The 140,031-nt window shown below is 47.3% G+C and overlaps 4 protein-coding genes and 1 long non-coding RNA gene across 14 annotated transcripts in view; 4 read left to right on the top strand and 1 right to left on the bottom strand.

The window, feature by feature from the left end:
* The window catches only part of ITGB3 (integrin subunit beta 3), a 20,988-nt gene extending 19,825 nt beyond the window's left edge, over positions 1 to 1,163 (top strand). For both annotated transcript variants that reach the window (XM_059868970.1, XM_059868969.1), the window contains exons 14-15: positions 1 to 18; positions 963 to 1,163. The exon at positions 1 to 18 is cut by the window's left edge and continues 149 nt beyond it. In XM_059868970.1, coding sequence (XP_059724953.1) covers positions 1 to 18; positions 963 to 1,031 — 87 coding nt within the window. In that variant the 3' untranslated portion in view covers positions 1,032 to 1,163. The remainder of the gene's footprint in view (positions 19 to 962) is intronic.
* Positions 1,164 to 3,587: 2,424 nt separating this feature from the next.
* On the bottom strand, positions 3,588 to 8,619 carry LOC132338956 (uncharacterized). The gene is made up of 3 exons (XR_009489585.1): positions 8,484 to 8,619; positions 6,522 to 6,664; positions 3,588 to 3,876 (listed from the first exon to the last, which is right to left on the bottom strand). It is a non-coding gene; the product is annotated as an uncharacterized LOC132338956 (long non-coding RNA).
* Positions 8,542 to 25,043, top strand: LOC132338955 (tRNA N(3)-methylcytidine methyltransferase METTL2-like). 2 transcript variants are annotated; one of them, XR_009489584.1, is made up of 10 exons: positions 8,542 to 8,666; positions 10,177 to 10,268; positions 14,050 to 14,411; positions 16,322 to 16,371; positions 16,987 to 17,047; positions 18,185 to 18,324; positions 19,076 to 19,182; positions 19,377 to 19,442; positions 20,753 to 21,017; positions 24,952 to 25,043. XR_009489584.1 is itself a non-coding variant. In XM_059868976.1 (9 exons), exons 1-9 carry the CDS (start codon positions 8,578 to 8,580, stop codon positions 20,902 to 20,904), a joined length of 1,119 nt encoding a protein of 372 aa, XP_059724959.1. In that variant the 5' UTR covers positions 8,542 to 8,577; the 3' UTR covers positions 20,905 to 25,043. The 2 variants fall into 2 exon arrangements, 1 of the variants encoding a protein (XP_059724959.1); XM_059868976.1 differs by having other exon boundaries at positions 20,753 to 25,043.
* Positions 25,044 to 43,894: 18,851 nt separating this feature from the next.
* On the top strand, positions 43,895 to 86,556 carry TLK2 (tousled like kinase 2). Of its 5 annotated transcripts, XM_059868971.1 has the most exons (22): positions 45,781 to 45,866; positions 47,596 to 47,661; positions 54,258 to 54,329; positions 56,702 to 56,771; positions 57,796 to 57,839; positions 58,918 to 59,013; positions 61,659 to 61,826; positions 62,388 to 62,483; positions 65,286 to 65,378; positions 66,921 to 67,031; positions 68,178 to 68,314; positions 69,682 to 69,834; positions 73,640 to 73,706; positions 75,572 to 75,669; positions 76,047 to 76,128; positions 77,809 to 77,900; positions 78,940 to 79,029; positions 79,510 to 79,679; positions 81,105 to 81,243; positions 82,332 to 82,443; positions 83,332 to 83,439; positions 83,907 to 86,556. In XM_059868971.1, the coding sequence occupies exons 1-22, from the start codon at positions 45,786 to 45,788 to the stop codon at positions 84,078 to 84,080; spliced, it is 2,319 nt and encodes a 772-aa protein (XP_059724954.1). In that variant the 5' UTR covers positions 45,781 to 45,785; the 3' UTR covers positions 84,081 to 86,556. The 5 variants fall into 5 exon arrangements, with proteins under 5 accessions (XP_059724957.1, XP_059724955.1, XP_059724954.1 ...); XM_059868974.1 differs by lacking the exons at positions 47,596 to 47,661; positions 54,258 to 54,329 and adding an exon at positions 43,895 to 43,935 and having other exon boundaries at positions 45,778 to 45,866; XM_059868972.1 differs by lacking the exon at positions 47,596 to 47,661 and having other exon boundaries at positions 45,778 to 45,866.
* Positions 86,557 to 93,182: 6,626 nt separating this feature from the next.
* MRC2 (mannose receptor C type 2) lies at positions 93,183 to 121,782 on the top strand. 4 transcript variants are annotated; one of them, XM_059869625.1, is made up of 31 exons: positions 93,275 to 93,395; positions 102,037 to 102,128; positions 104,230 to 104,628; positions 104,897 to 105,070; positions 105,240 to 105,404; positions 105,578 to 105,691; positions 106,400 to 106,543; positions 107,046 to 107,234; positions 107,961 to 108,115; positions 108,389 to 108,496; positions 110,817 to 110,932; positions 111,062 to 111,210; positions 111,327 to 111,544; positions 111,765 to 111,907; positions 112,351 to 112,453; positions 112,542 to 112,680; positions 112,921 to 112,956; positions 113,455 to 113,615; positions 113,931 to 113,998; positions 114,252 to 114,352; positions 114,448 to 114,593; positions 115,005 to 115,119; positions 115,200 to 115,363; positions 115,554 to 115,662; positions 116,112 to 116,350; positions 116,438 to 116,606; positions 116,780 to 116,929; positions 117,216 to 117,335; positions 117,819 to 117,998; positions 118,412 to 118,438; positions 119,292 to 121,782. In XM_059869625.1, exons 3-31 carry the CDS (start codon positions 104,382 to 104,384, stop codon positions 119,510 to 119,512), a joined length of 4,170 nt encoding a protein of 1,389 aa, XP_059725608.1. In that variant the 5' UTR covers positions 93,275 to 93,395; positions 102,037 to 102,128; positions 104,230 to 104,381; the 3' UTR covers positions 119,513 to 121,782. The 4 variants fall into 4 exon arrangements, with proteins under 4 accessions (XP_059725607.1, XP_059725605.1, XP_059725606.1 ...); XM_059869622.1 differs by lacking the exon at positions 102,037 to 102,128 and having other exon boundaries at positions 93,184 to 93,395; XM_059869624.1 differs by lacking the exons at positions 102,037 to 102,128; positions 104,897 to 105,070 and having other exon boundaries at positions 93,183 to 93,395.
* The last annotated feature ends 18,249 nt before the right edge of the window (positions 121,783 to 140,031 follow it).

Genomic DNA, 140,031 nt, shown 5'->3' with positions numbered 1-140,031 from the left:
AGGGCCAAGTGGGACACGGTGAGGAGCAGTGGACTGGGTGTGCTGGGCAGGAGTCCCAAAATCCCACAGCCTCTGCCTTGAGGGATCCAGATCCCAGTGCTCCTGGCATGAGAGCCCAGCTGCTGTCTGTTGTCCCATGACATGGTCCTTAAGGGCCAGCTTGTCCCATTCCTCTCTAAAGCCTGGGATAGTGTCCCAGGCAGGACTCAAGGTGACACTGCCAGCCAGGACACCCCTTCCCTGAGCCTGCTGTGATCCCAGGGGCTGTACACAGGTGATAGGATGATATCCTAGGTTATTCTTCCCCCTCCAGCATATCCAAAACACTTGTCAGCAGCACGACCCCAATACTCACTGCTCACAGCAGTGTTTCCATCCCATGAGTGAGGCAGAAGGTCCCTCCTGCCACAGGATGCTGGAAAGCACTGAGGAACCCCAAGCATAAGGGAGGGGGCTGGGACAGCACTGATACCTGTCCCCCCATTCTCCTCCATCTCCTAATCCCCCACAAAGTGAAGGGATGGTTGGGATGGGATGGGATGGGATGGGATGGGATGGGATGGGATGGGATGGGATGGGATGGGATGGGATGGGATGGGATGGGATGGGATGGGATGGGATGGGATGGGATGGGATGGGATGGGATGGGATGGGATGGGATGGGATGGGACGGGACGGGATGGGATGGGATGGGATGGGATGGGATGGAAGGCTCTTTCAAGAAGTCTCTCTCCTCCTGAGCTCCTGCTACTTCTCCTTTCCTCCACAGCAGTTTTCCCTATTCTGCCCCATGAAACATTATGGGGAGCCATTAAACTGCTCATCCAAAGCCTTGGGTGGAGACAGGGATGCACCACTCCATGCTGAGACAGTGCCTCAGTTACCCCAGATATTAAGCAGAACAAATGCTGATGCCAAGCACAAAGTGATGATGCTCTTTTTCATCTTCTTTCTTCCTCCAGACCCATAACCCTTTATATAAAGAGGCCACATCTACCTTCACCAACATTACATACCGTGGGAACATGTAAGGATGCCACATCAAGCACTGGCCATGGGATCAGCTGATGATCCATGGGATCTCCTGGAATCCAGAAGAGCATGTTTGTGTCTGCCTGTGTGAATGACTGCATGTGATTTAACAAGTCCCTGACTGCCTCCAACCCCTATTGTCTGTAACTGCAGGGATGTGCTTTCCATAGCAAACCTTGGTCCTTACCTCAGCAGGTCGCTCACAAAGCCACCGGCCCCCCCATACACTGAACACAGAGAAATGGGATGATCTCTGTCAATCTGTGAACTCTTTGGTGCTCATCAGGCCATGGGCATTTCAGGAGCAGCTGCTTGAACCACATGCTGAGCTGTGCTCTCCTCCACAGTGTGTGCTGGTGAAGCTCCGCCCACTTGGAGTCCCCTTCTGCACTGGCCTTGGTCCCTCTGGGCACAGGGACTTTCTCCTTTGGGACAGGGCAGCTGCCAGCAGGCAGGAGACATCGCTGGCTTTGGGGGTTCAGGACACTGCTCGAGCAGCCCAGCAGTTCCTTTCTTCTTGCAGTCATGTCACTGGTGCTGCTGTGACCCAGGGTGGTAAAAAGCTGTGCCCCGCACAACGGTGCCCTCCCTTGCTCCCTCCAATGCATTCAGTCTATACCACCTGCCAATTCCGTGTAGCATCAGCTGCAGCCTAGCTCAGCCCCTGGGATGGTGCTGAGCTCCTCCTGTCTGCCTCCGCTGTCCCCATGCCACAGCGCACATGGATGTGCAAGCAGCTGCTTCAGGAGAGTCATGACACCCGTGAGCCTGGCCACCTCTCTCTCCTTACTGTGTTTTTTGGACTGTGTTAACTGCACCACCCCTGGACTTCTGTGTGGCTCAGCGTTGAGGAAAAGCTGGCAGGGGTCAGGCTATGTCCTTCTGCCTGGGGCTGTGTGTTCCCGTGGAGGAAAACAAAGAGCTGTCCTAGGGGCAGTGCTGAGCTGTAACAGGGCTGCTGCCTGGTCCCTGCCCTGCCAGAGCACATGGCTCAATTCCCCTCAATTGCCCCAAAAAGCAACAGTGACCTTGCTCCCATTGTGGGGTTGGCCCCAACGGCCCCAGCAGTGTGTTGGCTGGGCTGGTGGTGGCCCTGTGTCCCTGTTCCCTGGCTGGCCTGTCCCAGCAGTGTGGGAGCAGAGGCAGCAGTTGGTGCTGGGTGGGATCTGGGGCTGAGCCCTGGAGGGGGGGCCAGGGATGGATGGGCAGCACCAGAGTGCCAGTGATTCACATCACAAAAATAAAAATAAAAAAACAAAAAACAGGGGAACAAACAAAAACAGGGAAAAAAAAAAACACAAACATCACTCAGACTACTATCAGTGTGGTCCCAAGCCTGTGCCCAGGTTTCTGCCCTAAGGGCAGCCCCTGACACCCAGCACAACTAGGGGAGCTGGTTTGAGATGAGATGGGTTGACACGTGGCAGAACCAGGGCAAACAGGCCTGTGGGGCCCCCATGGGGGTCTCTGCTCTGTTACTGGTTCCCTCCTTAGGGTCCATAACAAGTTGGGGGCCACAAGGTGGCCCAAAGTCCACTGCAGACTATGGTACTGGCAGCACCTCACTCCCATGCAAAAGGAGTGAACCCCAGCATGCAACATCCTGTTTGCTTGGGTCTCTGACACCCCATACATGCCCTGTGCTAGCGGGTGCTCCCAACCCTCACTATATTCAGGCATCTTGGGCATTGTTCAGTGTTCCCAGCTGTGCCAGGTAGGGGCTCAGTGGGTGATTCCAGCACCCAAGTGGAATCTGGGCTTGAGTGGAATTAGGCCCAGCTTGGTTTGGCCCCAGGCTGAGCATTTTGTCTGCCGGTGGGCTCAGGCAAAGGCAAAGGCAGAGCCTGGCTGCAACATGAAGAAGCAGGATGAACTCCCACTAGAGAAACTCCAATGATTCCACATATGCTGTTCAGGCAGGAGACTTCCATTTCCCATGGAGCTGTGGGATGAGGCAAAACCCCAGTTTATCCCAGTTCACTGCCCTTGATCTCAGGGGGCATGGCTATTTGCAGGATCAAGCCCATGACTACAAGGAGCAGTTGTTGGGAGTCGGGAGTAACTTTTCACCTCAAAATCAAGCCAGTGTTGCTGTGCTGGCTGGAGTAGAGGAGAGGGAGCAGCCGGAAGTCCCTCCTGGGGCAGGGCGTGGACTTTGTGGTTGCTCTCAGCTCCCTGGAGCAGTAGTAGGTCCAACTGTTCGGGACATGTCAATTCCGGGCTGCAATGGAGGCTGTTGGAGCCCAGCACCACTAGATGGTGGTGTCTGTATGTGTTCGGCCCAAGCCTTCCACCTTCTGGGCTGCTGAGTGATCATCTCCCACACTGGACAGGGACATTTGCTCCACGGAGGTTTCCAGAGACTGGGGGACACGCTGAAACCCATCCCACTGACACAGCTTCTACTGCAACACTTAAGGCCAGAATTCTTTTTACTGCTACTTTAATTCCTGGAAGCGCTGAAGGGCTTTTTCCTTGGACCCCATCAACTCCTTTTGTAAACTGTTTTCTGTTAATAAACCCCAAAAATAAGCAAAGCACATCCAACACAGACAGAAGATGACAAAAGGTGCATTTTGTCTGATTCACAACCCAGAAAGTGGTTTTTTACATGTCTAGGGAATTTTCTGAAGTGAAACACATCTCCCCATTAATTCTAGGGAAGCAGGTCAATGTTGGAGTTCTGAAGTCCCAACACTCTCAATAGAAATCCATTTTCAGTACCAGGAGGTACTGAAGAACATGACTGTAGATGGTGAGTACATCGGCACTTCAGGATAGTTTAGGATCTGGAGCATCTGCTAGGCAGAAAACTTGACATTTGGAGAAGAAGAGAAGAAAGAGCTGGAATTAAAAACAAAAAGCCAAAATGTTGCATTTTCCTTGGCACAAAATCACAAAATAATTTAGGTTGTTGTATTTTGGGCTCCCCTTCCAGAAACATATTTTCTGAGAGAATTGAGATTGCTCAGCCTGGAGAAACAAAGCTTCAGAGTGACTTCATTGTGACCTTGCACTACCTGAAGAAGCTGACAGGAAAGATGGAGAGAGACTTTTTAACAAGGGCCTAGAGTCACAGAACAAGGGAGAATGGCTTCCCACTGCGAGAGGGCAGGGTTAGATGGGATGTTGGGAAGAAATTCCTTCTTGTGAGAGTGGTGAGGCCCTGGTGAACTAAACATGGCAGGAGATCTTCCTCCTTTTTACACCTTTATCAAAAGTGATCAGCTCATGGTTGGGAGGCCCAACAGGTCACTCCCAGAAGTGGTAGGGAAGAGGAAAGTGCAGCTCTATCCACTAAGAAGCAGAGTAGAAGACTACATCCTCCTCAAAACAACAAGGTGTACAGAGTACTCTCCTTTCTATGCTTGCCATCCCAGGTCCTCACCCTAGCTGAGGTCCTCCGTGGTTAGGGCGAGGGACAACCAAAGTTCTTAGCATCTCTTCAGGCTCTGGACTCCTGCCCCTGATGTCCAGACACTACTTTGATCACTTACTTCTATATTGGCTCGCTGCTTTTGGGGTTTTTTCGGTAAGTATGGGGGGGGGGGGGGGGGGGGGGGGGGGGGTCCTCTCCTATTGCACTCTGGGTTTGAGGTAATTTGCATAGACTCCTGAGGTCTCCTCCCTTCCCACCGTCCGGGGTGGGGGGAGGCGGAATGCCATCCTCCCGGCAGCAGGCGGGGAGGTACTGAGAAAGGAGAATTCTCAACAATAGATGGTTAACGACTGATACTTAACAGGTGATTTCAACATTCAGCTAACAAAGAATCTTCCTAGGCCAACAATCAACTCTTAACTTAACTTGTAATTCTCCAACCCTTAAAAAAAAAAAAAAATTAGTAACTCTTTTTTTACTCATAACACCGGCACAGGGTGCCCAGAGCAGCTGTGGCTGCCCCATCCCTGGAAGGGTTCAAGGCCAGGTTGAGCAGGGCTTGGAGCAACCTGGGACAGTGGAAGATGCCCCTGCCCATGGCAGTGGGTGGAATGAGATGATCTTTAAGATCCCTTCCAACCCCAATCATTCCATGACTCTATGATATCTCCTCACTGACTAACACCACCTTCCCCCACAGTCCTGGGGACATGGCTGACATCCAAAATGTAGATTCCAGCTATCCCCTTAGCCAGCCAGGAGCTGCAGGAAGCCCAGGACACATCACAGGAGGGGACTGGCATTCGCCTCCTTGCTCTCTGCTCCTACGTGGCCTCTCCTTCAGCTACCCAGCAACAGAAACACAGGGAGGCTGCTGGGTCTCTGCAACTCTCTTTGGATCACTCTGGCATGGGACACACCATGCACTCAGCACAGCTTAAATTCTCTCTATTTCTGCACTCCCCTTCATCTTGGGTTGAATTTTTGCTTTGCATTATATGGCAGAGAGGCACAGTGTAAATTCAGCGTATCTCAGCAGTGCCACCCCTCAGCAGGGCATAGGAAGAAGGGCTGTGTCTGTATGCTTGATGGAGCATTGAAAGAAGTGATGGGTTATGAGTGGCCATGAAAAGGTAATTTAATCTTCCTTGGCCTCAGCATCCAACCCTGCTAGGAGGGAGGGAGTTTCATTCTTCATATCCTGAGATGGAAGGGGTGGTTGAAAAGCAAAGGAGACAACATTATTATTATTATTACTATCATTATTATTATTAATCTCTTTTTGGCAAGTCTCTCTGTGCTGACTACCAGCAGGCAGGGTAGTTTTCCAACATTTTCTTGTTACAAAAAGCACAACCATTGTGGATAATCTGGGCTTTGACTTGGTCATAGAGGAGACTCACTTGACCCTAGAGCCATGGGAGGTGTCAAGTCTGGATTCTGTGGATGGAGTCTCTCCAGCTACCCTTCTGGTGTCACTCCCAAAGCCTGAAATCTCCCTGGAGTGCTGGCAATACTCCCTGCACCACTCAAACATTGCCTGGGCACTTCCCTTAGGGCACAAGGGTGACACCCAGGACCCCAACTCCATCCTGGGCTCCACAGCCAGCAGGGTTCACCTGACCAGCCAGAAAAGCTGGAAGCCTTAGGACAGAGAAGGTAAGGCTAGGTATCTACAGTCTTTTTCCTTGGAGGAAACCTAGAAATCTTTGGAAACCAACAGATTAGTCAAAAGCCTCCTGCATGCCTGTACTGGTGCTTGTCAGATGACAAGGATGTGATGTTAACATGAGGCCATTGATTCCCTTAAAATATTGCAGTGGTTCCCACCCACATGGGATAAATATGGAAGCAAGTCTCTGGTGGTGAGGGACTGATGGCTCCTCCAGCAGTAAAGTCATCCTCCCCTGTCTCAGCAGGGTCTAATATCTTATTTTTGTACCTCCAGGTACCACAGCGGCATCATGCTATGATGGGGATTTCTGCCCCTGAATTTAGTCCAGACTCTCACTTTTTCCCTTTTTCCAGTTTGTTTCAGATGTTCCTGGCCACAAGAACAGAGGCCAAGCTCTTCCCTTACCAGATGGAACATAGAAAGAGTCAACCTTACCTTTTCTGGCTAATGATAAACTGCAGGGAATTGTCCTCCCTGCCAGATACCTAACCAGCAGTGTGAAAAATAGGGATGGATCCCCATGGCATAACTTGTCCAGATCTTCTCAAGGCTGCTGGGATTTCTGCTCCCTTTGAGCTCTGTGAAAGCAGGACAAGGCTCAGTCACAGCACTGACCACTCTCCTCCTCTTCAGCCCATAGAAAAAATTACTTGGGCAGCTACAATTACCAGAGGAATCCTCCACCTCAAAGTACTTGGGAAATGGGTGGAGCTGGCAACTCTGCCCCAGGAGAATTGTTTCAGATTATCAGGGGAGTTGCCTCTGTGGGCCAGAGAGGGAAGTGCCCCTCTCTACTGGGGTATTTGTGCCTTACATAACAACATACACAAAACACAGGGGCCCCAAAATGAGATTTCCAGAAAAGCTTTTTCTCTGGTTGCACATCTAGAAACATCTCCATGGCTGCCATCTGCTTTGCAAAGGCACTGCTGGAAGTGCCACCACAGGCATGTCACACCCTGTGCAGCTTAAACTCCCCAGATACCAGGTCCCTCCAAAGCCATGGGTGCAGCAGCTGGTGCTGAGTGGGGCTGGGCTGTTTCACAAGCCAATGTCTCTCACTTTCGTTTTCCAGTTGCCACCCACAGGAGCTCAAGGATGCCACCAGCAAGTGTGGATGGATGGAGACTCCTTCAAGTATTGCAGAAAGATGCCCCACAAAATTTGGAAAGTCACCCTGTGCCTCACTTTGCACACTATGAACAAAATTACAGAATCACAAAATGGTTTGTAGGGGACTTTAAAGCCCATCCAGTCCCACCCCTGCCATGGCAGGGACACCCTCCACTATCCCAGGGTGCTCTAAGCCCCATCCAGCCTGTTCTTGGACACTGCCAGGGATCCAGGGGCAGCCACAGCTTCTCTGGGCACCCTGTGCCAGGGCCTGCCCACCCTCACAGGGAAGAATTTCTTACAATATCCCATTTAACCCTGACCCCTGTCAGTGTGAAGCCATTCCCCCTTGTCCTATCACTCCAGGCCCTTGTAAATAGTCTCTCTACATCTTTCTTGGAGACTTCCCTCAGGTACTGGAAAGGGCCACAGTCAGGTCACCCCAGAGCTTCTCATCTCCAGGCTGAACAATCCCAACTCTCTTAGTCTTCCCTTGTAGAAGAGGTGTTCTATCCTTCTGATCATCCTGGTGGCCTCCTCAACTTCTGTCCTTCCTCCTTCATCTTCCCTTCCTCTTCCAGAAGGCCAAATAAATAAATATCTAAAAGGGTATCAAGAAGATGGAGCTGGACTCTGCTCAGAGGTGCTGAGCAACAGGCACAAACTGATCCCCAAGAAGTTCCACCTGAACATGCGAAAGAACTTCATAATTGTGCAGTGACCAAGCTCTGGAAGAGATTGCCCAGAGGTGTCAAGCTTTCATTGTTGGAGATACTCCACAACTGTCTGGAGGCAGTCCTGGGCAATCCATTCAAATCCTCTGAATTTGAATCCATTACAACTCGTAAGAGGACAAGGGGGAATAGGTTCTATTTGAAAGAGTAGGGTTAGCTGGGATGTTGGGAGGAAATTCCTCCCTGTGAGGGTGGGCAGGCCCTGGCACAGGGTGCCTAAAGCAGCTGTGGCTGCCCCTGGATCCCTGAGAGTGTCCAAGGCCAGGCTGGACAGAACTTGGAGCAGCCTGGGACAGTGGAAGGTGTCCCTGCCATGGCAGGGGTGGCACTGGGTGGTCTCTAAGGTCCCTTCCCACCCAAACCATTCTGGGATTCTGTGCCATGTACTCTGGAATGATCCTACTGGAGCAGGAAGGTTGTAGCAGAGGAAGCCCTGTGGTCCTTGCAGCCTGTCCCGTTCCAGAATTCCCTGGAATGCGAGATGATAAACTCCACAAAAGACATTTGCTGGACCCTCCCCCCCCAACATTTTCCGGCGGAACCACCTCACCTGACCACCCCCTCCCACATGACCGCCGCCCGCAGTCCTCCTTCTGGTCGGACCGCGCGGCGTAGCTTCCGCTTCCGGCGCTGGCTGGCCCGTCATGGCGGCGCCCAACGAGGGAGGGGAGCGGAGGACTTTCGGAAGGCGGCTCCTCACCGACCCCGCCCGGCTTTTCCAGCACAACGCCTGGTGCGTGAGGGCTGCCGCCGCTTCACGCTGTAGACCCCCGTGAGCCGCCCGGGGTTCTGCTGCCCTGTGGTGCCGCCCCGCGCCCGGCGGTGGGATTGGGGTGGCCGGGCCGTCGCCTCTCCCGATTTGCGGTGTCTGTGGCCAAGCGCTGTGTAATGAGCCAGTCCCAGCGTGCCCGCTCCGTCTCACGGAGCCCTGACCGCGGTGACCGCCCTCTTCTCCGGGCGCACCTCGAGAGACACCCTCAGGGCGTGGAGCAGGCTGAGGGAGCGGTGGGTGTAGGGCTGGCGGCCGGACAGCGACTGCAGGCCGGGCGGGAACCGGCATCCCCGGGCAGGGCATTGCCCTCTGTGGCCGGTGCTGGTCCCCGGGGGTCCTGAGTACTTGGGAGTGCTCCCTACGGGGTTCTGAGCCTTGGGGACTGATTCTCTGGGCGCTCCTGAACCTTTGGGATTGATCCCCAGAGTGTCCTGAATCTTTAGCACTGATCAACAGAGAGTTCTGAGCCATTCTCAACCCCTCCTGAAGCAGTAGCACTCCTCAGGCTCCTGTGGTTTTAGCAATTGTTTTATTGCTGTGGTTAATAAAGGTAAATTACCTTCTGTCAGAAATCCATAACCTGACATTCCTTCAGTAAGGTTGTGCCAAATGTGTGCTTGGAACAGTAGCTCTTTATTTGGATGCAGAAGTTGTTTTAAGTCAGTTAAACATCCAAATTCTCTAATTTGCTGGGAACTGAAGGTATTTTGTGTTTTTGGGGTAAATAGATCCACTTTTGGTCTCTGGCTGCTATACCATGTTAAGAATCAAGTGTGTTTAATTTGTAATTAAGTAATATTTATATGTGTCAGCCTGTCATTCATTCTGAGCCTATTCTATACAAAAGGTACGTTACAAAAGCAGATCCTTAGTTTTCCTGTGGAAATTCTTAGTAATCTGTTTTTTCACAGACTTAACATTTAAGCCTTTGTTTTGTGAGTTAAAATCAGAAGATTGATTCCTTTTGGGACAAGAACTGCTTCTTGAGCCTTGTACTCTGCTTTTCATTGACTTGTTTTAATGAAAAAAGGCCAAGTGAATCACTTTAATGACTGCATAGCTGTGTACGTGCATTGAAGTTATTAATAATTCTTAATGCTTTAAAGCGTCCCATAATTTTCTCATAATTTGATTTCATTTAACAGTTGCCTTCCAAATAACCCAACTGCCTTTTTGTTTCAACTTGAGAAAGACTATGTAGTTTTGTGCTGAGTGCCCTCATGGTTTTAGCAAGGATCTATTCCCTTTAAATTTGACTGAGCATCCAAAACGGGACAGATTCAGGATCTCTTCTGTTTGCAATTCCATGAGGTCCTTCAGGACTAGGACCTGCACATGCTGACTAGGCCGTTGTGCTGGTGCTGGGCCGGAATTGGGGATCACATCTGTGCCTATGTCCATTTGGAGGAGTCTCCAGGCCTCTCTCTTTCCTAGCGTGCTTAGCTCTAGTTCATCTTATTTTTCACAACAGGGATAATGTGGAATGGTCAGAAGAGCAGGAAGCCAGTGCCAGGAGTAAAGTTCAAGAAAACAGCTCACAACTATTGCCACAAGATAAACAAGGTACTTTTGGAGAGTGTCCTCATGCGAGTCAGCTTTGTGCCAGGAATGGAACAGTCTGGCCAGAGCCACATCACAACATCATCAGTTCCTCTCTTCCCTCTCTCCCAGTCACTCAGAAGGCGTTAACACAGCTGTGATAATGGGAAATTGAGGAGGAGGAACCTTTCTGTTCTTAATTTATATCTCTGTGACTTTTCTACCTTCACTAGAGATTCCTGCTGGTTGGGAGGAGTCAGATTGGGTTGAGCTTCTCTGTCATGCTGCTTAAGTTAAATAATTGTTAGTGTTCATTGTCAGCAAACCTCTTTGAGTGTAGAGTTGTTGCCTCTGCTTATTTTCGCTCTTTAAAGCTTAACTGCTAGTAAGCAGTTTTTGCTGACTTGCTGTGGAGTGAGCCCTGATCCAAACTGATTTTCTCTTTAAAGGGTCTGAGAAAGTAGTGTCCATATCTCTACAAAGAGATATACAAATCTCTACAAAGCAAACAAACTGCATGAGAACAATTTAATCAGAGAAAGAAAAATTATTTTATCTTGATTGTTTATCCTCAGATAGACATCAAAGGGATTCCAGAGTTTTTATTTTGTATGATTTAAAGGATATCTATCAATCTAAAATGCAGAGCTTGTCTCTGAATCAAGCTCACAGTGCTCAGGTCTTTGGTTGTCATGGTTGAAGCCCTTCTGAGATGGTTAATAATGCATTTTCTCCACACCTGGTAGAGATCATCTAGTCCCTCAAATGTTGGTGAAATGGTTCTTTGGTGTGATAAGAAACGCATCTGATTATGATCTTGTTATACCCTGCTGAGCTCTGTGGTGTATCTGCTCCTTTTGTTCAAATTAAATCGAGTGTGTCACCCGTAAGATGATGCTGAGCACTACTGGAACTATTGAGACACTTCCATATAGCTTCCAGTTGTGTTCACAATAGCAAATTTAATTACACTAAAGAGTAACCCTCCTAATTTCTTGGACTCCTAGAGGTATCCAGCAGTTTTCCATTGTGATTCCCATTGTGTTGAGCTCATTTTAAAATCTGGTTAGCATTAAAGGGTGCTGTCTGTCATGCTTTGAGAACCTATATACAGCTAGGAAATTGTGGAGCAATTTGCTGTTGGAGCCGTTTGTCAGAGCTCCATGATGTATTTCCCAGACTGAACAATGGAGGCCAGTCAAATGTTGATGGTTGCTATTCACTGGGAAGCATGTGGAGACAATGGGATGGCTGGAAAGTAGGGAAAGCAGCCCAGGCAAATGTGCCTGAAGGGTCTTCTGGTTTGAGAATTGGGATGTCCAAGGAGGAGAACAAAGGCAGAATATTGGTCATTATGGCTGTATTATTTTGTGGACTACTTGGAGATGTCAGGATTTGTTCTGAAGAAGGAGGGAAGCTCTGTGGGTATGTGGAAGATGTGTCTCCTGGCTGGGAAAAGAAAGAGAAAGAAATCCAAGTTTCTTGGTTTCCTTTTAAGGCTCCGTAATTAGCCCCCTTGCAATTCAGGAGGTCCCTGATTCTCTTCTGGTCTTTTTGAACAGTTACTTTTGTTTGCTCTTCTTTTGCAGAGTGAAGGGGTGAGCATGGGCTTGGCTTTGGGGGTGTGCTTACAAGGGTGAGCAGGAAGTCAGGAGTCCTTATCAGGAAAGTCTCTGGAGGAATCTGGCTTGCACACTGATGGCACTGTGAACTAATAATCCAAAAAGGGCCTGAAACAAGTATGATGTGAACTTTTCTGGCAAGAAACCTTCCTGAAAAATTAACATGGTCATATGTTCGCTTAAATCTGTTTCTTGTATGGTCTTTGTCTGTTGGCCCTTGATTTTTTGTATTTACATTGTTACTGATCCTTTATTCAGGGCTTTGAAAACAGCAGGCTCCAAGGTAAATAAGCTTTAAATAAAGCTTCCCCACATGTGGTTTGGAATATGACAGCTCTTCAATAGCATCCAACAGAATTACGCACTAATGTAACAAAGGAAGAGTACAATGTCTTCTTCACCAGTGTAATGTGGCAAAAATATGGGCAGTCCAAAATGGCTGGACTGGAATTTTGTCCCAGTGTCTCAGGTAAGCATTCCACAGCAATCAGGCTGTCATGGGATTGTTGGAGGTGAGCAGGAATCAGGATTTGTATTTTTGTTAGGTAAAAGAGAATTTCAGCCTAAGAAGCCTTGCATATTCCTGCTAGTACATGGGAGAAAGACACTTTAGGGTAGAGTGTGCAAAGGTTTGGATCAGTAGCGCTTCTTCCAGCATCAGCAGTCACTGACTTCTTCCATGCAAATAGTGAACTGACCTGGGCCTGCTCACTGTGACCTACAGTGAGATCATGGCACAGACTTACTGCTTGTGTCTAATACCAGACATTAAAGTTTCCTTCAGCCTGATGTTTAAGAACCAGGCTTCTTAAAAGGAGAAAAATCCTTGTAGTTGAGGTAAAGAGATTATTTTTTATATAGCTCTTTGTGCTGCAGGGATATATCCTACTAAAAATAGACATATGACTGATTAGTGCTTCTTTGTTAAAGCCATTTTTGTCTGTATTTGGCTGAGGCTACATATTTTTCCAGGTGTTCTGGGTTCACTTTACCATCTCACTTTGAAACAGTTTTATGTTCTTCAGGAAGACTTATAAATAAACAGCACTTCAGCTCATAGTGCCCTCCAATAATTTTTATTCAGTAATGCACTTGTTGCCATCCAAAGACAGTTGAGGAGTTACTTGTTATTGGCATGCAATTGGGATTTCTGGCCATGGATGTTAATGTCTGTAGGTGATTTCAAGTGCAGGATGCTATAATCAAGCGTTAATTCCCAGGACAAAGAACTCACCGCATTGATGAAGTCATAGAAAGTCACTTGGATTTGTAGCTTCCCATGGAAGTAGTTCCCGCAGACTGTACCTGATCTGAAATCTGTGCAAGTGTGTGGAAATAAGTTTGCAGGTGACTCCAATTTCACTTGATCATGGCTTTGTAAGAGCTATTCCAGCTTCTTGTAATACTCCTCTTGCTCCTGAAATGAACCATTTGATGTGAAAGTGCTGCTGCTCAAATTAATTCTGTTCATCTTTAGCCTGTCCACCTTAGCTCTCCACTAGTACTTTATTGCAGTAGTCACTGTTGATTCCCCTCATTTGTTTTAGTTCATAAATGTGTGATGCTCTGACATGCACAGAACTATGGGAAGCAAAGTTATCTGGACTGGACTCCAGCAAAATGTGGAAAACATGCTGTCCTGTTACCTGCAGGATTGTATAAATTCTAACTGAGCTTCCTGCCAGGCCTGGAGAGTTGACTCATTTTTCAGTTTCTCCACCTGAAAATAAGAGCAGTGTGTTGGACAGGAGCTTTCAGATCCAGGCAGCTCTCAGAAAATTCCTTAGGAGTTGTTCTTTACACTTAATGTCACCAGGCTCCAAACTAATTGTTCCAGTGAGCTGAACAAGTCAGTGTTAGAGATGGAAGTAAAACCTGGATTTCTTTAATCCAGACTCCTTCAAAGAGACTTTTTCTATTGCCAGCTTCCTTTAAATCCTACCAGGAGACAGAGTTTCCTCTTCTCTCTTCTCCCTTTTTAAGTCCTAACAAAGTGACTGTGAGGACAGAGGCTAAGTGTTTGTGTGGGATTGCAAATTTAAATAAAGGTGATTTTCAATCAATAATGTCACTTTTACAGCAGGTTGGTGCATGGGTACCTGCAGTGATCCCTCACTCTGAACTGATTAAACCCTGAGACCTTCTGATTTGATGCCTGGTGATGTTTTTGCTTGTGTTCACAGAGGAATATGAGGTGAATGCTAAGAAATACTGGGATGACTTCTATAAAATCCATGAAAGTGGCTTCTTCAAGGACAGGCACTGGCTGTTCACTGAATTTCCTGAGCTAGTGCCTCACAGGATCTCAAGTCAAAATGGAGATTCTGTGCATAGATTTAGTGACAGAGAAGAATCCAAAAAGGAAGGGCTGGGAAGCTGTGAAAATTGCCATTGCTCATTGGAAACCAGGACAGAGAAGCAGTTAAACCTGGTGAAAAGCCCACCTGAAGGCCACACGGAGGAGTTGGCTGCACAGAAAGACAGTGAGCTGAGTCAGCGTGATGGGCATTACCCAGGATCAGCTGCATCTTACCGGATATTAGAGGTAAGAGCTGTACATCAAAGTCACACATCATTGCCTCCCTTATGTCAGTGTGACTGGGCCATAAAAATGTGTGTCACTGCCAAACAGCAAGGGAGGGGATGATTGCCTTCAGTCAGTGAAATGCAAGAATTAGAGAGTGGTTTAGAACTGAACTAAATCTGTTGGGATTCTTTTGGTTCAGACTCTGAATTAGCAGAGCACAAGAACCATAAGAAGTTTACAAGTTTAAAAGTCAAACTATTGCTATCACGTGTTCAAACAAGCATTTAAAAGTCTTCTTTTGAAGAAACTGATTCTTCTACTCTGTATAAAGCTTTCCCTTGTGTCCTGATTCAGGGCAAATTTGGGAGGAAACTTACAAAGCAATTTCTCTAGAAAGCAGATTCAAGTGACCCCTCCCCTAGCTGGTTCAGGAAAATATTTCCTAGGAGAAAAGTGGAAAAAAACTGCTTATTTAACAAGCAAAGTATTCACAGGCATAAAAAATGAATAATATTAAACCATAAAACCTCTCACTGTTCTGAAGAGATGGCACCTTCAGAAAGCCCCTGTCGTGGGGTGTAGCTTGGCTCACTCAGTCTGTTATCAGTTCCTCAGTGCTGGAATGCTGCATCCTGGGCCCTGGTGGGCCACAGATGTGTGCTCCCAGTGTTCTTCTGGGGTTTTAGCCCAGAGCAGGGTCTATCAGTTCCAAGGAAAAGAGAAACCACAGTCCGGGGAACTTTGCTACCTCAGCTAGCTAATAACTAAAAGTAAAGGAGAGTTCTTTCCTGCTGCCTGTCTTGCAGACAACACAGTCCATGAGAAGAAATACAGACCAGGGGGAGCAAGTACAGTTTCTGCAAACAAACTGCACACTTCTTCTCTCCCCGTTCGTTCTCAGAATCAGACTTAAAGATGCAGAACTTAACATCCAGCATAAACAGAACTGACAAACAGGGATACAAGCATCATATAGTTACCCTAGGACACCTTGTCATTATCTTCTGTGTGTTTGTGCTGACTCCTTCTTGCCTTGGGAGGTGTGAAACAAAGCAATGAAGCCAAGAATGTAAAGATGCTCTTGGGTTTGTTCCTTTGGGCCCTTGTGATAACAGGGAATCCCAAACTGATACAGGCTTTGTCCTAGAGAAGTTTGTGGCAATTTTAAGTATTGGATGGCTGACAGCTGGTTGTGACCTTTTGCTCTGTCACCTCTAGTTGTTCACTGTAGAGATTACTGGATTTGTTTAATATTTAGTATTATATGAAAGTCCTGCCCTTCCAGGGAGAGTTAGTATGAACTGTCCTGATTTAATTTAATTTGACACTTTTAAGATTTCCTCAGACTACGGTGTTCTCAACATGCGTTTCCTATCTCACCTGAGCTCTTTAACTAACATCTGTCACTGCAAACCCTCTGTGGTGTTTTCTGCTCAGTTTCAATTTTACTGATTCTTTAAACATTCAGAGGCAAATTCCCTAAACCCAGTTGTGTGAGCCATCATTTCTTCAAATGGGAACAAGCAGAAGGAGTAATTAGAGTAAAGCAAACCTAACTTCTCTGTTGCTCTGATTTTCTGTGGAAGTGAATGTAACTCATCCATGGCCTTTGCCAGTGCTTCAGTGATTCATTCTGGTTGTTATGCTTGGGATTCCAGCAAAAACAGCTTTCAAAAGAGTAACAATGTATAGCTTGTTATTAAGATTTTGACAAGAGCTTGCTTAGTGGTTTCCCACGCATGTAATCCTGTTCCTCATACCTTAACACACTGGGATCTTGCATGGACACTTAAGAACAGTCACTGTCATTCTGAGCTTTACTCATGCATAGCTCTTCATTACATAGTTGTAGAGAGATGATTAAAATTATCTGCATGTACATGCTGAAGGAATTATTTTCACTGTATACATCTGCTCTGTTTATGCAGGTTGGCTGTGGCGCTGGGAATACAGTCTTCCCAATTTTACAAACCAACAAGTAAGTAGAGACAAGACAAGAGGAAATGGCTTTCCACTGTCAGATGGCAGAGATAAATGGAATATTAGGAAGGAATTTTTCCCTTTGAGGGTGGGGAGGCCCTGGCACGTGTTGCCCAGAAAAGCTGTGGCTGCTGCATTGCTAGAAGTGTCCAAGGCCAGGTTGGACAGGGCTTGGAATACTTTGATCTAGTGGAAGGTGTCCCTGCCCATAGCAGGGGTAGGACTGGATGATCTTTTAACATTCCTCCGATCCCACACCATTCTGGGATTCTGTGAAGTAATTCTCAGTAGGCTTTTTACCTGCATGAGATACCAGCCTCTGAAAAACAATTGGAAAAATGTTCTATGACTAGCTCAGAGAAAAGCCAAATGCTAATGGTTTCTTTGCCATCTGCAGCTTCAGGTTATTGTGTTTTGAACTTGGAAGCCCTTGGTTTTAGATCCAAAATAAAAAGGAAGCAGTTGGTTCCATATGAAAATAGTGGGCATAAAGGAGTGATGGAATCCACCAGATTTTGCACAAAAACTTAAGCCTAGGATTTCTGGGCTTAGTGCATTTGAAACACTCCTTAATTCCTCAATATAAATGATGAGTACCTTTGATTTATTGCAGTGACCCAGGCTTGTTCGTTTATTGCTGTGATTTTTCTACAGCAGCTGTGGATCTTGTCCAGGTAATCTCAGTGGTGACTTATGAAAATGTGGGAAGTATCTGGGGCCAGTTGCCCATTAACACAAATCTATACCAGCTGCCAGTGACTCTCTGGCTGTGCTGGCAGCTTTCTGGTTTTACCCAGCCCTGGTGCTGACCCTTGCATTGGGAAATCTGGAAAATGAGCCATCAAAGATTGTAGAAATTAGGGAAGTAAAAGTTCTCAAAATGTCACAATAGCAGCAAACAAGTCAGACAGATTTTCTTCCCCTGTGTTTGGCAGTACTTTTCTCAATATAGTGTTCTTCTGGCTGAATAACTTGAAAACAAACTCAAACCTTGAAAACATTCAGGCTATTTTTTAACAGGAACTTTAACTGGTTTTGGTTTGTGTGTGTTACTGTCACCACAGTTCTGAGAACATGGTCTGATTGCTTCTGCACAGGCACCTGAGGAGGAGGGATCATGTTTGTGGTGCAAGAGGTTGGGGTTTAGTCAAAGGACAAATACCGCTGATAAATTTCCGGTCAAGGGAGTACTGAGAATATATGAAGTATCAAATGCAATCAGTCACTTCCTGAGATGACAGGGGAGCGTAGCACCACAGTCAGCATCCATTTTATCTTCTGGATGTGACACAAGCACTGTTCGTAGAGGCTTCTGCAATCTGTAGCAGCAGCTAAGTCTGATTTTTAAGACTGTAACTTTAAGCAACCAAGTTTTATTTTTGGGGTATAGGGAATATCTGCTTGTAGATTAAATGAATATTGATTTCAATGATTCAAAGAGGTGCCCTGACACTCTCACTTATGTAAAGGTTTCCAACTTATCAGTATAAATCTCTCATTTCTTACCACTGTTAGTGGAAATTCTGACCTTAAAATTGTGATAAACCCTGGTGCAGTTTTTTTCAGTGCTGATTGACTGTAACAAGACCAAAGCTCTTTGTAAATGTCCTGTGTGTAAATATTTTTTCACATTTCACACCTGTTCCTTGCCTGACCAAGGAACATTCCTGACACAAAAGTCCAGTGAGACTGAAACAGGTCTCTGGACACACCTCTTGATAATGTGAAAGTTAAAATACTCCATATGGTCCACCTAATACTGAGATCAGGGTCTGCTACTAATGTTCTTAATTTCTCTCCCTGAAATACAGAACAATGCAGAATATGATTCTTCTCGCTGCTTTGCTTTTGTCCATGACCTGTGCAATGACCAAAGTCCTTTCCCAATGCCAGAGGAGAGTCTTGACGTTGTTATTCTTATCTTTGTCCTCTCAGCAATTCTCCCAGAGAAGTAAGTTTTAATAATTCCTTCTGATTGCAGAAGATAATTCTTCTATGACTGGAGTTCTTTAATAATCTCCTATCAAGGAAAATTAAAGTTTGTTCTGTTTGTGGTCCAGTTTTTCACAAAGCCTCAGAAAACAAAATTTGCAGGTATTTACTGTTGTAACCAATTCTGACAGAGGACAGGGTGATTTTAAGTGGCTGCAGGTGATCATTGCTGGGGTCACTGTTCTGAGCCCCAGCCACACTGAGCACTCACTTTGGAAAGTATTCGGCTGGATTTTCAGGCTCAGAGGGTAGATTAATTTCTAACATGGGAGGCAGCAAGAAAGAAGGGTTCAGGTTCAGAAAAAATGTAAGGAAAGTGCTGTAGTCTTAGTGTGATAATTGTTACAACCTACACTAGTCTCTTTTTTTGCTCCCTTTAGTTTCACTTCACAACACTTCTCTTCAAGTTCGCTTACTACTTGTTTTGCAGAAACCAGTGGAGATCCTTTTGTAATCAGTAAGAGAGAGCAGTTTATCCCTGCTGTGGCAGGATGTTATCCTTGTAGGAAAAAAAGCAAAATCGGGCAATGTCAAAAAATAGAGGCCAAATAAAATGAACCCACCTGACTCTGGGAGAGCTCAGAATGCTGCTGGCTTTGGGTAGCTCTTTACATGAAGTTGAAACATAAAGAACTTTATTCCATCTTTTTGGAAGGAAACAAACATGATTTTGCAGCTTGTTGAGTGCTCCTGGTTTGTTCTTATCTCAGAATGCAGTGCGTTGTGACCAGACTGAGTCGCCTTCTGAAACCAGGGGGAATGATCTTGTTGCGAGATTACGGCCGTTATGATCTTGCCCAGCTTCGGTTTAAGAAAGGTATTTTCTTTCCCCTGGGAATTCTTGCCCTATCACTAGTAGATTCTGCTTCTCTGGGGCTATGTCTGCCCTTTTTGGAGGCAGCTCATTAATTCCGCAAAACACAGTGTGTGCTGGAGAAGGGCCTGTTGTTGGATGGCATTTGTTGATTTTTAAGTGATCACTGGTAACTGTTTATATCTGTCTTCTCTTAGGTCAATGTCTGTCTGATAACTTCTATGTAAGGGGTGATGGCACCAGAGTTTACTTCTTCACACAAGGTAGGAAGCCAGAAACATGCCTCTGACCATCAAAAAACATCCCTCTGACTCTCTTCACCACTTCTTGTCCGTGTGCCCTGTGCCAGATTGGCCACTAGATCTTTTCAGCCTCTTTATTGGAGCACTGTGAAATGTTAAGTATCTCCCAATTAAACAGTGACCTGGGCTTGTCAGCTTCTGGTGCAAGCATGACATGGTCAATTTCCTTAGTGGAAAATCCTTTAAGAGGAAGACTGGTTTGTTTGCTACCCTGGGAGGAGTGGGATTGGAGGAGCTATCCTTGTATATTGGCTGCAGATGATGGAGAAAGATGGATACCACTCAGCAGACCTTCCCTTAATTTTCCTGCTCTCCTATAAGGAAGTCAGAAGGGTGTGGTTCAGCATGGAGCTGAGACAGCCCCCCAGTTCTGCTGCTGCTTGGTGTTAGCAGCAATTGTTATTCTCCCAGTTTATCACCAGCTGCACCTCCAGTCCCTCCACTACAGGCCTCTGAACCTTGTCAGTTCTAGAGCAGTGGCACAACTCAACTGTTCTCCACTGCACGAGTCTTTTTTGGCACAACAAAATTAATGTTTAATGCATGTTTGGCGAACACTTCACAATGGAAAGCATCTGATAAAGAAGCACAAGCTGAGACCTGTCAGACTTTTCCTACAGAAACTCCAGAAAAACCACGTGCTCTGAGAGTAAGCTCTGCTGCTCAGCAGGACTGGGGCACTGTGAGACTTACTTGTTTGGTGAGGATTACCTGCCAGTGGAATTGTTGAAGCCTCAAGGGCTCTTAGTCCTTTAATTGGGCCCCAACAGGGTGTGGGGTTGAGGGATTTTTTTTTTTCTTTTTTCCAAATTTAACCTTAATGAATCCCATTCCCCTCCAGCCTAGGCAGCACAGATCTATTTGCCACTATTTAAAAGCATAGGTCTGATCCTGTTCTTTGCTCTTGTGGACTCTGAAATTCCTCTGAGCAAGGGGGAAGGAATAGCTCTGTCCCAGCTTGCCAGAAGATGCTCCTTAATTGCTTACTACAAGCAGTATGCTTATTTGAAACTGCTGCTGTTTCCTTAGTCAAGTCTCTAGTTCTAGATGTACTCCAAACTTCTTTGCTAGAAGGAAAACTTGAAAAACTGTGATGTTAAACTCCCCTAGAAAAGTAGTTTAGTCTTGTTTGATAATTTCCCTGCCAGGGTAAGACCGTGGGTTTCCTCTGGCCCATCTTTCAGCTTAGCTTAGCCCTCACTGATACCTGTGAGCAGATATCAGTTAAAGAAAAGCTATGGTCTCCTCAGTTTCCTTCTCTTTGCTTCCAGATGAATTAGATCATATGTTCACCACAGCTGGGCTGGAAAAAATCCAGAATCTGGTTGATCGGCGATTGCAAGTGAACCGTGGGAAACAGATGACGATGTATCGGGTGTGGATCCAGTGCAAGTACTGCAAACCCACCACCCTCCAGCCATGAGGCATGTGGACTTTGGGCTGGAGCCTCTTCATCTCCTCCTGCTGACATGTGTGTGATGCCATTCTGCACACCCATGACCTCAGTGCCTTGTACCATGCCTGGCATCACTTCAAGTGAGTTTTGCTAAGGGTGAATGCCCTGAGAGTAGAGCAAGCATTTTAGATGTCATAGAATCACAGAATATACTGAGTTGGGAAGGACCTGTGAAGATCAAGTCCAACTCCTGGCCCTGCACAGGACACCCCAACAATCCCACCCTGTCCCTGAAAGCATTTTCCAAACACTCGTTGAGTTCTGGAAGCCTTGGGGCAGTGACCCATTCCCTGAGGAACCAGTTCAGTGCCCAACCACTCTTTTTGGGAAGAACCTTTTCCTGATATCCAGCTTAACCCTCCCTGGACACAGCTGTAGCCATTTTCTTGAGTCCTATCCCTGGTCAGGAGAGTGAAGAGATTGGTTCCTGCCCCTGTTGAAGATGCCAGTGAGGTTCTGACCTCAGTCTCCTCTTCTCCAGCTGAACAGACCAAATGCCCTCAGCCAGTCCTCATATGTCTTCCCCTCAATGCCCTTCACCATTCTCATGGCCCTTCTCTGGATGGTCTCTAGTGGCTTAATGTCTTTTTTATATTGTGGTGTCCAAAACTGCCCCCAGCACTTGAGGTGGAGCTGCCCCAATGCAGAGCAGGACAATCCCCTGCCTGACCAGGAATGCTTTACCTAATGCCCCAGGACACAGATGTCCTTCCTGGCTGCCAGGACACTGCTGACTCATGTTCAGCTTGCCATGGACCAGGACTCCTGAGTCCCTTCCTGCAGCTGCTCTCAGCCTCATTCCCCAGTCCACCCACACATCCAGTCTTGCCCCTTCCCACATGCAGAATCCAGCACTTTCCCTTGTTGAACTTCCCACAATTTGTCAAGGTTTCTCTGGAGGCCCTCTCTGCCCCTGAGAGACTCAACAGCTCCTCCCAGTTCTGTGCAGACAGCAAACTTCCTAAGTTTTCCTTCAAGTCCTGCATCCAGGTCATTAATGTGGATGTTGAAGAGCACAGGTTTGAGAAGGGTGCCCTTTAAGTGTCATGCTACTGGTCTGCATTTTAAAACTAATTTATGGTTTTAACCTAAGAGATGGTCATGGTGTCTTACCGCAACTGAGCAAGGTGAATAGCTACTTGCTCATACTCTGGATTTCCATATGAAACAGGAGAGCTCTGACCTTATTTCTATCTTGTGTACTCTTGTCTTGGCAACAAACATACAAAGGATAAACCTGCTCTTCTCTGCAACTGCTTGCTGATATTAATCCATTGGCCAGCTTATCTCGTGCAGCTATTTCCTAGTCATTCAGGTGTGTGCTAATCCATGAGTTAAAGTACATTGATCTGAGGGCAGGAACTGAGATTATGTGAGTCTCTCTGTACCAGCTTTCCCTGGATGATTCAAGGTGTGGAGAAAGCAAATTATGCTGTTCTGCCCTCACTGTCCACAAGGATGTCCTCCCAGGGAATCAGCAAATAATAGCTCAGATGCTATAAATTACTCTCAGGCAGAGTTCAGGTTTTCAAAAGTTTGCTGCTGATGCCGATTTTGGGGCACCTTCAGAGTGCAGCAGATCAGAAGCAGCTAACAGGACTAGGGTTTATAAATAATTACCTGCTTTTCCTACTGGCTGCAGCTCCCAGGTTACAAACTACTCTGCCATGGTGATGTGCTAAACCAAAACACATGAGACACTTTCTTTAATCTGAAATCTCCAGGAGGTTTAATTTTTGCACTCTAGTTTAATGTCTTAAGAGGAAGCCACCACTGTGGCTTCCAGAAGGGATTTCCCTGTCTTTGACAGCAAATACCTTTTATCTCAGCTTGTTTTCTTCTGTTATTTTTAAGTGTAGTATGACAGATACTAGAGTAAGTTTCATGCTTTTCAGTGTTGGTTTGATTCATGTAAATCATGCTTGCAAAAACTGTAGCAATGGGGAACAAAGTGACATGAACCCCCTTATGCATCCAAAGGAGACTGCTTTTTTTATACCTTTTCGCCCCTTTTTTTATACCTTTAATCTCCACCTGACATAACTAAAACCAAACCGAGGCCTAACAGAACTTAACAGAAAGAAGGTACCCATTGGCTGGCTCAGCTGCAGTGCTGCTGTCCACACATCCTATCAGCTTCCTGCTCATACACTGTCCTTGCATTCCTCCAGACAATCAGCTTCCCACTCATACCCTGTCCACGCGTTCTTCCAGACAGCCAGCTTCCCACTCATACACTGTCTACACGTTCCTCCAGCCAATCACAACCTCACTCCCAGCTGTCACTCAGCTGACTGTCTCCTCGCTCATAACTGCCTCTCACCCCTCAACCAACTTCTACCGTCCGGCCTCCTACTGTGCCTTTCCCACAGGGCATTCTGGTGAGCATAAGCCTTAGGAACTTTAACAATTATACCCCCATATCCCACATCTCCCCGCCTGCTTTGTTTTTATTAGGCAACAAAAACCTATTAGAAAAAACCTAAACAACTCCTAAAACATTAATAACAGTGACAACCATAATAACTATAAAAACTTTTCAAAAACTGTAACATGCTTATAACATAGAAACTATATGCACATGGAATCAGAATGGTGCAACAAAAGGTTGCACACACCTTGATGGAATCCACTCTACCTGGTGGCCTGTGGAGACACAGGCATAACCTCTTCCCCATGTCATTAAGTCCAGGGGTCCTTTCCATTGTCCAGTTAATTTACCATTTACCATTAAATTTTATTTTACCAAAGTCCTTTACCATTACTGGAGGTCTTAGATGAGTCTTTGTGTTGAAGGAATACTGTCTCTCACATGCAGTTTGGCCCATCTCATCCCAATTTAAAAAAATTCAGGACGTATAAGGCTTTAACTATTCTGCCATGAGGACACCCCAACTCCCCCTCCTTTTGTTTTCCAAGCATGGTTTTAAGGGTTCTGTGGGCATGCTCGGCGATAGCTTTCCCTGTGGGAGAGTAGAGATGCCCATATGCTGAAACACACCCCATTGCTGCAAGAAGTTAGCAGCTCGCTCTGAGGTGTAGGCAGGTCCGTTGATGGTGTCGGGAAGGCCCAGAGTGGTGAAACAGGTGCGCCAGTGCCAGATGGTATCACAGGCCTTCTCTCCGCTATGAGAAGTTGCCATTAGAAAACGGGAATAGGTGTCAATAGAAACATGAACATATTTCAAACGACCAAACTCTGGGATATGGGTAATACCAGTTTGCCAAATGGAGTTAGCTGTTAAGCCTTGGGGGTTAGGACCTTCTGCTAAAGGAGCAGGAGCAATCCCACAACAGGAGGGACAAGACAACAGGATATCATGAGCCTGTGAGGAGGTCAATTGAAATTGTTTGCAAAGAGAATGAGCATTCTGGTGGAAAAAGTCATGAGATAACTTGGCCTGAGCAAAAGTATTTGGTACCACACGTCTCATCACAGTAATATCTGCATAGTTACTACCTTCTGCAATAGGCCCAGGTAAACCTGTGTGGGAGCAAACATGTAACACAGAAAAATCATGCTGCTGGCTGTTAATCAAAGTCCACAGTGTTCTTAACTCTGTAAACAAAAGATGGTTATTAACATGCTTTAAATAGGAAGATTCTAAACAGAATGCAACATTGGGAGCATATGAGGAATCAGTTATGATGTTAAGTGGTTCCTTTGGAAATAACTGAAAGTCATATCAGATAGCAGCCAATTCTAAAATTTATACTGAAGCATCTTTTAACATTAATACCCTTTTATGCCACTGGGCAGAGTCACCTCCACACCAGAGTCACCTCCACCAGTTTTGTTGGTTTTGCTGGATCTGTCTGTAAAAACAGCTGGTCCATTGACAGGGGGTCATGCTGCAGTGACACTTTGCATACAAGGGGAGGTTACCTGTCTCTGTCTATAAACAATGGGATAATGGATAGATAATTGTCCAGAAAAATCTGCAAGTACAATTTGAAAGTTAGTGTCTTCTGATAGCAACCATGTGAAATTTCTTGCCATGTCTTTACTTGCAGGTATGTAAATGGTATGTGGATCTTGGCCGTGGAGAGTTTGTAGTCGCTCTTTGCCTTTCTTAATTAAATTAGAGGATATATCATTAACAGTCCACACAGTCCTTGTTGCTGTGAGGTAAGAATAACCATTCTAACACATGTAAAGGGTCTTTGTCATTAACAAACCATTAAAACAAAGCAGCAAAAGGTTGAAATTTGCTAGCAGTTATAACAAGGTACACAGATTAATCAGGATCCCACCTCCAATTTTATCAGTTTTCTAGTGCTTGAGCACAGTGTGCAAAGGCAGTTTTAGTTTCTGGGGTCAGCTGTCGAAGCAAATGTGGGTAGGGGTTTCCTCTGAGTAAGTCAAATAAAGGGTGTAAAAGTTCTGTAGATAGACCCAAAACAGGATGCAACCAATTTAAGGAACCTAGGAGTTTCTGTAATTCATTTAAAGTGAGGGTGTCTTTAACACAAAGCTGTAAAGGCTGAGGGCTGATTTCTGTTGAGTAATTCTCCACCCCAGATAATGCCACAGGGACTCACGTTGCAGCTTTTCAAGTGCCACGATGAGTCCTGCCTTTTGAATTGCCTGCATGACAGCTACCTGGATAGAACATAAGATGGATTGATTGTGAGCTGCAAGTAAAATCTCATCCATATAATATATATGGTTGCAGCAGGAAATTTATGATGGACAGTCTGTAGGGCAAGATTGACTACTCTTTGGCATGTAGTTGTATTGTACTGTTACTATTGTACTGTTACATATGCTTTGTGGCAACACGGTCCAAAGAAATCTCTTCATTGTTTCTCCATGATTCAAGGTAGGGACAGAAGAGGCAAACCGAGGTGCATCATCAGGATGTAAAGCGATGGTAAAAAAACCAGTCTGTTAGGTCTAAAATTAATAAGAGTCAGTTGAGGGGCATCATTGTGGGTGATGGAAGCCCTGGCTGCAGAGCCCCTGTGGGTTCAATAACTGCATTTACTGTCTGTAGATCCTCCAATAATCGCCACTTGCCATTTTGCTTAGGTATACAGAATATAGGGGCATTCCAGGGGCTTGAAGATGGGCAGATATTGCTTAAGGACAATTGCTCTTCCACAAGCTGTTTTAAATTGAGTAACCGTTCCTTTCATAGGGGCCATTGGTTGATCCACACAGGGTCTTCAGTCTGCCATGTGAGTTTACATATGTCCAGTATTTGATTTTGGAATGGTTCATCAATGGCCCCTATGAAAAAAGGTTCTCCAGTGAGGTTGAGTCTATTTGTATGATTATTCCAAATTGTCCCACAACATCTCTTTCCCATAGTGTGGATGGTATAGAGGCAATGAATGGGGCAAATCCAGGCAGTTTGCCTATCAGAGCCAAGGACAAGCCGAAGGTGAGCGCTTGGTCTAGGGTGCCACATTCCTCCTACCCCAGTTAGGGTCATTGTGGGGCTGATTGTCAGCCAATTACTAGGCCATTCGTTGCTTTTATAATAGAGACATCAGCTCCAGTATCAACAAGCCCTTTAAAATTTTTGCCATCTATACTGCAAATTAAGGTTGGCTGAGCTGTTGTAATAGAGCTTGTCCAGAAAACCTGTGGCTGACCTGTGCTACCAAAGTTGTTTGTGCCATGTTTACCCTTGCCACTAGGGGTTTTGTTGGAAAAGGGTATAAGTTGTGCTATATATTGACCTGCAGGTATAAAGAAGGGTGGCACAGGAGTCCATAGCATAATTTGTATTTCTCCTTCATAATCCGAATCAACAACTCCAGGTAGTACAAAAACTCCCAATTTAGTGGCAGAGAAATGCCCTATTAGCAAAGCATGGATGTTTTTACCAAGGGCTCCCCACACTCCAGTAGGAACTATGTGCTCTGAAGATGTCATAAGAGTTACTAATTCTCTGGAGGCAAGGTCCAGCTCTACACTTCTGTGGTTGCAGGCAGGAGCTTGCTTGTCAAATGTTTTGCCTTGCATTTTTTTTAATTCTCTGGGGTGCATAGACCTGCCCCCTGCCAGAAGCTTTCTGGCTGCGTAGCTTTCCCTTTTACAGGGTACTGGGAGCAGCATTCAGCAGCCCAGTGCTTCCCTCTTCCACACCAAGGACAATCTATAGGTGGTATTTTTATCCTGTCCCTTTGTTGAAGGCAATCCTTTTTAAAATGACCCATGGAACTGCATTTAAAACAACCCCCCGCCTGCATGTCCAAAACCTGGAAGTGTGCAGCTAAAGCTGCTGCTTAAGAGTTAGTATTATAAGCAGTAGTTCCCACATTTTGGCATGCTCTAACCATATCTGCTATGTCACAAGTATGTGGGTTGCAAACAGCGAGCGATGCCTTTCTAGGCATATCTTCATGAACGAAGAATGCCTTCATTCACATTTGTGAAAGCAAGCTGCCGCAACAGAAAAACTCTGGCTTCATCATTATCAAGTTGCCAGGAGGGCGCGGCTTGTAGTCTGTCCGGGAGCTACACAAACGACTCCTCCAGACCCTGTAAAATCTTAGCAAACAACATGTTAGAATTGATACCCATCCCTGGGAGTCACCACGGTGATTGCAAAGCTAGGTGGGTGACGATATCATACACATCACATGGGTAGCCTGCCTGTGCTGTAGGGACTGCAAAAGCACCCGCCCTGGTCAGCTACAATGACAATTGGTGGATTTCTGTCTCACAGCGCTTCCACCTGGGTTGTACACAGTTCTCAGTATTTGATTAGCCAGACTGAAAACTGCACCACTGTTAGAATAATTTTCATTATGCTTTTCTAGTCATGGGGTATGAGGACAAACGCAGTGCTGATAGACTCTAGGTAGCTTAGGGCATGATGGGAAGATATGCCCCTTTCTTTTACTAGCATCCTCGGTTCTTTAGTTACTTTATAGTCTAGCTCCCGGTACACCGGTGTTCTTTTGATGCATATATTACTGGGCAGGCTGTAACAACCACCAAGTCGCCCTTCTCCCTGCATTTCTGCCAATGCTGGACTACTGCGTTGCCATTTTGGGCAGGGAGAGAGCCTGCCACCTGCCTGTGACACGGGAACTCCACACTGAGGGGATCAACTACACCAGGATTTCCATCAGGGTAAGGCAATTCCATGGGGCTTGGGTTAATCTTGGGGTAAGGCAATTCTGCAGAGTATGGGTTAACCTCAGGCTTGTATACGGGGTCTGGTGGCGCTGAGGGTTCAGGGAAATCAATTTCTGAAGCCACATAATGGCTTCACACAATTTGCCATTCACACAATTTACTTTAATGGCCATCATGATTGTCCCCCATGTGACCAGGTGCTCACAAGTTTCAGCATAGCCGTCTTTCATGGTATCAAAAAGTCTCTGCCCCACCGCTTGCCAGTCTGATGAAAGGGGTCTGTTAAAGGGAAAATCTCTGACATTACTAGACACACCATGCAGCAGGGTGCTAAGTTTCACGTCAGCCATATTAATAGATTGCTGATGTAGGAGCCGCCATACCTGGTCCAAGCTCCTGCTTTGTTCCAGGGATATTCCACTTCCCATATTCTTTCCACGGGTGTGATGTTGCATCCCGATCACGGGGGTCGATCGGCATGCACGCCAGGAGTGGCCGCACCCTACTGGCAGGGAGGATCGCTGTTCAGCCACTGGCTGGGATCCAGAGGACCAGGAGCGGCCCATAAATGTGGACCCAACGCCGAAGGATCAGGGCGAAGGAAAAAAAGGAAGGACTCTTTGCTTGCTTCTTCGAGCTGCTTTATTTCTTTCCTGCACAGAAGCGGTGCCGGGGCAGTGCCACGTGGAATCGGCAGTGCGGCACAGGAGTCATTCTTTCCCGCGGCAGTAGCAGCACTGAAGCAAGCCAGGTGACGCAACACTTGTGGGCAGCGGCAGCAGTGGCCACATGGGCTGTGGTGGCTGCAGCAGCGATCTCTCCTGCAGCAGGAGCCACAGCTGCACAGGCGGCAGCAATCTCTCCTGCAGGAGGAGCGGAGCAACTGATGCCAAGCGGGTGTTCTTCTTTATCGTGGTGGAGAGCAGTGCCAGCTGCAAAGAGCTGTGCCGCGCGGGTGCGGGCAGGGCACGGGTGCTGGCGGGGCATGGAAGCCACACAGCTCGAAGAGGGGGCAGTGGTGGAGAGTGGGGAAACAGAGACAAACAGTGTCTTTCATGGAGGGGGGGTGGAATCCCGGGAGGGGACTGTCTGGCTAGCTAGGAGGGGTCTGGGGGGACAAATGTAAACATAGCCTAGAGCGGGAAAGTCACAGACCAATGGCAGAAAGGAAGAATTGTAACTGGCAGCAAATTCTCTAGATAAAGGGCTGTAACAAGTCATGACAGACAATTTCCAGGGGCAAGATTTTTGAGGATAGAGAAAAATCTGGAATTATTATAACTGCCACGGGGGCAAACAACCCCAGACAGAGACGAAACATACTCCTCAAACCCCCACTGCTATAGGCAGGGAGAGATCAAATATCTTTAAACCCCTACTGCCACACGGGTATACTCACCTATGCTAGGTGAGGTGCATGCACTTTTGATTCTTGAGTTCTTTCCCAAACTTTCCTGGATCCATTTCCCTGTATCCCTCCCAGACTCTTCCCAGCCAGCCCATCTCTTGACCCAGTGGGAGTTGCTACCAGAGCAATAACACACACCCTGCACCACTTTAAAGGTCCCGATTTGGGCTAGCCATTCTGTAGCAATGGGGAACAAAGTGACATGAACCCCCTTATGCATCCAAAGGAGATTGCTTTATGGTAGAAATCGCCCCTTTTTTTATGCCTTTAATCTCCACATAACTCTCTCTCTGACATAACTAAAACCAAACCGAGGCCTAACAGAACTTGACAGAAAGAAGATACCCATTGGCTGGCTCAGCTGCAGTGCTGCTGTCCACAGATCCTATCACCCAATCAGCTTCCTGCTCATAAGCTGTCCACCCGTTCCTCCAGCCAATCACAACCTCACTCCCAGCTGTCACTTAGCTGACTCTCTCCTCACTCATAACTGGCCTCGCACCCCTCAACCAACTTCCAACTGTCTGGCCTGCTGCTATGCCTTTCCCACAGGGCCTTCTGGTGAGCATAAGCCTTAGCAATTTCAATAGTTTATCAGTTATATCATATTCCCCAAAAACCTCATGTGCTTGTGTGAGCCTGGGCCACCCTTAGGGAACAACAGTTTTCTTCTCCTGTTACAAGTCTCAGTAGTGTGCCTGCCCTTTAGCTGAAGAAGAAAAAGCCTTGGCTGATATCTCTTGCCTTATTTTAATACATGAAGCATCAAGATGTGTTGTATGTATCCTGCTGGCTGAAGCACAGTTCCCCTGTATTTTGTTTGCCAGACACTCATATTTGGAGCTTGACATTGTCACCTCTAGAGCCACATGGATTATGAAATAACTGCTGTCTTGAACCAGAGGAGAGAGGCTGTGCTAGTTTGAAAACAAACCAACAGAAGATCCCAGGTCAGAGCTACAATTTAATAGGGAAGGTAAATAAAGGCAAGAAACACAGGCTTAACCTGACGGAGTCAGGATACAACCTGACACCCTGTTGGTCATGGTGGTGATAGTCCCGTTAAATGGTGACTGCAGTCCTCTTGAAGTGATAGATGTGGTTCTGTTGAAGCAGTGATCCTGTAGAAGGATTTGGTCTTCCTCTAGAGGTCCAGTGGTGGTTATGTAGCTCTTGTCCTCTGGGAATCCAGTAGGTAGAGATTCCTATTTGGCTTCTGCTGAGCACAAGCCTGACCCACTCTGGAAGCTCTGCAGTCACTGCTGTGTTTTCATGCTAAACTTATAAAGTCTGGTTCCCTGGCAAGGCTGAGGCCTCAGCCAAGGTCTAGGCAAAACACAGCTCAAATCTTCTGGCAGCAGGTGAGCAAGCTGAAGTCCCCTCAGCTTATCCAGCTGCAGAGTCAGGCTTAGCAAGAGCCCTATGAGCATTAGACCTGACATGACTCATGTAACTACCTCAGCGACAGACCTCTTTGTTACTGGAGCCTCAGGCAGTTCCGTGGGGTCCTTTCCTTCTTGGTCCCTGAAGGAAGACGTCCTCCTGGGGTAGCTTTATCTCCCTGTGTGAAAAAATTATTGGGGTACACAATCAGCATAATTAGTGTGAATTAAAGTAATTTGAAAAATGCCTTATTAATTAATCATCCAAAGGCTTGTAAGCAGAGCAGGAAAATATGTTTTTAATTATAAACACAATTTATGTAAGTTGATGGACTCCCCTTTAAATTCAAAGTCCTGAATGGGAGAAAATGAAGCCTTATTTATTTGTGCTTTCAAGGCTTTATCCCAGTTGCCTGGTTTTAACTTGGACTTCAAGCAAAAACTTGCAGCCGTGTGAGCCTGGAGCCATTGAAGTGGCTCTTTGCCTTTCTTAATGCTCTTAGTTTTGCTGGAGTATTTAAGCAGTCACTCAGCAGGGCCCATCCTGGGCAGACATGCTTTTGTTTCCTGTCCTCTTGGTGGTGTTCAGAAAGCAAAAAGTTAATGCCCTCGAATTGAGCCAGGCCTCCTACAGACAGATACTGTTCGAGCTTACTTAACTAATCCCTACAAGCTCCTCTTCTCTCAGAAGCTGCTATTCTGCCACTCCAGGTCTTGCCTCCCACACAGTTCTGCTCAAGCGCCTTGGTTCTGACTTGCAGCAGCTTTTGCCATTCCTACTTTGGACCTGCTGAGCAGACTGGGTTGCTCAAGCTTTCCATCATGTTCAAAGGAAATTTCCACATTGACTTTTACCGTGCTGAAAAGACAAGTTAAGTGCCATTAGTGTTTTGGGAGTTTTTTTCCCCTCTTCCTTCTTAGCGGAGTAACGTTAACTCTAAAGCCTTTCTAAGCATTTCTGCTCTGGTTTTGTTCCCAGCATTCCAAGTCTTGTGGTCTGTGGCTTACAGGCAATGCCACCGTGGCCTGATGAACCTCCCAAGCAGAAGAGGTGATTTCATAGTTCTTCAAATGCCCTGCCCCGGCGATCTTAGAGCCAGGCATTGTTACACTTCAGAAAATCTCGTCGTCAGTCTTGCCACAAGATGGTGAATTGCCTTGGAGATTCATAGAATGTTTTGGCTGGAAGGGAACTTTTTCATCACCTGTTGTGACCCCTCAAATAATCCTTTCATGTAGGGATAATGGTGTCAATCCTGTGACTTTGATTTGGACTTGGAGCTATTCCTTCAGAAAGGACTTTGATCCAGCTGTGGTGCTGAGGGCTCCCTTCACTGCCTCCAGTGAAGGGCAAAGAAGCTTTTGCCTCCCCAGGTACATCATTCTCAGAACATTGTGGTTTCACAGGCAGGCTGTGAATTGGGAGGCAGGAGGGAGCGGGGGAGGCGATGTGAACAAGGGGCTGTGGGGTATTTCTGATGCTGTCACTTCAAAATGAAGTAAATTGTAAATTCCACTGCAAATCAGAGCTTTTACCTTATCTTCCTGACAGCACAGCAGAGTGAGAATAGCAGTCATCCATAGTGATTTGGATTGTTATAACAAGGGTCATCAATCCATAGTGATTTGGATTGTTACAACAATGGTCATCAAAAAATTCTTTTGACCAGGGGTATGTGAGATCAGACACAATTATCTGCTCTCCCAAATAATTCTGCTCTGCCTTCTTTGGGTATGCCACACCATTTCTAATCTGCAGTGAGTTCTAGAGCTCTGGGATAAATGAAACCTGATTATTTTCAATAGAAGTGTGAGCAGAGGAAACCTCCTTGAGCGCACACCAGCAGCTTTTGGCACTGCATCATAATGAAAGCTGGAAGATCTTGCTGTCGTTGGCATTGGGATGAACTCTCTCTTGTCCCCACTGGATTCCCTACAGGAATTGCAGCCCCAAACTGAACTTAACTGTTCTTTCTGAGCACTGCTGGAAGACGCACATGTTTTACTGCCTAGAAGTGAGGATGGGGCTGCAGGGATCAAGTTATTACAGGATTTGGGGATCATCCTTCCATCTCTGGAAACACAGATGAAGGGAAACTGAGTCATGCAGTCTTTGTTCTGATAAGTCAGCAGGGTCTGATTTGTCAGTCAGAGAAGTGCCACCATTATTGGTTTGTTGCCATATTGGGGAAAATTAATCCTTGAGAGAGGATGCCACAATCAGGACCATTTTTGCTATTGTTACTATTTCTCTTCCTTGATGGGGGTGCCTGGCACACATTCTTGTGTGTAGTGACCCTAGACACTGACTTCAACAGAAGTTCTGATTTTAACTGTGTTTCAGGGCAAGATAGAAATTACCAGGAAAATGACGATTAGGAGGAATTGTTTTGAGGACCCTCCTGCAAAGTGAGGTGCTCTGGAGGAAAGGAGTTGTCAGCTCTGTGCTTTACCAGCAAAGCTCTGGAGTTCATGCTTTTAGCTCTTGCTGAAGGCAGTAAGTTCCTGTGTGTGATTGCCTGGCTGAATGGGAGCTTGTTTTGCTTAAAAAGTGGGGCACATTGCAGGAAATTACTTTTGTAGGCAGCCCTGAGTGCTAATCTGAACTAAATAGGATGCAGCATGAGTCAGAAGAGAATGAGCCAGGCCTGGACACTTGGCTGGAACACAGACAGGGAAAGGCAAGGGAATCTGAGCCATGTGTGCCTCTGCTTTTCTCTCCTGCCCAGGGATTGTATGGCATGGCAGTTGTCATGCCAGTGAAGGCTTTTATTCTTGGTCTTTGACCCATAGTGGGGATGAGCAGGAAATGGCAGCGGTTGGAAAGCAGTGATGGCAAAGCTCGCTGGCAAGTCTTATATGTCAGCACCTGCCAGCAGCTCCCAACCTGTTGGCAGTTTCCAGGAAAGAAGAAAATACTGGTGAGGTTTGGACCCTGCTGTTTAAAACTGTGCTTTCTGGTGTTAAACCTAAAAAGCCCTCACCGCAAGTACAAACATAGCATGGGATCAGCATCTTGATTTTGTGGTGGAGCGTGACTGCTGTATTCAGGTTATCTTTGGATAAGGACCCTTGTAGCTCTTGTAATTTCATGTTACGTGGAAGTTACAGAGTTCTGGGGGATTGCCAGATTTTTGGAATATGAAACTTACTTTCAGCTCCTGGGAAGTGGGAAGCTGCTGTTGGTAGTCCCTGGTCGCATGGGCCAGGCACATACCTCTGTGCTGTGTGTGGAACACGAAGGGATCTGCTCAGGTGCAACGAGAAAGGTACCACCTTTCCCCGGGGTCACTGGATGTGGCTTTCCTCATTTGGAGATTAAATTGCCTGATCTCCCCTCAGACTCCTTCTTCATCCCTGGGACCCGGCTCAAGGCATGCTGCATATCCCCTTCACCTGGGGAGCAGTACCTGTGCAGGGCCACCTCACTGCACTCTGTAATTACACAGCCACATAGCTTTTTTCCACGTTCAATGCCAACAGTGGATGTGAAGAGGTCAATGGAGGTTATACAGAAAATTAAATCTTGACTTTTCCACAACTGCAAGTGACTTCTTCCCTACTGACATGAGCCTTCTTAGGAAGGTTGGAATGTGTTTGCAGACATTCACAAAGAGGCTAAATATACTTAGAAAAAAGTGTGTGCAGTAACTCCAGCTTTACAATAGGATGTTAATCTAATTTTCCTCTTACACAAATCTTGGAGCAGTTTGTCTAAATAAGCCTTTCCAAAGCCCTGTAAGGTAGAATGTTATTATGTGAAACAACTGAGGCACGGACTCAGGCCAGCAAGGAATCAGAATCATTTATTCAAAGAAACAAGCTGGTTTTATACACTTCTTCAAGACACAGTATTTCCTAATACGGTAATTCTCACTAAGCAACCTATCACCCATCGCCACGTCAGCAACACGCTTTCTTAATATCCTTCTGTGGGGTGGTCATGGCTGTTCACCCATCTGTCAGCTTCTGGCAGGCTCCTCTCTGCAGGGCTCTGCCACGTGGCACCTCCTCCCACCAAGGTCAGGCAGAGACAAGCCTCTCTGTGCTGCCATGTGCTTCTTTGTGCTCCGATGCGCTCCTGCAGGTGCATGCCACGGCCTGCAGCTCAACTCCATCCTGTCTCTGACCACAATTCCCTCTTTCTTGTTTTATACAAACAAGAATCACTAAACAAAACACTCCCAGCATTAGAACATTCCAACATTGGCCCACAACCCAAACCAAACAAGCTCCATTCATCTTGTTCTCTCAGCTTCCCCATGAGCTGATGATAAAGCCAGAACAACCCAGGCTGGTTGGATCACTCTTGCAGGTACCCATTGTTAGAAATTATCAATTCTGCAGCCAAATTTATAAAAATTATTTTATAAATTTATTAGATCGACAACCAACAAATAGAATATTATAAAACCGCCACAGCCAAGACAGCGTCAACCCCGGACTTTGACGCTGGGTAAACTTGGGACAGACCGACGTAGTGTCAGCGTCTCCCCAGAGTGTCACCTCAACTGCCCCAAGTAGCCAGCTTATATACAGTTTGTTCTGCCTAGAGCAGAAATGACCTAAGATTTCTGTAAGTTCCTACATAAGTATAACGGAAACTATACAGATTCAGTCCCCTACAAAAGTCAGTCCATAGGTTTGGATGGCTGTCTGGGCTCCTCAAAATTGTCTTCCTTTCAGCTTTTTTGCCCGGTTTTTCGATGTAATCTCTCCCAGGTGTTGTTTGGTGAATGTTCTGGACATTCTTCGGAAATGGTTGCTGATTGCCCAGGAAGGACTCATTCACTCGTTAATGGTCATGATTTTATCTGGGTGAGTCCGGGAAATCTTTTGAAAATTAAAAGCCCTGCTTCTGGCCATGGGGGTCAGATGCATGGTTGGATCTTTATAATTTTTATACAATTTCCAAAGCATGAATTATCTACATCATATACTACACCCATCACGGACTGGAATCTGTAAAAACACAAGCATTACTTTGCCCCCAGGTTATCAATGTAAAGGGTCCAAGTCTTGACTGGGAGGGTTTCCCCAAAATATCTACAAGCAAACCTTTATTAATGTAACCAAAAGAATGCATATAAGTAACATTAAATAATTATCTTACAACTAAATTCCTTCATAAAAACTATGTATTAATGCTGTCTGGATCCAGAAATATACTACCATCACCCAGTTAACCTTAAATCTAATTAACAGTCATGTCAAAATCTACAGCTTAGTGATAATTTAAAGTTAGTTTTTAACAAGAGAAAAAAAAAAACTTAAAAATACAGGAGCATCCATAACAAAAAGCAGTTAGAACAATCCAGGGGGTCACAACGTGGTGTGGTAAAAAAGCAGTATTTGAGATAGGCTCCAGGCTTGTGGCAACATTCTAAGTAACAAAAACAGGATAGTTTCACAGACCAACTTTATGCCAAGCTTGCAGCCACCCCTGCAGAAGATGACAGCCTAGTCTCCCTGGGTAAACCCTGCCTTGTGCAGCGAGCAGGGACGTGGCACTGCACCTGCTAGTGCCACCAGGCTACTTGGGTCACTTTCTTACTGCCCACATGCAGAGAGCTGCCCACCTCCCACCAGACCTGCTCTGTCACCGGCGCAGTGTTTGCTGCTGTCCCCTGGCTGTGCCATATGCTTGCCAGCCTGGCACCGCCCTGCCATGTGCCCACCACCATGTGCTTGGCGCCTTGCACTCACCGCTGCCGCTACAGCGCTGTGCCCCTGCGGGCTCCCCACACCCTCCCGCTGCTGCTGCTGCTGCTACACTCTTGCAGAGGGCAAACAGAGGGGACACGGTACCGCAAATGGCCCACCTGGCTCCAGCTGCTCACCGCAACATAGCTCCACCTGATGGCACAGGGCAGAGCAAACACTTCTAGGATACCATCAGGGTCCCTTCTAGAATTAAATGGGTCACGGAACCAGAAGCTATCTTCTGGTTCTCCTCCATGAGCCCCAACAGACTTACGGTCATTTGCTGGCAGAGCAGAAGGGGTTAGCACAGCTCCTGGAGTGGCACCAGTGTCCTTCATTGTCCAGTTTGCGGGTGCTACATGCACCATGAGTGCCTTGCACACAGTCCACCACAGATGCAAAAGCTTTGTCAGCACTGCATTGACTTGCATAACTCAGTCCCACAATGCATACCCAAAAGTCTCCCATGTCCCAGGGTCAAAAATATTGGTGTCATCTCAAGTTGAACCATAGTCTTTTGCCCAGAAGAAGAGTCTGTCCAAATCTGTAGATTCAACTTTCCTGACGTGCTTTTTTAAAATCTCTTCTAACATCTCTGCAATGTTTTGTTCATTGCCCATCATTCTCAGCTGCTACCCTCAGTCTTGCAGAAAAGTTGATTGGCACCATGAGCTTCATTTCAGTTCCCAAGCTTCATTCCAGGCTTTTCAGCCACCTGTAAAGTTCAGCTGAGTGTTGTTACTACCAGTGCAACCACTAGCTGCCTATCAAGTCCCAATTTGGGATGCCATTTTTAACAACTGAGGCACGGACTCAGGCCGGCAAGGAATCAGAATCATTTATTCAAAGAAACAAGCTGGTTTTATACACTTCTTCAAGACACAGTATTTCCTAATACAGTAATTCTCACTAAGCAACCTATCACCCATCGCCACGTCAGCAACACGCTTTCTTAATATCCTTCTGTGGGGTGGTCACGGCTGTTCACCCATCTGTCAGCTTCTGGCAGGCTCCTCTCTGCAGGGCTCTGCCACGTGGCACCTCCTCCCACCAAGGTCAGGCAGAGACAAGCCTCTCTGTGCTGCCATGTGCTTCTTTGTGCTCCGATGCGCTCCTGCAGGTGCATGCCACGGCCTGCAGCTCAACTCCATCCTGTCTATTCCCACAGTTTTGCCCATTTTATGCAAGAGAAAGAAAAGCAGGGGGCAATCCCTGTTGAGAATAAAGTCCTCTTGTATTCTGGGAATCCAAGAGTGAGCAAGGACAGGGAAGGACTTGCTGGCACATTCAGGAGGACCACATTGTTCAAAATCCTTGCAGAACCAGCAGACGTTTCCAGTACTTTGTGCTTTGGGATCACAGAGATCTTTCTTTCCTACCTGCAAGGTTGTTTCCCATCAGCTAGCCCATGGCAGTGGCACAGTTCCAGGTGGCTGTACAATTCCAGGTGCCTGCACACAGCTCCCTTCCTCCTCCAGCAGCAGGACACACCTTGCCTTGGATCAGGGCTCTGGGGCTGCACATGGCTTGCTGCTTCTGTGAAGGCTGAGTGACCTGGATGATTTCCTACTGGGTTTGGGTATCAAAGCCTCCCTAATGGGATACCTGAAGGTATAGAGAGAGGGAGGGGCAGGAACAACCTCAGAGATAAACTCCATTGTGTAGGAGGGTGGAGACTCTGGAATGGCCTCAGGAGGGAGTCAGGCAATGGCTATTATCTTTGAGGCACTCAAATCTCAAATACCAGTTGTCTCCCTAAGGAAAATGAGGAAAGACACTTTTAATGTTCCTAGTGTGGCAGAAGCCCTACCCTTAGTATACAAGAATCCATACAAGGGCAACATGTTTTGAATGGACAGGTTTTGAATGCCCCAAGCCTAGAAAAATCTTCACTGGCAGTTCATGCCTTTTTAGGTCTAACAAGATCTGCTGTGCAGACAAGGGTAGGCCTCTTCAGGATGTGATGCATGGCGGTGACATCATCCCATGGTGCTAAAATCTTAAAAAGCCTGTTGACTGTTGAACTCTTGTGGGTTTTGGTTGGGTTTTTTCTCCCCCCAGTGCTATAAAATGTCTGGATTTGAGATCACTTATGCCAGCTTTTACGTTTTAAAGATTCAGGCTATTTGTTGTTTTTCTCCAGCCCCCAGCTGCCTGTGTCTTAGTATCACTGAGGACTCTCAGCTCTTCCGTTGTGTACCTTATATCAGTAGATTTCCAGACCTTAGGGCAGTACAAAAATGCTTGGGAAAATACAGTTAGTGTATTCCCAAGCCTGGAAAGCAGAGACAAAGGAAAGTCACCAAAAACACATTAAAAAGATCAGAATATTCTGACATTTTATCTTTTCAAAATTGAAGGCAGAAGGAACTTGTTATATGCTCTGTTAAAATCTCTATAAAATCTTACCCAACTTTGGTCTAATCTAACCTGTGTGTTAGCAGAGAAGCTGTGGTGGGAAGGCAGGGCTTGCTGCTGTTTTGCTGAGTGTGCTGTGCTTGTGGAGGGGAGCTCCAAGCTCCAGTGACAAAGAAAATGGCTGTGGCAGCTGAGTGGTTCTTCAAAACATGATACGAGTGCTGTGTACTAGGCATATTACTGACATCCAGGGAGGCTGAGACAAGAAGAGGAGAGCTACCACAGTAATGTAATCAGAGACATTAACACTGGTTGATGGCAGACCTGGAGAGCAGGATGTGGACAGGAGAGACCTGGCAGAGCTGATGCTGGCAGAGAGCTGGCTTGTCCCCATGGATGAGATAATATTTGGTCAGCCATGTGCATGCTCTGTTGCTCATAACGAGCTCCTCTGAAAGGACCAAAGCTTAGGGACTCTTAAAAAGTTAATGAGCAAAAGGGAAAACAGAATAGTTTCATACATCACTCAGGTGTGGGCTGGAAGGAGGAGTTTTCCTGCATGAGAATTCTTGGAGGTCCAAATAGTCTCTTCTCATGCTGGGCCAGAATGTGAAACACTCAGAAATTGCTCCCTAACTGTAATATGATGGGAAAAATCAAGTTGAGGTCAATAAAATCTTGATTTCTAACCTTACATTGTTTTAGTTTTGAGGCTTTATAAGCTTTTAGAAGTAGTATCTTGGAAGTTGACGTTAGAATTTTTAATTGAATCAGAAAATTTCCTGTACAAAATTATGAACTATTTACATATTCCAACCACTTTGAAGAGCAAACCTTTCCCTGTAAGAACAGAAATAAGCTGACCTTTTCTGACCAGAAGCACCTTCTGATAAGTAGGCTTTTGTTATTGAAAAAAACAAAACAAAACAAAACAAAAACTTAAAAACCCAAATACACAAACAAAAAAAACCCCACAAAACAAAAAATCTACCAACATAAAACAAACAAAAACACTCCACCAGTTCTCTGCTGAGTCCAAACCTGGGGGATCAGCTCCCAGGAGAGAACATGTCATAAAAAGTAGTCCAAGTGTGATGTGTCAACACTGATAATTATATTTTTACCTGAGAGACCTTTGCTGTTCCAGGGAGCCCAATGTCACCTGTGTTGGCGCAGCACAGTTGGGAGTGTTGTACCAGGCTGGGCTGTGCAGTGCATCTCTGTTCAGAGCTGTGTCCTGATGGAGTGTAGGAGTAAAAAGTTCTGAGATCACTGGGAAATTTATCCAGTAACTTCCTTCCTACTGTTATCTGACAAACTTTTCTAAAAATTTCTTATACCTACCTGTACTCTGCTGACAGCAAGTGGGATCCTTAAAGGCTGCTCTGAAATTCCTGCTTACAGCCAGAAATACACTTACAACTCATTGATTCCTTCTCTCTGTGCCACAAAGGGACCAGCTGCCATGTCTGGTGTGAGGTGCAATTTTGGCAGCTTGGAAAGGAAATTGCAGCTGGAAGTGTTGCTCTGAGCTGCTCTTCAGAGGATGAAGGTGGAGAGGACCATAGTTCGGTGTGCAGCAGAGGAGTGTCAGGAAGGATATGACTACAGCGAGGATGAGCTTCTGGACATCCAGAAGCAGAGCTGAGCTAGCAGAGCACTTGGACTGCAAAACACAAGGGCTGCCTTTACAGAATGTGCTGAAGGGGATGTGCCCCAGACCTGAATTTGGGAGTGAGAAGAGAAACCCCAAATATTTCAGAGGAATGCAGGGCAGGAGAGGGGGAGTCGGAGGAGGAGGACAGTGCAACCTCAGTTTATCTGTTCCTTATCTGATGTCACCACCTTCTGTTCTAGCCTGACCTGGCTGTTGCCATGGGTCCTCTAACAGGCCTGGAACTCAGTGGTGCATCAAGGGATGTCTAGGAAAACATTCCTGGCTGCAGTGGATTCTCCAGGAGGCTCTCCCTGGGAATTTGGTCCTGCTGGAGGGAAGGAAAAGGGGAGCATTGGTCTGCGATTTCAGTGAAAATGACAATGAGCAAATGACCATCAGGAAATGACAGAGGTTGTGGCTGCTCCATCCCTGAAAGTGTTAAAGGCCAGGTTGAATAGGGCTCAGAACAACCTGGTCTGGTGGAAGATGTCCCTGCCCATGGTAGAGGGTGGGACAGGATCTTTGGGGACCTTTCCAACATAAACCATTCTGTGATTCTGTGACAGTAAAAGTTTCTTCTGGTGGCCAACATGGAAATACTGATGGCATTGTGATACCTGGCAAAGCAGTCCCTAGCAATGTATGGAGAAGGAGGAGGAAGTGCCCCATCAAGTGCTGTCAAAAAAGCACAGGAAATATTAGACCAAAATGATCCCCTATAACCCCTAAAACACAAAGGTGGGGGACGGTATCATAGATTGGTTGCTACTGGTGTCCAATTCTGGCACTCTGAGGGGGTGAACTGCTCCCTTTGGATTTGGAGGTGTTTCTTAGGGCAGTGGAGTCCAGAAGAGCTGGGGGGTTCAGGAAGTCAGTCCCCTTATTAGGTGTAACAGCTCCCACAAGTCCTCCTCTCTCCACCCAAAATCAAACTGAAATGCACTAATGAAATTTAAACCTCCTTGAACAATGTTCACTGCAAGTGGTCCTAATTAACGTTCCCTAAATGTCTGTAATTAGCTACCAGCTGACGGAATATTCAGTCCTGGATTTTTTCTTTAAAAACACAACCCAACACAGACACACACAACTATTTATTTAATTATTTATTTTAAAAATTCCTGTCACTGATCGTGCTGAAAATGTGACTTACAGAGCAGGAGCTGAAACTGGAGTGGCTCTTGTACTGAAAAAAAAATAGATTAAAGCACAGGGAAAGCAGCTTGCACAAGCAGGCAGCACTCCCAGAGACATTTGCTGCACCAACTTAACAAAGTACAATAAATTAGCAATTTTAAAATAACACAATTTCCCCCATCGCCTTGCAGGAGGAGCTTTTTCATGATGCTCTGCTGGCTCCTCTCCACATCTCTTGCCAAACTAGTCGGCTCCGGTTTGGTCATAAATCGCTCGATGTCATGTAGTGAAGGGGAGGGGACAGAGCTCCCTCCGCGTTCCCAGCCCTGGCAAACCCTTTATCGAGCTTCAGGAACCTCCACTCCCATTGCTAATCCATGCCTGCCTCCCCTTGGACAGGCCTGGCCACTTCCTTTCCCAAAACTCTCCTGCTTGTTTGCTTTTAGGAAAGCTGATTCAGCCTTGGAGCGAGCGGGTGCAACACCCGTAGTGCTTTGGGTCCTACCCCTGCTGCCTGCAATGAGCTGAATGAACTGCAGTGGAATTGGCTCCGTTCCAGCTGGAACAAGCCCTATCTTTATTAATTTTGGGGCCTGTTTTCCCGATTGTGGTGGCAGTTTGGCCTTGGAAAGGCGAGAGTGTGTCTTGGGGGCTGCTGAGGCAGCCGGGTTGTGTCTCACAGATATACCTGTTGGATCAGCCCCGATCCAGGGACCCGGCCCATTCCAGGTGGTGTTTTCAGGGGGCAAGGATGGAGTGGGGATGCGTTGGGGGTGCTGAGGTGCTTTTGCACCTTTTACTCTGGGGGATAAGGGTGGTTTGGGGAGTGAGATTGCTCAGGGGTGTGTAAGATGGTGACTGGAGAGGAGGTGAAGAACTGGGGGGTGGGATGTCATCCCTGCACCCCCTCTCTGGGGCATCCTGGGACAGGGGGTAGGTCAACCTCTGCTCCCCTGGTGGTGGCATGTCCCTAGGCCTGCCCTGCCCCCAGGCCCTGGCTGGATCTGACCCATTCCTTGTGCCTGTCATGTCCCAGCACCCTCTGCCCCCTGACCCTTGCTGCCCCGCCACCTGTGATCACCCCCTGCCCCCACCTTGCTGACCCTCAGCCCTGACCTCACCCCAAGGCTGGATCCAACCCCCGCATTGTGCCTGCACCCTCATCCCTCCATAACCCCATAGTCCACCTTGACATTCTGCTGCCCCTCAGCCCTGTCTGACCACCCTGCATACATCCTGTGCCCTCCAGACCTGCCCTGACCCCCAGGCCCTTCTGATCCTGCCTTGTGCCTACCACGCCAGTCCTCCTGACCTCATGGGACTCTGAACCTCTGCTTCCTCCCCACACGTGTTTTACTCCCCAGTGCCCCCCAGGCCTGTCCCCATCCCAAAGCTAGATCTGAACTGCCCTTGAGCCTGCTGCCCCTTCAGCCCTCCTGAATCCTGTAACTCCATGGTCCATCCTGAGCCCTTGCTGCTCCCCCAGACCTGTGTGACACCTGCCATGCCCCATGCCCCCTGCCCCCTCTGGCCTGCCCTGACCCGCAGGTCCAAATGACGGCCAAGCCCCACCCTGGATCCCGTAGAACTCTGATCCCCTGCTGCCTCCCTGACTGACCTGCCCTGACCCCCAGGCCCCACTGACCCCCCCTCCACCTGCCGCCCCCGCCCCTCCCTCCGCCCCCTCAGACCCCACCCCATTCAAGCCACGCCCCCTCTGACACACCCCCCCCCTTCCCGCCGCGCAAGTCTCGCGAGACGCGGCGCGGTTTCCCCAGCGCGTGTGCCCCCATCGGCCGGGCCGGGCCCAGCGCCGCGGGGCGGGAGGGACGAGGGGCCGCACCTGCCCCGGCCCCACCGCGCCCGTCGGCCCCGTGCACCCCCCGCCCCGCCCCGCCCGCCCCACCTGGCCGCCGGGTCTTCCCGCGAGGCCTTTGTCCTGCCGCCGGCGGCCCGCGCGCACTCCGGCCCGGCCAGGCCCTTCACGCGAGGCCGGGGATCCGCGGCCTACCCCCAGCCCGGAGCCACCCCGCGCCACCCTTCCCCTCCGCTCTTCTCAGCCCCAGTGCCCGCGGTGGAAGCCGCGGAGCCGCCCCCGGCCTCCTCTTCCCGCCTGTGCCGCCGCCGCCGCAGCAGGTTCCCTCCCTCCCTCCCTCCTGCTGCTGCTGCTGCTGCTCCTGCCCCCGGCGGCGGCGGGATCCGCGCGGTGCCCGGGGAGCACTGGGCCGGGTGGCGGCGGCAGGAGTGGCAGCGCCAGGTGAGACCCCCAGGGGTGGCGGGGGCAGCGTGGGGACACCTCTCGCCTCGTCCCCGCCCGGCCCGAGAGTGGGTGGGGGCGGCCACGGGGAAGGCGGTGGCGGGGGCTGGTACCACGGGCCGGCCCGGGTCACGGTGAGAGGGCCGCGGCCTGAGACCTAGGGCGGAGGCAGCGCGGCCTGGGGCCCTCGCCGGGCAAGGAGCAGCGCAGGCCCTGAGGCCCAGCCCGTTCTGGCGGGCGGGGGTGAGAGCTGGGGGCAGCGCGGGGGCAGCGCGGGGGCGGCGGAGGGGCCTGGCCTGCGAAGCCTCAGGATGAGGGTTGAGGCGGTGCTGGAGGGGAGGAGGAAGAAGCCGAGGCGGTGCAGCAGCTGGCAGCGGGGCAAGGCTGCTCGCTTGGCGGCTGGTGCCTCTGCGTCCCGAGTGGGTAGGAGAGGGGTGCTGGAAATCCCCTCCCAGGAGGACAGGAGGGAATGCCAGCCCTGCCTGGAGGGGTGCAACGGGTCCCGGAGCAGCCCCCGGCGGGGGCATCTTGTGTCAGCCCCTTCCCCAGAGCAGTGTCCCGCTGTGGGGATGCGATTCCCTGCGGATGGTCGCCCCATGATGGATGAGAGCCCTGGGAGCGCTTGAACATCTTGGCGTTTGCGGCTTGTCTGTCATTTTCCTTGCTGCTCAGATTTCCTGTTTTGAAAACTGGGCTGAGAGCTTTGTTGGGCTTTTAGAGCCCGTGGCAGAAATATGGTTGTTTAATAACCACGTTTAGGATCCCATTAGTTTTTGAAGCCTGGGACTGATTTGGGAGAGCAGTTGAGAATGCCCCCGGATGGATTCACTTTGCCCCTGTGACTTGGAGCCGCAGTGTTTGGAGGAAGCAGCAGGGACAAAATGGACAGTTCATAAAAGGAACAATTGTGCACTGCCTGTACTAGAGGGCACTTGCTGCCCTTCAAGAACTTTCCTCATTGCATATGCTCTTTACACAGCAAATCTTTATCTTCTTTTTCTGGCCTTTTTTTTTCTGCCTTAGTCCAGAAATTGAAACTGGAACAGACATTTCTGGAAATGAACTTGATTGGTGCAGTTGGGAAGATGTGATTTAGTTATAATGAACAGTGAATTTTGTCCCATTTTTTTTTTCAGTTCAGGATTTGAATTATGTATTTTCTGATTTTTAACGTGTTTACACAGTTATGCAGGGTAGATTTTTAACCGATCAGATAAGGCCATCCTTAGTGTTGGGTTGCCAAGAGGTACCCCAGGTACATCCAGGGTGTAAAAGCTGCTGTTATTTTAGAAGTATCTAATGCTTTACCTCGTAAATTAAAAGGTTTAATTGTGCATTATTTTCTTCTTATAATCCCATTCTGTGCTTGGAAGAAGCAAAGCTGTTATCAGTGAAATCTGGAGTTCATGGAGCTTGAGTATTTCCAGGATTGGCCAAAAATAAATTACAGGGTAAAGAATGTTGCTTTTTTTTCTTCTAGTCATGCAGCACAGATGAAAAGCTCTGAAGCTTTTAGTCATAACACTCTGGTCCCATGTTTTCGTTTTAATAAAGCATCCAGTGGGAAAACGCGACATAATTTGTTTCTTGGATTTAGAGATCTTGAAATGGCTGGTACAACAGTGTAGAGGGAACTCCAGCAGCGTTATGGTTTAAATACTATAATGTGGTGGCAAAACTATGTTGTTACTACATGGTAATCTTGCATTTCTCTTGCAAGAAAATGCTCTCTACGCGGTTGTGCTGCAGAACGGGCACTTTTAAGTCTTGTCAGTGGCATGGAATACTAAATGTCTCTCTCCTTTCCTTGCATTTCATAATCTGAGTATTATTCTTCCATAGCAGTAGAAATGATGGAAGAATTGCATAGCCTGGACCCACGCAGGCAGGAGCTCCTGGAGGCCAGGTTCACCGGGGTTGGGGTTGCCAAGGTGAGTGTGAGTACCTGTGGTGACAGGTATGACTGCTTAGCCATCCTGCCTTGGGCTTTGATTGGGTTTTTTGATTTCTACATGGATAATTTTTCTTTGCAAACAAATTCTGTGTTACTTGTGTTTTGAACTCTAACATGTGAAGTATGTTAGAGAGGAATGAAAATGGGATCTCTGAGCAGATGTTTTGCTGTACAGAAGATTTTGGGCTCTAATTAAGTTCTTAAGAATTGTTCCGTCTTAAGGCAGCTTATATGCCCAAAAAACTCCATGACAACTTTGTAGAAGTGAGGATCTCATGTGGCCCTTCCTTTCTCCGAGAATACCTTTGAGAGCTGAATTTGGCTGCTGATGGGATACAGTTTCAAGTGTTGTGTGTTGGATACAGCACATAACCAGACTGAAACATTGATTCCTATTCTTTGGGGTGCAGGTGCTAAAATTTTCTACCCCATCAGATGGAACACACAAAAAAAGTGTTTGCATGGCAGCTCTCCTGTGTCTGATCCACAACCTGCCAATAAAATCCCATCTTTATCCTCATGTACAGCTTCCACTTGGTCAGGCACTATCTAAAGCAAGGCACCTGAGTAACAACCTTGTGTCATTGCTTGGTGTCCTGGCATTAAGCTGTGAGTTCTCAAGGTGCTGGTAGTGTTCATGTCAGACTTTCTGAGCAATGAAATGGTGACAGAACTAATTTTAAAGTAGGTCAGGGATAATGAGTTAATTTTTGAGGGAGATACTGAATTTTGAACATGAAGGTAAAGTAACACATTGTTAGATGATTTTCCAAAGCCACTTAAAATTATTTTGAGATAAAACCTTGTAGATGCCGTGTTTCTCAGAAAAACACAAAGTGATTCAAAACTTGAAAAGAGTTTTGTTTGAATTCTCACTTTTCTTTCTGCTCTGCCTCTCAGACAACGTTGAGTCTGGGAAGAGAGCAAAAGGAAGCCAGATTCTCACCTGTAAGAAAGATTAACACTAGAAGTTAAGAGGTAACAATTTCAGTTGCTGAAGTAGGAGTGTGGGGCTCTTTTATCTTTTCCCCTACTATTAAGACTTTTAATATGTTAAGTTCTTTTTATTGCATGAAAATTGATGGCATTTACTGTACTGTGGTCTTGTTTCATTCAATGTCACAACTTTTCATGTACTTTATCACCTGTTTCTTGCCTCTTTTCCCCCATTTTGTCACTTTAGCTGTACCAGTGCAGATAAACCCAAACATCTTACTAGAACAGCTAAAAGCATAGACACTTGTATAGCTTTAAAGCAGTGCCAATGTACTTAGCTTTCACAAAGAATGTTAGGAACTCTTCCTTTTAAAGGAATAACCTTTGAGAGATACAGGAAAGCAAATCTTAATTATGCTTCCAATATGTTTGGAGCAGAAAGTACATGCCCTTTTCTGTAGGGGTGAATATTGAAAACTCATTTTTAAAGCAATCCAGGGAAAAAAGCCTCAGTTGTTGGAGGCCTCACTTTGAGCAAAGCTGTTCTGTTACTGAGTTTTATTTTTACCTGTTGTTACATGGTTTTACATTGTACTACCCATTAAACTGTTAAGGTGCATTACGCTTACTGCAAACAGTATATTTATTTACTTGCATTCTTGCTAATTTGCAGTAGATCAGCCAACCATTGATATGAATTAGCATGACTCTACTATGTTGCAGCAAATCTTAGTTGCAATATTAATTTCAGCTACTACATTCCCTCCCAGGTTGGTGCTTCAAATTCCCTCCCTACCCCCCCAAGCCTCCGTCCGTCATGCTCCGCACTGGCATTGGTAGGTCACTGTCTTTAAGGGAATATATTGGGAAAGCTATGATACGATTTTGTGTGATTCAGCTAAGATTTTTAGCTGGCTCCATTGAAATGTTTAATGAAAGAGCCGTGGAGTAAGTGAGTGCCATCTAGTGGGACAGGGTCTGGCCCATCCTCCTGGGATGGAAGGTAACTGGTGCTGTTTATTGCATAAAAGGAAGAAGTGTCATCTCAGATGTGATTGGATGAAGGCAGCAGGCAGTTGTACTGAGCTTCCTGCCTTTCTCCTACTGGGTGTATCTTGCTGTGCATGGATTCTTTCTTTACTGTTAAGCAGCACAGAGTATATTTTGGACCTGTATAAAATGAAAGCATTTGTTTATACCTTAATACAACTTCAGCTTTAAGCCCACAGTTCCTTTGTGTTGTTAAAGAGCAGCTGTAAGTGTTTGGAGGTATGAATGAGAGCAAGCTGATCTAGAACAAGTTTTCAGGCTGGAAACTAGAAAAAAGCTTCTAGCCATCAGAGTCATGGGATTCTGGAAGAGCTTTCCAGTAACAGCAGTAGAGGACAGAAATCCTAAACTGTTTTGGAAACAGCTGTGTGCTTGTCACCTCCTTTGGTATCTGAAGGCGCTTCCCAATGACCAAGGTCATTTGCAGCTCCAAAAGCCTCAAAATTCTCTTGCAAGTCTGTGATGAAGTTTCTTACTTAGTAGCCGAAGAATGTATCTCACTAGAAGCTTGGAGTTAATTAATTGAATCAAATTTATGAGCAAGGAATGTTTCTAGGCAACTGTTATACTCCTGTGCTTCACCTATGTCACTAGATAGCTTCATAAAGCTGGTGGTGCTTTAGATGTCTATTCTTGCCATACGGTGAAGTGCCATTCTTTCCTAAATTCCCAGAGCAAGTCCCTGAATTAGCACATGGCACTGACATTGACTGTTCCTGCTTATTTAGCTCCTGTTTATATTTACATACTGGGAAAACCTAAGTGTATATTTCCATGAGGCATTATGCTGACTAGACATCTTCCTTAGGTCAGGAGGCCCAGGAGACAAAATGTGAGTTGTTTCTCTAGATAGTATTGTTTAATTTAGTCTGTTCTCATCTTCTGCCTCCCTTCCTCCTATTTGGGTGCTGCCTTTAAGATATCAGGTGGGTTAACTTGGAGGAATTTGTGTCATTTCCACAGACTTTTCCGGGATAAGAATTTGAATCAGTAATTGTTATGGGTGAACCTGTATTTGCACACAGCCTGTCTCAGGCTTAACCAGGGTGGATCCTCACAGCAGCACATGTATCTTCTACAGGTTTGGTTTTCAAAAGAGCTCTGAACCAAGCTCTGTGTGCCACTTTTATAGTTAAACTAAAGTGGCTGAAGTAGTTCTAGGGAGCACAGCTGGGTTGTAGGAATCTTGTAGATCTATCTGACTGCCAGAATTTAAAAAGTCTTGGTCTTGGTAGCTAGTGCTCTCTTTCCTCCTGCTTTGAGGTAATGATGCAGGATGTATGCTGCCAAAAAAATGTTCATAAAGAACAGTATTTGCTTGTATTAGTTTGGTTTTTACATATTCTCTGTAACTTTTGAAGTCTTGATCACTTCAGCAACTCCAGTTCTGTGATGTACTCAGCAGTAGTTTTAGCAGCAAGGTTACCATGTGGAGAATTCGTGTTTGAGGATAATCATGTCTTCCTTGGAGGGAAGTGGTGCTGCCCAGTGGTGGTCCCCAACAGGTGTCATAGGCCATGAGAAGAACCAGTTAATAAGAGTTGTAAAACTTAGAACTGAATTTTGCAGCTCCTGCAGAATGTGCCAGGACTTTATACCAGTTACTTGAAAATTGTTTGGATGCGTCTGTGTGCAATGTTACTTCAAATGTGTTGTCTGGCTGCTAGAGCCCAGAAATAGTTGTCAGATCTCAGTCCTATTTCTGCTCCTGAGATGAGGGTTAGGATGAGTCGTGTGACTCTTCTGTCCAGTTTGCCATCAGTAAAGTAAAAATACGATATTTCCAATCATAGAGAACTCTCAAAGCATAATGGAAGCCAGGCAAATTCTTCTGCAAATCTGCTTGCCCATCTGATAGAGGGAGGGTTACCTGTCAACATCCTAGAGTAGATTAGCTTCTTGTGGCAAAAAGACCTCAATGATTTGGGGATTTCATTATCAGCAGTAATACTGAGCTTTTCTAAAAGTCCAGTTAAGAAGTAGGTTGTAATTCTCATACTTATGTGATGCTTGAAATAAGATAAGAATATGTTAATTAAACCTGACATAGTAGCACTACACCAGAGTAGCTGTAGAACCATTTGACCATTTCACTTTGGAGTAAACCTGTGTGGAGTCAGCACTAACCTTTAGTGGAACAAAGGATTGACTCTTTGCATTTGAAATCCATTGATCCGCTACAGAATTCTGAGGCATTTGGGTTATCCTGGCTTGAGGTAATGAAGCATGTCTATCTCCATGTCTCCTTCATTTAGACAGCAAGAGAATTTTGCAGTGCATGTTGCTGTAAGCCTGTATTGGAGACTCTGGCTAGGCAGCTGGAATTCCTAGAGCTCCCTTTCAGTATGAGGAATGGAGAGCACAAAATGGAGACTGCCCAGCTTGAGTTGTGGAGTGATGGATCATTTCTGGGAACTTGGGGAGGCTGCGGAAATGTACAAGTCATGGGAGGCAGAGATGGTAAGGGGGGGCTGAGTCAGCTTGGTGTTGTTCTAGATGATCTGGTGGGAGCTGTTAGCAGGATAAGTTGTTTCTTTAGAAGTCTCAGCCATTGAAGCCTCACTGTGGGCTTTCCAGGGGCTCTGGCAAAGGGAGTAATGACTAACCAGCTCCTGTGAGTGGCCAGATTTTAGATTCTTGCCTCTTGAGTAGGAATCTTCAAAGTGCCTGCTGCTGTTGCATCCAGTTCTCAACATGGAGGCTTTATTGTGCATAGGTAGGTCACAGACTTTGAAGCAGCAGTTGATAGGTGAATCACCAGGGAAAAAAGCATTCCAGCTTGTCTTGGAGAGAAATTCCTTGTGGAGGAGGAAGTGTGTGCTGTTCTTGTGCTTGTCATTTGGGTAAACACTATAGGAACTGTTAGCTTGTTTCAGATGACCCACGTATTTTGAATTTTTTCTGAGCCCCATCACCAATTGCCCTGACTGGGCACAGTGGATGAGTGGGCTGGAAGTGAGAGCAGAGAGGTGCAGTATTATCCCAAAGTGGTCTGTGCTAGAAAAATCAGATAACTTCTGGAATCAAATCAATAAGCCATATCTGTATAAACTATTGCATGTATATTATGCACTAATATGCACCTTGCTACTTCCCTGGCAATATACTCATGTTAATGTTCTTTGCTTACTTCAGGTTTTTTTTCCAAAATTCACGTTCATTCCTTTAATTCCTTTTGTGACATGTCCACTTAAAAATGCTATACTAAATTAAGTACTGAACATTTATCCCAAGTCAGTTGCTGAGTTAAACAGTCAGGAATGATAAAATATAAATTCGAAGCATTTTTTATAGACACAGTAACTGACTGTTAGCTGAAGGGACATAGTTGAATATATGGTTTCTCACATCCATGCCTAAACTTGTTGCTATAAGCAGCTGATACCTAATTTCACACATAACCCCATGTTATCTGGATAATCAGAAAAACTTGCTTTTCCTTTCTCTTGACGTACTACATGAGAAGAGGTGCAGCTGAGCACGAGGTCATGTTCCTGAAACATCCTAGATATTGCATCTTTGTTTCTTTGAGTACAGCAGATTCTAGTGAACAGTTTGGCTTTCCACTGCCAAAATACCTCAAAACAAGACTTTTTGCCAAGTTCAGCTCTTGTCTATAAAGGTCTTATCCTTTAGAGTAAGAAAAGTGTCAATGGAAGGTCCTGTTAAATGTAAGCAGGGGAAAGGGAAAGTGATGCATTTGCTCCATTGCATGGGTCAAAACATGTCTACAAAGAATTAATTTTGCATTTGTTCATAAATCAATACATGTGACAGTGAAATTGCTGGATACCTGTAGACAGTGACAAGCTGTTCTGTTCCAGTTCCATGATGAAGAAGTTGGTTCCTTTTCACCCTTTCTACTACTGCACTGAGTAGAATTTTACCACATCATCAGTGTAGGTTCTAGAGGAAGATTTAAAAGAAAGAAAGAAAAATAAAAAAGGCAGGGGGGGTGGTTTCTGGTCAAGAATCTGACCAGCATCAAACTCCTCTTTTCTTGATGTGAGACATGTTTTTGATTCCAGCTGGTAGAGTTAAAAATTTCCCATGCAGGGTAGTCAGTGCATGTACTTGTAGTACTGGAAGTAAGAAAAACGTTGTACATTTTGTATTAGGCATTTTTCCAGCTGCTTGCATCTCAGAACTTTACATTCAGGTACAAACTGAGTGGATTTCTTGTACTGGACAAGATAAACTTGTATTTCTGCAAAAAGTATTAGTATAATTTCTAGCTGTAAGTGTCCCCATCAGTTTATTTTTCAGGTGATCCCAGAATACAGGGGCCTTGCAGAAGAATTGTCCTGTATATGCCACTGACATTCCCCTTCAGTCATAATCTTCATGGAAAGTTCAAATGTGGTGGTTTTGAAACAGCTACTCCTGTCATTTGCTATCTACCTGCAAAATGGAGGCAGCGAGATTTAAGCAAATGTGGAAACAACTTTCACTTTCATCTTTAGCATGTCAGAACCCCAGCGTGAGCCCAGCAAACACTCATTTGGAGAGATGCTCCTGTATCTCACAAAGTTCTCACCTGGCACAGAAGGTTGATTGGTGTCTCGGATGTGCTGTTGGGGTTGGAGTTCCTGAGAGAACAGACAGATTTTGGAGGGCAGCATTTGTGCAGTTTATAAACAAGTTTTTTTTCATCGGTGAAAGGATTTACTTTCTGTTGCCATTTGCCATAAGATTTCACAATTTTTTTAGCAGTGAGACTTTCATGTGGATGTAGCTAAGGTTAGTGTTGGCACTTCTGTTAAGTCCTGTTGGCCCAGGAGTAAATTCCTGGAATAACTAAGAGTTGTACCTATAACATTTGTGAACCATCACGTTGGGTGGTAAGGAGCTTGTTGCTTTGCTTAAAAGAAACTGTTGCTGAAGAGATTAAGTGAAACATTTTTTTTCTGGTCCTGAGCTATTTGTCTGATCCCTCGAAGGGATAATAGTATGGCTTAAAGAATGTAAACCTGCAATTTTTCCTTAAGGGAATCCTAAATGTTCAGCTTCTTGAGCTATTCAGGTGTTGGGTTTTCTTTTTTTTTGGTTTTTTAAGCAACTAGCATGTTGTTTTAGGAGAACTGAATTTGATATTTAACACTCGCAGTGAACACAGAAAGTAAACTTCTACTTTCGGCACATGCCTGCTTGGGAATTTGGGTTAGTAATAGCTAGGTTATGTCACAATTTGATAGTGGTGGTTGTCCCTTAAGCAGGGGAGAGAGAACTGATCTATTCAAAAATTATCTAATGCGGGGTTTCTCTGTGGTGTTAAGGCTTCTCCCCCACTCCACCACTTGAGTCCTCTGCTCAAGTGTATGAGAAGTAGCTTTGCTTTGAGGAAAGATTCATTGGTGGGAAGTGGTTACTGCAAAGTTAAAAATGCTAAAATAAAATGCATCTTGGGAAAAGATGCTTGCAAGTTATTAATGGAGAACTGGCTTTATCATGTCATTCTTCCTGTTAATGCATTCCATCATTAATTGTGAATCTTGTTTTTACATCTTTGTCAAATTTGTTTTAATTTCTTAAGTTAGATCTGTAGGAGGATACTTTTGTGTCAGGATAAAACACGGTGACTTGGCACGATTCACTTTTTCCTTTTAAAACGAGTTTTATTAGAGATCTTAAATAATTTTCAAACTACTTGGATATGTAAAAATGCAGATGTGTATCCAGCAGAGCCTGCAAAGATGCAACAGACTCTTGAGGTACCTGGTTACAGTTTTGGTAAATCTTTTCTGGTCTCTTGAGTTTCTGCTTTGGCCTGGTGGGAGCAGCTGCTCTGCGGGCAGGTCACACGTGGGTCCATAAAATAGCCAAGTGGGAGAGGTTGTATTATGGGTACCAGTTGTACTGCTCTTAACACAAGTTTCACTTTTTCACTTTCCTAGTGTTGAAAAAAGCAGAAAATGACACATTTAAATCAATGGTATGGCCAGCATCTGATAACAGTAATAGCTGGCTTGCCAGATGAGGATGCATCTAAATGCTTAGGTCAAGGTCAAGCAGATGCTTGCCTGGAGAGCTGAGCTTGGAACTCCTGCTACTCAACAAATTAGGTTTTCTTCCTCAAGCCTTAGGCTTTTATAAATACCACCTTGGCTATTTTGTGGATGTGGGTAAATAGACCAGTTAGGAAATGAACTGATTCAGAAATACTCCAAAGGCTGGATCATTATCCTGAGAAAAAATTGTTGAATAATCCAGCTGTCCTGTTGCAAATGGCTTCTGAAGCCTCTTAATGCCCCATCCCCCCTGTCTAGGAGTTTGACCCATGGTGCTGCTGTAGCTGTAGTTAGCCCAGAGACTGAGTGTTTTTTAGGATGGGTCTGCCTTGTAGGGAAGTTGTTTCTAACAGTCTTTGCTTGCTTTTCACTAGGGTCCGTTAACTAGTGAGTCTTCCAACCAGAGCTTGTGCAGCGTGGGCTCTCTGAGTGATAAAGAATTGGAGGTAAGCAGGCACAACTGCTCAGGGTAGTTGGGTTTAAGGTGAACATGATCCATCTCAAAGCATGGTAGAAATTGTGAGAGTCAGTGACAGTTGTTTTAGTTTGGAGAGTGAAAGGGACCAGGGAAGTATTTAGCTTGACCCTGCAGGCTTTCAGCTTCTCTGTGAAGCTCGTCCTCAACGCTTCCCACCATTCTAGGAAGGTTTTACCTAATCCCAAACACAGCATTCATAAAAGCTCAGCTTGGGAAACTGTTTTCAGCTCATTGGGATACATTTTTGGATACACATAAAAAGCCAGAGAGCATTAATGGAAAAGTTTGCCATATCTATCAAAAAATGTGAGTTTGCCTAAGCCCGTACAAGACAGGGCATTTTGTGCATTACTCTGTGGAAGTGTGGGGAGGTGAAAATTGATGCTTTGTCCATGGTAAGTCTCACTTCTTTAAGATTAACTATTTCAAAATGCTCATCAAAACAGCAAAGTGAATTTTATTTGGATTTTTATACTAAAATCTAAATCTAATTTTATTCTAAAATTCTGTGTTAGTAAACCAAAACCTCAAATTTATGTGCATTTTCTTATGCATTTCTTATGAGCTTCCCCCATAGTTACCAGGTAAGTTTTGAGTCATATTTCCCTCTTATTATGTGGCAGTACTAGTATGAGGGGCTTTTGGGAATGCAGTATCTTAAACTCCATAAAGTAAGTGTAGCTAATAGTGAAAATCTCAGTATTCATTCTTTTAATTGTTTTTCTTTTTAATGTACTTCTTTGGAGAGGTATAAATTGACCAAGCTGACACATTCAAATCTCCCATTCCTTGCTTTTTCAGTCTGTAACAGATAATGTTGTGTGTCATTTTTATTATGTAAGTACTTGAATGGAAAAACAACTTAAACTGATTCTCATTAATATGCTCACAGCTCCATGGAGGCTGTAATGGAGCCTGTGGTGTTATAGTCACGCCAACGCTGTTCAGGAGCTGCTCTTCACTACACACTGAGGAGGCAATGTCTCTGACTTTTACACATAGAGGGGCTGGAGCAGCAAGTCTCTTGGTAGTTTTGGAGTTTTCAGTCCCCTCATTCTGAAAAAGTACCTCGTAGACACAATAACCACCTTTGTCTTAACATCCCCTCCATCCTCTTACCAGAACAACGCTTGTGAGTGCCCAGTTGCTACCGTGGGGCTGTAGATGTCCAGCACCTGCTGGGAACACACGTCCAGGTTTAGATTCAACTTTATCCTTTTTATCCTACTAAAGGAAGGAGATTGATTTCTGTGCTCAATATGAGTAAGTCTTTTGGTAGGGATCTTTAAAGAAGGTACTTGAGATTTGGGTTTCCAAAGAGCATGAAACTTAGGTTTATCACAGACTCTCTGGCCATGGCTTTCCCTCCCCCAGCACTGTGTTTTGCACAGTGTTTTTCTCCCTGCCCCTAGTTCAGTGGTGGCTGCAGTGATTGGAGAACATGCAGCTTGGGAATTATTTGGGGCAATTTTAAAATGACAATGGTAATGAGAATGACATCTCTTTCCAGCAACTTCAGTGAGCTGCTTCCAGCAGTGCTTCCCAATGTCTTCAGCAGGTTTGGCCACAGATGTGACCCTGGTGATGGGGAAAGCACCAGGGTCTCCTCCATTCTCTTGTTTAGGCTTGCTAGCCTCATACAGACATATAGGCGTGACACTTCTGGACCCCTCAGGCCTGTCAGCTGTGCTCTATGTTGTGCCTGTGCATAAATAAATTGATTGTGCATAAATCCACTGATCAGCTGCCCATCAGGTCTCTGGGTGCTCACAGAAATGGCACGTGCAACTGACCCATGACTTTAATGAAAGCTGGTGAGGAGCAAACAGAAGTCTAGGTGAATTGCTGCATCTGTAACAGCTTTGTCTTGCCTGCTGTCCTGGAATAGTTCTTGCAGCTGTCTGCAGTGGGCTTTGAGAAGAAGCATTACCTGCAGGCAAAGTGAATTGGCTTAAGAGACTGTGATTGGACTGCCGATTTGGATGTCAGTACTTGAACCTCTCATCATTATTCTCCTTGTACCAGTACTGTGATCACCTTGAAGGGGTTTACATACATTTTTATAAATGTTGGGCTTGCTCTGCTAACCCTGTAAGGTCACTGGCTTGCAGCAGCTAAAACAGAAAAAATTAAATTGCTCTCTCTCTCTCCTGCAGCACATCTATGAGAAGGAAGCAACTCTTTGAGAGCAGTTGTTTCTTTAAGTACCAGCAATAGAAAGAAATTAACCAGAGAAATGAAATGGCCACTGGGGATATGGAACAGATCATTGTGTTTGGACATTTTTTTTAAATCTTGGAATAACTGCAGTAACGTTAATTTTGAAGTATTGTTTAACAGACTCCCGAGAAAAAGCAGAATGACCAGCGAAATAGGAAGAGGAAAGCAGAAGCCTACGAGACCAGTCAAGGTAATCCACGCTCCAACCCTGCCATAGGATTGCTGCTTGCTTGGTAACTTGGGCACAATGTGCACAGGCAGTGTCCTAGGAAACTAATGCCTCTTCTCAAGGGTGTGTCAGGCAGTTTATTATAAACTACTCCATGATGGTGTATTCTCTTCTGGGAGCCCTGTTACCCTTATTGGCAGGAAAATACTTGGTTTATTTGCATGAACTCTTGCATTTTTATGGGACAGGCTGCCCAGAGGTTTTGTATCCTGTTCTGAAATGCTGTTTTGGTCTTGTGTGGCTACGTATACAGCAGCCAGACTTCAGAATACAGTCTGTATTGCTTTCCAAGACATGTGCCTGCGTTGTTGGAACAAGTTTTCACCATGACAAATCAGGAACAAGCTGTCCCCAAGCAGGCAGTGCTGTCCTGAGTGGAAAACCTGATGTGTTCAATCCAAGTTCACATTTTCTAACAAATAGGCAGAGGGGTGGATTTTGAGTTCTTTCATTCTTCAACAAGAAAGTAATGAGAATTGTGTTGACAGGACTACTTTGATAATATGATAGTAAGAAAAAAGGACTAGGTTTTAATGAGCTGATGTTAAGCCACTGCTAATTTTCCCTCAAACTCTTACAGGAATGCTTGTGAGAGGTCTAATATGCTGTAATTTACCTGAAGGCAGAGGAGTAAAAGTACCCTTTGCTCTCTCCATATCTTGAAGGAAGTTTTGGAGAACCTATGCAACAGTCAAGACCTTTAGTGTTTTCTAAGTACTTCAGCAAATGCAAATGCTGTTTTGATTGGGTCTGACATGTTTGGAATTGAGAGTTAATTAAATTGTCAACTGTAGAGCTTCCCAAAAACAGCACAAGGGTTATAACCCTGGGGCGGGGTTTTGTTGTGCAGGAGCTTTGTTGTGATATGTGTTGAACTGAACAGGAAAAGGAGTGTCAAAATGTAGGAGGAGATTTTTAGGATGGCAAGGTAACTTCTCTTCTTTAAAGTACAACTCTTATTTTAGTCCTTTGCTTTCCTTTTTAGGGAAAGGCACTCCTAGAGGACATAAAATTAGTGATTATTTTGAGGTAAGAATCTTTTCATTGACAAATCTGCCTTAATTCACATTTTGCAAAATCTGTGGATAGAAATTTGTGATGTGACAAGTTACTGATCTGTCATTGGGATCATGGATTGATGATGTCAACCTGATATGCTCAGATATGATTAGGCAGAGGATATGAAGAAATTTATTTTTAAATTAACAGTTAGTTGAACAGTTGCTAGGGCAATTTTTTCATTTAAGTGTAGGTTTGAGGTTGACTTCCATTGGAACCTGTATCTCAGTTGAGGATATCTTTAGGTTTGCAAGCAATTTTGATAAGGATCCAGTGTTGCAAAAGAGCCCACCTTCACAATCCTGCTGATTAGAGTGGGAAGTTGTTTACAGGGTTCCCTCTTAAGAAAACTTTCCCATGGGAGGCTGGTGCCGTAGAGGCCAAACCCCTCCCCAGAACAGTGATGGACATTGTAAAATCAGTATGCTTTTTGCGCTGCATGATTGCTGAAGTTTTTCTAGGTCTGCACAATCCAGAGCTGTAGCTTTTCTCTTAAGTTTGTTCTTTTTTTTTTATGGAGTAACTTGGAGTCAGAAATAAAGTGCTTATTAGTGCTTACTTCTTTCCCAGGTAAATTTTTTTATGAGCAGTACACTGTAGGGGTTTCTGGACCAACTGGAGCAGTTCCCCATCTCCTTACCTGTCCTGCCTCTTAACAGTGACTGGCACGGGTGCTGCAGGGGCGATGAACATTACCTGCCACTCCTGTGGTGCACATCAGGCATGTCTCCTCTCAGGGAATGGGCTTCCTAATTCCAGAGAGTAAATAACTGATCTATGGCCAAGCATGCAGGTTTATATCTTTTTGTGTTACAAAGGAAAATGTACTCAGTGAAAATACAAGTATTTGTCTTAGGTACTTCCATTATTTTGGAAACTCTGTGAACTGTTTAGCTTTTCCTCTTAATTTATCTTCAGTTTATGTAAATTATTCCCTGAAGCCTATACAGCTTCTTTTTTAAGGTGAATGTGTTTCTTCTGTGTTTAATTTAGTTAAATGTAGTATCTCTGTGGAAATCCTGATGATCAAATCTGTTTGTGTGCCCAGTTTGCTGGGGGCAGTGGCCCAGGAACCAGTCCCGGTAGAAGCGTGCCGCCTGTCGCTAGATCCTCTCCACAGCATTCCCTGTCCAACCCCTTGCCGGTGAGTGTTCTTGGGGACACAGTTGGCATCGGTTAACTTGGTGGCCGTGCTTCAGACAAGTAATACAAGGTTCTGTCTCTTGGTGAGTGATTTGGCTTGTTCTCCATTTTAAATCTGAAACTGGGTTCTGAGAGCGAAGCCATGTCTTGGACTCTGAGACAGCAGCTAGTCCAGCTGCAGCTGTCATGAATATCTGAGCTTAAATTGTACAGGATGAATGTTTCTAACGTGCTGCCTGAGTACAGAGGGATGCTGATCCTTAGTAAAGTTGGAACTGACCTGTTAGTTACCCTTTATTCTATTGTAGCTCATGAACTCCATGGAGTCGGGAGTATGTTGTGTCTTTGTGCAGCACTATCAGGGCTATTCTGATTTTGATTGGACCCCTTGGGTATCTTGAACAATGTGCCCACCATAATTATTTTGGGAAGGCTTTTTAACTTCTGTTTGTGTGCACATGACTTGCAACGGGCATTAGCAAAAGCTTCCAGAGATGTGTGTACATGCCCAGCTGGTGCTCTTTTTTGGCATGTAATTCCACTTTACTTGCAGCATTTCTGTGAGGTTTGGATGTGAAGAAGTAACACGTGTTTTTAAACCATTTTAGGACAGAGCAGCTAAAAAAAATTGTTGCAACTAGCAGAGCAGCATTCAGAGGCTCTGTTGCCTGGGCTTTAGTATTGGCCATTGGCTGGGCCCCTGTTAAAAATGTTCAACGTTTGTTGAGTGTCACAAAAGACTGGAGACATTGTGGGAAAGGTTGGTATTCCCAAAGCCAAATGCAAAGTCTTTGGTAATTACGTTATTCTGCAGAGACCTTTGCTGAATGTACTGTACTAAACCCCAACACTAAACACTGCTCAGAATTCCATGCGTTGATAGATTTCAGAAGCTTTTTAATGCTGCTTGAAGGTAGAGCTTCACATACATTTCTAGATACTTTTTAATGTTTCTAAAAATTAAAATATATCTTATTAATTGAATGGGCTCTCATGCTATCATGTATCAATTCACTAATACATCTCTTTAAAGAGAAGTTAATGAAAAAATAGCATCTCTGAATGTTGCAGATGTGTGAGGGGTTAGGGACAATTCTTTATTCCAGCAGATTAGATAACCCACAATGGAACAAGTGGATTCTTCCTTTGGTTTTTTCCTATGCTTGTATATGTTGAGTAGGTAAAAGTTGAACAGAGTATTTCTGATGAATATTGATGTCGCAGTTAGTTTCAGCCAGGCCAGTTTGTCTCTCTCCTTACACTGGTGCTTATCTGCTGTTCTTTGCTCTTGCAGCTAAACCTGTGATGTTTGCTTATTCATAACAAACTATTCTAGGCCTTTGCAGGATCTGTCCTCTTCTTACAAACTGAATGTCAGTGCTTTGATATAATCCCCCAAAAAATTGGGGGATGGTGTGAAATTGGAGGACACTGAGTCTTACCCATTACAGGTGTTAGTAATGATCTTGGAAGAAAGCAGAGTGTTAAAATGTCTTTCACATGATACAAACCTCCTCCTGATCTGAATTTATCTGTACTGTACTGGAAAATTTCTGCAATCAGAACTTGCAGAGGAATTGTAATGGCCTCAGGATGTAACTACTTCTCTTCAAATCTCTTGGCTGATTTGAATTGCCTCACTTCTCATTTGATTAGAATGATCTGCAGGTCTTGAGACTCTTGTGAGGCCACTCTCAGGCACAAGCATTCTTTTGGGGAAGGAAGCACACTCTTGGAATTAGTACTATTAACCAGAAAACAGGTTGCAATTTAGGTTTTTAAGAAAAACTGAAGCTTGACTTGACTCTTTGCTTTCTCAGAGGCATTTGCCTGGCCTGGAGTTACAGCTTGGAAGGACTTGCATGATTATTACCCAAATTGCCAAGTTTTAGCAGTGATGGTGTGGCTTTGGATGCCAGGGCATTGAGATGCTGTGTGCTGTGATCAGTGTAGCTCAGATGATTCTTCTTGTTAAACTCAGTTCCTCTACCACAGTTGGATAACTAATCTACTACAGGACAAAGGAGCTGGCCCTTAAGAGATGTAATGGACCTTTAAAGGATTTTGGTAATGAGTTAGTGCTTCACTTACCTTGCAGGAGATTGGCCCCAGCTGTAATGACAGAAGTGAGCATACCCTGATGTCTGGGTCCTAGACATGGTTAGGTTGCTGCCATTTAGCACTTCTGACTCAGTTTACTTTGCCAGAATAGCAGTGTATCATGAAATTGGCTGTTTGAAAATGAGTCCTTAAGAAACATAAAAAGTTATAATTGTGAATGCATTGACCACAATCCCAATGTAGATTTTTGGACCTTTAATCTATTTTGCTCCACTGAGTCTGAAGCACATGTATTTGCAAAGGAAGAGGATGTGTTAACTGACAAGGAAATCTGTCCTGTGTGTTCATTTGTTAGGGTTTTTTTCAATTGTTGACTTCATTTCCTTGTTGGTGTCTGCCGTTGGAACAATGACTGCAGGAGTCCTGTGTGAGTTATCAGATCCTCACCATGCTGCCTGCTCATTCCCGAGCTGCTGCTTCACTGACAACAGTTTTGGCAGAGTCAGAGAATCACTTCTTTTAATTAAGAAAGAAAAAAAAAAAAAAAAAAAGTAGTTCATTGTCTGTTTTTTGACTGTGTTGCAGCGGCGAGTGGAGCAGCCGCTGTATGGGGTAGACGGCAGCGCAGCCAAGGAGCCACAGGAGGAACACTCTGCTCTGCCAACGCTGATGTCGGTGATGCTGGCGAAGCAGCGGCTAGAGAATGAGCAGCTGGCACAGAGGGGAGGTGGCCTGTGTTTTACTTTTGTCTCGGTGAGCAGCGCTGAAAAGATTTGACTCCTAAGGCATGTGTCTAGTTAAGGGATGGGGAATTTGAAGCTTTTCTGCCCAAGTGCAGCCTCGTTTTTGCTGACCCCAGTCTGTCACCTTCTGGTAAGTTCATCTTCCTTGTGAAGAGTTCTAGGTCCCAGGCTTTGCTTATTTAATAAAATGGCATGAGTTTTAAGTTAACAGCTCAAAATCTTGCCTAGATCAAAGTGATGTCATCCAAGGGGATGATGTGATAGATGCAGAAAAGCAAAAGATTGAAGTATAGTCTTGTTGCGAGAAGTATTTGGATTAGCCTTGCTTAATCTCAGCTGCTGTGAATTATATCAGGCCTTTAAAAGCTTTATCTTCAGCAGGTTGGACCAGGCTTCTTGGAAGAAACTGACTCTGCTTTTATTGAGCAGAGTATCTCTAAAGCATCCTTAAACCTGAGCATGAAAGTGTGGTGCAGGCCAGACTGCAGCTCCAGTGTGGAGATTAATGTATCTGCACGGGCACTGGTGGTCATGCCGAGGGACATGTAACAATACACAATTTCTTTTACAGGCCCAGCAAGGCAGCCCATCTTCTACCGGATCAGGGAACACTGAGCATTCCTGCACCTCCCAAAAACAGATTTCCATCCAGCACAAACAGTCACAGGTATAGCTCACTAGACAACATAGCTCTTGGATGTGAGGTTGAAGCTTGATGCAGCTTGTCTTCTGTGCTAGAGGGTGCTGCTGGTAGTGGACATGATGTTTCCAGTGAGAAGAGCCAGTATTCCCAACTCCATCTGTAACTACTGAATGAAGCTAATTGCTCTGAGCTTTGTTCCTCATCCTGGAAAGAAGGTTTTCAGTTGCTGCTGCTGGAGTTTGTCCAATCTGCTACTGAGGCTTTTCTTTGTCAGTGCTGTGAGCCGTTTGTCCGCTGTGTGTGATTGTGCTTGGGAGAGGAACACCTCAGCTCTGTCTGTTTCTGCTCTGTTGTATCCTCAGTGTTCTTCCTCTCTCTCTCTGGAAGAGAAGGTGAGAAGGAAGCCTGAGTGATAGTTGTGAATGTCTCTGTTCAAGTGCTGGGTCCGTTCAGGCACTGGGTCATGGGTGCATCACGTTGCTTGCAGTACAGATTGCCCCAGTCTTGCTGGCAGCTCTTTGACCTCTGCAGAGGAATAGTTGTCCTGTCAAGGTAGAACATGGTGCATTCCTGAAAGTGCTTCCCAACAACTTCACTGATGTGGAGTTAAGAAGAGGAGTAGCTCTTCTAACTGCACTGCTGTCTTTTTGGTACCTTTTGAATTACTGAGATTCTTTTAGCTATGTTGTCTTCTGTTGCTTACCAGGGTGCCCAGCTTTATCTGCAATGCACCTGGTTTATCTGTTCTCCAAGCCTGTTTTTAGTCTTCTTTGGATTTTCATCTCAGATCTCTCTGTCTCTTCCCTTGAGCAATTTTTAAACTATCATTTCCTCACACCAGTCTCTGTCAGAGATTATTTTGTTGCTGGGAAGGTTCATTCTCCATTAACCTTGCAGGTGGTACAAGTTCTCTGTTCAAGGACAGCAATCTCCCTTCTGGGGGTACTCACTTGCTCGAGTCTGGGCTCTTATTTTGCCACTAGGGTCGCATTTGTTGTCTGTATTGTTAAAATGTTGGTTTGGGAAGATCCCTGTTTCCTGACTGTGTGAGAATGATGCCACAACTCAAGAACCTGCCGGAGATTATGTCAGTCTTTGCTGTCCCAACACCCATATTTAAAACAGCGGTCCCACCTGGAGGAAAAAAACAAAAAGGTTTTTATGTTCTTCTGTGCTTAACACACCCACAAGGTCTGTGTTCTTAGCAAGACATTATCTGAACAAGCTTTCTGCCAGTGTTCCGCTTAATGATATTCCCCAGAGGTCCAGGTGGGGCATATATGTGCAGGAAAGAATCTAGAATGATGTTTGGTGGTGTGATGAGGTCCTGTACACGTTCTTGGTTTTTCCCTCCCAAGCGTGTTAGGAGTTGATAGAGTTAAAAAATAGATACAATTCAATGATTCCCAGCTTGAATCGCTTGTGGCAGTGCCAGAAACAAATCAGCATGATTTCCTCAGTGTTTTCAGTTAGTACTAGGGCCTGAGTGCTCTGCGTGACTTGGGGTGAAGTCACATGTAAGAGTATGTATCCTGACTTCATCTGACACAGGGCAGGTATGTCTCTGCCCTTGCCTAGGTGAAATAACAGTCAGTTACTGAAGAAACTCTCTGCTGTTTGGCCACCAGCTGCACCAGGTTCTCCACAGACATCTTGCAAGGTGCCTCCCATGGCAAAGCTTTTCCTGCAGGCAAGGAAGCGTGCACCAAGTTGAGTCAGAGGTGAGGTGACCTGCCCAGGCCGCCTCTTTGTCTCTTGGGATTTTAGACCCATCTTGCTCGATGTGCCAAGCTGGCAGGAGCTCTGTTTGAGCTTTTCCATACTTGGGCATATGTTGGGAAGCAACAGTCAGCCAGGTTTGTCTCTTACTCCATGATGTTGGCTTCCAGGTAAGCTTGAAATTTGGAGAATTGTTATATAACCACTCCACAGGTAACACACTGCAATCTCTACTCAGAAATGGAATAGGTGCCTGCTAACCACGACTGTGAAATCTGTGTGTACAATCCTGGAGAACTTCCTCAGTGTTGACTTGGCTGTTTTAGATTCTGTGTTCAGACACATACTGACTCCTTCCCCTTTGCCACCCTTTAATTGGCGTGCTGAATCTGAAATAGTCAAAGAATATAGTGTGTGTCTTCTGTTCTTAGGTATAACTTTCACTTTACTGCTTCACTGAAGGTATTTGAGATGTTTTGCATCCCATAAAACTTTCCAGATAGTTTTCACTCAGGAGCTATAAAGCTCCTGTCCCCAGTGGGTACTAATACATCAGTTTATCAGAAACAGAAGCTTGTGCCCAATGTTCTTGCTGTCAATCTGTTACAATATTTTAAGATGAATACCTGTGTTTTCTGTCAGGATCACTTTAGAGCCTGCAGGTGTTGTCTTTGTCTGCTGGTGGTTTTGTGTGCTCATGAAGGATCATAAAGTTGATACTCCCACTAAGGACTGGGATTTGGTATGGGGTTTTTTTCTTAAGCCTTTTTTCTGTGTAAGCTCTCCTGCATAGAGACTGCCAGAGAGTATGCAAAATTCAGCTATAAATGTAAAATTCACAGGACACAGAGGATATTTTAGGCTGTTGAGAGTTACCAGTTTATGCTCTTCAGAGCCCTGTGCTGGCTGACTGTACCTCCTGTGCTGGAGGAGCCCACCATGCAACAACAAAGTGAATAATGGAGAACATTCTTCCCCTAAATGTCAGCATGCAGGGGATCACTTCTTCTGAGACTCAGCAGGGGGTTACACTGGGACTTTAGTGCTGACTATTTGAAACATTATCCATTTGTCTTAAACATGGTTTATGGTGATTTTTCCTTACAGTCTGACCTCACAATGGAAAAAATATCTGCACTAGAAAACAGTAAGAACTCCGACTTGGAGAAGAAGGAGGGGAGGATAGATGACTTATTAAGAGTAAGTATTTAAAGTGGGACAGCTCTTCTGAACGCTGCTATTTAAAGGTACTTAGAATGTTTGTTCCAACTAGGCTGCAGGGGCTTGTATACCAGGTGTAGAACCAGCACTTGCAAGGTAAAACAAATCCAGTGATCCCTTACCACCAGGATAATTGTCTGGCCTGTGGACACTGTTTGGGCCTGCTTGAACCTAAGCAGTATCTGGTTGTACAGTGCAGCTGTTGTAGCTCAGTGGTTTGTGTTCTCAGCAGTGCTGGCCTCCCTGTTGCACGCTTGTGTATTTTGCTGGTTAACCTAACAGGTTTCTCTGCAGAATTCACAGAATCGTGGAATCATTAAGGTTGGAAAAGACTTTGAAGATCACCAAGTCCAACCATCAGTATAGCACCACCACCATGTTCTCACAAAACCATGTCCTCAAAGTGCCACATCTGTACGTTTTTTGAACACTTCCAGGGATGGTAACTCCCTTTTCCCTCCACCCAGTTACTCCCTCCTTCCAAGTCCTGAGGAGCTGACTCTGCCTTCTGTTTGTCAGCATGTTCACTAGCCTCTCGTAGCCTGGGAAGTCGTGTTCTGAAATGCTCATTGAGAAGAATCAGAGACACGTATAGAGATGAGAATATCCTTTGGCCAAACCAAAAAAATAAAGTCCTTGACCCATTAGTATTCTTCAGTAAAAGATAAATACTTTCAAATCAAGGATCTTGTTTTAATGGAGGAGTTCTAATTGACTTAGCTTTCATCAGCTGGGAGAGGCAGTTCTTGTAAAGTGTTGAAAAGCATTAGAAAGCACATTAAAGGAAGTAGAGGGAAGGCTTTGTGTGTGTCTAGTCTCAGCACCTGAAAGAGCTCAGTCAAGCTCATTGGAGACAAGGGGCACATGGGCTTGTGGGAAACAATCCATGAAGCAGGAAATAGTTGGAGGGGGGTTATTTTTAGTTATTATTTTTGCTTTTACGAGACTGTTAGTTGGAAGGGAAATGGTTACATTTAACTCTGTTAATGGAAGTGGTTGTACATACAGTCCTGCTGCATGCTGTGGTGGTGTGAACCAGCAGGTGCCACTGGGAGCAGTCTGTGTAGAAGGGCTGATGGAAAGTGACTCAAACAAGAATTTATCTGAAAATACAGAGTTCTCCCATCCTTTTACTCTGCCAATATTGTGGCTAAAGTGGGAGGATAGTCCAGCAATGACTAAGCTATTTTGAGACTTTGTAGCTGTGGCGAGGTCTTAAATGCTTAATGAAAAAGAAAATTAAAATACTTTTGCTTGTCTTCAGTCTCTTTATACTTCAATTCCTTATGTGTAAACCAGGATAACAGAACTTCTAGAGGGGTGTTAAGGTGTGAATGAGTTAAAAACTTAAGAGTTTGTCTTGGATGTTTTGCTAAACAAAACCTGTTCTTTTATCCTGCTGGTTTGCTGCCTTTAATCTGATCCCCGTGGCTCACTGGAGAAACTTCATCCTACATGATGCATAGTTTGGCTCTTCTGAGTGGTTTGAAGTCACAGGCTTTGTTCTCTGTTCACTTTTAGGCCAACTGTGATTTGAGACGGCAGATAGACGAGCAGCAAAAGATGCTGGAGAAGTACAAGGAGCGGTTGAATCGATGTGTAACGATGAGCAAGAAGCTTCTTATAGAAAAGGTGAGCAGAGGGCATCTCTGCAGCCACAGTTCATGTCCTTGAAAACATCTCTGTCTTCTTAGCAGTAAAAACCTGCTTCTGTTGCTTCAATGATAAAAGATAACTGGAATTCTGTCTTGAATTACTTCTTTGCGAACAGGAATGTAATCCAAAAACTGAAGTGGTTCACAAATGTTCAGATTTGATCACTTTCCACAGTGGCAGTGTGATCTCTTGCTTAAATGAAAGAGCTCCAAATGCAGCAGGCATTGCTTGATTTGGAAACCCATACACTTGAAAAGCAATGTTGTGCAGCTCTGGGAATGCAGGAGCAGCGTCCCATTGTGCAGTAGAATTGCAGATACGCTCTGGGACATGGGCAGGTGATTTAGACCTTTCAAATGGCAAAGTTGGAGGTTGTTGCTTTGTGTAACACTGAAAACAACACACTGGGAACAGTGCCAGCTTCACCAACATGCAGCCTGGTTCATTACGGAAAGATTTCCAGCTTTCCTGATGGTTAAACTGTGTGGGGGTTTCTTTGCTCTTTCACCTGTTGGCCAGTTATACCTATTGTTTGTGGGTACTGGATGGGCAAAACTACTCGGGTGCTGTCTGGGACTTGCCGTCTGTTTGAATTGATTTTGTCTCAGAGCTGATTGTTCTTGGCTGAGCAGGGCTCCCCTCTCCAGAGTGGTGACCCAGCTGAGATTGTGTCACTTCTGGACATGTACAAGACAAGGACTGAGCTGGCTGATCACTGTATCTTAGTCTTAGTAGTGATTCAAGGTACATTTTGTTTCTTCATCTCCTGAATAAGGGCCTGGTGAGACCTGGGCCTGCAGTCTATCTTGGCTACTGATACAAAGAGACAGTTTTAATCCTACTGCCAGGCTGATCTCAGCTGATCATAGGATGGGTGATCTGCCCAGGCAGTCATCAGGAGGGAAGAGTGAGGCTGAAATGTCATGATGGAGGTGAACAAATGCCTGCCAGACCAGTGTGAAGCACCAGCAGTAATTTGGTCAGTGATATTCAGCTGGGTTTCACATAATCAGAACTGAAATATTAGAAAGTGGAAAGAATTGGTGGTGATTTAAAATGCAGCACAGCCCTTAGCTAGTAATTTATGGCTTGTATTTTTACGTGGCTTTATTTTGCTTTCAGTCAAAGCAGGAGAAGATGGCATGCCGAGATAAGAGCATGCAGGATCGATTGAGGCTGGGGCACTTCACCACGGTGCGGCACGGCGCATCCTTCACCGAGCAGTGGACAGATGGCTATGCCTTCCAGAACCTCATCAAGTGAGGACAAACAGCATTGTCTTTAACTTCAGAGGCAGAAATGGAAAAAAACCCTAGCAGTTGTGTATGATGTCTTGCACGTCAGAATGTGAGAATGGTGTGACTGATGCACGGAAGGATCAGATAGGAACTCCTGACAATGGGGAACATTGTCACACTGAAGTGAGAAATCCATTTCCACTGAAACTTACAGACACTTGAACTGGAATGAAATGGTTTGATTTGGCTTCTGGGCCAACTGTTATTACCTGTCAGGAATCCTCAGTGCACCCACCTGGCTGTGTAGTGCTTGGGGTGGAGGGGTGGACCAAAATCTCACATATATTGTGAGTCAGTCAATTTGATTTGCATCTTTGCATAAATTAGTCAAAGGAGACTAATTAGCTTGCATTTTTTTCTTTTTTTTTTTCCTTAAGTAGAAAGTATAGAAGCTTGAAAGAGAAAATCCATACTATTTAACTTGTTTTGCCATCTGGTAACAGTGACGGGGCTGCAGAAACCTGGAAATGAAGATCAGAGACCCTTTATGCAGGATGTTAATGGAAATATCCAGTTAATTCCCACCTAGACCTTTAAGTAGCACTTGGCAAATTAATTGCACTAGAGAGTTATGTGCGATGGTTTAAAATCACACCACTTCTCTGTAGTCTGATAGGGAGGTACAGCTCTTGTTAGGCACAGATTAAGGACTTTATAATTCTTCCTTTGTTTATGCTGGAAATCATGGATAAAATACTTCTGGAATACTTACCTGCAGTCTCAGTCCCTTTTTAAAAGGAAATAGGTAAGCAAATGCTTACGTCATTTAGACTTGAAATTTCAAGAGTGCTTTTGTCACTGTAAAATGTTTGAGATAGTCTTTTCATCATGGAGGAGAGAGTTCCTTAGTGAAATCGGGAATGATGTTGGTTATGTTCCAGAGAATTTAGGATAGCTTAACTGTACTTTTGAAGTGTAAGGATACTTTCTCAGACAGTACCAGACTTCAGGAATAGTTTTAACAGGAGATTTTGAACAGAGACTTTTAGGAAAAAGTGCGTGGAAAGTTAGTGACTTGCCATGGATCCTAGGTTTCCATGGGGTTTGCAAGTCCTTTGGATGTCCTCTGCATGAATTAAACCTTTCACTTACTGGAAGATTTCTGTGAGCCAGGAAAAGAATCCCATTTTACTTAAAAATACCTTTAAAACTCTGACTCATCATATTTGGCACATTTCCCTTTTCTGTACAAAAATATTTTTTTACAAATCTTACAAGTGCAACTGATTTGAAATTCATGGGTCAAGTCTGGTACGAACAGATGCTGAAGACAACCAAGTGCACAGCCTTAGTTATCTGTCCTGTTTTTTCTCCTCTCTGCTTTTCAGGCAACAGGAAAGGATAAATTCCCAGCGGGAAGAAATAGAAAGACAACGAAAAATGTTAGCAAAGCGGAAGCCACCTGCGATGGGCCAGACCCCTCCAGCAAGCACCGAGCAGAAGCAGCGCAAGAGCAAGACCAACGGAGCAGAAAATGAAACGTAGGTTCTGTGGCCTTCTTGGTACATGGCAAAGCCACATGCTTTGATTAGAGCACGAAATATCTCTTGGGAAATGGAATCTTGCCCTTGCCTCCAGGCTTCACTCTATCAATGAATGTTGTGGAATTAGCCTGGCATTCAGCAAGATCTTGGTCCAGTTCTAAGTAGCTTTCATTGAAGTAAAATAGGGATCATTGCTGAATCCAGACTTTGTATGAGCTTAACTTTATTTTTTTATGAGTCCAGTAATTTTTTCAGTGTTCTGTTGTGGTTAGGTTTGAAAAGTGGGCTCTGACTTTAGTGTTGTAAGTTCAGAATCGATATCAGTATCAGGGTATACATGGTGTGTTTTTTTAAGGAAAACAAAATTGTACATTTTTAGAAGCTTTGATTTCTGTATATTTACTGTGGAGAATTCTGAGTTAAGAGTTTTGAAGCAATTCCTTTGGGATGCTGAAGCAATAAGATGCTCTCTATAGAGACAGTGCATTGAGCATTGGCCTGTTCTCCACGACAGTTCTTCACACATAGGCGACTCAGGGAAATGGTGGAAGTGCTACTCTTCTCATGTTTTGTTGTTTTTGGGGTTTTTTTCCCCTGCCTCTTTTGAAATTACTGATGCTCTAAGAGACTTGATAGTCTTCTAGAGTAAAGCTGGGGCTTGAAAGAATTTTAGAACATTATTTTTTCAGAAGCTTTTGTGAGTTGGAAATACATTTAGTCATAGACTTAGCCCTGCCTTCTCCTAGTTCCCTTTATAGATGTCCTTTTATTGCTGTAGGCTAATACCATAACCCTCATTGACACTTTTCATTTTTCATTATTAAATCTCCTGGGCTTGACTTGACCTCAAAGTTCCAGAAGCCCTTTGAATTCTTGGTCTTAATCTTTAAAAGGACATGTGAAGCAAAAGCTCCCACTGCCTTCAGTCTCAGCAGAGATGGCACAAGGCTGTGTGAATCCTGATATTCAGGGTGCCCTCAGCTCTAGGGCTGTGCCCCCAGAGTGGGATACAGGTGCCTGCAGATCAGGTGGGCTGTGTTGGAGAGAGCTGTGTGCTTTCTGCAAATAACTAAGTTGGTTGGAGACATTTCCCCCTCATTCTGGCCAAGGGAGCCTGAAAAGAACTAAATAAAACATTAAAGTCATCCTTCTTATTGCCAGGTTTGAGCTGGGAGGAGCAAATGGAATGTCTGCACATGGATATTTTGAAATACTGCTATTCACTGTTGGTTACCTTTCACTTCCAAAGGGCGGGATGAGCTTTCCCTGTTTTTGTGGGCTTCTTTTTCTCCAGCAGTCTGGTGCAGCTGTAGCGTGGCTTATTCTGGAGACATAGCAGCACAGGTCCTGGTGAATCCTGGTCATGTCTGTGATGCTTCTGCTTGTGCTGTGAGCCTGCCTTGGCATAATCCAGCTTTACCATGCTCTGCTAGGAAGCCTTTTGGGCTCCCAAGGCTTTTGCTCTGTTTCTTACTGGTTTATCATTCTTCACTGATATGTTTTAGTTTTAGAAAAGCTTCTTGTCAGGTACTTGATAAAAACTGCTTGCCAGGGTATTGATATGATTCATGTGGAGAGTTGTAGCTTATGTGAAAACACTGGTGTTTTTGCAAGTCAGCTGTAGCAACTGGACTGACTGATTAATTGCTTAATCATTAGTTATCCATTAAGTGCATTTGTTGGACCATTGTGTATCAGGAACAAAATTTTATGACCTCTGGAGGGAGGCTTTTCATTGAGGAACTCTTAGAGAGGCTGATTTTTAGGCAATTTAAATAAAAATGTTTCTAAAAGTTGAATGAGAAGCAGACAGCCAAGTTCCTTTTTGATTTTTGGTTTATGGTTGTCTTAAAAAGGAGAGGAAGGTCCTGTGATGCAAATTTAAACACAAGCTCTCCCAAAATGAGTTTTCTAGCCTGTGAATGAGAAAAGAGTTTTCATTCATGAAGAATATTCCACTGGGGCTGGTTGAGATTCATTAGGGCAGCCTTCAGCTGTGCTAGAGGTAGGTAGGGTGTTTCTAGCATGTTTCTGTGAAACAGGGCAGTGTTTGTCTCAGAGTTCCTTTGAATTTTGTGATGTTTGCTGTGACAGACAATTATTTTGGGCATTGTTAGCCTGGTGGTGCTCGTTACATCTCTGCCCTAATGAGTAGGCTGATGGTGTTTGTTATTTGTGCACAAACATATGTGCAAACATTGTTGCTGGTTTATTCGGTTTACTCTTTATTCCTTACACAGCAACAGCAACCGAAGAATCACAGAATCACAAAGACCTAAACTCTTGGGACGGTCTTTTAGATTTTCTGAATCTAATTAAAATTCATTCTGTGTGTGTGAATTAGAATCATAGAATCACAGAATATCCTGGGTTGGAGGGGACTCCCAAGGATCCTCAAGTCCAGCTCAGGGCTGTCAGCAGTTTTATAAGAAATAAGACAACATTGACCATCTCTGGTACTGGCTTTGTTTTTTATTTGTCTTTAATTTGTAATAAGCTGTTCCTTCTGCTCAAGATTCTTTCACAGGGAGCTTGGCTTATGAGTTTTTCATTAAATTTATCAGGTAATAACTGCTCTAGGCCTTGTTTCAAGTACCTGGACTCTCTGCATTATCAACAGAGGTGAGAGCATTGAGCTCATCAAGTGCTCATTTTAAGATGAGCACTTGATGAGCTCAATGCTCTCACCTCTCAATTTACTGAGTAAGGTCTCCCTGCACAGCCATAGGACTCTGTCCCCCCTTGAAAGAAGTTGGTGTTGATGCTCTGGAGGCCTCCTGCAATAACTTTGTGTGAAAGTACTGTGTAGAGCATAATTGGTGTTGCAGAAATCCTCCTGGGATATGCTTTGAACTCAATTTAGGTTTAGAAGATGATATTTTATGCTGTCACATGCAGGTCTTGTTTACAGAGTGAACAGATGCAATTGATAAGCATGTCATAGCTTTATGTTCACATATGATGCTTTTACCAAATTCCTTGTTGGTAGTAATGAGATGGTTATTATAGTGATAAATTTTTCTAGTCCTAAAAACTCAGCTTGTCGTTGCATTTCACTAGTGATGGGCTCTGTCACTGTTTTGGTGTAAGGCTTTGCTTTGTCCTACGTAGCATGCTTGGCATGGAAAAGAGGTGGAAAACATTATGAAACTTCTTTTGACCTCCCTCCTAGAGCAGAAATTTTGCACATAATTTACTATCAATAAAATAGGGATTATTCCCCTTATCCCATTGCTTCTCCTAACCACATGTGAGGTCGAAAATATGATAAAGTAAATTTCCAGAGGTTCCCCTGGAAGCCACTTGGCAGAACCTGAAACAGGAAAAAGTTCTGAATCCCAGGTCATTGCTCTGTTCGCAGTGGCTGTGTGGCCAGGTGTGCTTCTAGTCTCAGAGTGAATTGCTGGATTGAATTATCCAGCTTTTATTACAAAGAAAAATTTGAAAATGAATCAGTAAAGCAAATTTTACATGGAAAAATAAGATGTGGGATATTTGGGTTTCACTTTTCTATATTTAGATTATGGTTTAGCTGTCTTCTTTGAAAGTCAGTCAGTAGCCTATATAGGTGTTATTAGGGACTTGAATTTGAAACTAATGGATATTGTTGATATTTAAGGTTTTGCTCTCCTTTAGACTGATTATTAAAAAATATAGGTTGCAGAATTTATCTAAAAATTTTTGTGCAGGCTATTGATCTACTCTGTGGAGTTGTTACTTCCAGTGGCAATGTGCATTCTGTGGATTGTTCACTTTATGCCATTTGGAAGCCTGATGTGTTGAGTCTTCCTTTTTCATGCAGGTTAACATTAGCAGAATACCATGAACAGGAGGAAATCTTCAAACTCCGACTAGGTCATCTTAAAAAGGTAAGAACTAGTTGCAGCAAAGGCTTTTTGTGCAGTATTCTGTGAACAAGAACATTCTCTGTAGAGGTCACTACTCATTTGATAATCAAGAGGGTTTTACACTTGAAAGGATTAGCCAGAATTTTGTAATAATTTTTTTGGGGCAGTGATTTTCACAGAAGATGTTCTTTGCTTCACTAAATAGCTTTCTCTGTCCTTACAGTTAGGATTTCATACAGAAATTCTACTTTTTTGATACATCTTCTGTCACTGTGACCTGTCTGGTGGTGGACTCTGAATGTATATAACATGAGGGAACAGTAAGGAATGGACCAAGGGAAGAAAATTATAAAAACACAACAAAAAAATGCAAGTCGTTGACTTGTTCAGTTCTTTGCAATATTGAGTAACCGGTTTTATCACTCCAATAAAATCTCTTGGGCTGTTGCAAACCAGTCCTGTTCAGGCAGCGGCAATGCACATTTGTTCTTAAATACTTTGGTCTCGATAGAAACTGTACCTGCAGGTGAGATTATATTTAGATAAGCTGTTGGTTACCTTGAAAGTGATTGCAGAAAACTATAAATAAGTTTTCTGGAACACTTCAACAGATGAAAAATTGGGAAAAAAAGTAGATGTCTTCTGCCATTTCCTGCTTAGGTATGATCTTTGCTAATGTCAAGGAATTTTCTTTTGGAAATGAACCAAAGAAGAAGTAAATGTCTTGCTGAAGTGCCTCTTCCTTTCTCAGGTGGTGCTCGAGCTCTGCATTTAGTTTTTTTTCCCATAACCTTGACACACAAGCTGAATGCAAGGCCTCATTAATGTGTCTGTACTCCTTGTTATTTTCTGTGGAAGGGAAAGTTACTGCACACCCAGAATCTGCTGGCAGTCTGTCCATTATGCTTTATTGACCTGTGAACAAAGAGAAGTGACACAGGCAAGAGAATGCTGCTGGCGTGCTGGCTCTACAGGGTTCCGTATTGCTTCAGGGGATTAACTGTAGGTCCATCTATGCTGGCATAACATAGCCGCCCTGGAATGGAGGAATCCATTTGGAAATGGACCTTAATAGAAAATGAAGTAATGTATTGGTATCATGGCATTGTCTGAAGCTGTGCTTATCCTTCTCCACTTTTGGAAACTGGCTCATTCTTTATGTCTAAAAATAGAACCAGTTGGAAAGGGAAGGAGCGGTGTCACAAGACAGATGGGTAACAATGTCCCCTGAGTCACATACACCAATTGTACTGCTCAGGGAGCACGTTTGAATTGAGGTTTGCAGCCCTGGCCACAGTGATCTGTATTCTCATGTCATTTTTGAGGACACCAGAACTTCCAGCTAGACAAACACTATGTCAGAACTTCCACGTGGCATTGAGGAACACTCTGACCTGTTTGAGCAGTTTCCACTAGTAGAATATAATGTCATTCTCTCACACTTCCCATTCTGTCCACATGCTGCCCTATCCCATATGCCATCATGACATCCCTGCTCTAACTGCTGAGGGCTGTCTTCTTTCTCTTGTCCCACCAGAACTGAAATTCCTTCAAAAACAGCTGCATGGCACTTATTTGGGGAAAGAGCAAGACCACAGCAACAAGACTTCTTAATTACAGAAAATATTATAAACAAGGAGGTATAAAGATATGTCTCCTCCTGTCTGTGTAGGTGTGAACAGAACTGCCCAGTCAGTTTCCATTCCTGTTACTTGCCACATGACTGCAAATTGACTCTGACTATCTCTCTGATCTCCCAGACACGTTTTATGCCAATAACCTCTTCAAAAGTGGAATTGCATTTGTGTTTCCATAAGTCAGGTGGGAACACTACATGCAGTACCTTACAGAGTGTTGTGTTTCCCTTTTGGTTTTTCCCTGTGCAGGAAGAAGCTGAGATCCAGGCAGAACTGGAACGACTAGAGAGGGTTAGAAATCTGCACATCAGGGAATTGAAAAGGATACACAATGAAGATAATTCACAGTAAGCACATGGGATTCAGGGATAAGAACTTAAAGTAATTTTTTGTTTGTTCTTTTCATAACGAGAAACAATCTTTTTATAATCTCTTACTTAATCCTTTTTACATTGATTTTATAATTCAATAGTCACTTGATTGTGGGGTGGTACAGGTATAGCTTGAAGGTCATGTAAGACAGGCTTCCAGGTTCATCAAGGTACCTTTAAATAGTCTTTCATTAGTGCAGAGTGATCAAATAGCATCAAATTTGTCAGTCATTAACGCAATTATATTTCTCTGCCTGAAAGTGAAAACATCATTTCTTAGCTGTGCAGTAGCTGTAATTTATTATGCAGAGGAGGTCATTATTTGTCTTCTTAAACTATGTCTTTCTTACCAGATTTAAAGACCATCCAACGCTAAATGATAGATATTTGTTGCTACATCTTCTGGGTAGAGGTGGCTTCAGTGAAGTATATAAGGTAACTTGGAAATGGCAATCTGATGTAATCTGGATCTGCAGGAAGCAGAGTTTTTACACTTGTTTTCTCAATGCTGTACAAGTTATGAAGGGAAGAAAGGACTACAGAGCTCATGATGCATCTGGCTTGTATTAGACATCAGAGTTGAGATTTTCAGGTGCTCGCCTTGTCCTCAAGGTCAAATTTCCTTGAAACAAGTATCAAAACGTGTTGCACCAAGTCTTCAATTTTTGTTAGGATAGAGAAGCAAACCTCTTGTTTCTTCAAATGCTACGCACAAATACCTGCAGTGGCTAAGCCTTACTGAGATGGCACAGCAAGAGTGAACATCTCTGTAAATAAGTGAAAATAGCTCCAATAAAAAGAGCAAAGCCTGTGCTTCGTGGGGGTATAAGGCTCTTGTGCCTCTTTTTCTTGGGCCTTCCTTTTACCCTCTGAAATAGCAGACTGGGGACAGTGTGTGTGTGTTTGTGTAGTTTTGGGAATTCCTTGGAGCTGAGAATTCCTGGTGTCAGGACTCTTAACAGCCAAGACCTGGGATACTTTGGTGCTTGTTATTTGACTATTACCCTTAGAGCTATTCCACTTCTCAGTATTCCCCATTTGTACTTAGAAGTTTGGAATTCATGTTGAATTTGGCTAGAATGGAAATAATTGTGCCAGTGCAAATGTTGGAAACTTCATGGTGCTTTATTGCTTTGATGCGGCACAAAAATAGGAAGCTAAACTAAGGGGACTAGACTGCTCAGATGGGGGGGGAAAGTGTGAGCTGTGTCTAAGTACTTTGAACTGCTTTGCTGACTAAGCAGGAAGTTTTGGCTCCACAGATGAAAGCAAGAGGGCATGAGTGTTTCCTACCTGCCTGCTCTTAGGAGTTGTAACTGTTATTAGTACAAAGAAGTGCTTAGCCCTTCTTCTTGGTCAATCTGTTAAGCATTAGGAATTAAATAGACAACTTTTGAGGTGAACACACACCATGCCTGTTTGCTCACCACAGCATTTTGTCCTGACCTGGAAATCATTATATTATTGTTGCTGCTCTCAGGCAAAGTAGAAGATTTCTGCATTGCTCCATGAATGCATTTTCACAGGTCCATTCTTTAAGGACTGTTTAAACAATAAAGAAGTGGAGGGAAGGATAAAGCACAGGATCACACAGCTCTGCTAAATTCTTGAATTCTCCAGCTTTTATATGTGCTGAAACATTATGCTTTAAGTTGGAGAGCTGAGATATCAGTGTGAAACAAAGCATTGAAAAATCTTCTGTATTTTGAGTGTTGTTTTTTAGTAACTCAAGCGTAGAAAATTGGTTTTGGACTTGGGGGAATAATAGTAGGGTCTTTCCCAGTGTAAAAACTGTCTATATTTTGATAATTTGGTCTTTCTGGTCCTTTTGTAACTCTGGTAGTAAAATGCCAAAATCAATGCAGTGTGAGTTAGATTCCATGGGGAAGGTCAGATCAAAGTTGTTTTCAAAGTTTCAAATTTTTTTTCAGTTGTTTTCAAAGTTGCTTGAATTCATTAGTCCAACTTATCAAATCAAAATGTGGTTTTGCTTTTCCATCACTTTTTTAATGCTGATTTCCTGTGTGGGGATATTGGTTTGTTAGAGCTTGTCTGCTTTTGCATTATTAACTTGAGCCTGTGATTTGTACTGATTTTCAGCTCTTCTCTCTGCAGGCATTTGATTTAACAGAACAGAGATATGTAGCTGTGAAAATACACCAGTTAAACAAAAACTGGAGGGATGAGAAGAAAGAAAACTATCACAAGTAAGTGAGTTTGTAAAGCAGCCAGCCATGTTCCCAGTTCCTCCTGCATTTGGTTATCCAGTGCCTGTGAACAGGCTGACAAATTTTTCCTATCTTTGCTACATTTCAGAAGCCAATTTCTATCCCAGTAGCTACTTGGAAAAGTTTTGGTCAGATTAGAAATGTTTTAAATGTATGCATATGCACACAAAGTTTTGTATAAGCCCTGTGCCTCCTGCATTTTAAAGCATCAGTGCTCTGTGAGAAAAGTGCTGAAGTGGCTTCTCTCTGCATGTTCAAGCAGTTCCATAGGAAATAGTTTTTCCTCCCCATCTTTCAGGTACACATCTGCATTGTGCTCTCTGGAGCCTTCCCTTTGTTTCCTAGAATAAGTGATCTGATTGTAATTGTCGCTTTCTACTACCTGAAGGGAGCCTGCAAAAAGATGAAAAGAAACTTATTTACGAGGGCCTGGAGTGACAGGACAAGGGAGGAATGGCTTCAGCCTGAAAAAGAGCAGGGTTAAATTAAATTAGTTTCTTCTTAGGAAGAAATTCTTTACTGGAAGCCTTTTGCTGTTGGTAGCTCTTGCTTCCTAATGCCATGAGTTAGATAACTCTGCAGAGTGACAGCTAAACCTTCTCCAAGATAAAGCTGTGTTCTTAATTCCCCAACAAGTCACTGGGACAAATTAAGCTGAATTTGAAGCCTGGAAATCAGGCTGCTACGCATCATGGAATTCTAGAACTTGCTGATTTTTGTATTCAGCTGTCTTGAAGCTCTTAAGGATTTATGAGTCGATTCTATTTTGGCAAGCAGTACCATTAATCAAGATGAGTTATTTTGTAGCATTGCCAGGGTTGGAGCTGCACTGGAGTTTTGTGGTTCTCAAGAGCTGTTCTGTGCACTTCCTCCTTCACTTGATTTGTCTGAAGCTGTCTGAGGAACTGGCATGGGTTTGATTGAAGCTGGATGCTGTGTGGTGTGTCTGGATTCACTGTCTGGAGAAATTAGAATTAAGTCACTTGTATGACTAATGCTCAGACTTTGCTGTTTTCAGACATGCATGTAGAGAGTACAGAATTCACAAAGAACTGGATCACCCTCGAATAGTTAAACTATATGACTACTTCTCATTGGATACTGACTCGTAAGTTGTGTTGCTCTGTCCTTTCCCATGGTTTGACCAATTCACTAAAGACAAAGTATTTAAAACTTTTCAGGAAAGTCCAGAAGTTGTCCACACCAATGTTAGACTTTACTGCAGAGATAACCAAGGTATACTTCCAGCATACACTGGTTTTCTGGAGATTCCAGCTCATAGACTAATGTGGTGTATTCTGTCAGATGTATTTATTTACTGATAAATCTTGCTCTTGACTCGGGGCAACTGCCACAGCTGATACTGCTTTCAGCCTCTGGGTCCCCTTTAATGGGGAATCTCTGACCTTTGTACTGTTGAGCACTGAGGCCTGTGCTCCTGGTAGCTTACTTTTAGAAAGGGATTCATAGGCTGAAAGACTCTTGATTTAATATATTGGCCAAATGGGTGAGTTACAGACTAGCAGTAACAAAGTGTTCTGGTTTCTATCACATGCCTTAATTGCAACAACTCCTGTTTTTCTTACAGATTTTGTACAGTCTTAGAATACTGTGAGGGGAATGATCTGGACTTCTACCTGAAACAGCACAAGCTAATGTCGGAGAAAGAGGCACGATCCATTATCATGCAGATTGTGAATGCTTTAAAATACTTAAATGAAATCAAACCTCCCATCATACACTATGACCTTAAACCAGGTATGCTGTACTGGCATGGTTAAGGATGCTAAGGAAATGTAATGGGTTAGAGGTAATATGAGGCAGTTTCCTTTGTTCAAACAGCAGAAAGAACACAGGGCTGTCTGGGAAAGCTAACTTGCAGCAAGGAAAAAAATGTAAAATGCATAGAACCTTTGGAAAATGTGTAGAGGGTGTTTTCTGCCAGAATTGCAACATAAAACAAGGAGGAGTAACATGTAAAATAAGAATTTTCAAGAATGAGACCTTGAACCACCAAGTGCCTATGTTAGTTTTCTTAATGTCCTGCTTGTATTCTGCTGTTGAGAGCTTGTTATTGCTTCATAAAGGCTCCCACAATTACTGGCGTGCTTCATGTTCCCATTCTTCTGACTTTCTGTAATCATCTGGCTGAGAATTTGGTGGCAGAAGCTAATTTTGAAATGTTTGTTTTTTCATATTGTGTGTCAGCTCCCAAAGCTGAGGACACACAGTCAGACGGCTCAGGTTTGCCTTTGAGTTCATTCAGTTACATCTGCCGGGGAGAAGATCCTCCCCAAATGGTGTTGTATATTTTCCTTCTACTGCTGGGGCAGAGCCACAAGGGAGAAAATGGAAATGCTTCATTTTGGGATGATGCATACTGGCTACATAGCTTTTTTCCTAATCCAGTAAGTTCATCCATCTCTTTGGGCAGTTATCCCTGGCTTGTCTCCCTGTACTGGTGGCACCTCATCAGCATTGTGTAACTGGTTTGTGATGTGGTTTGTTGCATCAGCATGAGGAATGTGTACGGGAGATGGTGCTCTTGCACTGGTTGTAGTGACCCCATTTCCTTCCTGGCTGTTCCCAAGTTGTCTGAGTTCTGCCTGCAGCTGCCTAGAGCGTTGATTCATCTGCTGCTATCACACACAGTTTTGCTACTTTATTGTAGGCTTGGAGAAAAACAGTGATGATCTGACTTCTTGATGGGTTTATAAAAGACTCTTGCCTAAGCAGTAATTGTCCTTTTTGAGCTCAGAAAGTCACTGGGGAGCACTGTCAGGAAGGAGAGAGTTTCTGGCATGTTGAGAAGACAGGGCAAGTCAAAACTTCTGGGCAGAATGAGTCATAACTGTGTATGTGTACTTCTCTCCTTAATCCTCCTTTTTGAGCTGCCCTTCCAACAAGACCTTTGGGAGGAATCAAAGCCTTGAAGTTCATTTGGCTAACAGGGCTCAGGTTCTGGAGGCTCCAAGCAATATGAGGTCACTAGGTCATTCAAGATGAGCAGATCAGCTCTAGCACTTGGTAGTCCCCAAGTTGTCTCTGAAGTTCAGGGTTTTGAGAGTTAAAACACCTGGTGCAGCTCACTGTAGGTCCTTTTTCTTTGTGCAGTGCAGGGCTCAGTGCAATTTTATTCTTGCTAAATGTGTATCCTAAGGGCTGTTTCCTTCCTCTTTCTAGGTAACATTCTTCTAGTCAACGGTACGGCATGTGGAGAGATAAAAATCACAGATTTTGGACTTTCCAAAATCATGGATGATGACAGCTACAACTCAGTTGATGGCATGGAGCTGACATCGCAGGGAGCTGGTACTTACTGGTAAGCAATGCCTGGGGCACTTGCAAGTTAAGATCAAGAACAGTTTATAAACAGCTTTTGGAAGTGTGTCAGCTCTGTGTGTGCTGCTGTTAGCTTGACAAACTGGAGGTTTGAGACCCTGGCAACTGCTTTGATTGTCGCACAGCTGCTTTTGAGGCTGGCAGCTTTTTACTGTTCAACAGGTCAGTGTTTGAAAACCAGCTCATATTCAAAAGGCTGGTGAAAAGCTGCATATGCTGCTGAGATAGCGAGTTCTGGAGTGGGGCTTGGCTGCTCTTTCACAATCCAGAGTGGCTCCGTCTCGCATCTTAAGCAAGAACGAGGGAAATACTATACCTATTTGGAAATTCAGATGCATCAGAGAGATAAAGAGTATTCCTCTGAAGTTAGGAGGTGAAGATCCCTAGCTAGCTCTCGAAATATATGTAAATCTCACGGTGTTGTCTATAGCCAGAGCTTCACTTGAATGTCATGTTTTCAGCAATTCTTTATCTTTTGTGCCAAGTGTCACTGTATCACCCTTGGCTGAGAGCAGACACTTGGTGAGTGCCACCGAGTGTGACCCTTAGATGTCACCCTGCATTGTCAAGCTGCAAACTGTCACCATGGGCAACAGAAAGTTTGTTGGGCCATTCTGTGTTGTACAGCTTTGTTTTGTTCCTAAAAATTAAACTAGCTGTACCCTGAGTGAAGCTGAGGGTCTTTAACTGGGGCATGGCATCTGGGGTTGTATTTCTAGAAATATGTATTTTGGCTGTGTGCTTTTCATTGTAGAATTGTTGGCCAAGCCCTTTCAACAGCAAATACGAGTTCTGAAGGTAAAAAACAATGGGCTTGTTTTACGTGCTCTGGTGAAAAGAAACTGACTGTGCTGGCTAGCTCAGAACACGAGTGTCTGGAGAGTCCTTGGGATCACTGTTCTCAGAAGGAGTAGGCATTGGTGATCTTGGCCCGGAGGTGCACAGGAATGAAATGGGACCCTTGAGAACCAAGCCAGTATCTAATCGTAGAACTTTCTGTTCCAAAGGAAATAATGGAAAATACTTGAAGCTGCTGCTCATAATTTATTAATACTTCCTTCTAATCAGGTATTTGCCACCAGAATGTTTTGTGGTTGGGAAAGAACCTCCAAAAATTTCAAATAAAGTTGATGTCTGGTCAGTGGGAGTCATCTTCTATCAGTGTCTATATGGCAGAAAGGTAAGAAGGTGTTTAATTTCTTTTCTTAGTGGTGTTTCCCAAACCTTTTGGGAGGCAACACAGGCTTCTGCTTCCTTCTCCACAGACTTAGAATGTGCTCCCTTGTCTCCTTGCCATCAGTTCCAGGGCAGAGTGCATGCTAATGGAAGTGGGGAGCATAGACTAGGCTGTGTTATGCTCTACCTTTAGCATTTCCTTCAGAAAAGACATTCTGCAGAACATCTCTTTCCATCGGGCATGTTCCCACTGAGGCTGCTTTGGGCAGGACAGGTGTGTCATTTGTCATCTGAGGTTTTTGGTCTGGTCTTGTCTGTGACACTTTCCATGCCCTGAGTCTTTGTTGGTCTTCATGGCTGCAAGTGCTATGGGGGGGGAAAAAAGTAGACCCAGTTTAGGAGTTTTTAGGATGGCTTTTTTGGAAGGGAAAAGCATGGATCAGGAAAAGGTGATTTGTCAGCTTTATGACAACAGGAAAGATAGATAGGATGGAGAAAGGAAAGGAGTCCATGGGCTCTTGTTTTCGGGAGCCCCTGGTAACTAAATGTTGTGAAAGCTCTGGCTGACAGACATGTGCTGCTCAGTGCTGTCAGCCCAGCAGAGATGAGTGGGTGAATCTCTGCTAGCTCAGATGGATGACAAATGCTCTAGCAGTCCCACAAGGTCTGGAAGCAGGTGGAGATCTCTACTGGGTAAGCCAGGCTTGATCCCTTTTGTTTATTTGAGCATGGGAGCAATGTGCCCTGGTTCTCTGGTATCCGCAGCACCTTCCCAGCAGCTGTGGGCTGCTTGCCTGGAAAAATGGTGATGTCAGGTGACGATAAACAGTAGAGCTGTGGGATTTTTGTGGCTGTCACCAACCTTTAACAACTTTTTTCTTTCTTTTGGTAGCCCTTCGGTCACAACCAGTCACAACAGGATATTTTGCAGGAGAACACAATTCTGAAAGCTACTGAGGTGCAGTTCCCTCCAAAACCAGTAGTCACACCAGAAGCAAAGGTAAATCTGCTTGAGGGTCAGGCAGCACAGGCAGTTCCAGCCTCCTGATTTTCATAAAGCCAGCAGGAGTCCTGTGTTTAATGCTCACCTATCACACAGTCATTAGTGGCTTTGCATGTTCCATCCTTGGAGGTGTTCAAGGCCAGGCTGGATGGAGCTCTGAGCAGCCTGATCTAGTGAAAGATGCCCTGCCCATGGCAGGGAGGTTGGAATGACATGAGCTTATAAGGTCCTTCCAATCCAAACCATTCTGTGATTCCATGATTACTGCAGCTGTCAGGCTGAGCATTGAACACTGGGTGCCTCTGCCCATATTTCTCCTGGTCCAAAATGAGATTTAGCTGGGCTGTGTGTAGGGAAGGAATTTTGGCACTGGGGCTGTCACATTGGCCCCGCTCCCAAAGAATCAAAAGTTTCCTGTTTCTTTAATAGAAACTAATTCTTGCTTTGGCTTTGGGGTGCTGCAGGCGTTCATCAGGCGGTGTCTGGCCTATCGAAAGGAGGACCGGATAGATGTCCAGCAGCTGGCCTGTGACCCCTACTTGCTGCCTCACATCCGCAAATCTGTATCCACAAGCAGCCCAGCTGGAGCTGCAATTGCATCAACCTCTGGATCATCCAATAACAGCTCTTCAAATTGAGACAGAGTAATAGGCCAAAAACTTCTTGAGAAACCGGCTAAAAGACTTTCAGAAACACCTTTGGAACAGAAGAATCCACAAGGGTCTCAAGAAACCTGTACCAGGTGCTTTTTTTCTCTTGCTTTTTTCCATCCATAGAGCATGACAACATCAACTCTCATCAAGAAAGCCTTCAGCATCTAGGCCGAGCCATGTGGATATGAGATGGCTTGAGGTTTATCCAGTCAGTGACCACAAAAGGGTGGCTGCTCTGAGCAAGGAGGGAAAACTCAAGAAAAAATACAAAAAGACATGGTTCCATGTACTGTGAACTTCTGAACATGCAGCCTTGGGGAATCCAGGACGCCGTGTGTGCTTCATATGAAGAATGTGGACTTTGGAAAAAAGACTGGGCTAGTCCAGTGTTGATATTTAAACATTGTTCTTTTTCTTTTAATAAAGTTTAGGTAACATCTCCTTGAAAAGCTCGAAGCACCAAGGTTCAGCTGGGGATGGTATATGACTCTTTGCCCTTTGGAGGGGAAAAAAGTTGATCCTGCCTGTTCATGGCACTAGAGTTAGTGTTTTACCCCTAATTAATTTCAGTTTTTTTAAGATAACCATTTTTTGGAAGAAAACAGTTTTCTGGTCTCAGTGAAACCCGTATTAGCAGGTATGTGGCAGTGTCCATTCTGCAGCTGGTGCAGCTTTCTGCTCCTTTGGGATGGCCTCTTAGGAATGATTCACCACCTCAGAAGGGTGGTGAAGCCCTGGGAGGACAGGCCTGCATCATTCTGTGGTCAGAGTGGATCACAGCTCAGGCTGCCACAAGGTCTCAGCTGCTGCTTCATTGTTCTCCCAACGGTTGCACCATTTTAATGTGTTGAAGTGCTGCTGTTTTTGCAGACCCAGCCCATCATGCTCATATTGCTTTCCACACTTGTGAGCCTGATCTTGGCTGGCAGGCAGAGAACAGGTGGGGATTGAAGCATGGCTCAGATGTCACAGGTGTGATCTGTGCCCACAAGCTCTCTATTGATCTTGTTCATGTCAGAGTTTTCTGAAGCTGAAGCCTTGTCTGCTCCTCTCTGTTGGGTGACTTGGCAGCAAAGCTTCCTCTCTCCCTCAAAAGTTTTCAAACTTGCTGACTTATGAAACTTGCTGCCATCACTGCACCCGATTTCAGATGGCAGGGAATGAGATAATGTTCTTGATAGGAGCAAACACTCTAATTATTGTCTGCCTCCTGTAATCTGCCTGGAGGGGTCTTGTACCTTCAGCTGGATCTGTCTGCTGTGAAGTGGGAGCCTCCCACTCTGCTTCCTTTTTCCTCCCACATAGAAGGAAAACTGAAAACACAAAAAGTGCAGCAATTGAACATGTGGCAGCCAGGTTCGAGTGCTCCTAACATATGCTGGGAGTTCTTAGCCAGAAATATTTAAAGATGGAGTGTCGAGGAGCAGGGTTTGTCCCGGGGGGGTGATGAGCCCTGCACTACTGCAATTCAGGATGCTGGTTAAAAAACAAAGCACCCTGTGCGCACTTCCCGACCCAGTCCATGGACCACTGTGGGCTGGGGTCTCCTTTGTAGGACAGCTCCAGGATTGCACCCATGGCTGTGGCAGCCTGTGGGCTGTTTGGGTGGCTCTGTTACCCCACTGGCATCTCCTGGCAAGTGCTGTTCTCCATCATGCACTCGGAACTGCCACTTGTCCGCCTTATTGTAAGCCATCATCTGCAAATACTGTGCTTAAACCTGATCAGGAACTTGTTAACTGAGAAATGGAGCAGTCTGTTGTAATTAAGCAACAGGCCAGGGAAGTGGAGAACTCTGCTGCTTTGATTTTTCTTACTATTTTTGTAGTGACTCTTGGGCTTTTAATTGGATTTACTCCCTTGCAGCTGCATTTAGAGTGGTGTCTAAACTGCTGTAGTGTTTTATACAAAGAACAGAAATACTGCATCTTTAAATCCTCAGCCATCCTCAGCCCTTTCCATGTCTGCTGCTCTAAGCCAGAAGTTAATTGTCCAGCAAGGAGCTTCAACATGTTTATTAAGCCTCTGTAAGGAGAAATCAGGGTTGGTGCTTCATCCCATTTGCCGAAACTGGTGATTTGGTATCTGTCCACATTGGGGAGAATTCTAAAAGGGTTTTTTTCTATCCTGGTCCCATTGTTTCTTGGCCATCCAGTGTGTGCATCTCTGTGGGTGTGATTAGTTTTGTGTCAAAAGCATTTATTCTTGCTGTGCAACACCCATTCAGGGCCAGGGGACAGTGACAGCTTTTTGGGACTGTTAGCAGGGAAGAACCCTGGTAGAATTCTGGCTGCAACACTTCCCTTGTTAAGATGGGTTTCACTTCCAATAACAGACCCTATTGCCACACTGTTCATTTACTTAAAGTGTATGAAGAATTTGTAACTTAAACCAGGCCAGACTGTTTTGGCTCTACCCAACAGATGAGATATGGATATTAAAATAAGTTTTAAGAAACTGATTTGCTTGGCTTTTACTGTTTTTCTGCTCTTGGCATTGGCATGAGTTCTCTTGCAGTGGCTGCACAGAGATGAAACAAGACAGGATGAGGAAAGATGGAGGAAGGGTGTATTCTATAGCTCAGAGCAGTGAGATCTCTGCATCAGAGGGGGAATTGCTGAAAATTCCCGAGTCACTTAATTACTGAAATTGATCTTGTGCTGGAACATAAATTAGAAAGCTGAGGTGGATTTGTCCCTCATTTTCTATAGAATAGTACCTGCCCTTTAGAAGCCGTATATGTTAAGGACATAAAAAAAACACCTTTTCTGTTTATGATAATCTGTGGGTCACAACCCCCCATCTACTCCCCAGCCCATGGACACCCAAGTCTCCCCTCTTGGTCGCCCATAATAACCTCCCTGAGCGGTGATGAAACGCAGCTCCTTTAATTTCTTCGGGCTGGGCTTTGTCAGCTTTACAAAAATACACAACAGAAAATTAAAAAGGATGGTGGCAGCTGACGATGTTGAGTCTGTTTGTATCTGGAGTGATGAATGCTGGGGCCCAAATCACTCAGTTGCTCCTCCACAGGCATGTGCTGGCCATCCCCAGGCATCCCCAGGAGCCAGAGCTGCTTCCTCAGATGAACAGTCACCAGGCCCCAGGTTACTCTGCAAACCTGGCCTAACCTTCACTGTGCCTGAAGTCAAACTCAGGGGGTGTAAGTGAAACCAAACACTGAGTGAGCTTGTCTCCCTCCCTGCTGCTGCAATTGATCATTTCCAGCCTTCTGTTCCAGTTTGGGTGATGTGACACAGATTTGGGCCAGGAGAGGCAGCAATGGTGCTTCAGCAGCATCAGCAGCAACATCATTGTCCTGCAGTGGGTAGGCTCGTGCCCACACGTGCAGGGACACACCTTGACACACTCAGGATCAAGATTCACCAAGGGGCTGCCTCGCTGGATGCTTTGCCTCCTACATTCGCAATTGGGAGTCATGCTATAAATGAGCTTCCCTTTATGAAATGGGCCAGTCCCAGTTTATTTTGTGACCTGGCAAGCCCACTGTGTGAGCTTTGCAACCGCTGCCACTGTCTTCCTAGGATCTGCTGCTGGAGGATGCTGTTTTATGGATGCTACACAAGCTTGGCTCAAGCAGCCTTAAACTAAACCTTCCTACTCACAGCTTGGAGAACAGGAGACTGGAGTTGTGTGGGAGCATAATTAGGCACAACCCTGACACCCAGTGAGCCTGGACCTAACCTTTGCTACCACATGCTGATGCATCTTTGCACCAAGACACTGATTTTCCACGGTTGCACATGCCTCTCCCTGTGGTCTCTGCTTCTCTCTGGCCCCAGTGCTGCCCTCAGGGGCAGCTGGGTGCCCCCTGGCCATCACCCTGGGTGGAGGCAAAAGGCCAAACAAACACAGAGCAGCTCGGCCTCCCCTCGCTACATTCACACCGACGAGCAGGCTCTTGACCACAAGGACACTATTGTCTGTTCTGGGAGTGGGCCTGAGACACACCCCCATTCCATGCTTCAGCTGCATGGGGGTGTGAAGGCCAGGAGAAGCTGCTGGCATGTGCTGATGGTGAGGAGCTGCATGCTACTACCAGCTCTGTGTGCTCTTCCCTGCTCCTCTGTGCTCTCAGCCTGCATATCCTCCTGGGTCGGGTTACTGTAGTCTTTCTTCTCCCTCTACCTTCAGCTGCAGCTTGTGTTTCACTCACTCTGTTGCTACTCATTTCCCAACATATTCAGTGAAGGGGTGGCTGAAGTACTTTAAGCTGATTCAGGAAAGCCTGAAAATAGAGGTTATCCACCATCTGCCCTGCTAGTGTAGGATGAGCCTCACCAGCCCCCAGGCAGCCCTGGCCGGGAGCTACTTTCCCGTCCTCCCTGCTTGGGCTGCATAGATGGTACAGAGCAGTGCCATGGTCCAAATGGAGTTAAAATACAGCAATGGAGATAAAACCACAGAAATTAAGATAAAAATGCAGGGATGCTGTGAGCAGCAGGGAGATTCAGCCTCATGTTCAGGCCAGATCTCCCATTCCCCTCTGGGCTGCCCTGGGGAGCACCAGCAGCAAAGTTGCAAGGTGGTTGGCTCTGCTTTGCATCCAGGGAAGAAAAAAATCCAGAGCTCTGCTCAGCCCTGTCCTCTCCCGACTGAAAGCTCCGGCTGCGTAGGAACCACGAGCACGCACTGCCCTGTCGGCAACCGCCTTTCTCTTGGCTCAGCTCCACATCAGGATCAGGACTCCAAACATGCTTTGTTCAGCTTTGGCTCATCCCAGCTCCCACTAATCCTGAAAATCCACGCATTCACACCCAAACCCAGGAGACTGGCTGGGATTGAAGCCAAAACCCCTCTAGGCTAAAGGAACTGGTGAGGGATGGAAGTGGAAGAGAATGTGCCCCTGGCTATGAGGTAAGGCAGTGGCAAAGGTGGAAATGAAGCACTCTAGGCCAACTGGACTATGCTGCTCTTGCTGGAAAGGGCCAGGGAACAGGGCGAGATCTCTGCTCTGTGGTCCTATACCCACTTCTGGCAGGAGGAAAATGCTGTTCAGGATGTACTGTCCTCCACTACTCTCCAGCTGCTTTCCCTCCCCACTCTGCAGCCCAGTTCTGCCAATTTGCTCTTGAGTCATGCAGAGCAAGTGTTTTTCTAAAAGGAAAATTTCTTGTAAATGGCTGGAATTCTCTCTCTGCCCCTTTCCAGGAGCCCTCCAGGGGAGGCCAGGCAGGAAGGAGAGGCAACAGGCTCAGAAGGCAGCACTTCTCTTTGGGCAGCCCCCAGCCTTGTCTCGCCCCTGCAGCAGAAGGGCAGGATCTCAGCGCTGGTCTTAACAAGGCTGGAGCGCCCTGAAGTTCCTCATGGCAGTTCCAAGTGAGCACATCTGGTTTTAATAAATTATTTGCAGCTTGAACTTGTCTGACTTTTCAGGGCTGCAGAAGACAGAGCAGCAAAGAGCTCTGAGAGCTGCTGTGTGGGGCACCCACAAAGGGACCCTTTTTGCAGTGCAGGGAGACAGCAAATTTGGGAATGAGGTCAGGGGGTATGAAGCTGACCAAGAACGTTAAGGGACCCTGGCAAAGCTCCATCTGCTCCTTGCAAGAGCCAAAGGGACGGTTGGGCTGGAGGCAGGAAAAGGGCCCTTCATTTTGGCCCGGATCCCTCTACTCACAGCTGAGCGTTGAGGGGACTGATCCCAAACACTGTATTTTAGCTCCTGGGGGAGGAGCATGGGACGCAAACAGGAGGTGCCTCCTGACAATCCCTTCTTGGGAATGGAGCCTCAGCCACGAGCGCCGAGACCGCTGTTGCAATGTTGAACCATAATGAGAAAACCAAACCCTCAGGAGCATCGCTATGTGGCCCCGATGACAACCAATGTGCCTGGGGCTGTGCAGGAGCTGAGCCCCTCCATGGTGTCCCCTGGCTTCTCCCCAAAGGGAAGGGTGCAAATACAGAGCTTGGGAATGAGTCCCTTGCTGTACCCCCATGGGATTTCCCACCAAACCTCACATCCCAGTGAGAGGATACCAACCACCCTTGCTGCCTGCTGTGCAAAGCCTGGAGCTTGGAGAAGGAGCTGGACTGGCTGTTCCTGCCTGTCTCCAACAGAGAGAGCGACGTGGCCATTCCCTACTGCTGCTCCCGTCATAAGGGAGAAGGAGCTAGCAGACGCCAAGACAGCCTCTTCCCCAAGCAGTGACCTCAGTGAACAGTGCCTGCCAGGTGGGTGTTGATCTTGGACCAACCAGTTCGATTTGGGGCCAGAATGAGGCCAAGGCAGTGCTGAGCTTTTGGCAGAACCTGGCAGGTGCTGCTGGTCCCCTAAAAAGCAAAGCCCCTGATACCAGTCCCCCAACAGTGGCTGCCCACAGGCAGGGCTTTGCTCTCCTGGAGCCCTCAGTCCCGCAGAGAACCATGGGCTGGGGGGAACACCCTTGGAAGAGTGCAACAGAGCAGGACATGCTGCCTCCCTGGTCTTATAATAAATAGACCCTTAGAACCTGCCAGTCCTCATGGGTGGCCAGACCCTTCCTTCAGAAAATTCTGAAGGCTACAGATGCTGTCCACAGGTCCCCAAATAATTCATCTAATGCCTCTTGCATAAGCAAACACCAAACGTGCCCCATGACAGTCCCAAACTTAGTAAGTCGTTTGGTGCCTCACTGACACTGAGCACCCCAGCTCCAAATCTGTTTCTCCCCCACCACTATGGTTGGGTCCCACTCCACATTGGTGACATATTTTGCAAACTTGCTGAGCATCCTGACTGACCTGCTTTCTCCCAAGTGCTCCTGACCTGGTCAGACCTCCAACCAAAGGTGGGCAAGTGGCTTGGATCTATCTCCAGAAATGTTTTTCAGACCTTCTGCAGGAAGACTTTCACTCAAGCCAATGATGTTTCACCCATCCTACTGCAGTCCTGCCACTGTGACAACTCACTACATGGGATATGGCTTTGGCCAAAACCCAGAGTTTTTTTTCCCAATTAAATGACAAGATACAGATGCTTCAACTGTGGGAATCATCTACTGACACTGAATACCCCAAGTTCTGGGTAATCCTGGGATAAGCCCATTGCCCCAAATCGATCTTCTGAGGCAAGGAGCTCTCCTGAGATTGTGGCCAGAGGTCCAGTTGACCATCCCTTGCACTCAGCCATGTCCCCTTGTCCTTGCCTGGCAGCAACTCATTGTGGCCAGAGGGGTCCGACAGCCTGGAAACATCTCAAGGGAAAAACACATTTCCACATGATCCACTCTGTTGAGTAGCGATACAGCTGGTATTAAACTGCATTAAGAAGAGAGTAGGTAAGGAGCTCTTGGCCTATGTTGAAGAAATTAATTAAGAAGTGCTAATTATCTGCTAATCACATGCAGCATGGGGGTTTTCAAGACACAGGATGAACCAGGCCAGGAAGCAGCAATGCTCCATGGGAGCCAAAGCCTTTTGACTCTGCTATGTTCCTTCTTTCAGATGGGTTCAACTTCCTTGAAAGGGATGTCAGGTTTGTCCAGGATGTGTGGAGGGTCCCACTCACAGGACTTCACAGGCCCATGATGTCCAGCCACTGGTGTCTCAGTGGGTGGCATCCCCCTGGAGCGGTCTCCAATTTTTGGGGATAGGAGAGAGAATCTGGCTGATTCCTTCCTCTCCTCTGGGCTGTCATGCTTGTTTCCTGTGGCAGCCATGGAGGCCAGCAAGGCCTTTCTCTCAGTGCTGTTGCAATTAAAAAATAATCCCTGCTTTAGAAAAACCAACAGTCCAGATGCTGATGTACTTAATTAGCTCCCCCAGAGGGTTTGCATCGCCAAAGCCCATCCTGGCACCAGCTTGGAGGTCCTTCCTGCCTCACTGGGAAACAACAGATTCCTTTATTTTCTGAAGAATAGCCAAAATATGGCTGGCTCACACCCATTCCTCACCCCCTCAGGCATTTGTGCTATCTTGGGGCCAGATCCTGCTCCCTGGTCAAGGGAGCTCTGCCATCAGCTTGGTCTCCTCAAAATCATCATCTCCCCTGAATCTGTATGGCAGAGTCTGTGTTTCAAGGACTGACTGCCCCTCCCTGCACTGCTCAAATCCCAGGAGAGTTTGAGGAGGTGAGGCTTCTACACCCTTAGGGATGCTCCCAGAAGAACGGGCACCGTGAGCCTCACCCAAATGCACCAAATGGATGTAAAAAGCCAGGAATATGCCAAGTTCCAGTGTTTTACATGTATACTGCCTTCTTTGAGTGGCTTTTGTGGCCATAGGCAGCCCTGCTGGAGTGGAGGTGTGAAAATAAAAGTTTAAAAGTTCTTTAATAGCTTTTAAAAACCTTTTATGCTCAGCTCTGGATGTGGAGCCTACATTGGATATTGTGGATGTTCTTTGTCTCATGCCTGAAGCAAAACACCAGACGCAGGAGAGCTGCACCAGCAACCCATGGCTGGAGGGATTGGGCTTGTGGTGGAAGGTGTAGTGAGCTGTGTCCAACTTCAGCATCCACAGCTGAACTGGGAGCTGCCCAGCTCTGTGCCACAGGGATGGATGGAGGAGGATCCAGCTGGGCTGGCTGTGCTTGGAATGAGATAACTGCCCGGCACCCAGAGGTGCAATCGAAGATGTGTGGTGGGAGTTCCAGGCAGCCCTTGGCTCCTCTCCCCGGGGTCCCACGCTGACGACCCGCAGCAGGAACCGACGCGGGACACCGGCATGGGGGCATCTCCCCCACACCCTCCGCCCCGTACAGAGCCATTGCGACCCCCGGGGTGTGAAGAGGGCTGCGTGGGTACTCTGCTGGGGGAGCCAGCCATCCCCGAGCGTCTGCAGGGATGCCCTGCCCAGGCTGGGCTTCATTTCTACCATTCCCCCGCTTCATCCCCGGACGCCCGCCTCAACGATGCGCTGCAGCGGGCGGACCCCCCCCCCCGGGCTCGGGCCGCGCCCCGCTCTCTCGCCGCCGCGGGGCCGGGCCCCGGTCTGCTGACGCAGTGTCTGAGCCCGGCGAGCACGCTTCGGGTTTTTTTTTCTTATTTTATTTTGTAACATTTTCCTCCCCCCCTTTTCCTCCCTTTCCCGCTCGCGTCCCTCCTCCTCCTCCTCCTCCTCCTTCTCCTCCTTCTCCCCCTTCTCCCCCTCCCCTCACCCCCCTCCCCGTCCGCGTTCCCGGCTCGGCAGGAGCGGCAGGAGGGGCCCGAGCGGAGCGGAGCGGAGCGGAGCGGGCAGCGCCGGGGATGGGGCGCGGCTCAGCGGGACCGCGGCCCCTCTGCTCCCCGCTGTGCCTCCCCCTCCGCGGCCCCCTCTGCTGCCTCCTCGGGCTCCAGCTGGTGCTCGGCGCTGCGCACCCAGGTGGGACCGCGCTCTCTCTCCCTCCCTCCCTCCTCTTTCTCGAGTTTTCTTATCGGGGGGAAAAGGGGGGGCGAGAAGCCAAATCACGTCGAGGAGCCAGACCAGGGCTGGGCGACGCCCCCCGGCCGGGCTCCCCCGGGGAGGGGGTGGCGGGACCCCGGCGGCGGCGCGCAGGGCGGGTTGGGGGGGGGGGGGGGCGCAAAATAAAGCGCCTCGCTCTAACGCGGATCAAGCGTTGTGGCTTATTTCCTCGCGGAATGTTTTATTTGCTTTTACTACGGTTTGCTTTACTCTATCCCTCTCCCGTCGCGGTGCCTTCCGCCGCGTTTTGTTTTCTTCAGTTTGGTCGCGCCGTGTTTTCTTCCCGTTCCGCCACGTTTTCACTCCCTTTTATCACTCTTGAGTTTAACTCTCCGCGCCGAGCGGCCACGCAGCGCCGGCCGAGGCCGGCGGAAACGCTTCCGCGGCCGCGGGGTCGAGGCAGGGGGGCTCCTGGGCCGGGGGCGGCCGCCGGCCCGCTGCGCTCCGCAGCCCCGCTCCGGCCCTTTGTCTGTCCCTGGGAGGGCAGTTCGCGGAGCGGCAGGTCGGGAAGGGACCGAAGGGGTTTGTTGGAGCTTGCCGCCCTCTCCCATCCTGACCCACTCCCCTCTCCCGACATGTTAATCTTATGAAAAAGATTTTCATAAAATCTTTTTTTGATCGGATCGGGCCCGAGTGGGTATTTGCAAACTTTTGGTATTTTCCTAGTAAGTCTTCACAATAAAGTCAACGGGTTGTATTTTATCTTTTTTTAACCTTCTGAAGGCACCATGAGCTAGACACTGGAGGCTCCTCTGCATGACCCCTGAAATTGCCGTTTGAGACCCTTTTCATCCCAACACAGTGTAGCCTAGAACTAAGGAGCTGCTTTTGGGACTTCCTTGAAATATTTTGGCTCTATTCAGAAAATTTTAAGATTTAAAAAGAAAGCAAAATTGGCCACTTTTCCCCGAAAATAATTGGCCTATTTTGTCAGAGTGCATTTAGCGAATCCGAAGCAGATTTGGAAGTGGCAGCATAGGAACACACTGATCCTGTCTCCCATCTCCCCTTTTCCCCCCCGCAAGGCTTTCCCCTCTCCCCTCAGTTTCACAGTGCCTGGGGCTGAGATGCGTCACTCAAGGGGCAAACTCGATGACAGTGGGCAGCAATTCCATGCCAAGCAAGGGGTCGGTTCTGGCATCAGAGGAGAAACTGCTTGGCTGGGAGATTGAGAAAGTCGGAAGCAATGGGAAAGGAGACCCCTGTACCCTGGGGTACTTGGAAGAGCGGTCAGGGTTTGCTGCTGTTTGTAGACATCTCAGCTGGACTTTTCACAGCTGAATTCCTGTTAGACCTCCCCATAATTTACTTGAGGGCCATGAATTTCTCCTTTTGTGGGTTTTTAGGGGGCTACTTCATTTCAGCAAGGTTTTGCTACCTTTACAGGCTGATTCTGGCTGTTTCATCCCAAAAAATGTCAGTGGGGTCCAAGTCTGGCAATTCCAAGGACAGAGGCACCTCTATCCCGGCTGTGGGGCGGGAGCAGTGGCAGCCGACCCCATGCTGGGCCTGGGCGAGGAACAAGGCAGCTTTCAGCAGCCGCCAGCCCGCAGGGCCATGTCACTCATGCCTTGCTGGTGCTGAGCACCCTCAGTTCTTTCTCCTCCCCATCCCCACTTTCAGCTGCTCCTGCCTTGCATCAGTCCTGTTTCAGACCTGGTGGATGAAGGGGGCAGAGGATGGCACCAATGGAGGTGCCGCATCCAGGATGTCCCAGCACCAGCCTGGATTGCAGCTCAGAGAGGATCCTTACTGGGAGTTTGGGATCAGGATGAAGTAGTCCCTAGAGTTCCTTGTTCCCAAGGACACTTTCAGTGGGGGCTAGCCCAGCAGACAAGCATTGATTCTCCTGGAGAGCTCTTGCTTCTTTGAGAGGTTTGTGCCAAACCCTCACCTCCAGGACAGCCAGAAAGGTGAAGCAGAGCTCTTAGCTGAAGGTTTGGGGCTCCTTGCTGGGATATCTCCTTCAGTTTACCCATCTGTGCAGCGTTGTGTGGGCACCCACATACCTTCTCAGGGAAACTGAGGCAGCAGTTCCCATCCTGCCATGGCTGCAGGCAGGACAAGGTCCTTGTCTCAGTGCCGGACTTGGTGCTGGATTGACTTCCCACCCATCCAGTGCTCAGTGTAGGTCCTGCCATGTCAGCTGTGGGGCAGGAGAGAATGCACAAGGGACCTGGAAAGAATTTACCGCCTGTGGAGCAAACAGAGCAACCTTTACATGAATTTCCCCCCATTTTCCCCTTCATAAAGGAAATAGCTTGTTGCATGGCAAATGCAGCCCCAAGAAATTATATCTCAATCTTCTTCAGACTGTTTGGGAGCAGGAAAAGGGGTCAGAGCTGGAGCCTGGCAGAGCTAGCCTTCCACTATGCCTGCACAAGGCATAGTGGAAACCTCACCTCCCCACCATCTGCGGCCACAGCAGCACGGGGACATGGCAGCAGGCTTGGGGATGGTACTTGTGCAAGAATGACGAGAGTGAAAAGAGATTTAATTTAACCTTCCATGTAAAACTGTTCAACTGCAAAACTGTCCTCTTTCCCTAAAGTCCCCCAGCTGGTATGGGGACCCCAGGTGGTTTCCCATGGGGAGGTGCTCCTTGACAGCATGTGCAAAGGCATTTTCAGGCATTGAGGTCTTGGTGATGGTTAAAGCCACGCTGCAGATTTTTCTCTCCGGTTTCATTTTCTCTCTGGCTGGATTTTGCACCTTTCCCTGCAGGCAGAGGCACTCTCCTTAAGTATTATTTCCTTAAGTGTTTTCCAGGGAAACATTTTGCCCCAAAATCAAAGCAAATATGTGCTGAGGGTGTTATCATCCCTCTGTACTAAATAATTTTTTCCAGATGATAAATCCATCACAAGAGGCTCAGGTCCCATTGCCTCAGTGGGTGCTTGGAGCAGGGAACACAAGGCTTTGGTCCAGCTCTGCCAGAGGTCCCAATGTTACACTGGGATCATCATTCCCTGCTCAGCTCCATGAATGTGGCTGGATCTTGAGTGGGAGGGAGAATGGTAGCTACCTCCCATCCACTCCAGCCCAGACTAAGCCAGCATTTCCTGATGGGTTGTTTAAGCAATTTGTAAAATTTGTTTCTTCACGTGCAGTGAGGAGCAGGATTTTAATTAATCTGAACAGTGCACAGCTTGCAGAGCATCAACATTTTTCTCATTCCTAAGATTGTTTGGAGCCCAAAAGAGACCCACACAGATGCTCTTGATCTTAAAGAGCCCATCTGTAATTTCTTAAGGATTAGAAGATGATTAGTGGACTGACTTGGAAGCACTCTTTAGTCTGGGAGTAAAGGTTTGGTGGTTTCAGGGGGCACAGAATATTTTCCAGTATAATTTCCATCCCACTGCTCAGTCCTGCACTGCACTTTGTGATGTTGCAATAAGGACGCATATGGGATTTTCCATGTAAAACAGCCTTGTTTGCAGGATGGTGCATAGGTGGGATGGACAGATTGAGCTTTTCCCATTCCTCCCTCTGAATCCCTACACGGCAGCTTGGGGCTCTGTAGTAAAGGCCCCATTACCCCAGTAATGCCTGGTCTGGAAGTGCTGGGCATGAGGCAGACAAAGGGCAGCCGGCGGGAAGTTTCATGGTAAAGATAATTTTAATTTAAAAATATGTATGTGTGTGGGACACCAGAGACTGCCCCTGGTAGTGTGAATGTTCTTCGTTTTGGTGAATAAGGGTGTCCCTGTCCAGAGACAGTGATACCACTGCTCAGGGAAGTAACATTAGGAGTGGTATTGGAAAAACAAGGGAGGAGAAATCTATGGATCTTTCATCATTTTGGGGGGAGTTTCTTTAGTAGTTTTGAAATATTTGATAAGTCCTCTGCCAACTGTGCTGGATGCACCTTGTCTATGAGGACATGTCAGGGCTGTCCTGCACATCACATCACACCACTGGCCATTTTGCTGTCCAGGGGGTCTGGGGTGCTGGTGGTTGAGGGAATGGGGACAGTCAGAGGATCTGGGGCCAGAGCAATGCTCAGGGGTGAGTGTTTGACCACTGTGTCCTGGGAGAGAGCCTTTGCCTCTCCCACTGTGTTCTTGGTGGAATCCATTGCACTCCTCCATCCTGACTGGAGCCCATTCAATGGATAGTGCTGCCTTCATCTCCTTGCATTCCTTGGGAGTCAGAACCTCTGGGTGAACACAGCTGCTGCAGAGCTGGAGCCTGGGCCAGGTCTAGGGAGAAGCTGGGGAAAATTTCCATCCTTCTGTCCTTTGCTGGGTACAGGAGGGCAGATTCTGGGGCTCTTGTCTACCTTGTGGCCATTGCTGTGGAGAGTCCCTTGGGCTGTCAAGGGACAAGCATCCTTTCTGGAATGCTTTCATTCATCTGTGACCCAGGCAAGATGTTGGGAAAATGGGTTTCTTAATGTCTGCAGAGCGGCTGAAGTGAAGTATGGGCCCCCTTTCCGAAACCTTTATGCGACAGCAGGAGTGAGCAGGGTGATAGGTAGCCATCATCATTGCAGCCAAGTAAGGAGCTCATCACATACAGCTCCCACCATGTAGACAGCAGCTTCTCTCTGTCTGCTGGGCCAGCCAAGAGGAGTTTCTCTAAGTGCACATCCAGCCTCACCCCCAGCCAGACTATCAGAACCTTTACTTTCTTCTTTGTAGCAAGAGGTCCTTAACTCTCTAAGGTCTGTTTTTAAAACAAAACAACAACCACCTTCTTTTACTCTGCAGCTTGGCTTGGAGCACCCTGAGCTGCTTCTGGCAAGTCTGGCCCCAGCCTAGCCTCAGGGTTGCACTGTGCTTGGTGATGCTGTGGGATGTTGGGCATCATTGCTCATTTGCTGTAAACCTCTAATTTAGGAGCATCAGGGGTGGGGGTTGTGTCTCCTCTCAGCTCTGGAGCAGACGGGACTGGTGCCTTTCCTGAGCCAGACGTGTTCTGGGCCTGCCATAACGGCTGCATTTCCTTCCCTTTTTTTTTTTTTTTTGGTCTGAAGTTCTTCTCTAAGGAGTTGCATGGAGTTACCGATGCCAGAGGCAGCTGGGGGGGAGGTAGAGCCATGATGTCCCTCTCGCAGGCTGGGAATGCTCTCGTGTCCTGTGATCGCTGGCAGCAGGGATGCTCTAGCTCTGCTGTTGGGAGCTCCCATGGGCACAGCTGATGCTTTTATTGCTGTTTCCCATTCCCAGCCTGCAGAAAGATGCACAGACCTCCTTCCTTTGGGCAAAAATTGGTGCTCTGCATGGCAGTGGCTATGCTTTCTGCTTTTCTCCACACCAAGACTGTAAGCATCAGCCATGCCTGGGCTGACTGCTGGAGCTGGGCTTTGCTGGGAACTTTTCTCCAGCAAGGGGATTTTTCTCCAGAGGAAAAATTTGTCCAGTAACATGAAATTCAAGATGGAGTTGGGACTTTTCTGTGACCCTGGTGTATCCCTCAGCAGAACTGTCTGGGCATAGTCAGGGGCAGTTCTAGGGTCCTGACCTCCCAAATGTCACTGGAAGGTGAATTGTCAGGCTAGTCTCTCCACATTCCAGCAGTTCCTTCTCTTCCTCAGGGCTGTGCAGGCTGGGCCCAGCTGATGCTCTGTCAGGTGAAACTCTCCTGTGTTCCATGAGCAATGATTTTTGGTTCTTTGTGGAATCCCAAAATGGCTTGGGTTGAAAGGGTCCTTAAAGGCCATCTCCTTCCACCCTCTGCCATGGGAAGGGACACCTTCCACTAGTATGGACTGCTTCAAGCCCCATCCAACCAGACCTTGGACATTCCCAGTGGTGGGACAGTCACAGATTTTCTGGGCAACCTGTGCCAGGGCCACTCCACCCTCACAGGGAAGTATTTCTTCCCATCTAACCCTGCCCTCTTTCAGCTTAAAGCCACTGTCCTGTCACTCCAGGCCCTTGTCCAAAGTCCCTGTCCAGCTCTCCTGGAGCCCCTTTAGGCACTGGAAGGGGCTCTAAGGTCTCCCTGGAAACTTCTCCAGGCTGAACATCCCCAGCTCTTCCAGCCTGTCTGCATTTTTTGTCATATTTTTCTATTTTTTTTTTTTTTAATTCCAGGGGAATTTTTCTTCCCTGCTGCTGATATTTCCCCCATATTTGGTGCATCCCCACCATGTTTATTGTGAATGAGTTCCTGGTTCCCACAGTTTTTCACTCATCAGGGCCATGTGTGTTTCAGAGCCACTGCTCACCCTTGGGCTGCAAAAATGGGCTGAAATGATGGTGGTTTGGAGTAGTTGGCTTGGGGCTGCTGTGCCCTGTTTGCTGGCAGGTGAGACACATTACATGAGGAGGTTCGGGCTGAAAGGAGGATTCCTTTCTGCACTTTTCATGTGAAGGGTGGGTTTCTTGCTGCAGGACATTACAGGTAAAACCTTTTCCTGGGCTCACAAATCCAAGTGAAGGTGTTAGTAAGCACAGAGGGCTGCAGCCCCTGAGGGAGCTCATGAATCTCAGAGTGCCAGTGGAGCCCTGTTTGCTGACATGGCTAGGGCACCTTGTGGACTTCAAGGCTTTGCTGCCTTTACCGGCTGATTTGGAGCAAATCAAATCCATTGTGTGTCTGCAGCACAGGAACCTCCAAGAGGGATCCATCCCTTGGCTCTGGAGGTGTTCAGCCTCCTGCGCAAGCAACTTGGAGCTATGTTTTTTGAGACATCCCACATAAAGGGGAACCTTGAGTGAAAATAAGGGCAGGGAGCACCTTTCCCAGAGCAGCTGCAGGGCAGGGCTGAGTTCCAGAGGTTTGCAAGGGGCTCTGGCATCACACAGTGCCATGATCACCCTCAGAGAGGAGCCAAAGAGGTGGCAGGGGTTGGCAGGGATGTGGTATCTGAGCCTCGCAGCACTGATGTGTTGGGGACATCATTTGCTTTCAGTTGTTACTGAAGCCAGAGCCCTGGAGCTGCTCCAGTCTAGGATAACTGGGGCTGGGGTCCTTTTTTGAATTTGCTCCCTGCTGATGATAGGAGGGTGGCAAATGCAATGGAGCAGGGATGCTCTGGGTGTTGTGGGTGGCTGAGCTGGAATGTGCTTGGGGCTGGATGATGCCAAGGATGCCCATCCATGTTGTGCTGCAGGGCTTTCTCTGTCCACTGTCCTTGTGGCCTCTCTCATCCAGTTCTGCCCACAGTCCCCAAAATAGCTGAAAGTTTGTGCAGTTTTCCATATTTGCTTGGGGGTGGTAAAGCTGTTGTGGAAAGGGTTGAGCTGAGTTCCTTCAGTTCAGGCTTCCTGCTGGCCAAGAGCTTGCTTTTTTTGAGTAATGAACCTCTAGCCAGCACAGGGTGTAAAAGCTCCCTTGAGGACTGCTTCAAAAGATGGCAGCTTCTCCATCCCTGCAGTGTTCAGCCACCAGTGCCAAGGCCGATTTCTCCTGTGGTGCTCAGGTATGAGCACCCAGTATTTCTCATATGGGTAAGGAGAGTGTTTCTGCTGGCAGAGCTAGTGTCCTGCTTTCAGTCCCAGTTCCCCAAGTCCCCACCATCACACTGCCTTGTAGCACCAGCTGCTTTCTGTCATCCCACCAGTAGGCTGAAGGCAGCATCCCAGTGGCTGCATGGCTGGAGCAAGACACCATCCTTGATGGAAGTGTGTGGGATTTTGCTTCGGTTTCACAAGTCCTCCACAGAGGAGGAGGACTGGGAGGTGATGGGTTAGAGCTGCTCCAAGCTGTCCCCGCTCAAAAGAGGGAGGATGCAGGAGGGAGAGACGGAGTGTGCCAGTACCAGCCCTGGTTTAATTTTGGTGATTCCAGGCAGAGCATCCAGCAGGATTGTGTTTTCCAGTGCTCTTTGTCCTGTGCCAGAGGACAGCCCCTCTTCGGGAAGGATCTGCAGGTGTTGATGTGGGTGGGTTTGCATAACTGGGGGATGTTTGGAAAGCTCTGCCTGTGTGATTTCAGGTCCACAGGTGAGTACCAAAACCTGAGAAACATCTCTGAAAGGAGTTCAGCCATAGCTGTGCCATGGCCCCTGAGGGTAGTGCAGGACAACAGGCCCTGGAAGGGATGGGGACATTCCCAGTCTCTTTGGGATGCTCCTCTGGAGCCACCTCCTGCAAGGATTGGGTTTGCTCTGCAGAATACCAGCTTGGGAAAAGGGATTAATTGATCCAAACTTGCCTCCTCCCTCCCAGCTAAACATCTGTCCTGGGGTCAGGAATGCTGAATGCTCCTTTCAGTGCCCAGGAGCTTATCCAAGCACCACTGCAAATGTCATGGATACCATGGACCCAGTGAATTCCAAATTCCATAGAAATAAGGGAAAGAAAGGTGTATTTTTGATGAAGCACAGCTTTGCTGCCTTGTGTTGAGCTCATGCGGGTCATCCCCCCCAGCTCCTCCCCAGCAGTGCACAGCGATCAGTTTTGCTGGAAGAGCTGAGGGGGATGCCAGGGCGCTGAGCTGGTGCTGGAGCTCTCCCATTCCTTCATGGCCCAGCAGACACTGGGGACACAGACTGTGTGGCCTCTCCTGCCTTCTTTGAGCCAAGGGGCTGAGCTGCTTGCAGCATGCAGGGCCTGCCCAAATCCCATAGCCTATAATTTCCTACCTCCAGCTCTTCTCTTTTTAGAGTAAAATGGTATTTTGTGCTTCTCTGTCCTTGGGCCTGCCCCCTCCAGTCTGGATGGCTTCCTTGAACACGGTGCTACTGCAGGACCACTGGTGAGTGTGGCCCTTGTATGGTGCTGCCAGCCTCAGTGTGGCACCCTGACACCGATTTCTGAGCTACTCCAGGGTTTTTCCAACCTGATATTAATTTTTTCTTGCAAGACAGGGCTCACAGGTGTCCTGTTGCTGATGCTCTCTGTGGTGATGCTTATGGTAGAGCAGCTTTCCTGTTCTAAGGAGCAAAGCACTGGTGTTTGGCTCCTTGCAGAGGAGCCACTGTGGCATCAGGCCCCAGGAAGGCCTCCTCCTGCTCCAGTGAGTCACAGCACTGATGCTACATCACCCAAACCTGCTTAAAGACCCCCATAGCACTGGTGCTGGAGGGGCTTCACTGCCCTCACTGTAGGTGGGAAAGAGAAAGCAATGGGCTGGATGTGGCATGGGTGGTGTTGGCATGGGGAGAAGGTGTTTGGTGGGAGACGAGCTGGTCTCCCGCTCTCCAGTTTGGGATCAGGCCAGTTCCAGCAGGAGAAACACCAGCACCAGCTTAAGGAGCCTGAGCTTTGGCCAGCCAGAATCAGCTCTGTCTAAATTTTTGCTTATTTCTCACTTTTTAAAATATTTTTAAAATATTTTCAGTGAAACTAAATAAATAAATAAATTTTATTTTATTAATTAAATATTAAATAAATATTTAAAATTAAATTAAATAAAACCCTGCAAACAAGCTTTACTTTTGTTCATTTGACATAATAAAAAAAATGTCATCTGGGCTGGGGAAGGGGCCTCTGACATAATTTCAGACACAAAGCTGGGTTGATGCTGGAACTCCCAGAAGAAATGGGGATGTCTGTCTTCCTCCACTTCTTTTTTCCTTTCATACACTGGGCGGAAAAGTTCTGTGAACCAAGATGTTGCTTGAATGTGCAGGAGCTGTCTGTAACAACAGAGCTGGGGCAGGGCGAGGTTGTGGGGAAATAGGAAATGAAAACCTTTTCAGCCCAAAAAATTCATACAATGGCAAAAAACCAAAGCAAACCAAAGCTAAATATAGTGGGGCCTGTGAGTTCACTTGGACTTCTGGTGAATGTTTGTGGTGGAAAAATCTGGATGTTTCATAACAAAGAACAGTAAAAGTGGTGGTGTTGATGTGGTGCTTTAAGAAGATTCTTGCTGGGGTGTTGGGATAAGAAGAGACAGTGATAAGCCCTGAGGTGGCTTTTTAGCTTAGAAACATTCATTTCGAGAAATAAAGTGTCTTTTAAACTTGACACATCAGCTGGAGCAGCATGTCCCAGCATAAATTCTGGGATTTACTGGTTTAAGTGGGTTTTGGGATAAAGTCACATGGTGGAGTGGCCCCCAGTGATGATGGAGGTGAGGGAATTTCCTTGGGGAAGCATAGTTGGCCCATGGCAGCAGGCAGGACTGTGGGAGTTAGGGTTGATCTCGGCCTGTCTTCCCTCGTCGGCTGCACCTCTGTCTGCTGGCAGTGATTCCCCTCGCTTGGTTTCTGCCTCCCAATGCCTGGGCTGGGATTCCAAAGGGTCCTGCCATGACATTTTGTATTTGCTGGGGTTGGGGCTGTGCAGGCATTTTCCTTCACAGGGTGGGAGACCTTCCCCAGCAGTTCCTGTTTGCTCCACAGTTTTTAGCAGGTCCCCAGACACACATGGCAGTGATGGATGTGCTGTTTCCCTGCTCTGGTTTTCTCTGCCTGGAGCAGATGGCTGGTGCTGAAGCCATTGGCTTCTCCAGCGCTGGCATCATGGCAATGCCTAGGAGTGCTGCAGCCAAGTGCTGCCCATGGGAGGTCAGTTTTGAACAGCTCTAACAATGCAGTTAGAGTGGGTGAGCACTTTGCGCTGGCTCCGATGCCCAAGAGCCACCCTTGGTGATGCCACAGTGGATACAGACACCAACCTGTGTCACTCTGCCCAGAGCCCACCAGCAGGAATAGGCACTGGGGCAAACCCTAAGTCAGTGCAGAAGGGAAGTGGTGGTCCCCTGCATCCCAGGTGCTCCGCCCAGGGATGCATGCCAAAACTTGCTTTGCACAGAGCCAGAATTTCCTGTCAGGAGTCAGGGCCATGCATGGCACATACTGAATCTCACCCAGTGATGCTTTCACCCTTTCTGTTTGTTCTCTCCCCAGACTCCAAAGTGTTTCTTATCTACAACACGGGCACGCAGGGCTGCCTGGAGACCAAGGACTCGCTGGTGCGACTTACCAAGGGCTGCAACGCCAGTACCCCAGCCCAGCAGTGGAAATGGGTCTCCCGAAATCGCCTCTTCAATGTGGGGGCCATGCAGTGCCTGGGAGTATCATGGCATGGGACCAATGCCACAGCTGGGCCACACCTCTTGGCCACCTATGAGTGCGACCGCGAGTCAGTCAACATGCGCTGGAGCTGCCGTGGGCTCGGGGAGCAGCTCTCACAGCATCTAGGTGCCCGCCTGGGCAATTCCTCCCTGGACAGGGGGGACCAGGTGCATGGCTCACAGTGGAGGATGTATGGCACCGAGGAAGATCTGTGCTCCATGTCCTACTCTGGTAACACCTCCTTGGGCATTAGTGTTATCTTGTAACCCAAACCAACCCCAAAATGTGAACTGAGGCTGTGGTGCTGCAGCAACTGGGTCTTGCTTGGAAAGCTCAGTCCCAGCTTGTTGGAGCTGCAGAACCAGGCAGGATCAGGACGATGGGAAGCCTCTGGGCACCACATAGCCCCCCACACTGGGCCAGCCTGCACCCCTCACCCCAAATCTCCCTCCAGCCCCCATAGACACATCCTCAAGCAAGGCCTCCTCTTTTCCCTCAGAGATTTACACCATCCAGGGCAACTCCCATGGGAAGCCCTGCACCATCCCCTTCAAGTACGACAACCAGTGGTTTCACGAGTGCACCAGCACAGGACGGGAGGATGGGCACCTCTGGTGTGCCACCACCCAGGACTATGGCAAGGACGAGAGGTGGGGCTTCTGCCCCATTAAAAGTAAGTAGGGGGACACATGCCATGGAAAAAAGGAAAAACCCCATGCCAATCCCTCTTGGGGACTTCCAGGCTTCTCATCTTCCCCTGCAAGCCAGAGCAGCATGTTATTGGGGTTTATTGGGGGTTTTTTTGTGTCTGTGTTGGGTGCTCACCCTGCTCATCCCCACAGGCAATGACTGTGAGACCTTTTGGGACAAGGACCACCTTACAAACAGCTGCTACCAGTTCAACTTCCAGTCAACCCTGTCATGGCAGGAAGCCTGGAATAGCTGTGAGCAGCAAGGGGCCAACCTGCTGAGCATCACAGAGATCCATGAGCAGACCTACATCAATGGTGAGATTCTGCTAGCCTATCTGTGCACGCCTCATTGGGATCAGAGCTGATGGCAATGTGGGCATTGCCACTGCCAGTTTGCTCTGCTTGCCCCAGGTTTGAGGGGGTGACAAACTGGGGACTGAGCTGAGCTTGGGGGACTGATTCTGCCTCTCTGGCTGTGTTGGTTCCAGGTCTGTTGACTGGGTACAGCTCCACGCTCTGGATTGGCCTGAATGACCTGGACATCAATGGAGGCTGGCAGTGGTCAGACAATTCACCCCTCAAGTACCTCAACTGGGAGAATGGTGAGACAGGGGAGGTTGTGGTGGTGATGGGGCTTGAGGAACACCCTGTGACCACCAGAGGTGGCTCCATGGCAAGGGAGGTGACCCAGGCTGCTGCAGGGTATCCCCTTGCTGCATGAGGACAGAGAGCCCCAGGGGCCTGTGTAAGAGCCTGGGACATCTGTGGAGCTGGAGCGGGGACACAGGGTGCTAAGGGGGAATTGGTTCTCTGCAAACACTCATCGACCCTGTGGATAACGTGGATTGTCATTCCTTGTTTGGCGGGTTGCTGCATCCCTGCTTAGTGCTGGAGTGTGGCTGAGGAATGGTTCCCAGCTGCAGACACCCATCCCTAATCCTGGGGTACTCAGAGGGAAGAGGGCCCATTGATCATACCTGGTGCCATCACCCAAAGGCACTTAGGGGAAAATAGTGATATTCTTGGAGTAGGTTTGAGGGCAGGCGGGAGAATTTCAGGTCTGGTGTTTTGACCCCTTGACTGCTATTGACATTTCCAGGTAAAACAGTGACCCTTTGGGCTCTTATGCACTGAGCCACTATAAATAATCCTGGGCACTATAAATAATCCAGGGGTCGTGTCTTCATCTTGCAAAATAACAAAATAAAAGAGGTTTTAATGGTGTTGAAGCCAGGAGAGCTGCATTGGTGGCTCTGTCCTGACTCCTCCTTATCCCCAGTAGCCTATCCTCTCCTTATCCCACTCTCCAGACCAGCCCGACAACCCCAGTGAGGAGAACTGCGGGGTGATTCGCACTGAGTCATCTGGGGGATGGCAGAACCGCGACTGTGGCATCGCCCTCCCCTACGTCTGCAAGAAGAAGCCCAATGCCACAGCTGACCCCTTCCTGACAGGTGAGCAGGGGATGACCAGCACTGGGAATGGGCAGCTCTATAACCCATCTGGTGCTCCCACCCCAGCATGGTCAGGGGATGCTGCCCATATATGTACCCATGGTGTCCTCAGCTTGCTGGTGTCCTAGGTGTGCAGAGCAGGGCTTGAGCTCCTTAGATTTAGAAAAAGTCATCCCCAAGGAACATTTCCAAGAAGTGCTTTATGCCATTCCAGGTTGGGTGGTAAGGGAGGGATGGAGAGCAGCTTGTCCCCGTGGTCCCCAGGGGATGAGATGCTCTCTGCTCTGCCCTCATTCTTCTGCAGACAGAAAAGACTTTGTTTTGTCCCTTGTCAAGACACCATTACCACACCTCGCACTGCCTATTATATTTTGGCCGTGGCTTTCCCACTGTGGCTTTAGTTTTGCCTGCTGAGCACCTGTAGGACTGCGGTTCTTTCCCTGCCAAAGAGAGGGCTGGATAGCTGGGCAAGGAACCCTCAGGCTGCTTTGTGTCCTGCCAGACTCGTGGTCGGAGGTGAAGGTGGACTGTGAGCCCAGCTGGCAACCCTTCCAGTCCAACTGCTACCGGCTGGTAGGAGAGAAGAAGAGCTGGCAGGAGGCGAAGAAGACCTGCCTGCGGAGCGGGGGTGATTTGGTCAGCATCCACACCCTCTCTGAGCTGGAATTTGTCACCAAGGAAATCAAGCAAGGTAAGAGGCGCTTTCTATGCCAGCAGCCCCTTTCCTGTCTTGTGGGGTCCGTGGAAAAGTCCCTGGATGTGCTGGAGGCTGCAGAGTTGACTTTGTGCTTGTGCAGGGAGTGGAGGTCCCAGGCTGGGGGGTGCTGTGTTCCTTGGAGGAGCCCATAATCTGGGTGCATCCTCCATCCTGCAAATATAAAAGCTGTTCCCAGAGCCTGCAGTGCTAAGTCAAAACTACACAGCTGCAGCTGGGAATAGTGCTAGTCCCAGCTAGTTAATGTTGGAAAAGATGGGAAAAAAATTTCTGCTGGACTTGCTGGAGGCGGCCACCAAGGAGATTTAGGAGGGTGGAGGAAGGAGAGGAAATACTGCTGCTCCCAGGCTGGGAGCAGACTGGGATGTGCTGGAAAGGAGTGGTTGAAAACCAGTAGTTCACTGGACCTGAGCTTGCAGTCCTGGACTTGTACTCCCATACTGCTAGCCCTTCTCTGAAAGCTGCAGGCAAATGTCCCTGTGGGGGTCCATGTCCTTGTAATTTTCCACCTCCAGGTCCATCCTTGCAGGCAGGAGCTGCCCTGCCCTCTCCTGCCTACCGGCATAAGGAGTAGCCCTGAGTGGATTTTGGCAGGTGCTGGTGCAGAGACCAGTTCCATCATGAGGGCTGAGGTCATGGGGGATTCTGCACAGGATCAGCCCGGAGGAGGGAACTTCACTCCCTCCCTTCCTGTCCTGGCAGATGTGGAGGAGCTCTGGATTGGCCTAAATGACCTCAAGCTGCAAATGAACTTCGAGTGGTCAGACGGGACGCCTGTGAGGTTCACATACTGGCACCCCTTCGAGCCCAACAACTTCCGGGACAGCCTGGAGGACTGTGTTACCATCTGGGGACCGGTGAGAACCTGGAGGGGATGGGGGATTATCCTGCACGTCTGCAGGGAGCACTGCAGCATCCTCATTGCTGAGAAAGGCATTCCTCAGGGAGTGTCTCCAGCTGGGTTGAGCCTAGCTCATCTGAGCCATTGGGATGGGAGGAATCTGTCTCATCATCCTTGGGGATTTGGTGTAGGGAAGTAAAGTCTTTGGACCCAGTGTAGGGATGAAGGGGCTGGGACATTCCCTAGGCTGTCAGATGGGCTCATTGCCATTCTTCTTACCATCCTGCAGGAAGGGAGGTGGAATGACAGCCCCTGTAACCAGACCCTGCCCTCCATCTGCAAAAAGCCTGGTCGGGTGAGCCAGGAGAAGGAGGAGGATGACCATGGGTGCAGAAAGGTGAGGGGCATATGGGGCAGCAGTGGTTCTGGCTGCTCCACGATTCTGCATGGTGCTTGAGGCTTCAAGGGGACCTTTCACTAAAACCATTTTCGGGAGCCCCGATATGCAGCACCCAGAGCAGCTGGTCTGTGCCTGAAAGCTGCTGAGCTGGAGCACTCTGGGGCTGCTGAGCCCCTCGCTGCTGTGGTGGAGGAGTCCATGGGAAGAAATTGGGACACAAAACACATGTGTCTGGGCACATTGTCCAAGACTCTCCCCATCAGGCAGCCTTGGCTGCCAGCAGAGACGTTCATTTTATGCCCCCTTCCCTCTCTTTGTGCCAAAACACAGGAGCACGTGGGAGTCTGGCAGGATGGAGGTGGCTGCCAGCCCTATGCCTTGACAAGATGGCAGGTTGCCTCTTCCAGGCAGGGCATGGGCATTTTGGGGACACTAAACCAGCAGATTCTCACTCAGCCTGTGCCCTGCCTCGGTTTCCCCAGCTGTCACACAGGGCTGAAGCTGGCCTGTTCCCACGCTTGCTGGGAAGTGGCTTTTGTGGTTCTATGCAAAGCCTCCAAGCACTGAATCTGGCAGCAGCGTGGCTCTTGAACCTCTCCCAGCCTTTCAGAGCTGGCCAGCGTGCTTGCACCCTGGCTAGCAAGCAGCCACTCCAGGCCAACTCCCAGAGGCACTGCTGGGCTCCTCCCATGTCCTTGCCCCATTTCTAGCAGCTGCTTGACTATGCCAGAGCTTGGGGAAGCACAGGAGCCAGGAGAGCTGCCATGCAGAGCCAGATTTGAGGGCTGCCAGACATAGCTGGAAGAGCCTCTGTGTCCACAGGTGCTGGGAATGAGACACTCAGTTGCAGAGTTCTGCTACCATGCATCTGTGTGTCCCCAGAGTAGTCCTGAGGACTGCCTGTTCAGATTTAACTCCCTCCTGGCTCTCTAGCCCCAGTCTTAGCTTGGCCTTGGGTGCCCAGTAGAGATGCACTGGGAAACAAACTGTGAGGGATAAATGAACCAATGAACCAATGCAAGGGACAAATGAACCAAGAACCATCCTTCTCTGTTTACTCATTCTCAATGAGGACTTTTTCCACCCAGAGGCAGAAGCTGGTGGAGAGGAGGCACATCTTGCTCAGGCATTTGGTCCTATCTACGCCAGCCACTGTGCTGGTTTTTCATGGTGGCCTTGCTGCTTTTTCCCCCCTTAAAAAAAAAATCTCCTTTATTTCAGGAACAGCCTTAAAAAGGAAGCAACAAAGTATAGAGGTATGGGCAATGGGAAAGGCAGATCAGGAGAGGGATGTGAGGGCACACTGGAGTTGGAAGCTGGAGGCAACACTTGGGGTTGGGGATCCTGTCCTGGTCCTCTTTTAGATCACAGGGACTTATGGTGCTGTGTGTGGGAGTGCACCCTTGGGGTATTAGGGGTGCTGAGGCTGGTGCTGGTTGGGGACCCATCTGGGGACATTGCATCGTCCCAGGACAGGCAATGGGTTGGTTGCTCAGTTGCATCCATGCTGTTCAGAGGGACCCAGCTTATGGGTCTGTACCTGGATTTGCCAGTTTTGGAGAAAGGCTGTAGGAGCAGGAACTTGGAGGAAAAACTGGGATTTGAGGTTGTTCTCATTTCCCAAAGCTGCTCTCCTGCTTCTTTCCCCACTGTGCTGTTGACACTGCGTATGGCATGTGCCCCCACTGTCCTTCCAATGCCCAGGGGACCCAGGAGTCGAACCCTAGTGATGCTTCCCCCTTCCAGGGGGTCCATTGAGCCTGGAGCTCCTTGGCTGAGCCACTTCACCCTTGTGAAGGGTGTGTGTCCCCTCTTGCAGATGAACCCCATGTCCCTCCTGACTTTGTCACCACCACTGCCAGCCCCAGGGCCACCCTGCTCCCTGCTCTGGCAGAAAACAGACACTATTGTGTCTCCAACCCCGGAGAGACTCCAACATCAACAAGGCAGGGGATTAAAGCTGGCTGCGGTGGTACTCGCTTTGGACTCAGTCCTGCAGTGTAAAGAGGAGGATTGTGTTCCCCTGCCTGCTCCCCAGCTGGAGCTCAGCACTGGCAGGGAGAGCTGTTTCCCCAGCTTTGAAGCTGTCTGGGTGTTTGTTTTCCCTTGTAGCCATATCCTCTGGGGCCAGTGGCTTGTTGAAGCTCAAAGCTGAGTGGGGTCAAGCTGGGGCAGTGGGGGGCAGGAGACCTCCCAGGAGAAGTCAGAGGGGGTGTTGGGGAACTTGGGATGTTGCTCTCATGCCCTGGGATTGCTTCCATCCTTCTGGGGAGGTCCAGGTGGGCAGTGGTAGATGTTCCCTGTCACCCGTCCCCAGGGCTGGAAGTGGCACAGTCCATCCTGCTTCTGGCTGGGCGAGGACCGTGTCCCCTACAGTGATGCCCGCAAGATGTGCTCTGACTACAGCTCCACGCTGGTTACCATCACCAACAGGTCAGTGCCATGCCAGTGGTGGTGGGATTGCCCCAAAACAAGCCCTGCACGGAAGTGACTTCCAAGGGCTGGAGCATCATGGGCAGCTCAGTGTCTCAGTGGGCGATCCCACTCTCACTGTCCCTCCAGGTTCGAGCAGGCATATGTGAGCAGCCTCATCTATGGCTGGGATGGGGAGTATTTTTGGACAGCTCTGCAGGACCTCAATGAGACAGGCGCATTCCACTGGCTGAGCGGTGATGAGGTGACATACACTCACTGGAACCGCAACCAGCCCGGTAAGGGATGGGGGTGGGATGAGGACTCCCCCTTCATATAGGGCAGGGCTGGCACTGCCCCCCAGCACACTCCAATTCTAAGGCTGGCATCTTCCCTGCTCTCATGAGCACTCCAGGTTACAACAAGGGTGGCTGCGTGGCCCTGGCCACTGGCAGCTCCATGGGGCTGTGGGAGGTGAAGAACTGCAGCACCTTCAAGGCCAAGTACATCTGTCGACAGAACTTGGGCACCCCAGTCAATCCTGAACTGCCCAATCCTTTCCCCACGCCCAGCCTCACTGCCACCTGCCCCCCAGGATGGAGCTCTGACCCCAAACTTCGTCACTGCTACAAGGTGAAGGGGGATTGGACAGGTTGGTGTGGGGATGTACATGTCTCCCCAGTGCAGGGGAGTGAAGGGGCACATTTTGGTGTTTGCAAGAGGCACTCCACAACCCTGGCTGGGGCTGGATGACACCATTGTGCCCTGGAACATGGCTGCCTGCAGGTTGGAACAGGGCTCTGCTCCTGTTCTGCTGCTGAGCCCCCCATGCTGTGGGTTTTTCCTTTCCCAGGTATTCAACTTCGAAAAGCTGCAAGAGAAGAAGACGTGGATCTCTGCACAGGAATTCTGCCGGGAGCTGGGAGCCCAGCTGCTCAGCCTAGGCAGCTATGAGGAGGAGCATTTTGTTGCCAACACCCTCAACAAGATTTTTGGGTGAGAGTCTGGGGGCATCAGTGTGTGTCCCACTGCTGGTGTGTGCTTGCCACAAGCCCACAGTCCTCCTGGTGGTCTAGCACATGTGAGTGGATGGATGGATGGATGGATGGATGGATGGATGGATGGATGGATGGATGGATGAATGGATGAATCTCTCTGAGCACAGACTGGTGTACAGAAGGTTCATCAGTTGGTGTGGCTAATGTGGGAGATGCGCAGGAAGTTCAGTGTAATTTGGGGATGGAGCTTGGGTTTAAAGCAGCTCTAGTCCTAAGAAGGCATGCCTGTTATCCCAGTTCCTATCTTCAGGTATGTGGGGGTGGCAGGCTTTGAAAACAAACAGAAAAAGCCTTGATTATAAATATATGTTTGTATATAAGTATAAACCCCTCTGGTTTGAAGGGGGTTGTGTACTCACATGTCCCCCTGGATCCTCATAGGGAGTCAGAACCGGAGCTCCATGAGCAGCACTGGTTCTGGATTGGCCTGAACCGGCGAGACCCTGCTGGGGACCAGAGCTGGAGGTGGAGCGACGGGCTGGGGGTAAGTCCAGGGGGCATTTGAGTTGTGGGAGGGACGAATCTGGTGCTGGTGGAAAGGACCAACACTGCCCATCTCTCTCAACCCCCAGTTTTTCTACCACAACTTTGACCGCAGCAACTATGATGATGATGACACCCGGAGCTGCACAGTGCTGGATCTGGCCTCCCTGCAGTGGATGCCGATGCAGTGTGAAGCCCAGCTGGACTGGATCTGCAAACTGCCCAAAGGTACTGGCAAAGGGGTCCCCAAACCCATCAGCTGTGACTGACCTGGAGGAGCACTGGCTGTGGGGTGGTGGAATCCTTGGGAGGAGGGAGGGTGGTTCCTAATTCAGGGACTGGGAGAGGTGCTCCCAGTCACTTCTGGGGGAATTCGGGAGGGGCATCTTGCTGTTGTAGCCCATGGATGGTTTGCAGAGAAGCATCCATGGGAGCATCCCCCACTGACACCTCTTGCCCTTTCTCCAGGTGCCGATGTGAAGGAGCCAGAGATCACAACCCAAGGTGTGTTAGCCACAGTCTTTTGACAGTCACAGAATATTTTGTGTTGGAAAGGACCCACAAGGACCATTGAGTCCAGCTCCTGGCCCTGCACCCCAACAATCCCACGCTGTGCTTGAGAGTGTTGTCCGAATGCTCCTTGAGCACTGGCAGCCTTGGAGCCATAGTTACTGCCCTGGGGAGCCTGTTCAGTGCCTGACCACCCACTGAGGGAAGAGCCTTTTCCTGAAATCCAACCTCAACCTCTCCTGGCTCAACTTCAGGTCATGCATAGACCACCTGATGTCTTCAATGGGTGTCTGTCTGCTACAGTGTTATTAAGAGGAGGATGGATCCTGGGCAGGGTTGTGGGAGGGAGGGGAACCCAGACATCCCGCTGCAGCTCCATTGCAGGAGAGGGACAAAAGCAAAGCAGCCCAACAGACAGGGATGTGGGTGTCCTGGCAGGGTGACTTTGGCAGGGGTGTCAGCCTCAGTGTGAGGTCTGGTCTCTGCCTGCAGGCAGCAAGGAGTGGGTGAAGTACCAGGAGGCCGAGTACAAGTTCTTTGAACACCACTCAACATGGCTGCAGGCACAGCGCATCTGCAGCTGGTTCCAGGCTGAGCTGACGTCAGTGCACAGCAAAGCCGAGCTGCACTTTCTGGGCCAGAACCTGAAGAAGGTACCCAGGGGACAGGAACTTCCCAGGGCACCAGTTGCCATGGGCTCTGCTACTTTGTGGGTGCTCTTCCTTGCCTTCTTTCACCCTTTTCTGGAGGGACCCTATTTGGGCGTGCTGGGTTTTTCTGGGGTCATGATGGATTTGTGTGGTGGCTGGTCCTGATGCCTGGGCGTGGGTTTGGGGCTTAGCAAAGTGATGTTTTTTGCCTTGCTTTGCAAGCTGGGGAAGGGTGTCTGATCCCCATGGCAGTCTTGGTTGCCCCCAAAGACTGTCCAGTTCCTGAAGGGCACTGATATCTCCTCTCTGGGCATGCAGTTCTCCAGGGGCCAGGAGCAGCACTGGTGGATTGGGCTGCACACCTATGAGAACGACGGGAGGTTCAAGTAAGTCACAGACAGCCACTGTATCCCTACTCTACAGTGCCCATCACATCCCCATACTACTATGTCCCTGCACACTACTGTCCCCACATCTCAGAGTGCTGTGACTCAGCAGCTGCATCTCAGGGGTCTCATCCTGGGATGCTGGGTTGGAGATTCCTCACCCAAGAGGGTAGCAGTGGAAAATGCTCCCAGTAAGGGCATTCAAGTGGTCCCATTCACCAAGTCACTGCTCATCCTCCTGATGCTGTTCCAGGTGGTCTGATGGGTCCCTCCTCAACTTTGTCTCTTGGGCACCAGGCAAACCTCGGCCCATCAGCAAGGACAGGAAGTGTGTGTACATGACAGCCAGCCGAGGTGAGGGCACGGCAGGGCTCCACATGGGGCTCTGAGTGGCTGGGCACTGGTACCAGTGCAGAGGGGCATCATGCCCAGGCTGTCCCTTCCTGCAGAGGACTGGGGGGACCAGAAGTGCATGACGGCACTGCCTTACATCTGCAAGCGAAGCAACGGGACAGCTGTGAAGCCTTCCCTCTTTCCGGTACCTGCTGCCACAAGTGGGGGCTGTCCCCAAGGCTGGCTGCCCTTCCTCAGTAAGGTACCACTGGAGGGAGAGGGGACAGTAGGATGGGAGAGGGGATGGCAGGATGGAGAGGGGATGGCTACTTGCTGGTGTTCCACCAGCCCTGCGGAGGCACAGAGGGGGTGGCCGAAAAATGGCAGGATGGAGATGCCTGCACATGTTTTGTGGGGAGTTCTGGCGGGTGCATTTACAGGGATGCTGGGAGACATGCTGTGGGATGGCGAAGGTGAGGTGTGTGTGCAGGTTTGGCAGGAGAGATGTGGAAGGGCCAGAGCGGTTGGGGGGTGGGCCGCATGAGAGTGTGAAGGGAAGAAGGACCATTGCAGCAGAATGGGGCTGCAGAGGGTGGCTGAGTGGGGAGGGTGCAGGGCTCAGAGTTGGGGTCAGCTGCACCTCCTGGCCCATCCTGTGCCCCTGCCTGTGCAGTGTTTCAGCTTCAATGGCCACAACAAAGGCGACTTAGTGACATGGCCAGAGGCGAAGCAGTTGTGTGAGAACCAGGGTGCCATCCTGGCCACAATTGCCAGCCCCCTGGAGCAGGGTACGTCTCCTCTGCCCCACCACCCCACCAGGGTTCTACGTGCCAGGGGTGGTCCTCAGCATCTCACCTGTCATTTGCAGCCTTCATCACATCCATGCTGCCCAACATCTCCTTGGACCTCTGGATTGGCCTGCACGATGCCCAGGGGGAGTTCCAGTGGGTGGCAGGGGAACCGCTGCAGCACGTGAGCTGGGCACCTGGAGAGCCCTCAGGCTGCAGCTCTTCCAGCCCCAATGACAAACCGGTGAGGGAGATTCCCCATAACACCCCCTTCCCCCAGGAAGGTCCCACAGTGCCAGCCTTGGTAAAAGAAAGATTTAGTGGGCTGAGGTGGCTCTCAAAGGATGCAGCCCTGCAGGCTGGCATGGGAATCTCTGTGGTGTAAGGACAACAGTGCTAAGGGGCAGTGCTGACCTTGTGGTTTGGCTGTGCAGACCAACTGTGTTGTGGTGTGGCATGGCTCACCCCCCCTCTTCACGGGACGCTGGGATGACCGGAGCTGCCTGGAGGAGAAACATGGCTATGTCTGCCAGCGGAGCATAGGTAGGAGGGGGATGATGGGACAGCCCCAGCTCTCTTGGCTGAGGATCTGCCACTGCCACCCTGATGCCCCATGCTGTGGTGGGACTGGGGAACCTGGGACAATGGGTTTAGCTTGGGGAGACAGATTTAACTTAGGCAGGTGGGTCCCTGATCCCAGCCTTTGTGGGACAGCCCCAAACCTGTGCACACCAACCTGGCTTGGTGTGTCCCCACAGGGACGTGCATCCTGGTGGACAGCTCCTAGATGGGGATGGTGCTAGGGTGTCACGGCTTGTCATTCCTGAGGATGTCCCTCTGCCCTTCCCAGTTGCACCAGGATGTCACCAGGTGCAACCAGTGCAATACTGCCAGGGACAGACTGGTCTGGGTAGGGATGGACAAAAGGGTGACCCACCTAGGATGCAGGAACGTCCTCCGTGCCCTCTGACCATGTCTCTTTGCTCCTCCAGACCTGGCCCTGAGCCCTGCACAGGCACCATTCCCTCCTTCTCCTACTGGCACCCTCTTTTACCACAACAGCACTTACCGCATCCTGCAGAAACCCCTCAGGTGGCATGAGGCGCTGCTGCTCTGCGAGACCCTCAATGCCACCCTCACTACCATCCCCAACCCCTACAGCCAGGCCTTCCTCACGCAGGCCGTCAGCAGCCTGCAGGCTCCGCTCTGGATTGGGTTGGCCAATGATGAGGTGAGGGAAGGGGGCAGGCACCTGGGGCACAGGTCCCCAGAGGGATCACAGCAGCCTCCCAGGTGCCTCCTCCCTGTGGTGTTCCAGGGAGGCCGGAGCTACTCGTGGCTGACGGAGGAGAATCTCATCTACACTAACTGGCAGGACGGAGAGCCCCAGCAGATCATTGGCTGCTCCTACATGGACACAGACGGGAGCTGGCGCACAGCTGGCTGTGACACCAGGCTGCAGGGGGGCATCTGCCAGCTCCAAACAGGTGCTGGCCAGGGGGCCTGGTGTAGTCTGGGTGGGGTGTGACCAAGGGTTGGAGACAGCATCCCACCAGGGACCTTCTGGAGCATGTCCTTGTGGGTCTGGGTGCCCCAGTGTGCTCTGATACCCCAACATCCTGTGCCCCACCACACCTTTAATATACCATGTGCTCCCCAGGTCACCCCCACATGCACAAGTGGACCTACAGTGGCAGCTGTCCCAAATCGCTGGAGGACTCGTCCTGGATCCCCTTCCGGGACCACTGCTACACCTTCCACATGGAGATCACTCTTGGGCAGAAGGATGCCATGAAGAGGTGCCAGAAAGGTATGAGGGAGCTGGGGTGGTAAGGAAGGGTGATGCATCCTTGGAAATGGAAGAGAGTGGGATCCCCAGGATGTTTGTGGGTGCAGCAGAGCCCCCTTGTCCCTGTGCCCCTGTGCCCCTGTGTCCAGCCTTGGTCAGCCATCATCTCCTTGCTGTTCCGTGTTAGGGTTCCCCAATCGTCATGTGGTTCACAGGTGGGTTCTGAACTTTGTCCTCTTGGGAACTGCTGCTCCCTAACTCAATCCTCTCAGTTCTGGGCTCCTCTGTAACAGTCTTCCCTCTGCAGTTGGCGGCACAGTGTTGTCCATCCAGGATGAGATGGAGAACGTCTTTGTGTGGGAGCATCTCCAGGCGTACGAGGGCCTTTCCAAGGGGGCCTGGCTGGGCATGACCTTCAATCCCAAAGGTACAAAGGAAGGAATGAGGTTTGAGATACTTCCTCAGGCACCTCCATGAGCTCCCACCAAGTCTGTGATGAGCAGAGGAAGCCATTGGTGCTAGCGCCACTGAGAAGGGCTCATACCACAGTGTGACGAGGTGCACCAGTGTCTCAGGCTGTGCTGGACATACTGCATGTGCCGTCCTCTGGCTCAGTGGGATAGGAAACCCAAAGCCTTCTTCAAGGCATTGGAGCCTGCAATTCAGGAAGGTGTGCTGTAGCCCCTGGTCCTCATCACACTGCCCCACCATAGAATCACAAAATCATGGGATGGTTTGGGTTGGAAGAGACCTTAAGGCCAAACCAGTCTCACCCCCTGCCATGGACAGGGCCACCTTCCACTAGACCAGGTTTTCCAGAGCCCTGTCACACTTCCTTGTACTTTCTGAACTGGACCAAAGGTGGGGTGTCCTCTTCATCTTCCTTTAGCCTAATTTTCCCATTTCCCAGGTGGCACCTTGGTTTGGCATGACAACAGTGCCGTGAACTACTCCAACTGGGGCCAGCATGACACGGGGCCAAGCATGCTTAGCCAGAACAGCTGCTACTGGATCCAGAGCAGCAACGGCGTGTGGCGTCTAGGCTCTTGCACAAACGTAACCATGGGGGTCATTTGCAAGATCCCCCGAGGTAGGGCCCCCTCTGCAGCTTGAGGCTTCTGGGCTGATGATGTAGGGTGAGCCAGGGGTCTGAGCAGGGTGGTGCATGGCAGAACTGTCACAGTGGCAGCACCAGCCACATGTTTTCAGTAATTCCAGTGCAGGGGCTTGTGTGGGTTGGTGTTGGGGTTTGCAGGTCTCCATTGGGCTCAGTGATGGGCTGTGCCCAATGTGTCTCATTGTCTGCATCAGCTCCTTGGGGCAGGATGAGGCTGGTGGGACAGTGGTAGAGCAGAGCCAGAGGACCACCCCAGCTATTCATCACCTGTTGCCCGTGTGGTGCAGCACTGGGAGCAGTGCAGAGTGTGGGTCCAGAGTTGCTGGTTGTGGGAAGACGGGAGGGTGTCGTGACAATGCACTCACCCGTCTATGTTGCCATTGCAGTGGAGGAGAGCAGCTTTTCCAGGGCAGGTGAGTAGCACCATCAGCCTGGGCATAGTACTGGGACTGGAAACCAGGAATGAGAGCCCAACTTGTGTAAATAATGAAAGGAATGGGGATTACGGGTGGGGAATGCCATTGACTTTGGCCTTGACTTAGGACTCCTCAGCAGCAGGAGCCATCCTTTCATGAAGGTGTGTGTCTGCCCAGCTGCTTGCCAGACTCTCCTTTCAGTACCCACACTGCCTGGTCAGTCAGGGGGATGGCCAGCATGTCTGCTGGTAGGATCCCAAAGATCCATCCCGGGCAGCTGCTAAATGTTCATACACACCACAAAAGACCCAGGGAGTCTGCCCAGCCCCAGGAGGTCTGCCCAGGAGCAAGATGTCCACAAAACACCAAAGCAGATTGGCAGAGTCACAGAATATGCTGAGCTGGAAGGGACCCACCAGGACCAAGGATCATTGAGTCCAGCTCTTTAAGTGAATGACCCATACGGAAATCAAATCCACAACCTTGGTGTTATTAGCATCATGCTTAACTAACTGAGCTAATCTCATTCCATTCCTGTCCTGCTCTGAGTCACCACAGAGGAAACAGGTTCTCCAGGGCAGTGGTCAGCCCCAAGACTGCCAGAGCTCAGGAAGTGTTTGGTCAGCACTCTTAGGCACAGTGTGGGATTCTTGGGGTGTCCTGTGCAGGTCCAGGAGTTGGACTTGGTGGCCTTTGTGGGTTCCTTCCAACTCAGGACATTCTATGATTAAATCACCCTGCCCTAAAACATGGGTCTAGCTGGAGCCCCACCAGCCTCAGCCTCTCCTGCAGGCCGAGGAGGGAGCAGGAGCCATCTGTCTGCCTCTCAACAGCCTTTTCCTCCCTGCAGCTCTGCCCGAGAACACAACAGCCATCACAGTGGTTGTGCTGTCGACACTGGCACTGTGCACTGTGGTGGGTGTCGTTGTCTTCCTGTACAAGCGTCGACAAAGTGCAGAGTGCAGCGCCTTTGAGAGCGCTCGCTACAGTCGCACCACCTCCAACCCCAGTGAATCTGCTGAAAAGAACATCCTGGTGTCGGACATGGAGATGAACGAGCAGCAAGACTAATGGCAGAGGGGACGCTGGGGATGGGGATCTGGGGAGGGGGGAGGATGGAGAGCATCAGGCATGCTATCCCCATGCTGCATGGGGCAGGGGTGACAGCAGGACTGGTGTGGCAGGGCAGGGAGAGGGACTGGGATCAGGGCTGCAGTCCAGCCAGGTGGGCAGAAGGAGGGAGCCAGGGTCCCTCCTGCCCCGCATGTCACTGCTGTCACCTCGCGCTTGTCCCCAGCTGCTGGGATTTTGCCTGCAGCAGCTGTGGTGGCAGTTTCAGAGCTAAAAAGTTTTGAGAGAAGTTGCTGCACAAGTTTAAGAGCTTTGCAGTGGCATGAACAGGCTCCAAGACACCTTTGCCTTGGGAGAAGGCAAGTGCAGGCATTCAGGGCCCTGCAGCAGGCTCTTCCCCCCAGGAACCAAGCTGGTGTCCACGAAGACATCCTCCCAGGCAAGAGGTCTCCAAAGCCGATCTACCTCCCCTCTGTGTGCAGCGGTAAGGGCTCTGCTAGCTCATAGCCCCACCACTGTGCCGCTCCTTCCCTCTCTTCAGCCTCATCCCCACCTCCAGCAGAAAGCAGAGACACTGTTGCAGCGACCCCAGCGTGGAGCCCCACAGGATGAGCTATGGAATCTTCTCCTCCCTGGCATGGTCCTAGGGCTGTGTACAGCCCCAGTGACACTGTGGCAGCTTCCCTGTTCTGTAAGCCAGAGCTTGTCCCATTTTCTCTGATGTGTGTGTCCCCCAGATAACTGCACAGGAGAGCACCACAGCAAACTACCAGCCCAGCCCCTCCGATGGAACACCCTCAGCATCCCAGACCCCACAGGAGGAGTTGGGTTCCGAGGCAGGAGATCTGGGACCACCCTCTGTGCCTTGCCAGGCAGGGATGGCATGGAGCTGGGGTCACTTGCCACTGGTGCCTTGTTGAGCCCAGAAGGCTGAGGATCAGTGCTGTAGGGTGGGGAGGATTTGGGAAATTTTCGTGGTTGTTTTGAAATTGGTGGTTTGTTGGTTTTCTAAGGAAATTATGGTAGCTTTTTTTGCTATACTGTACTGAGTGCGTGCTGAATATATACGTTTTTTCACACAGCTGACTGGGATGTGTGTAGTTGCCTGTTTCCATGTAGGGTGTAGCAGAGGAGGAAGGCAGTGTGTGGCTTCCTGCCTGGCTTTTGAGCTGTGCAGGAAGGAGTGAGGGTGCCCTGGGCTGAGCCATCCTCCATCAGCTGCATGCAGCAGCATCCCTGGGATGAAGGATGCCTGGAGACAGCGAGAGTTGTTAGGTCCTCCACAACGGTTCCCTGCTAGGAATGCAATCCAAAGAGCCCTTGGACCTCTGAAGTGGGGTGACGCAGTCCTACAGATGATGTTGCCTTTAGCCCTCTGCCTCTGAGGCTCGAGTTGAGGTTGGTTTTGCTGCAAGAACAGGAACAAGGAAATTTTTGTAAGACTCTTTTTTGACACCCATGTGAATTTTAAAATCTGTTTATTTCACTTAAGCTGGACATTAAGTGTTTAAGAAATTGTTGGGGGGTGGAATGAGGAAACCAGGTACCACTGAGTTTTTGTTTAATTTCTGGCAACCTTCGAAAGCTGCCATGAAATTTCAGGGTGAGGAAGAATCTGGAGCACATAGATCTGCCCCAGCTCCATTTCTCTCTCTCAGCTTTCTCTGCCTTTATTTCCGGAAGTCCTTTCTAGTTTGGAGCAGTTGGTTCTGTCCATGAGCCCATGCCTTCCTGATGTGGGAGCTAGAGCTGAAAAGCCAAGCATGAATCCCTTCTCATCCCCAGCATCTGGAATTCCTGCTGCAGGGGTGCTTGGAATAGCATGCTGAGCTGGAAGCTGTGCTGCTGGTGGGGGTGGAGGTCTAGGATTAACTCCTGGATGGGCAGAGATGTTAGGAAGTCCTAAAAATTAAGATGGAGGTTAGGATCGATGGGCAGGTGGGAGGGCAGAGCAGTGCTGAGGGTGCAGCTGGGCAGAGTCGGGGCTCCTTTGAAGTGATGAGACCCTGCACAGGGTGGGAGCAGGGTAACACGGGGCATTATGGGTGGGATGGTGGGGAGTGATAAGTGCTGGAGGAAATTTTGTGCCATGGAGAGGCTGGGAAGGAGCTCCCACAGCCATGCAGGAGGTGTTAAACTTGGCTCTCACCCAGTCCAACCTGGAAGACCTTGCTTAAGAGAGTTTTCTTTTTTCCTTTCTTCTGGATTGCTTTGTATTTTTTCCTTCTCCTTTGCTTTTGAGAAAATAAATCTGTACAGTTTAGGAAAAATGTCCGAGAACAGTTTTGTGAGCTGTCAGCAGTGATCAGGATTACAGGGAAACACATATATGGTTACATGGTATCATCTATCACCATTAGATAATGTGAAAAACTGCTTTACAGGACCCTGTCAAATACAGACACACACATACACACACACACACACACACATATATATATATATATATATTTTTTTTTTTTTTAACTCTCTGTTGTTTGTAAGTTCCTTTTAGAAACTTGGAAATAAAATTTCCTTACCCACTTCTTTTTTCTTTTTTTTTCCCCCTTCCTTTTAATTGGGAAAAGCAAAACTTGTCTTTCCCTATGTCCCCAACAAGTAATGAATGTAAAGCTGAAATGACACCTGCCTGCAGCAGAGGAGGTTCCAAGGTGCTCAGGTGAGGGGGATATTGTATTGATTCCTTGTGTCTTTTGGTTGCATGTCCCATGGATATGGTGTCTCTGTTCCACTGGTTGTTTTGCAGTGTTGGCTGGAGCGCTCCCACACACTAAGCTTCCCTTGCTTGCACTGGTCACTTGGTGCTGTTTCCTCACCTCCCTCTTCTTTGGGGCTTCCCCATCCCTTCAGTGGCCTGGAGCTGTCTACACCCACTACTCCTTTCCCTGGGGTCAGAACCAGCACTGTCCCCGCTTGCCCACTGTGCCCAGGAGAGAGGCAATTTCATAATCACAGAATCACTTAATCATGAAATTGTTTAGGTTGGGAAAGTCATCTAAACTCATCGAGTTCAACCATTCCCCCAGCACTGTCAAGCCTACCACTAACCCATGTTCCTAGTTGCCTCATACACACAGCTTTTAAATTTCTATGAGGTTTTTTTGGGGTTTACTTGGGCCATTTGATTTTGTCTTTGATTGGGTGAAGAGCACAGGGCAGGCACCTGGAGCAGAAAATCTCAGGATGCTTTGAAGGAAGAAATTATTTTTCACTTCTGGTTTTCACCCAAGAGGCGAGAGGATCTCAGGGAGGGCTGCTCTGTTTAATTGTAAACAGCAGTGGAAATAACACAGAGGGACACCGCACTACAGCAGGGAAAAGGAGACTGGACTCATCTTCCTTCTGGAGTTTAAACCTTCTCAGGGTGATCTGACCTGAATTCAGGTATGTGTTTTCTCTTCAAATGAATCTCAGCAAACACTGGTGTGAAACAGTGAAGATCAGAATTTGGTTTATTTATTTATTTATATTTTAATCCAAAAGAAATGTGGTCTTTGGGGAAAAGCACAGTTTCTAGTAACCAGAGGCCCTTTCTCACAGGCCTGAAGAATGTCCGCCTTTTATCAACTCTTCTAAACTTGAACTGAGCATGCTCATTTTAAAAGACTTTAGAAAATTCCATGAGATCTGGTTCAGAATGGATTCATCTGGAGAAGGATACAAAATAGCCTCGTTATTTCAATCCCCTTTAATTTCCCTGCTGAATAGCAAGGTATCAGATAGAGGGAAGGCAAAACCTCCAAAGCAGGCAACTAACACATTCTAAATTAGTCTCTGGCAGGTGAGCTGCCTGTTAGCTCACAGATCAGCCCTGGATCATGGGCTGGTGTGGGGGTGTGGAAGGGAAATGTCCCTTTTATTTTCAGAAGCAGTTTATAGCACGTGTAAGGGCAGCACACCACACCCAGACCCCAGGCTGGGTTTCATCTGATAAATCTGAGTCAGCTCACGGTGTTGGCACAGCCTGAGCCTCCCGTTGTGTCAGCTCTGGTGCACTCACTGGGCACTGGCAGATCTAAATTGGGTCAGGTGAACAGTGACCTAAAGTTCCCTGTTTTGAATAAAAACAGGAGACTGGGGCAGCTTGGTGAGCTGCAGTGTCTACACAGCACCTGATGACGTGCACAGAACCCTGCCCTCAAAGGCTAAATCCCTCAATTTGATAGGTAAAAACAGACCTAAGCTGCTTATGCCTTACTCATCATCTGCACTGAACTCTTGTAGCCATGCACTGAGATGGCCCCAATATCCACAGTATGTGAGAAGCACTCTAGTATATTTGGGAGTCCTACAGCACAGGCAATGCAGAATCCATGCTCAGCTCTACTTAAGGCATGTGGTGGGTTTGTCTACAAGCCGTAGCTAGCAGAGTGTAGAGAGGGTGAGGAGCCTGCTCAGCTGAGCTGCTCTTTGTGACTCAGATCCAACACAGTGGTGCTTGTGAAGGTCACAGTTCAGTGTTATATGTTCAGGAACATGAATGTGCTGAGGGGCTGCAGCACAACAGAGGTCAGGGCTTTGCAGAGCCACGGACGTGTCTGGGCTGTTCAAAAGGCCACTGCCTTTTTGAATCAAATTGCTCTTGGCAGCTGTTTTCATTTCACCCTGTGGTAAAAACCGCTACTCTGAAAACAACCAGTTTGTGCAAAACGAGTCACCACAAGACCTTTCTTTCCTCTTTCCCAGAAGTGAGACATAAGCCTGACTCAGAAGGTATTAATCTGTGTGGGATAAAGGAGGAATCCAATGTTCTGTGAATGCGGTGTCTGCTTAGTACGTGATTTTGTTCAGGAATAATCAAATATGCTGGGTGCTCCTCACTTGGGATGATTACCAGTTCATGCTTAATTGTTACCTTCTAAGTCACACAGTGAGTACTCAGTTTATAAGGTCCAATGTGAACACCAGTGAGCATAGCTCCACATATGGATCAGATTTCCAGTGATGGACAATAACCAGTATGGAGTTAACCAGCAGCATAGGGGATAATAAGTCCCTTAAAATTTACAAATATATACCATCTCATCAGAGTAAGAAGAATTATAATGTATTAAGCAATATGTTTCAAGTTCATGTAACTGAGAAAATGTGTATATCGGGCAAGAATTCAGAAAGTTCATGTACAAATCTGAGCCTTAAAAATAAGCTTAAAAGAATTTATACAGCAAATTTGTACTGATCAATTATTTTGCTGAGATGCAAATGGTCCAGGCTTCTTAATGTACAGTGCAGTGAAATCTTCAGGCTCTTTCCTAGCTTCACTTCCAAATAACAGCTGTATTTTCTAGTTGCTTTCCATGGATTCAACTCTTGTGCCAGCATTCAAGTCAAGATCTGAGCAATTGTTTTCCTTCTGCCTACATTCTCCCTCATAAAACAAAGGAAAATTCCCACTTTGTTGAGGCCATAGTAGTTATTAGAGAATGTAAAATACAAGAACTTTCCTGAAAATTCATTACACTCCAGCAGAGAGAAAACACTCTATGTGTTGTTGACAGATGTAAAAGTGTGCTCTGGTCCCCTTGGCTGGAAGCTGTGGACAAGATCACATCACTTTATAAGCTCAAATTCTAATCAGAAGAAATCTCAAAAGCAAAGTATGTCAGTGTTAGAGGTGACTCCAGATGCACATCAGGGGCCTACAGGAATCGCCACAGCTTGTAATTTTAAAGGTTAAAGGAGGTTAGTTATAAACACAACTTACTAGCCAACTGTTTCCAATTAGGTGAGGCAGTTTTGGGACATAATCAACAGAAATGCCATTGACTTCACTACTGGTTACCTTGACCTGTGATCCTTGATAGTTGTTGTGGTTTGAGAGGAAATGAAGTTGTTTGGGATGGTGTGGTCACGCCAATCGGTGTTCAGATTTTAATATTGGCACCAGGTTTGTCCACTGAGGGCATGGATACGCCTCTGAGAACACAGGGGGTTAAAAGCTGTGAACTCCCAGGGGGAACTCTCTTTGGGTTCCGGTCTTGGAAGAGAGCAGACCTTCCCCTGCCTGGCTCTGAGCTGGGCGGGGGGGGAGGGGAGCCATGCGGCCGGAGGGAGGTAGGCCAGGCCTGGGCCGAAGGGTGGAGAAGCACTGCGAGGCTTCGGGCAGCCATCCCCCATTCCCCCCAACCCACCCCCGGAGGGAGCGAGAGGAGAGCAGCCTGTGCCTGCAATAGCGTGGCTGGCGTGAAGGAGAAGGTGGGGGGGGAGGGTGCCCAGCAGGGCAGCCAGCTGTGGGAGTTCATGAACCAAACCGGCAGAGCCTGGGACTTTTAACCCTTCTTGAGATGATAGAAACCTTGTAAATGCTGATTCCTCCTGGAGTTGATGAGATTGAGAGAAGTTGAGAAGAATCCTAGGTGGGAGGAGATGATGGAGTGGCCTTTGGCTGGACTTTTCTTGGATAGCTATGACAGAACCTTTGAGTTCCTGTGACACAGAGACTGCATCTAGGGGGAGGCAATGGCTCAGAGCCAGGAGAGTGCGGTGACGTGAAGGTGTGTGAACAGAGACGACGGGTGAGGAGGGTGGTGGTGGTGCCCTCCGTCTTCAAAGAAGAAGACGAGGAAGATGATCCCTGTTCAAGAGACACCTCAGCCCCAGGGGGTGAAATTTGCGGGGGACAGGTGTCCCAAAAGAAGAGGGACTGTGCTCTTTTTTGGAACAGACAAAGCATCCTTAAAGGGAAAAACCCTAGAAGCAGCTCTGGTCCATGTTCATGATCTGCTATGCTGATCTCTGTGCATGCCTAGGTGTGTGCGGAAGGTGGGGCCATGTGAAGGGGAGTGTCTATGTTTGCTTAGCACTCGGAGTGGCAGATTCATGCCTCAGCTCCATCATTTCTTTTAGAAACTTCCCAGAGAGTGGATATGAAGTTTCATATCCAAAAGAGATCAATTCCCAAGTCATCCATTTTACTCTACCTTGTAAATCACATGCTTTGTTGCATATTTTATCAAATATACTTTCAAGCCGCATGGAGGAAGGAGAATGTGGAGAATCCCTCCAATGTCTTGCAACTTTGACGCAAATAGATTTTCAAGAAAATCCTCATTTCTCTTTTAAATACATCTGGACAGGCATGATGGTGGTGTCAATTTGTTGAAGTTTTTGTTGCTGGGGGAAGTTGTACGAAAGGACTGGTTTTTACATTGACCAGTTACTGAATCAAGTGCATGAACACATTTGAAATTCAACTGGGGTTTCCTTTTTCTAGCAGACTACTTCTAGAACTAGCTAGCAGACTCAAGATGACTCTTTTTCTCTGTTTTTGTTTCTTTCCTATTCTCTTGCTTTCTCTGCAACTGTCTACACAATTTTAGGACTTTTTTCCCAACTCAAATTGTTTCATAGACCGATAATTAAGATACGATTTTTACAAGGAATTTTTTAAATCTTTGTTAGAATTAAGAAAGTTAAGGACATAGGTCTTTTTCTTCCCTTATGAATATTGCAATGAAAGAGTTCAATAAAGACCAACTCCTTTTTATTTATTTGGAATACAAGTCGATAATTCTCATACAGTAATTCATTGGTGGACCAATATTTGCCATTCTGATGTAAGTTGTCACTTCTTAACAATATGCCTTCTGTGACTACGTTGACAACACTTTTGGTCAAGATCCTAACTGGTCTTAGACACACATTGGGAGAAATTTGCTCTGCCAGTGTCAGTCTTAAGCATGCGTCTCAGAGGATCTTTCTAGAGCTGGGGAATTTTCCCATGAAAGGGATTCAGTTATGGAAGAGACAGGTTTCCTGGAGTTTTACATTCTTCTTGAACACTACTTAAGGAACTTAAATCCCATGTCCATTTGGATCTCACTCTGCACAGAGCTTTGTCATGCCAGTCCTTGAAATGCATCTCTAAGAGAATTCACTAGCACAGAATGAATGAGGGTGGAAGGGCTCTGTGGGGCTCACCAAGTCCCATCCCCCTGCTTCAACCAGGATACCTAGAGCCTGTTGCCCAAGATTATATCTGGGCCTACTTCTAATGTCTTCAATGATCCAGACTCCACCATCTTTCTGGACACTCGGTGCCATGGTTCAGTCACCGTCACGGTAAAAGATAATTTTGTGATGCTCAGAGGCAATCTCCTGTATTGCAGTGTGTGCCCACTGCCTCTTGTCTTTTCACTGAGCATCATTGAAAAGACACTGGTTCCCTGCTCTTTGCACTATTCCTTCCCGTAGGTATGTGTGCTGCCATGTAGATAAACCATGTCAAAAACTTCCCTGAAGCCCAGGCAGATGATATTCTCTTCATCTACCAGGCAAGTTCATTCACCGGAGGAGTTTAAAAAGTCGTCAAGCACCAATTTCCCCTGGTAAATCCATGCTGACTACATTTGTTCTGTCCTCCTTCGTGTGCCTGGCAATGCTTTCCAGGAATAGCTACTCCATCAACTTCCTGGGGATCAAAATGAGGCTGGCTGGCTTGTACTTTTCTGAGTCCTCCTGGTTGCCTTTTTTGAAGATGGGTGACATTTGCTTTCATCCAGTCTTTGGGCACTTTCCTCAGTCAACATGATCCATCCAACATGATCAGGAGTGGCCTCAGAATAACATCTGCTAACACCCTTGAGACCTGTGCATCCATCTCAACAAGGCCTGTGGACTTTATGGAATACTTCCCAATTCAGTGACTATGCCCATAAAAATTTGCATGGGATAAGAGGCCATTTTAACAGGTACCTGAAGAGTGAGTGAAAAGCTATGGAAGCAATCCAAAAGGACGAAGACTAGAGTTCCCTTTGAAGACAAAGCATCCCATCATGGAGCTGAGCAGCTTTAGATCCAGGTAAGCTTCCTCTCTGAAAGGATGCAGAAGACATGATTTTACCTAATCCAGTAATAAAATGTGTTGACCATTCACTTGCAATACAAAAAATTCAATGATTTCCAAAATTATTGCCTCCTAACTAGACAATAATGTACTGGCTGGGTATTCCCCTAACAGATGAGAGCACCTGCTTGATGTCTCTTATGCGTACAGACTATTTGAAGTAGGTCATTTGAGTGGGGATTCCTGGTCTTCGAATTTTCTTTCTGATGAATTTGGAATATTTCCTGAAGCAAGGACCTGAAGATGAAAACCTCATTTCCCATCAGCGCACTCTAACATCCATGGCCGTAATATGGGGTTGGCTGTATGTCTCTGCCCCCACACACGCTCAGGATGTTTCTTGCATGCTGGGTTTCAAAGGATGAGACTGGACGCTAGGTTTTTTCGGTCTTCAGAATTGTTTATTATCTCTTATCTAAAAAGTCCTTTCTCTGCCCGAAGGATCTGACCAGCACGGCAGCCACAGGCACTCTGCCCACCCCCAAGGCGGCCGCATCTTTTTTAACAAAAACTACGTATATCATATTTACCTTTTGTCCCCAATCCCTATCATCTTCGTCACTAACTACACTCTCATCCCAGACCAATCCCCAAATGCCAACACCAGTCCAGAAGATGGAAGACAGGAAGAAGAAGGAAGAGCCTGGTGGCACACCCTGATTCCTCCATCTTGTCTCTGCAACCCCCCTGTACCAATACCCCAAAATTTGTGATTCACCCTATAATGATATCTTCCCTTCACCATTTACACCTGAGTGATTCTTGCAAATTCCATTTCCTCATACATCGGTGGCACATCTCTAGATGAATCAAAATCAAGCCACCAAGTGCTTTTGGCAACATTCCAGGACTCCCGAGCCCCCCCCAAGGGTTCTCTCGGTAGCTCTGGACATCAGGAGTGATGTGCTGAGCTCCCACATCTCCCCCTTCTGTTTGCACAAAAAGCACCTCCTTTGTCATGGACCCAAAAATCTCCAATTCCTGAGGTTCAGTAGAATCTACAGGAAGAAGATGCGTCCAAGCACGCCACTCCGTCACAGGATCTTTAACAACCTGTGAGATTTTGACTGGAGCGTGCCCTGGAATTGGCCATTCGTCCACCGGCATCCCAATCATGCATGCCGAAAATGGACTCCCTGGTCTGGAATGTGTCAGACAAATACTATCTAAATTCGCTGCCTGAGCTAAAGCTTCCCAAACATTCTTTTTTGGTTGTTTAACTGGCAAATTTGCTTCGTCATTTAAAGCAATTGATGACGAAATGAAACACATGAGAATCACAAACCTTATGATCCCATCCCTGTAACATAACATTGCCATTTTTTCCTCCTAAACCTTTTTTCTCCCCAAAGAAAGAAAAAAAAAATCCCCAAAGTCTTTTTATTCTTTTGTCTTCTCCAAACTGCTGTTCATAACTTCAACCTCCTCTTCTGTCTGGGTACTCGTCTCTCTGCTTCTGGGATCGGTGCTTTCCTGCTCTTGCGTCCGGAACGGTTTCACGTGCCTCGCTGACACCCACTTCGGACCTCGCTCTGTGGAAACACAAGCAAAACCCTTGCCCTAAGTGATTAGTCTGAAAGGACCCTCTATCTGTCCTGACTCGGGGTTTCTGATCAAGACTAAAGGATTCTCCCTTAATCTTGCCTGAGAACTGTTTGAAAAATGTCTCAAGATGGGTGGATTGGGCTCTGAAGATGAACTATTGAGAAAGTTCAACACATACAATGCTTTGTTCAACTTCATGTGAGGCGTTGCCTCTGGCTCACCCCTTTTCTGCCTGTCCAGAAGGGATTTCAGGGTATGATGTGTTCTTTCAATGATTGCCTGACCTGTAGGTGAATGTGGAATACCGAACATGTGTTTGACACCCCACCTTTTCAGGAACTTGTCAAGCACCCTGCCTGTATATGTTGGACCATTATCTGTTTTTATCTCCTGAGGCATGCCTAACGATGCAAATGCTTGCAGGAAATGCCGACAAGCATGATCTGCTGTTTCCCCTGCATGTGCTGAAGCGAAAACTGCTCCCGAGAATGTATCTACCGAAATGTGAACATTTTTGAGCCTCCCAAATGATGGATACTTTGTGACATCTGCCTGCCATAGTTGAAGACTTTGCAGCCCTCGTGGATTGACTGCCCCTGTTGAAGCTGGCGGCTGCACAAGTTGACAGTCTGGACAAGCACTGATGATCTCCCTCGCCTGAGTTTTTGTGAGACGGAAGGATTCCATTAGCGCTTGTGCATTTTGATGAAAAAATGCATGACTTAATTTTGCCTGCTGACCTCCATTTTCTGGGGTCTTATCGTTCTCTCTGAGATCTTCCACCCTAGATACTTCCAAGGTGCGACCTCTTGGATCTTCGAAACACTAATTTCCAGACCTGCCTTCTGCACTTCTGCAATCACGCACTCACGAGCCTTTTGCAGCTCCTGTTGTGTTGACGCTGCAATGAGCAAATCATCCATATAATGAATGATCTTCACCTTTGGGAATTTCTTCCGTGCCGGTGACAAAGCTCGTGCCACATACCATTGACAGATTGTCGGCGAGTTCTTCAGGCCCTGTGGAAGTACCACCCAATGGTATCGTTGCAGAGGTGCTTCCTTATTGATACTTGGAACAGAAAAGGCAAGTCTCTTTGCGTCATCTGGATGGAGCGGAATGCTGAAGAAGCAGTCCTTGAGGTCAATGACCACAAGTGGCCAATCTCTGGGAATCATCGAAACTGATGGAAGTCCCAATTGGAGAGGTCCCATGTCCTCGATGACCTCATTGATCTTCCTGAGATCATGCAACAGCCTCCATTTTCCTGATAATTTCTTCTTGATGACGAACACTGGAGAATTCCAAGGGCTGTCTGTTGGCTTGATGTGTCCCTTCTGCAATTGTTCTTGGACCAGGTTTCTCAGCGCACTCAACTTTTCTCGCCCAAGGGGCCACTGATTCACCCAAACTGGATCATCTGTTCTCCATGTCAGTTTCAGTGTGGTGAGTGCTGCAGTGACCCCGACTAAAAATCCACTTCGATCTTCGTGCCCCATTCTGCCAAAAGATCTCTTCCCCAAACGGTGATTGGCTTTTGCACAACAAAAGGACGAATGATCGCCGTCTTGTCTCCTGGTCCGGTGACAACGATGGAATTTTCACTTTGCAGACAAAGAGAAGCTCCCCCTATGCCTGAGAGAGTTCCCAAGGGCGCAATCAAGCTCCAATCACGGGGCCAAAAGATGTAGGATATTACTGTGACATCTGCCCCAGTGTCCAACATTCCTCTGACCTCTATCGTTCTGTCTCCACAAGTCAGTTGACAAGTGAGCGTGGGTCGATCTCGGCCTATGTGCTTTATCCATGTAGCATGTATCTCAACATGTTCCTTCAGTGGAAACCCTTCCTCGTCGAAAATCGACATGACCTGTTTGATGGCGTGTGGTGGCAAGGCGAAAGCCCTTGCGACTTGGGTGTTTTCCGCCACAGTCAATGGTGGAAGGAGAGCTTTTGCCAAAACTGTCAGTTCCGTGTTTTTGTCTGCTGAGACAACAGACGGATAAACAATGAGTCCAAGGGTACTACTTCTGTTCAACCCCACTATCAAAAAATCTTGCTTCTTGTGTGAATCTCCGCAGATACCTGTGGGTATCTCTGCGTGACTCTCGTCCAAGAAACACACTAATTTGGAAGCTGCCAATGTGCACTGTGCCCCTGGTGGGAGGAGGTCTGGGTCGCTGGGGAATCGGCTGAGGACTTTGCTGAGTGCATCTGCCTGGCGTTCTCCGATGATTGCCCTGTCTGCTCTTGGGCCATCGCCATCACTTGTGTCGTAGCGCGCTGGCGATTGTCTGCGCTCCTCCTTACGTTTCCCGGACACGGTAGAGGATTCCCGTCCACATCCATCTGGGAGTAACATTCATTCGCAGCATGTCTTCCTTTTCTACATGGTGCGCAGATTGGTTTTTGCAGCTTTGGTGCCTGCACTTGTATGTTCGCTTGTGGACAATTCTTCCTCATGTGCCCAAACGCTCCACACCCGTAACACTGTCCTCCCAACGGGTTGTTCTTCTTCATGGCTGCATGAATTTCGCTCATTATTTTGCTCTTCTGTTGTTGGAGCATCTTTTCCAGCGTCTTCTCCTCTGACTGTTTTGCTAGATGTCCTTCCACCTGTCTCTTTATCTGTTCTTCCCACTCTCCTTTCAACTCGTCCCTCACGATCGATGCAACATGCTGAGGCGTTCCCACTTTGCTGCAGGCCTCCACCATCTCTGCCAAGGATGGCCGTCCTGGCATTGCTGAGATGACCCGTTGGCAATCCGGGTTGGCACCGCCGTAGGCTAAACTTTCCATGAGTGGCTGCTTTACCTGTTCATCTACCACCTGTCGATCGACAGCTTGTGAGAGTCGATCTATATATGATGAAAATGATTCTGTGGGACCTTGCTTGATGGATGCGAATGGGGTATCTGGAACTCCTGCTGGTGGAATCTGCAGGATTGCTCTTCGCGCCGCTTCTTTGATGTCATTCAGCACTTGCCTCGGAAGTCGTGCTGCTTGTTCTGTTGGATTGTCATTTGGAGGATCCCCTGCCAACTGTGCTACAGTGAGGTTCGCATTTGGTCCACCTTGATAACTGTTCCTCAATCCTTCGAGATATCGTCGCCATCTTCTGTCCCAGATGAGATTCTCTGTGTCCGTGAGGATAATTGACAAGGCGTCGGATGTCATATGGTGTAAATTCATAATTGTCTAATGTCCCCTTCAGCAGTTGTTTGAAGTACCGTGAATTCAACCCGTTGCTTTGAATGGCCTTTGCTAAATCTTTGACCATGTCGTGACCCAGCCTTTCCCACCTTGGGTTCTGTCCCTGTGCATCATACGTCACTGGCATTGTCAGATCTCCTGATCCTCTTAACAAACCCTTCTCCTTGGACAACTTCTTTCTGATGTTTTTCCAATCTATTGGCCTCTTTGGTTGCTCTTCTTCTTCCTCTGGAAATTCCTCTTCTGGTAGTTCTGATGGCAACAGGTTGCACAGTGGAACCCTGGAAGTCGTCGGTGATTCCTCTGTCCACATCCTTCGACTTGAGGTTTTTGGCCTTGCTCCCAAATCCGGAAAAGGAATTTCAAATTCTCGTGACTTCTTCTTCTTCTTCACTGTATCAAATGAATGCAGAAAGCTTTTTGCTGCTTCTGCCATTGTAAACATCCATGCTGGGGTTCCCTCTGAAGCTGTAATTTGTATCATGTCTTCTCCTTCTTCTTCTTCTTCTTCCGCTTCTGATGATGTGTCTTCAAATCTTTGAAGCTCCAAAGTTGACGGAAAATCTGTTTGCTGTGTTGCTTTTTCCTTCTTTGTTGCTGTTTTCTTTTTGTATGTTGTTGGGAAAAACTGCTGCATTGTTATTGTTTTGCCACGAGACAGCGCTGTGGAGCGACCAACCGGGTCTGGCATGTCCTGCACTGTGGTCTTCCTGCCACTAGGTGGCGCTGTGGTCCGCCTGGACGACCGTGATGGTGTCCCAGACTCGATCGGCTCTTCAGCCGCTTCGGCTGAATGCAGCGTTTCTGATTTTTGGAACCGAGCTCGCACGGGTTTTGAATGAGCCAACAATGAAGCCTGAACACATGAACGTCCCTCAGGAATGGGAGAGGTTTGAACCGCAGGGATTGGGATCGGGGAAGCCGGAACCGGAGAGAGGGTGGAGCCCCGGGATGTGGAACCCCGAGCACGGCCCCTCCTCCCCCACAACGTCACAGGGGATCGGGCTCACCCCCGACCACGCTCCTTCCGCACTCTCTGCGCATGCGCAGGTTCGGGAATGCCCCCTGTCTCTCCTGAACTGACGTCACTGTCTCCGTCCCGCTCCGCCTCTGATGACTCGTCCCCTATGTCTGTCCCTGACTCTTTCTCCTCCTCCTCTGACGCTGTATTCAAGCCCCCTGCCCGCGCGTGCAACCCCTGCCCCGCCTGTGCCTGCATGCGCAGCGCAATCTGACCAGACCGCCGCGGCTCGACTTCCGGGTCCTGCATCATCACGCGTCTCCTACGTCTACCTACGGGTGCCGCTTGGAACTCTGCAGCTGCTCCCAGCCCATTGGCCGCGTCTGACGTGGACGCTGTATTTTGAGAACCCTTCCCGGACATCCTGCGGGTCTCGCCCTGCGCGCACGTCTTTGGCACTGCGCCAGCTGAGGCTGCCGCTGTCGGCGTTTCGCTCGCAAACCCCGCGCCGAAACTCCTCTCATCGGGAGCTACTTTGCCAGGGCCGGTTGGGACCAGAGGCAATCTCTGCTTTGAGCTTTACTCTCCTCATCCCGCCCCTGTGGGATTCACAACTAATGATCTTGGCCCTACTCCGGGATCTTGCCGTAATTGCCTCTAACATGGTCCTTGCTGGAGACAGCAATTTCAAGGCCTTCTCATCACCTTTTGTGGCCAAAAGATATACGTGTCTATTAACTTCTTGCCAGAAACCCATTTTGAATAACACACGGGTTTCCAAATGTGGATAATTAAGTCTCACCCACATCAATAAATCTTTGAGCGCTCTCTTAGGAATTCCCTTTGTGTTTGCCTCTGCCACACTTTGTAAGGCGGACAGAACCTCTATTTGTTCCTGGGAGTATGTTTTCCCCATGTTCTTAATTTCTGACCTTCTTACCGAATTCACATTGTCAGAGCAGTCCGAAGGCTCCCGGTCTCTGTCCAGCAGGTCGCAGGAGATGGGGTCGGAGGCGCCTTTCCAATCCCGGTCCGGGCTGTTCTGGTACGATTTTTCTTCGGCAGAGGTAGAGTGCGATGTCCTTTTTGGCTGCTGCTTCTTCGGATCCCTCTGGCTGTTTTCCCAAGGAGTTATCAGTGGTTTCCTGGGAACCCGTCCAACTCAGGGAGCTGCCCGCCGGCGAGACTGCTTGCTTAACCGCAGTCCTTGATGGCCTTGCAGCACTGCCCTTGCAGCCCAGCTCCGTGGCCCACCTTTGTGGCCCACCTCTGTGGCCCAGTCTTTGTGGCCCACCTTGTGGCCCACCCAGGGACTGCCAGGTATGGGGTCAGCTGTCTGTCTCTGCCCCCACACACGCTTAGGATGGTTCTCGCACACTGGGCTTCAAAGGATGAGACTGGACGCTAGGTTTTTTCGGTCTTCAGAATTGTTTATTATCTCTTATCTAAAAGTCCCTTCTCTGCCCGAAGGATCTGACCAGCACGGCAGCCAAAGGCACTCTGCCCACCCCCAAGGCGGCCGCATCTTTTATAACAAAAACTACGTATATCATATTTACCTTTTGTCCCCAATCCCTATCATCTTCGTCACTAACTACACTCTCATCCCAGACCAATCCCCAAATGCCAACACCAGTCCAGAAGATGGAAGACAGGAAGAAGAAGGAAGAGCCTGGTGGCACACCCTGATTCCTCCATCTTGTCTCTGCAACCCCCCTGTACCAATACCCCCAAAATTTGTGATTCACCCTATAATGATATCTTCCCTTCACCATTTACACCCGAGTGATTCTTGCAAATTCCATTTCCTCATACATCGGTGGCACATCTCTAGATGAATCAAAATCAAGCCACCAAGTGCTTTTGGCAACATTCCAGGACTCCCGAGCCCCCCCCAAGGGTTCTCTCGGTAGCTCTGGACATCAGGAGTGATGTGCTGAGCTCCCACACCGTAATGCCATTGTTTCTCCCCAACTGAGTCAAGAATTCATGACTACAAAGCGGATCAGCTCCAAAGGAAAGATCAAGGCTGGATAATATTCTCTCTTGGTAAAGCTATTTATCTCAAATGAAGTGACCAACTTCTAATCGCTCACTGGCCTAAAGCTACAAGGAGGGGGAGATGGACCAGCTTTCCTTCCACTGCTGCTCTCTTTGTCACCTCGGTGTTTAATACGGGTAGGAAGACGTTCAAAAAGATAGCTTTGCAGAATTCATAAAATTCAGTCTTAAAAAAATCATTTTTTAGCAGGTGAAATAAAAATAGCAAATAAAATGTATAAGTTTCTCTTGCCTTGTTCTCCAGGTTTTGTAACTGGCACACCTTTCCTTATGAACGCACTGTCCTTTCCTAAATACTCTCATATGGAGGAAGATGCTTCTGATCAGAAGAGCACTAGGATGTCTTTACTCGACCTTTTCTTTTCACTGATGCTTGGTCCTCTGAAATGAATGGTTTTCTAAAATTGAAATGTGCTTCTATTGTTCCCACGGGGTAAGCCGCAGACTCCTCCTGTCGGAGCTGTCACTAATCAGCTATTCTCCTATCTGCCTTTAGTAGTTGAATGTTCTGGTCTAAAAGTAGCACCTTCTGTGTAGCCATGCTCTTAGTTGCCAGTGTCATCCTAAATCCAAACACCCTCCTGCAAAGGACCGCTGGTTCTGTAGTCAACTAAGGAAAAAAGACCCGTCCATCCATGCTTTCTGATTTAAAATACTAGGGTATGATGTCCCTAAACAATTCTCTGCAGTTGAACACTACTTATCTTTGGCGTGTTTCTTCAACTCACTTGCAAGTCATTCATGCCTTAGGTTATTGGGAGAATTGCTTCATTTGAAGATGATTCAGAGGGGTATGAGAATACTTTTGTGCTTCTGCTATGAGGATACTTTTCAAATCCATACAAACTTCCTGCAAATGCAAAAACCTGCATCCTGTATTGTCCTAGCTTACAATATCAAAATGCATCCTATTCCCACCCTCAAGAACTGCGGAAACCAGGGGTGGCATCGTTTTTTCCTTCTCTCCTGTTAATGGGCCCATCAATGTCTTGCCACATGACTCAGAGATAACTCCCTCCAGGAGCCATTTCTGTTTCACGGGTAATCAAGGACCCACATCATGACTCAGAACGATATCAGCCCATTGGGAGATGCTCTGCCCAGGGGGTAGGAGCTAAGCATCCCCACCTGGATATCATCTGGGTTTTGGAAGGCAAGAAGCACTATTTCTACTGCAGTGCCAGAGGAACGGCCACCCTTAGCCACTGGTTTTCCAGAGGACGAGAGCTACCAGATGGTTTCTACAGAATCACCACTTCAACAAGACCATTTCATCCAAACTGCTTTCACCACCCTAACTAGCAGGACGTCAGCTTGTATTCTGACTCTGTCAGTGGTTTTTCTTTTGTACTCTTGCATGGATTTGGGTTTTTCCCCCTTTTCCTAATAAACTGGATTTCTGACTTGGAGTCTTGCTGCGGTGCTGGATTTCTTCAGCCCAACTAGCTCCCGACACCGACAGCGAGAGTGGGCCGCCCCAAGAAAGCTGTCGAAGCCGGGCTGCAGCTGTAGGGCACAGCTGCTCTACGGCACAGGTGGACTGCCTTGGGGATAGAACTGCGCTGAGGGCAGGGACAAGGAACAGGGAGAGGTCTTCTGCATATTTTTCAGTTTACTCCCTGGAGGGTCAAGGACAGAAAGACACTGATTCAAAGGCATCCATCAACTTCTAAATGGGGGGAAGGTCCCAGGGGAGGATACAATCTTTAACCAACTGGGAGAAACTGGGGGTGGAAGACAAGGAAGGGAATACAATGTTGAAACCAGTAGGGGGACTACAGGGGAGGAGAATAACTTGAAGAAACCCATGGGGTTTTGAAGGGTACAAAATTGAGAGGGAAGTTTCTAGAGAAAGGGGCAGGCTTGGGGAGGGGTTGATGTTCAATGGGAGAAGGGACAGGGAACAAAAGGGCAGGTCTTTGGGGAGAGGGACAGCTAGGGCAAAAGCCAACAATACTGGGGGGAAAGGAACAATCCATTCATAATAACATATGCTATAACAGCACAAAATAGGAAGGCTTAGAAAACGGACTACTAGAACTGCAGTACAATAATAAACACACACTGCAACAGAGTGTCTCACTGGTTTGGCTTTCAAAGCAGAAGAGGTGCCAACCTAAAAATTTCCCAACTTCAAGGTTAACTGGCTGCAGTTTTGATTTCCTTCTTAAATATATCACCAAGGCGCTATCAGCTTCTGTAATTGGCTGAGCAGCATGTCTGTTCTTAGTGCCAAGCAGGGATTCACTTTGCCAGGCATGGAGGAAGCTTCTAGGAGCTTTGCACAAAAAATCACTTCTGTGGCTGGCTTCTTCCCTCCCCACCAAAAACCAAGCCATGCCAAACCAACACCTTAACTAATTCGTAGCACTTAGTACGCATCCAAGAATGTCTTTTAAACGATGCTTTATGTTTTTACCAAACACACTGAAAAGAAGTGGATCCATAATATTGATAAAAATTGTTCCAGTTCAATAGTAATATTGGGTCATGCAACTCTAGATTACATAGCTGTTTTTTTGTACAATACCCAGAGGCTTTTTTCACCTCCATGGAAGAGCCTAAATGAGGGATGTGGAAGTCCAGGAGGCTCTCCAAAATGCAGTTTATTCCATCCAAGACGTTGCAGCAGTCCAGGGTAGTGGGCAACAGAGCCTGTGCCTACAGCTGTCAGCTCTAGCTGCAGGCAGGCCTGGAGACCCTTTAGTTTTGGTACTTTGCTGAGCATCTTCATACAGTAGAACCAATCTATCCCTTAACTATTATCTATAGCCTATCCTAACGACTCTAATTACCATATGTTGCAATTCTCCACTCACTAAAAGTCAGTATATTACAGTTGAAGCGGAAAGTTGTTTTTCAGTTTTTTTGACAGTGGAAAATTTGGAGAGCTTTTTCTGCTTGCAGCATTTGCTGACTTGTTTGCCTGTGCTAGCTTCCTGCTTGGTAAAAACATCTTCTTGTTTGGGGTGGGTTTATCCTTTGCTGTAAGTCATAAAACCCTCTTCTAACTAAGGTATCCTCGGTTATCCAGTAAGACTGGCTCAGCAATTCTTTTCTTCTAGATCAAAACTTGCTTCCAACTCTATTCCTTCTTCAGACTCCACATTGAAAAATCTTTCTGCCAAGCATACATATCTGTGAGACTTTCTTGTCAAACTTTCAGCTTTCCCAACACCTCTAAAGAAATGTTTCCTGATGGTTTGGATCAGAAGATCCAGTATTGCCATCCTGAGATTTTTCTTTCGAAACCCATAAGCTGTGCTCAAGGTTTTGGCTATGTTCTTTGTTGTGCCTTGCATACATTTTGGCTAGAAAGCCAGTGTAGATGATGTCCTTGCTGCAGTAGCCATGGGAAATAAGGTGGAGTGTCTGGCTGATGTACCGGGATGTAGACTATCCAGCACTCCCCCAGGGAGGCCAGGATCCCTAAAGGAGTAGAATATTGGCTATGCTCTGGGAGTTTTACAGAAAGAAAGATCCTCACAGCTCAAATGATTTGTCTCCTGGAGTTCTGAGGAGTATGTGGTGAAGAAGAAGGCTGCTGTCTTTTCCAAGAATCTTCCGTGCATTCAAGAGGATCATTGAACTTCTTGTCTGAGTATGAAAGAAATATGAGTAGTAATTAGTACTTTTTCCCTGTCTGTGCATCACTGATTGAATTTGGGTAGGCAATATTTTTTTATTTATTTATTTGAATTATTCATCATAAGGTCTTCCAAATTCCCAAATTCTGCTTCACTTCTTTCTTTTGTAGGCCAGTCTGGTTCATCTTCTCTTCTACTGTATTATTGCAGACCATATCTGAATGGATTTTTTTTTTTCATTTTGAACATTAGGTTTACACCGAATGAACAGAACGCTTTATTGATCCTTATTTGACCAGTTTGCAAG

This window comes from Haemorhous mexicanus, chromosome 28 (genome assembly GCF_027477595.1).
Source record: "Haemorhous mexicanus isolate bHaeMex1 chromosome 28, bHaeMex1.pri, whole genome shotgun sequence".
Classification (NCBI taxonomy): Eukaryota; Metazoa; Chordata; class Aves; order Passeriformes; family Fringillidae; genus Haemorhous; species Haemorhous mexicanus.
This window is presented reverse-complemented; position numbering and strand designations above follow the sequence as displayed.

Bases quoted from the DNA above. Each gene is read 5' to 3' on its own strand.
- MRC2 (XM_059869622.1), top strand. From the start codon at position 93,281: ATGGGGCGCGGCTCAGCGGGACCGCGGCCCCTCTGCTCCCCGCTGTGC. The intron at 105,405-105,577 runs GTGAGATTCTGC...TGTTGGTTCCAG, and splicing joins TGAGCAGACCTACATCAATG to GTCTGTTGACTGGGTACAGC. The intron at 118,439-119,291 runs GTGAGTAGCACC...TCCTCCCTGCAG, and splicing joins GAGCAGCTTTTCCAGGGCAG to CTCTGCCCGAGAACACAACA.
- LOC132338955 (XM_059868976.1), top strand. From the start codon at position 8,578: ATGGCGGCGCCCAACGAGGGAGGGGAGCGGAGGACTTTCGGAAGGCGG. The intron at 17,048-18,184 runs GTAATCTCAGTG...CCTGAAATACAG, and splicing joins CAGCTGTGGATCTTGTCCAG to AACAATGCAGAATATGATTC. The intron at 18,325-19,075 runs GTAAGTTTTAAT...TTCTTATCTCAG, and splicing joins TCAGCAATTCTCCCAGAGAA to AATGCAGTGCGTTGTGACCA.
- TLK2 (XM_059868971.1), top strand. From the start codon at position 45,786: ATGATGGAAGAATTGCATAGCCTGGACCCACGCAGGCAGGAGCTCCTG. The intron at 77,901-78,939 runs GTAAGTGAGTTT...TGCTGTTTTCAG, and splicing joins AAGAAAGAAAACTATCACAA to ACATGCATGTAGAGAGTACA. The intron at 79,680-81,104 runs GTATGCTGTACT...TCCTCTTTCTAG, and splicing joins ACACTATGACCTTAAACCAG to GTAACATTCTTCTAGTCAAC.